This window comes from Acanthochromis polyacanthus, chromosome 7 (assembly GCF_021347895.1).
Source record: "Acanthochromis polyacanthus isolate Apoly-LR-REF ecotype Palm Island chromosome 7, KAUST_Apoly_ChrSc, whole genome shotgun sequence".
NCBI lineage: Eukaryota > Metazoa > Chordata > Actinopteri > Pomacentridae > Acanthochromis > Acanthochromis polyacanthus.
In genome coordinates, this window is record NC_067119.1 from 14,115,440 (window position 1) to 14,239,803 (window position 124,364).

A 124,364-nucleotide genomic window follows, 5' to 3' on the forward strand; every position below is an offset into this window, starting at 1 on the left:
TACGTGCAACACATGGCTAACATCAGACCTCTACACCAGCTCCTCTACAGCGAATTCAAAAGACCCCACAGTTAACGTCTGCAATGCTAAAAAAGTTTAGCTGAAACCAGACTGCGAAGAAGACCAACATCAACTCAAAAACTGTAAGGAACAAGTGGATGATTCCAAACAATCTCAACTGCAGCTGCTCAGTCTGAAGAAGAACATAGCAGAAAGAAATAAAAGACAACAATGACAGATCTGTCACAAAGTCTTCCATGACAGCCTCCATGTAGCAGGTCCAACTCTTACAAATGTGCATTTCAAATGAGAATTTTTTTCTTTCAGGGATTAGAATTGCCAAAACAACAAATGAGAGAAACAAACAAGAAAACAATTGGGATTCAGTTTATTATGCTAAACCTACACTGCACTTATGAACAGCTAATGCCTGCAAGTCGTTACATGGAACTCCTCCTGATGTACATCAGTGTAAGAGGTGATTTAGAGTGTCTCCTGAACCAACCTGCAGAACAGAAATCTGTCTCCAATCTTCATCAAACGTCAAGATCAATAGCAAAACAGAGAACAGGACTCGTCCCTCTGCTCATAACTTTGTCTTTTTGTGCTTATTGGGTATGAAGTTAAAGAAATAATTTTTCACTTAGGTTTAAAGTGCTTTCATCCATTTATGCGTGCTTTGTATCAGAAGTAGAATCTTACTCTAAGAAATGTTTCTCAGATCTCGAGGGGTTGATGGTAGTTTTACAAGCAAAGAAGAATAGTGTATTTGAGGTCACAGAAGTACAATATTTTCCCTAAAAGGGATTCTTTATCAAAAGAACCTTCAAATCCTCTGCAAAAACCAGGGCTTGGTTTTCCCCAAACAGTGTTGCGAAAAAATTCAGCACCTAAAGATGTTCCCAGTGTAGCGATAACAACCTGAGGCAGAGAAACAAGTGAAAAAGTCAAGGGCATATCACAGTCTTCATGACAAGAATTTTATTTTCTTTTTTTAATTACATTTTGCATTAAATTAAAGAGTTTTTTTCTTTACAACATACATTAAGCTGTGAATCAGATGTTAAGGAAGTGGAGAGAGTAGGGCAAAAAACTTTGTGACGTCACAATATCTTACAAGCTTACAAAGTTCAAAAGTTTGAGAAGAGAGTCGATTTGCATCTAATAGCAGTGTATTATAACAAGGGTGAAAGACAAAAAAGGCACACACCAAAGAACCTCACTGTCCACAGCAGCCTTCACAGTCAAACCTAATCCAGTCTGTAAAATGTTCAAACCCTCCTCAGTTATCAGGACGCATGACGTTGCTGAATCTTAAATGCACCCGCAGCTAAAATAACTCATCTACGCAGGATGTGGACATTTAACCTTCTGACCTCGACAGGTTTTCTTGTTCACATTCTGCACAGAAATGACAGTTCTCCCAGGCGAGAGCAAACGCAACAGAAGAAGAAATGTTTCGTCCAGCAGATCAACATTATTCCAGGTCTGGGCAAGTTGCTGGTTCATGCACTCAATACACTGGAGGGAGTAAACGGGGCCTAAGTTTGTGTCCAGTCACCAGTTTACAACGCAGTGGTTGTAATCTTGGGTCTTGTGCACTTTGAAGATGAAAGCTTTAATTAATTAATGGGATAATAGCTTCAAATGACCCCAGACCATGTTTCTGATGGGAAACCTTCCTCCCGGCTGAACTGAACCCTGCATCTACCGTATGTACAACATGGTAGTCGCGTTACAGATCCTCCACGTTCCTTCTTAATTTAGCTGTGGATTGAGACATAGTTGGCTTTCCTCCATTGAGAAACTGAAAAAAAATTGCTTGATATCAAGAAAACTTTTCACCTATCTACACATACAACACTAAGGGAGTGCTCCACTGATTTAAGTGTTCAGGTGAGGGGGTGGGGTGGTCAATAAGAATCCTCAAGTAAAAAGGAAGTGAAAGCAAAAAAAAAAAAAAAAAAAAAGGTCTGATTAGTCAAACTCTCAGCCGTTCATAAGGCCTTGATAATGAGAGTTAGTGAAAATAAGAGCTAAGCTTCCACAAACTGTTTTCTCTTACATAAAAAAGGGGGTTAGATCATTTTTAATATTGTCGTTTTACAACTTTCTTCACAGGAACCAGCCTGTTTAACTGCCTAACAAATGAATGTTACGATGCACTCAAGAAGCCTAGAGTCGTGCTAGTACACCGGGTGCTCATGTGTATCCATATACTGTACGTTTACTGCAGTGTTGTCGTTGTATTATTATTGCAGTGCACCAGAGAGATACACATACGTTGGCCTTCTCAAGTAACAAATGTTAATTGTTCAGTTTATCAGTCAATTAACCGTCACTCCAAACAAACAAGACAGCAAAAAAAACAAGTAAAAACAAATACCAGGACTTTTAAATCGTAGAAAATAGAAAATCAAAAAACACTCACAACGTCTTCATCGACACTGCCAGCACAACATAAAGGGTTGCTTTAAGCGCATTAATGGCACAATCAGAAATGAACCACAAAGATGAGTGTGTGTGTGTCTGCGTGTGTATATATGTGTGTGTGCGCCAGAGAGAAAAAGAAGAAAAGGAACTGCTCCCTTCCTCTCTTTCCTCCCCGGACTGTAAGTGTGTTATGTCTAGGGACCAGAATTACAACAATAACACCTACATTCTTTAATTGCATTTTTATCAAACCAGGGAAATATCATGACGTAAGAAAAAATAAAAAATACAACAAGGAGACAAAGTTAACAGCTATTAAAAGAAAACATTGTTACTACTTCAGGGTGTAAGGCACAAATTTACATGTGGAAAAAAGAAGCAGGCAATACAGATGTTTTGAAACGCTTTTCTTTTTTCGCCTGCTCATCTGCGCGACGCTGCGAGAAAAAGACGATACGTTCCGAGGTTGGAGGCGCATCGCTCCGTTTGCTTGCAGCCTCACTTGCAGCTTCTTTTTCAATGTGTGTATGCAGATTTCCTGCACTGTTGCCGCAGCTGCTTCTCTTGGATTTGCAACATGCAACAGTGAGCTTTGATGGCACCGGTAAGCCAGCAACCAATCAAGACGAATGTTTCTGACTCACACAAAACCACAGTGCTGATTGGGGTTGAAGGGGAGATGCTCATTGGAGGAGTGAAAGGGTGAGATTCAGGAAGTCTCTTTTTTTAATGATTGGTCTAAAACAATGGAAATTCTGGTCCGTAAAGGTAAAAGTCCTGGTCTGGCACAGTTTAAATAAATATCTCCTCCTCGTCACGCATATCTCAAGCTGCAGGTCCCACTGAGCACACAGTAAGACCGAGTGGACCTTTAGTCATCAAGAAAGTTCTACTGGCTCCAGTTTAATGACTTTAAATATTTTTTTTCTCACACGTGATTAATTAATATTAAAAGATCTCTTCTTTGTCCTCTCTCTCTCCCCAAGTCTAGAAAGTCAGTCCATTTTTTTTCCAAAAGCACTTAATAAAAATAAATACAACAAGCTATTAGTATTAACAGTCATGTGTTAATCAGTAACCAGTACAGTAGAAGATTCTTCTGACCCAGGCTTCTGAGTCAAACCCAGACAGGACTTGATTGCTGTAACACTGAGAGGCTTTTCACAGTTTACGACAAACCCCAGGCAGCTGTCTGTCCTTTCAGTCCAATCTCTCTGAGTGCTTGTTCGCTCAGATTCTCCAGTCCTCAAGGTACTGTACAACGATTATTCTCCAACCCTCCGCGCTGTTTTCTTATGTGCTTTTGCCAGCATGATAAAGTTTTGAGTCCCCGTGACCAAAGACACCACAAACAAGAGAGCCACTGTCTTGAATGCTACAGGGTGTCGATGGATGAAGTAATCAGGACGAGCATCATCTTCTTTTTCAGTAGCACACGTTCCTACGTGTGTGTTTACACCGGAACCGGGAGCCGGCCAGAGCAAGAGCTCAATGACGGCAACAAATGACGACAACCATTGTATATTTACATATTTATATAAAAAGAAAGTGTTTTCTTAAAAAAAACTGTGTTGCATTTTCCACTGTAATGTACACCAAAAACAAACAAAAACACTAAAAGGAGATGCAAGTTGTACAGTAATCCCTGTTTTTTTTTCTCTCTTTCAGAAAACACCTTTCACTACTGTCTTTTCACATTGGACTGACAGGCAAGTAAACTGACTATGTGCCGGAGTCACTGGACTTGACTTTTGTCGAGAGTGAGACTACGGAGGGTTTAGGTGGGACATCAGGCCTGAGATGCTTGATGCCCGTTCGAGGCAGTGAACCGTAGGAACTCATTCCAGGCTGCCGGGACAGAGATATGCCCTGTGCTGTCATTTGTATGGAGTCCACCCGCTGAGGTGCAGGCGGTGGAGTCTCCACACGGTTGAAGCTGTGATGTCTCGCCAAATGGGAGGAGTTAGATGAGTTGGTGTTGTGCTTCTTTAGGACGGATGATCCAGAAGCAGCAGACGCCGATCCTTTCCGGAGCCCGTAGACCGACGAGTGGACCTCCAGGCGTTTGCCCATCTGTGGGACAGCAGGAGGGATTGTAAGTGAGGCCTCTCGCTGGGGCACGCGGGGTGGCAGCACCCCATCTGGATCCACCATGTTGAGGTTGTGACATGGGCTCTTCACTGTCTTGTACTCCAGGGTGGCCCCCTGGTCGTCCATGACACCGTGGCCCAGGTCGCTGTGATGTGGCTGCTCCACGTACTCATGCTGGTAGGACTGCTGGTGCTGCTGCAGGTGAGGCTGGAGCTGGTGCTGATGCTGCGGCAGAGGTAGGACTACCACGCTTGGGATGTGCCCCGGTGAGGCCCTCAGGGGCAGGTCTGTAGAGATGACAGGGGAGCCCATAGGTGGCATGTCCTTGGTGCAAGCGTTGATGAGGTTCTGGTTTCTCTCCCACTCACGGCTGCCCCGGCTGGGCTTACGACGAGGCTGCATGGGAGTGGATTCAGGCGTTGGCAGAGCAGCAAGGTCCAGGTGATGCTGGTCTGCTTTTATCAGCATCTTCCCATTTGGTGTCAGTCTCCCGTTGTGCATCAAAGGGGTGAGGATGGCCTCGGGGCGACCGTCTTTGGCCTGCGTCTCAAACAGGCCGGTGAGCTTGGTCACACTGTTCATGGATCCCCGTCGGGAGTGTAGGTGGTGGCCGTCCTTTTCCTTGCGGCCTGTCAGGTCGATGTCTCGCCGCCGGTGATCACAGACACAGTAGACGATGATGCCAGAGAAGATGGCACCCATCGCAAACGCGAGGATGACGGCGATGGCCAACAGGGTCACAGGAACGAGCTGGTCCCGACCCTTCTGGTAGCTCTCACGGATCACACCTGCAGAAGGGCAGAGATGAAATTCAGACCAGCAGAATAAAAGAAAGAGAGCTTCCACTGCTGCTAGAGGCTGTTTTGTAGGGACTCGCTTCTAAGAATAAAGAGCTGTTGGGAAAGATGTTTATTATTAGACTACCCCCCAAAAAAACAGAAAACAATACTCAATTACAATAATTAAAAGATATTTTCTGGGTAAAAAGATTAGAGGTTTAAATAATTCCATGAAAAACATGCAAATGAGCAAGGATTTATCCCATCACAAGGAACATCTATTCAAAACAGGCACAAATGGTAGCTTGAAGTAGCAACATTCAATATTTCCCGAAAATCCAATCTTAGACTGAATATGCGTTTTGGAGGGGTGATTATGATTCACATTTTAAATCCCAGATAAAACCTTCTGCTGAAATGAAAAAAGATATGAGCGCAGATAAAGGAGCCTGAAATACCCGAACCCTTTCTTCTCATAGATGCAAATGGGAGACTTTTCATAAAGCTTGGATCCAATCTCATGAATCACAGAGAATACATTAAAAAGCCCCTGATTAGGCGCTAAATCCAATGAGCTGTGTCATCAGTGTCTTATGAAAGCGCCACTTTCAAAGACGCGCTGCGATACGGCAAAATAAAAGATAATTCAATAAAGGCAGCTATGAAGTATTTCAGCGCGGCGAGAGTGGGAGCAGCAGGTTGTGTGTAGTAAAAACAGGGTCAACAATAATCTGCTCACACGGATGCATGAGCTGTGGACACTTGCACCTCCCACACACACACACACACACACACAAACACACGATAACCCGCAGCCTGTTGATGAATGTAGACATCTAATGCAGCGCGTTGTTCGCTGGGTGGACTGGGTTAAGCACACCGGTCCACAGCAGAGAGATTTATAATGCGTTCACACATGACCTGTGGCCAACACAGATCAGTTACCACAGACAGAGGATTAGGCAGGTGGGCTCCATCACTTAAAAAGCTCCCGCAGCGCAACCACTCGTCTTGATAGCGTGACTCAGTTACACGTGTCCACTGTGCTCATCGTCTTTCTAGCACGTTATGCATTACTCCCCGCACAATGTACAAGCTTTATGAAATACCACGTGTACGCCGTTTGCTTCCCAGTGACGTCCAAAAAAAACCCTGCAAAGCTGTTAAATGCCAAAAAAAGATGGTATCTGGATGATAAATGTAAGTAAATTAAGCTTATATCTGTATGTATGAATGGAATTCTCATAATTCATTATGCCAGAGAGTGTTTCCCATACAGAGGAGGCATGTTTACTCTGAATCTCTGCTCTAAAATAAGCACTAGGTGGGTGACAGGATTTGAACGGCATTCAAAAAGATCATTTTCATTTACTAGAAATCTGCTTGAGGTGGTAGGAATGGCTGAAAATGGCTATGACTGTGCTTTTTTTTGTTTCATTTCTAAAGTTCTGCTTATACTGAGTTGCATCTCTTCTGGCTCTAACATACTTTAAGTTCCTTCCTCAAAATGCACACTATATCATCCTCACATCTAAATTATCAGAGCTTGCGTTGCTACCATGAATTTCTAGCACGACGCAGCGATCAAAACAGCTGTCAACAAGTCGATCGATACATATTTGCCTTTTCACTCTCACAAATCACGCTCCTCTTCTTTCTCGCATGGCATCTGTGTTTCAATTTGCTCTGTAATTTTTCAAAAGAAGATGCCACAAAACAACGCATTAGTTGCAATAATTCTCTAAAATCCTGAAGGGGCTGCGTAATCATGTTTGGCTTTTCAGCTCGGCTGTGTCGCTGAGAAAGCACTCGGAGAATATCTTCTTTCTGCGTCTCCTCACTAAGACATAACACAGACACAGAGACAGCATGGTAATCTGTTCTCATGGAACTGAAATCCAGACTCTCTCAAACTAACATCCATAATCCTCACTCGCTGCAGTCATACTTCATTAGTCCAACAACATGACTTAAAACCCATTTTTCTAGCTGGAATAAAGCACTCCGCAATGACTCAGTCTCTGTGTGGACTTTAAAGCTCAACCAGGATTTTAAAAAAAAAAAAGAAAGAGTAGTTACATTTGCTCTGATCATTCCTCATTTATTGTAAAAACAAAACTTCACTTTTGTCTTTAATAGAATCCTGACAACATGCAGCTGAGCCATGCCTCATTTCCTGTTAAACAAAAGCTCTAAAAACTTCTTTTCGGGCCCAAAATGGTTTCTTATCAAGGACGAACTCGGCCGTGTGGATAGTGTGTGAAGTGATGAGTGTTATCTGCAGCCAAGCATTAAGGCTTGACAAGTGTTATGCTGTGGACTCGTGTGACCAAAAGGCCGAACCGTCTGACGAAACATCTGCTTCTCATCTCACACAGTAACAACTGAGAGAGACACTCACTGCCATCTTTCACTTTGGTGACTTTCCTGTGTCCTTTTGTTTTTTCTATTTTTTGCCACTTCTCTCCTTTACTGAAGCAATGAATCACTTTTCTGACGTTCTTCTCGTTTCAGAGTGTTGTCTTTCACACCGCTCAGCTTCCATATGGTAAGTGTTCTATTCAGTGGAAACTGGGAAGGCTGTAATTACAACCTTGTGGTCTTTGGGAGTTATCATCCTTTGGCAGAAACGACAGTGGTGACGGGTGCCGTCCTGCGAACAAAGACGGGATGGAAGAGGACTTCAGCCTCAGTTGAGGTGAGAAGGCCTGGAAATCTCCAAAGGCCATTTGTGCAAAGAGAATGAAAGTGCAAGCATAAACAAATACTTTGGAAATTTTTTCTTTTTCCATAATCCTTGTTAAATATAAATACATTCATTCATCTCTGTCTATGGAGCTTACATGCCGAGAGAGCCAGTCAAAACTGTTATGAATTTTCATGACAGTGAATTTATAGCTACTAAAGGTTAACTTTCTTCGACCGGGCATTCGGGTCTCACATTGAATAACAAAGCCGGAGGGCAGCAAAGCCAAGCGGCTGTCCATTCCTGTGAACTGTAGAGCTGGATCTTTGTCTTCTATTCTTGGTGAGGGAGCCAAGGTTAAAGTCTTAGTTAACCTGCACCGTATGGCTCTTCCTGATTTAAAAAATAAAATGCTTTCATTCCTTTTCCTCCTCTTCCAACCATCGCTCACTCCTCCTCTCCCACATGCACCTCCAGAAGATACTGATAGCCCAAGGCCTTGGGTAAAACACAAAAGAAAGAACGAGCAAACTTTGAAGACTTCCATCTTTCATGCGAGGAATTGTTTCTCATCCTGACATCAAAGAGAATGAAGGTTGCCACAGAGGACGAGGGAGCAGTCTCAGGCGAATCACAGGACTTGGGGGTTTTGAACGAAGGTGGCTGCGCCGCTCATTTCTCGATGCCATTTGTGATCTTCAGAAAACTTTTCAAAACTTGCGCAACGTGACCTTGAAAAGTATCAAAGTGCTGCTAAAACCCACAGATTTTCTGCTTTAGTTCTCATCTTGTCGAGGTTCTGACTATACAGTGACTTGTAATCTTCTGGTTTCGACTCCAGCCTCGCCCCCAGAACGCTATGCGAGGAGGCATCCTGCAGTTCGACACTTCTCTCGGCGGCTGAATTGATTTGAATTTCACACCGCCTCGGGCCTCAACATTCAGATATTAAACACATATCTCAGATACTCAGATATTTCTTGCTGTCAAAACAGGCTGGATCGGCAACACTTACTTGTAAATCAGAAACATTGTAATCTGCTGTGACTGGAACTTGTGAATGCTCTCTATCTGTCTGACACACGTAGACGCTCTTTTAATCTCTTCAGAGGCAGCAGCTGACTTAAGCCCACAGAGCTCGTCTTTGTGCTGGTGTTGGGGGAACTTCAAAGGCAGTTAAACATCACAGGGGTTACGGAGAGGGCCCTAACCTCCGACTACAGGCCGTTACACAAAGACATTGTCTGCAAAATGATAAAAATCTTAATCAGACTCAACTGCACTCACTGATGTGTCACTTGTTGAAAGACTGAAGAGGACTTTTGACAGCCAAAGAATGGAGCAGAAGAAAAGATGTTCAGCGTCTTACGTTGCTGCAGCGAAAGCTTCAGAAACTCATTTTTTTGTTAACTTGTTGTCATCTTTCAAAAAGGACATTGCTGTTTAGATGGTGACAACAATTCATTAAATTCTATTTAATCCCCGGTTAGGATATTATCCCATTAAGTCCTGTGTATGTTTGCATTCAAGAGGCACTTGCATTAATGGTGTTATTCAATATTAAAGCATTCATCAGACAATCCTGACTCGCTGCACTGCATACTGATGAGCAGGTTAAGATATAATTAAACCCCTAATTATATCATTCTGCATCTCAGGTATTAACACTGATGTACTAACCTATCCAACTCCCTGCATACAAAGTGTAGTACTTAATAGTCACAGGAAATCATCCAAAATTAAACATCCTTGGGAACATTTCTCATCAGCTGTTGGATGCCTTGAACTGACACTTGCTACTGTTTGTGTAACTGGGTGATGGATTTGTTAAAGTACGCGGCCCAGCATGAATAAGACAGCTAATGCAATTAATTCAATTCTCTCTGAATTCCAGTCATATGTTGACACAGTGAAGACAAAAGCTCCCCGACAGCAGAGTTTTACTTGAAAAGAACCGATGACATTTTATAAAAACATGGCTTTTTCCGTGGTGAAAAACTGGTAGTTTGAAATCCCATGTGGCTTTTTGTCTATAAAATCTTGAACTCCTGTTAATTAGTATTCCGTCTTGATGAGTCACTGTTATACAGATGGTGGCCCCGGTCGAGTGGATTTTGTTATGCTATGATTTGCTGAAAATGTGTGGCAAGCTTCTCTGAATGACTAAAGTGCTATGTGTGAACTGACATGCATTGTAGTTCATCCACTTAGAGATGCAGGCATCAGTAATGGTTGAGAAATGTTGGAGTACACAACACATAGTACCACCCGAGAACAAAGACTCAGCTTGTCGCGACTTGATGAGTCGCTCACTCATGGACATCGCGAACGTGACAGTTTAAATTCAGTTCAAAGTGGAACAATGACAGCTGAATGTGGGTTAGACAAGCTTCAAACGCACAAAAGGATGAGCTGCCGTGATATGAGATTCAGTCTCACATGGCCGAAAAGACAAAACGAAGCCTTTGTATGAACCGGCGATGGTGAGGGGTCTGACTGAGCGGCGTATCCAAAACATAAAAATGGAAAAGTAAGCTACAAATGTGTGGCGAAAACAAAGGCGATTTGAGAGAACAATAAGCTAATCAGTGGAGGAAATGATGGCTTATGGCTTGACGTCAGTCGGGGAAGTGCGTATGCTGGGAAAACGTCCAGTCCACTGTTTCTATTATGATTCACAATGAGCTGCGAATAATTCAACTGCTTCACAAAGGCCTATCACAATCTCTGGCTGGTAAGAAACACTCAAACAGACTCCTCTGCTTAATATAATCGTGAAGGTGTTAGAATGACAGGAATATTGCTTGTAGGATCATTTAATTTAACAAAATAGTTTCTTTCTCTGCTTGACTGCATTCGTCCTGTCTTAAAGGGGTCACTTCTGCAACTTTTAACTGAAATCCTATCATCCTCTTTTTATAGGATTAACCTAAATCCTATCACTCAACTGCAAGGACATATGGAGCCAACATTAAATTTCCCTATGTGCTCGTTCAAAACTGCACCATCCAAAGGCATTGTCTGACAGTGAGCAGAGTTCATGGTAAACTAAGCTTAAGCCTCTATTAACTCGAATCTTGTCGGCTCACCTCCAAAGTAGGGTAATTTGAAACAAGAGTCATCCCCATAATAATCAGGCAACCAAGAAATCCTTCTTTATCTTACTTTGCTCACTGGTGGTGGAAGAAATGTAGCTGAAAGATTGTGTGTAATAGTTATGCACACAGTGGAGCCACCATTCACAAAAATGGTGACTACACTGTTCCGTTACATTTGCAGAACTAATGTGCATAAAACTCAGTGTTTAAAGTCACCTTCTGAGCCAAACAAGTGGACATTTTCGATTTTCGTGTGTCTTTTTTTAACAGTACAGTCAAAATTATAGATGCAAACCACAGTTTAAGATCTTTTGGAGGCATGTGGCTGGACAGAATCAAGACAATGGAGCATTCAGTTCATGACAACACACTGCAAGACACTGTTTAAACCTGAATAAACAACATAACATGTTATTTTCTCTGCTGTTACTGGGCAGATTTGATAGTTTCTTCCATAACTACAGGTAACACTTATGATTGACATGGCATCCCCAATAATGATGGTGAAAAGTTCCTTCAACTGCTTCCCAGAAAGTGAGATGAAGCGAAATTCTCAGGCTATCAAGACTTTTTCTGGCATGAAAAAAAAAAAAAGTCGTGCTGCATCCCTGTCTGAGCCGGGTCATACTTTGCCTCTATCATAGCAGCTTCACCTTGGCACAGAGGTGTCAGAGAGCTGCCTGTAGCAGAAAATAACCCTTGCAGAGCAGCTGTCAATTGACAGTTGGCATTACTGCGAAATCCTGACACAGAAGGAAATCATATCTTTAAATAAATTACAGTAGCTCTTGTGTAACGAAGGAGAAATTTCATCAAACTGTTGTGGAAATGTAAAAATATATATATATATCGTGGATCTTCTCTTCACATCCGCAGATCAGGTTTGTAATTATCAAGATGAAAACGCAGCGTCATCTTCTTCTTTTTCTTCTTCCTTAGTGGCAGTGAAGTGACACTTGTGAATACTGCTTTTAATGAATTACAACCTTGTGGTACGACACGAGGGAACCGAAACATCTCATCACATAACCATGTCTCCTGGTAATTGTGTTTATATATTATTTTCCCCAATTACAATGCGGTAAGAAATGCAACTGCTGTCTGAAGTATATGTATAAACAACATTTTTTCTACTTTTGCTTTCTACTCAGCTAGTCTATTAGGCACATCAAGCTAAAACTGATGCCGTCTGATCGAGCAGTCCTGCAAAAAAAATAAAAAAATCTTATTTTGTAAAGGGTATGACTAGTTTTTTTGTAACTATTTCAGAGAGGTGATGATGATCATTTTATAGGCAGCAGTCTGTGGTGCTGTGGAATCCCATCACATTATACAGAGAGGCATTTCTGTCATCTAGTCACCCATCATTGATATGAAAGTCAGCATAATGTTTGTTGATGGTTAATAAAGTAAATACATCCTATCTCAGCATACTTAAAGCCACCGTTGCCTTTTCATGGACCATTATTAGCTGCCTTAACAGAATCCTAACCCTTAACACAAAACCTAAATGACGCTTTTGTTGCTATGAGGGGATATTGTTGGAGAACAAATACCTTTTCATGGAATGTTTTCCTGATTAATTCATTTCACAATTTGCCAGTTAATTACCAGCCTCATTACGATGATAAATGCAATCTGGGTGGCATTACATCTTCTTCAAAATAGACTTGCTCGGGGAAGTTAGCGGTATATAAATACGGTTTCCAGGACACAGGGTAGCACCGGATGTAATTTTTCGATTTTGACATACCACTGCTTCACCCAAGATTAGTTGGGCAATCATAAAATATAGAACATAAACTCTTCGGGGTTGAAACTGTGGCTCACGAATGACTGAATGGGATAGAGAGAAACACCGCTGTTCTCTGTGTTTAGCTACATTATCCTCTGACACTCCTTTCTGCTGCTGTGTTTGTTCAAATCTCTCCACTGGTTTGTCTACCTGCTATCTCCTTACCTCATTTCACAACCTTCACTACTACATTATTGTCCCGCTCTGTTTAATAAATCTTTGTCATGCATCTCTCTATTCCCTCATTTCCCACATCTCTCTCTCCCCTCACTGTTGTCTCTCTCCGTCCCCCTTCCTTCCACCTCTCTCCCCTCTGCTTCTTCCCCTGGATAGCTGCTGTAATGAACCCATAAATTGGAGCAACACGGCGGTGGCTACAGGTCGGGGTTGAGGGGGGAAGGGTGGCTGTAAAGGGGGGAGAAGGAGGTGAGGGGGAGGAGGTAGAGGCTGACAGAGAAGGGGGGGGGGGGGGGTACAGGTAGAGTAGAGAAGAGAAAGGAGGGCGCAGGGGCAGGGAGTCATTCCTGCAGACAGGAGGAAGAGATATGACTCCAGTTGGAGAAGAGACAGACTACGAGAGGAGGAGGGGGACTGAATAGGAGGACGAGGTGCAGAGATGGAGGAGGGGAGGTAGTGGGAGGAGGCTCCATGGATTGGTTCAGGAATTAATTTGCACTAGGTAAGGTATAGCCTTGGAACATGCCATCCCAGTCAGATGAGAGGTCCTGTGGAAGGGAGACTGATCACAATGGCAGCAGATGGTGGAATGTGGCGGGGCTGGTGGGTGGGTAGGGTTACTTTTTTTTTTTTTTTTTGGGGGGGGGGGGGGGGGGGGGCGGGAGGGCGACAGGAGCAAAAAGGAGGGGGAGAGGTGCATGGATGGAGAAAATGTAACAGACACACACAGAAAGACAGACAAGGCTCAAATGCACTGTGAAACCCAAGCGGCCACCTGGCTACACTGAAGCGCCTGACAATGATGCTGCCGGGTGCTAAATATCATCAGTGTGTGAATCCTCATCGCTTTGCAGCATTTCTAATTACTCTGGTGGTGTTGAGCTAATACATATTGGCAGCACTGTAATATTCATTAGCAGATAAGATTCCACAATGTCTCAACTGCGAATGAAAAAGTTTGGGAGTAAATTGTAATGTCTTTTAAATCGTGAACAAGCTTGCAAATGACTTTGGATATGAGCTAATACATCGTCACTGAAGCATAGACTTGAGATTGATGGTATGGTTAAATGTTTATCCCGTATTCCTTCTGCAAAATGGGCCGCGTGTATTTATCTCTGGGCCATTGAAATGCAGATAAAATTAATTATTTGCTTGATTTCTGACTCCATAATCATTTCTCTTATGTTTTTTAAATCTCATTTTCACTCTCACAAGTGCAGTTTGCTAAGTTTTCACAGTACAGTTGACACCTGAAGCCAATAATACTGAGGGCGACAGGAAGGAAGTGGAGGCAGGATGGGTGGAGCGGGAAATGAGTACTGTTGACTGTGGTGCTCAATTTGACATGCTGAAAAGCATTAAGCTGTATGGAGGCAAAACTGTGCTTAATACCATCAAAGCAATCAACACAGGAAAAAGGCAAATATATAAATAGCCAAAAAAAAAGCAAAAAAAGAAAACAGTCTCAGACCAAGCCATGCAAAATATCAAGAACTGCTCACAAGAGACCACAGAAAATCAAGAAAAACAAAGAATATCTCATCAGAGCTGAAATTCTGAGAAAAGGGGAAATAAAAAGACTGTAGAGCTGGATAAACAGTGAAACAAGCTGCAAAAAGTGTCTCATAAAAATCATAACATAATAATAATAACAAATGATCATACAGAAAAAAACAGCAGGAAGCATTGTTTTGAAATGTGAGGCCCTGTTGCAGTCACCTGAGCAATGAACACCCACATTTCCCAGAGAGTAAGAGGAATATTTCTGGAAATTTTATTACTGTAAGACATCTTTGAGTTATTGCTGCTTTGTTTGATTCCCAGCATTCCTCACCATTTCTTTGCGAGGCTCCAGTAATGTTACACCTGCTCAGGTGAAGCAACAAGGGGAGCGACAGCATGTTGTGATGCTGGCTGTAGGCATGCTGTCTGAAGTCTCTGCCACCATTGTGCTTGGATCTACCTACTGGTGCCTCACTGCTTCCAGCTGACATGCTGCAGTCACTGCTGTGCCTCTGTTTATACCCACTGACAGGAGATACTCAAACGTGTATCGTGGAAAGACTGAACAGACTTTATTTCAGCGTTTGAAATGAGAGATGATTTTTAGCTAGCCCTGTTTTTGTGGCTCTTATGTGGAAAAAACTTTACATTTGAGTCACATCTCAAAGTCTTTTTGAGCTCTTTTGAACTTTTTGAATGTATTTATGCAGCGCAGGTAAAAATCGACCCATCAATCTTACGTGTCAACATTTCAGTCTTCAAAAACTCTTGAATGGAAAAGTATTGTGTATGTTCTTTGTTAGGCTGAAACTGTATTTACTCCCCAGGCAGCTGAAAATGGCATACGTTCATTCTTTTTGCTTTTGTTCTTTTGCAAAACACACACTTCAATGAAAAAATCTTTCAGTCTTAGCTATTAGCTGCTGCTTTTTCCCCTCTCTCTGTCATTTCATATAGTACATCTATATGAAATGTCTAGTAGGCAGCACTTAGGATGAATCTCCATCATTTAAATCAATATCTCCTCAAGGCCACGGCGGTGCTGCTTCTAATAGCATGAAAAATACAATGTAGCTCGGACATGTTGCATGTGGTTTTAATGGGATGTGCTAAAGGCCTGCGTGTTTTATTACGGGACAAAACATGGATCTGCAGAACCGCAGTGACCTTTTTTTTCCCTCCAATGAGTATTGCCCCTCTTGTCTCCTCCCCCCATTTTTTCCTTTTCTCTCTCTGTCTCATTTATCCAGTGTGCTGTCCTTGAGGCGGTACAGCATTAGGCAGGTTGTTAACACAGGAGAAAAGGGCGTTCAATGTCATGTCACTGTGTTGCAAGCATGACAGAGACTCAGTTCAGGGGACTGGCCCATCTTCTCCAGGAAATAAATACATTGCCGTCTTCCTTTTCAGAGTGTAATGGTCCGGATATTACATCTCCTGTGGGACATTATCGTCCACGGTTAATAAATCCATCCTAAAGAGTCTCTGTGTGAGTATTTGTGTGTGCGTATATGCTTTTCAATGAGTGTGCGTGTGCCTGCATATGTATGTGTCTTGTAGGTGTGTTTGCGTCTGTTCCTGTGGGGGTTTACGTGCACAGCGTGAGGCAATTTGTGCCCTGGAGAGAAAGTGATCCACTCCCTCTACACCTCGTCAGCTGGAAGCAGCCAGGCAGCCGTAAATCTCAATTACGCAAAAAAAAAAAAAAAAAAACCCTCCTGTCCCCGTTCATCCATCCCCCTCCTCACCCTCCCTTTCCACAGGTGACAATGGACCAAATTGACTGCTCACTGTTGCGTTCCAAGGCTTACCATTGGCTTCGGGCTGAGTCTGAGAGGGCACGGCCACGTAGGGGTCCTCCCCTTTGTCTGAACTCATGGGGGGGTCCTTCCGCCCCAGGGCCCCTCCGCGGCCTCGGGGAGGGCCGAGGTGGGAAGTGAGAGGGTGTGGTGATGGTGGTGGTGATGGTGGCCTGCCGGACACAACACAGGTTAACTGACGCTCGAGGCAGTCAGGGACAGGCTTCAGTGCACGCAAGCACAGGCCAGCAGGGCTGCACACTCACACCAACACAACTATTCCTCCGGTGAAGCGCACGCACAAACACGGAAACACACACAAGGACAGCTGCTGGGCTGTGTGAGGCAACGAAACTGTTTCTCCCTGTGACCCTGGGCAACTCATTAGCAAATGTGTATGTGTTTCTCAGGATAGACACGAGTTTCGCTTTTTTTTCCCCTTTTCTGTCGTTCTCTGCGCCTCTCTGTCGTTCTCAGTCTCTCCCCTCCTGTTCTGACTGACATGTCAAAGCTCCGTTGGGCCTGTCAGAGCTGAGCAGAGTACAATTGTATTCCTCCACAGTCACCATAGGGTGCCTACCTTTGATATGAAGGACAAGAGACAAACTTTCTTTTCATCGCTCCTGTTGAGAAGTCTGCCTGTAACTTTTCCTCAGCTGCAAAGCACTTCTGTTCGAGTTCCTCCTGCTGCCTTTCTCCATTTTTTTTTAAATCAAACTTTTCAATCAGTTTTGCGCAAATTCATTTTCACGCGTGCCTCGAGCTTTAATCATAAAGTGTCTCTCTGAGCTGAAACAAAGGATCCTTTTCTAAGCTGCAATTTCTCATTTGACTCAACAGTTTTTGCTTTGGACTGTTTGTTTCACAAAAATGTGCAACTCTTTTCTGATGCAACTAGTAAATCAGTTAATTGAAAAAAATAATTGGTGGATTAATTGACACTGACACTGAACCACACACGCACTAGAAGTCTCTCTGTAGAAATGGATTCACTCAAAGTGCAAATGCAACAAAGCAATCTTTCCTTTCCGGATGATGGATAGTATACATCTCCACCCGGTCTATATCTGCATGTCGCCCAAACAATCTGTGTTTTCCTGCATCCCCCTATCTCAGTTTTCTCACTTTCTTTCATAAGCAGAATTTGTGCATAAGCTTGTCTGACTGTTTATTCTGAGCCATGCTAAATCACATTACCATCCCACATGCTTACAGTTAAGCCACCCTACACAATTTTTGCACAAGCTATATACTGTGTGAAGTATAATGTATTTAAGCCACGTGTTTTTGAAAAAAAAAAAAAAACTTCCTTAGATGAAGAGTGACAACGCTTTTATCAGCAGACCTCTTGCGGAGCTCAACCCCCAGTTACCGTTCTGATATGCTCTCTCCACGGAGGAGGTGACAGCCATGTGTGTGTGCGCGTGAGCTCCTTTTTCAATATGTGTTTATGCTCATGTTTGAAGATGGGGAGGAATTTCTGAGAGTGAACGCTGATGCTGCTGGTAGACTACGCACAACAGACACCCACACACAACACCACCCAGTGCCTCCTCCTCCTCTGTGTGGCGTGGCAATCATTAAAATGATTTATTTAACTATTGGCCCAAGGCTGAGAGATTAGTGTGACAGGCCTATTTATAATTCATTCCCCCACCGCCAGGGGAAGTGCAATTCAGGCAGATGACACACATAGAGAGAGCTCGGAGCCTCGCAGCTCCTCCACGGATCAGGAGGGGAAAAAAAAAAGCCCTAAACTGCCGACGGATGCACATCCCTCTCTTTCTACAGATTAAAGAGAGGCGAGGATGTCTAGTCTGGAGTAGGAGAGAGGAGAATAGAGAAGGGGGCATTTATTTATCTTCAAATCCATATCAGCCCCCGACAGATAGATGGAGGTGCCGGGGCAGTGGCTGAGACTTTGTTTGGGGCGGTTGTAAACTGGGTGTTGCCCGTGCGTGTTTGTGTGTGTGTGCCTGAAAACACACAGCCGAGCATGTGGAGCGCACTCAGCACTATGGGGGCGCACAGCAACACAGATGCTTTCTCCATGACCCTGGATCTCCAAAAGGAGGGAGAATCACAGTGGGGTACAGCCACAGGAGGCAGAGAGGGAGCGCTGGGCTTTCTGGAATGACTTCAAATATCTATTCTTGTCATTCTGTATGGATCTGACTGTTTGATCTGGCAGCTGCGGAGGTATGTGTGTGAAAGAGAGAGAGATTCACTGAAAACCGAACGAATGCGCCCTACGATTAGATAAAATAAGGTGGATGGGAGTGGGTGATTAAGAATGACTTTGCTGCAGGCTAATCACATCCGTTTATCATTCTTTAAAAAAAAAGAAAGACTCGAGTGACGAAAATGCTATCAATTCAGCCGGCAGTGAAGTGTGATTGTGGTATTGTGTTGCGCCGATCGGAAGCGCAAACATATCTGTGAGGAGAAGCCGGCAGAGAAACATGTCTGTGCGTGTACGTCTACGCATGTTTACATTAGCCCTTTTTCAATTAACATCTTTGACTGTCCAAAGAGTCTGTTGCAATGGCAGAAACATTGTTCCTGACTCTAAACAGAGCAGTTTTAACATGTCGCTTCTCTCGCGCCGTCGACACATGTCCAGTTTAATGCGCACGCTGAGACATCACTTCACCATCAAGGCCTTAAACCAGCCACCAACAACCAGATCCATCCAATTAGCGAAGCAAAGGTCAGGACTAATCGATGCTACTGCACGGGGGATAAAGAGGATGTGGGCGGTGAGAACAAGGTAGGAGAGAAGGTCTAACAGAACTAATAGCACTAATACAATCAGAATCAGCATTAAAGATTTTTAATCCTGATTTCCAACTCCACAACCTTTATTCTAAACATCAAAGGGGCTGGATGAGGGGGAAACACTGCGAGGAATGAATGTGACCGACTGTGCTTTAATGTTTCATTACCTTGGTAACTGGAAGGGATGTCTATCGAGAAGAAAGAACGAAATCAATTCAGGTTAAAACCTTGAGTCATTAATAAACCCGTCTTTATACATGTGGGAGGAGTTTTCATTTCCTTGAGAGGGGATGATTGACTGACTAGATGAGGAGGTGTGGCTGAAGTTAAAGAGCAGCTTCTAGTTTTTATTGATTGCCTATACAGAGCATGAGGGATACTTACCATTCAGAGCCACAAAGTGTAATCTGGAAGAAAAAAAGCAGAGACATGAGGAGAAACCTGTTACTGCTTGCAGTAAAGGGAGCTTATGCTTTAACCATGATCAAAAGCCATGACTTTTGAAGTAATTCAGAATCGACCGGCTGCTCGATACTCCCCCAACTTCTAATCAGAGGTGATCTATATTGGCTTCTACAGCTAATGAAGGTTCAACACGACGGGTTCCCTTGACTAAACATACTGATGAAACCGAAGGGAAGATGCCACGCCGTTATTTACGCTGAGTAAACATTCAAAATTGAGATGAAATGGACTAAAACGGGGAGATTTAATGTCAACTTGTTTTGAAGTTTCTTTTGCAAGCTGAGCAGATCAGCGAATATCAACAGGGTATCATATTTGACAAATCCAAACAGTTATCAATGACATGACAAGATCAAATATACAGTCTCCATATGCGATGGTCCCTGTGTTGAGGGAAAGAGACCTTTCAAGACCTTTGGGGCAGACTTGGTTGAGAGCCCTGTCTTGTTTTATGTTTTCAAATGAGCCTTGTGACTGCCCACAAGTAAAATCCCCTCCCTGTGTGGTGCTGAATGTTTGTGTTGTGTTTCGGAGCGACTTGCAAGAAGGGACCCAGTCTTTGCCCAACGGGACACAACACTCTATTGACCGGGGGACCAGAGAAACAGCGGGAGAAGGACAGAAGAGGACAAGAGCCGAAAGGGACAGATGGATGGAAGAGGCTGAAAGAGAGGATTGTGAGGGCGGAACAGACGGGGGGGAGAAAAAGGTGACGGCAGCGAAGAAGGAAACGGAGGGCTGAGAGAAGAGAGAGACGGAGTTAACAGAGAAGAGAGGAATGGTGGTGGTGGTGGTGGGGGTATGGAATAGAGGAGGAAAGATAAGAGTGAAGAGGGCCTGCTTACTTTGGCAGTCTCCCAGGCCATCTGTGTTACCATGCTCCACGTCCTGCTCAAAGGCTGATCTGCGGGGAACAGAGACATCATGGTCAGCAGCGGAAAACAGGCCAGGCCATGCAGGCTCACCACACCTAACAAAGTAACAAAGCTATAGGAAGCCACTACAAAAAACACCACCAAACACTGAAAATCCTATGCTAGCACACGGTGAGAGCTGTAGAAAGTCTGATGCTGGATCGAAATCAAAGAACACCTAGCAGGTGCCCTGGAGGCCTAAAATCATGCATGAAGCACGCAGGGCAGGCGAGGAAATCCATAGCTGGCCTGGGAATCACTGGCAGTAGTGCGGGATAAAAATAGATTTGCTTTATTTGTCAGTGATAAAAACTGTTTTCTTATGTTGTGTAGCTAAAAAAAAAAAAAAAAAAAAAGCATTTTGTCTGCCTATTTGCTTCCCTGCAAGGATTAGGATATGATACCCCCCCCCCCCCCAAGCTTGCAAATTAAATGTGAAGCAGCTAAGGTCAAGGGTTTAGTTCTTAAGATGACCTGGATGAATGAGAACCTTCACAGACATGTGAAGCAGCTAGTTAGCTTAGCACAAACACGGGTAAACAGTCACACAAAAAGTCAGGATCGGTTGCTTGGCAACCATCTGAGACTCTAGACGACTCCGTTCATAAATTGTCTCATTGTCATTCATTATTTCTGTAAGTATTAAATGTGTAACAGGTAGGCAGAGATGTCACTCTCTGCCTACCTCTATCTACCGAGCAAGTTCCATCATCCTGTCTGTCCTCTAGTCTTTATGCTAAACTAAACTAACCTGCTCATGCTTTCTTCCTGAAAATTTTGTTGTACAGACATGACAGTGGTATCAATCATCTTATGTAACTCTGTGCAAGAAAGCAAAAATAAATAAATATATAAAAAATATATCCCAATTTGATGTTTTCTTGAGAACTTCACTTTCTTCAATCTTTTCTTCTTTGAAGCAGTATCTGACTTCATCTAGGTTCAGTAGAGACATGAGTAGTTATAATCACATGGGCTTGGACCGGAGCAGCGAGGGGTAACCATGCTTGAGGGCCATCATATGACACAGAGGGAGAGAGTTTTTGGAGATGTTATTTTCTGATGCAATCTGCACCGAGACCTGTTTTCTCCCTGAAAGACCACCAAGCAGCCAGTAAGGAGATCTGTGAAACAGAGCGGACCAACTGTCAACCAGGATCACAGTCACGCATGACAGCTTTTCACAGTCCTCCTCATCTCCCCCCCTGTACAGTCCTCCCCCTCCTGCCTGTCCGCCCGCCTCTCATCCTCCTCACCCTCCACTGGTCACAATTATGGCATGAAGAAGAGTGATTTTCCAAAACAGCATCACCCACCCCTTGTGCCCTGATCGGATTTGAAAATGTGAACCTGACAAGAGCAGGAGATTTTAGGAGGGAGATACAATTGGATTTCTGTTGATCTGAAACCAAAGTCAACGCTGCTACAGTATGTATGTTTGGAGATTCATTCTTTCATTTAAATAGTCACCTTTCCGCCCTCCAGTTTTACAGAACGTTAATTGGAACGAGATGGTGAATTTCTCCCTCTTGATAACCATTTCCCCTTCAAAATAAAGCGCACAACAACAAGAGCAGCATCGTCGTTTTATATCTGGGGGGGTACAGTTAATCGGCTTATCTGATTTGCTTATCGTATGCAGTCATAATCACAAAGCAGACGCAGAGTTGCACAACTGAACCTGTCTAAGCACAAACGCAGTCGAAGCACTCCCGCTATCTGAAGGATTTTCCTCACAGACATCGTCACCTCCTCCCACTGAGCAATGAAAGGCTGTTCGGCTCCTTTGACAGGAAACCAAAACACAGGCAACCTTGTGGTCATGGCTTCCTATATAGGTTGATAATTACATTACGGCTGTGGTGAGACTGTTTTGATACAAAGATTACAAGGTTTAAATCCCATTGGATTTGAGATTAATTAACAGTGAGCGGTCACACTACAGATGCGGTGTTTGGGCCTTTCTTGGCACGTGTGAAAGTGATTGAACCACAGTGTGAACCCTCACTTAAAGGGCTCAGGTCCCACAGTGGCTGTATTATAGCAACACAAGTGCAGCCTGCTCGAATGTGACACTACAGACAGCTTAGCTCAGGGTTAAGGTCCCACTGCTACCCCATAATACATATTTAAATCAGATTCAAGCTGCACTGTAACATAACTGGAGGCATCCAAGGCCCTCATTTTGAATCATCTTGCACATCTTGCATCAGATGTGATTATTATGTGAGATGTGTGGTTGCATAGGGGGTACTTGGCTGCTGAAATGCAGGTCAGGCATAATAGCATTAATTATTCATAACTGTAGTGAATGGGTAACAAGGGACCTAGTATAGTGTTCATGCAGTGTAAAGTCAGTCTGCACAATGTCTCCTCAAAGTCGCCCATTCATTTGATTCATGGCTTTGTTTGAAAAAGGAAAAGGCAGCTCACCAGGCAACAAGCCAGAACATGGGCGCATTTCATCCTCCAGAGAAAAGTCATGGTTTGAGACAATGGCTTGAATTACTAACCAGCACCTACTAATATGCTGATTGTCAGAGAAACCCAATTGTGTACCCAGTTTACACAATATCAGCCACTCAGAATCATGTACGCAATTACATGCATGAACACGGGGTGACTGGGGACCATATTGCAGGAGACCAGAGTACAAGCTGTTTATAGGCAGTAGGTATAAGAGGCATAACTCCACATGGGAAAGCTGGCACGCAAGCATCAGGGCCAGATGGAAGAAGAAAGAAAGGGAGGCTTGCAAGAGAGAAAGAATATGTCAGAGGAAAGATAGAAAAAGAAAGATGGATAAAAATAGACACAGACAGGGATGGACATATGCAGGTAAGAAAATGCAGAGATGGAGCTACAGCAATTAATGAGAAAAAGTATGAAAGGAAGGCTGATGTTTGGAAAGGAAAAGTGTCTCCTCTGCAGAGACCTGTTTATATGAGCAAACAACTAAATATTTTCCCCTCCCTAATTTCATCTCTCCTCCGGTCCGGTCGGGTAAATGTTTTGAATAGCTCACCACAGACCAGCAGATCCTACCAGACCTAATCTCCTCCCTCCCTCTCTCTCACTTAGAAATATTGTACAGTAAAGAAGCGAGGTCATCTGCCCCCTTAATGCCTCTGTGTCGGCTCCTGCTCCAAAGTGGAAACTCAATCAGAGCAGCCCACCGCTTCGGCTTTGCAGAATAATAATAGAATGGGCAGCGAGTGTGTGTGTGTGTGTTTTTTTTTCAGCTACGCAAGTTTTGTGTGCACATGGGGCCACGTGTGCCTTTGGTGCACTGGTATGTCAGACCAATCATTCTGCAGCGGGGGGATCAAATTCGTTCACCGTCAAATAGCCAGTGGAACGCTGGTCCTTTTGTTATGACTTCATCTGTAAAATGTTTTTTCCCACCGCAAAACTCCACATGCTGTTTGTTCAGAAAGCATAATCTGTTTCTGTGTCATAACTACAGCCACAAATTATAGTTACTGCAAACCATCAAGCTTTCCCAAGCGCAGCGTACCCAACCCCGAGCCTGGGGCAAACAACACTTTCCTTCTATTCATTCTTCCAATAGCCCCTTAAGCGAGAGGAAATTGCACTAACGCACTATGAAATTAGGAAGATCACAGATACGACAAACTGAGAGGGGACTGGCAACAGTTATCATAATTAAAGGTGGAATGAATAATATAAATGCAACACTTTTGTATTTAGCTATAGGTGTAGTGTGGGATAATGTAGTCGATATTGGCTTTAAATAATGCAAAATCATATTTCATGTTTTTTCCGTCAGTTTTCACAAGGATCAAAATACTGGGAAAGCCTTGAGCCTCAGCTGCTGTTAGTGTAGGAAGAAATAGGCTGTTAGAGGTAGAAGCCAGAATTGAAGCAGAACTGCAGCAAAAGAGAACCTGTATTTATCCACAAATCAATCTGCAGCCCCAAAAGTAAACTAATACAAACTGCTAAGAAAAAAGTATTTTAAGCTGTACAACTGAATGTTTTTAAGTAAAATTGTGTCCTGGTAGTTTTACAGTAGCTGACTGGTGGCTCGCTCAGTTTTTCTGACAGAAATCGGATCATTTCAAACTAATTTAAGCTGCTTTTTAATTTCAGAGAGCTGCATCGTGAAAATATTAAAATATTCCCTCCCAGTGTTTACTTACTTGGTGTTGCCGACCACCTGCCTGCAGGCCCCTTCTGATACCCAACCACAGTACGGGTCTCTGGAGGCTATACAGGACCTGCAGGACAATTACACACACCATGAGCCTCACACTATATTGTACACCGAAATACTGTTTTCCACTTGGTTGGTAATTGTTACACTGTTTACGTAGAAAGGATCGGCATCAAACTTACTTCTTGCATCGTCCGTGCCTTTCACAGCGCGACAGTGGCACTTTAACCACACAGGAAGTGAAGGCGACCCACAGAGCATGGCTCTTGCTGTCTATCTGCATACCGACAATGCGCTTGTCTTCCACACCATCAATACTGCACCTAGAGGAGGCAAGAGTCAAGGATAAAACATTGAATATTACGTCTTTCTTTCAACTACTGGGTAATTTGAGTCCAGAAGAAAGCTGAAGCCACAAAATGAGATGCACCAGTTCAATTAAGGGAAAAAAAATAGGGAGATTAAGATGTAGCAGGGAGGCAAACTGTGAGGTCAGGGGAGAAGAGAGATAATACTGTGCTTGAGACCACAGGGTCATCAATGGAATGAGAGATAAAGAGAGATAAAGAAAGGAGTGATACAGATACAACAGATAAACAGACAGATGGGCTTGCTGAGCAGTCAGCAATAACTCTGCACTTAACTGTAAAATCCACTAACCCAAACCCCTCCTACTTCACAATTCCTCCATCCCTGCTAGTCTTCTTTGTCTCCGCCGCCCCACAAGAGCACACTCTAATCCCTTTGGGCGTGTCAAGCATCTTTCTATCCCTTCTCTCCCTCCATTCCCCTCTCCATCCCGCCATCCAGCTCCTGGGATTTAATCTCCCCCTTCGCAGAGCTCTGGTCCTGCATTAACGCTCTCAATTAGGGCTTAGAGTCCATCTACACTGGGTAATGCACGACAAGCGGGCCTAACGCTGATCCGACCAGCCAGCCAGCCAGCCAGCCAGCCATGCAGGCAGGGAGGCAAGCCGGCAAAGTCGCTTACTGTACACGAGTAAAGCCAGATGGCTAGCAGCCGACGGATGCTCGGCCTCAGCCATCAAGACAGAGCGGAGTAGAGGAGCGAAATAAAGCGGGAGAGTAGCGAGGTTCTGCCCTCCGTCCCCTACACGCGGCTCATCAGATGGTTGCAGCATGTTGGATAACAAACGGCGGTAACCTTGAAAGCCCTCCCATCAAGTCCTGACTCCTCTTCTTCTTCTCGGCTGTCTAACACAATAATGTGTTCTCCACTCTGCTTCTTCACCACTCTTCTCTCTCCCTTCTGTATTTGTGCTGCCATTCATTCCCTCTCATCCATTACCGTGCAACTAAATATTTGCTTTGGCAGTGTCCTACTCTGGCTGTTTTTTTCCCCTTATACTTCAAATACACAACAATACTCAGTTCGGCCCTGTGTACCAGGTTCACGCACACACATGCATACATGCACCAACAGACGTGTAATGTATTAGTGAGAGGTCCCAGGCTGGCTCTGAAGACAAACACAGACCTCGGCGTGAGTGTGTGTGTGCGTTTCCTTTAATCAGCCAGCGTTTTGGAGGAGCTGGGCTCTGCTGTGGTCAGGAACCACAGCGCTACATTATCCAGAGCCGTAGGGTCTATGTCTTTAATTTAGTAGCTGTGGTTGGGCAGAATGTAACCTGATAAAACTCTTTTAAATGATAGAGTAGCCATCTGGTTGGCTGGCTTTACTATGCAGCTTGGGTCAGGGGAGCTGACTGGTCGTGATGGAGCTGGTGGGTTGGTGGGTTGGCTGAGTCGGTGGATGGTGGAAACATGCAAAATTAAACACATTCTCCCTCTATAGCGCACACAAATGCAATAACCTTTTCTTCGTTTGTAGCAACTGTATCCATGTGTTTCTCCGTTTCTATCCATCTCTCTTACACATTCACATGTATACCCAGAGTTACATACTTGTCAGGGTTGTAGACGTTGAGCTCCTCTAAAAACAGGCTGTCGTTGAGGAAACCATTATTCATTTTGGCCAAGAACTTGAGGATGATGCCTTTCTCAGATCCCAGGAACACCACTGTGTGGTTCTTGTTGGGACCGGCCTCGCTGTCCACCACGATGCGCGTCAGACGATACCTGGAGCAATGAAGTAAAATAAATCAACCAGTCAATTAATTAGTCAGTTTGCCCACCAACAGAGGAGCAGGTTTGCCGGTTGGAGGAGCAACAGATGGTGGTGAACATCACCAGCAGGGATTCAATGCAAATATTTTTGAACTCCATCCCAATACTGTTCATGCAAACACTAAGCAAGATTATATTTGCAACGATAAAAACACACCACGGCAACTAGTAAAATAAATAAATAAGGACAAGAAAATAGGTGAAAGTAATTTCCAAGATAATAATTACATAATCAATCAATCAATTTATGTGCCTTCCATCGTGCACATCAGTTGTCTACAGCAGACTAAGGAACAGCAGGAGGCTTTTATTAATCTGAATAATTGATTGTTGTTTCATTAGAATCAGATTGCCACAGGGCATGTCAGGTAGTTCCTAAAAGAAAAACATAAAAAAAAAGTTCCCAGGCAACAGACAGGAAACACTTCCTTCTTTTCTAATTGACAGCTGCTGATCTCACATTTTGGCTCAGCACCAGCTGGACGTGCATAAAGCTCCAATGATACCAAGCAGATTCAGGTTAGCAGATTAGACACCTGCCAGTCAGTGAGTTTTGGAGTGTTGTCCTGTTGTGCTTGCGGGTGTTGGACTAAAAAATGCAGATGGATCAAAGAACACGAACAGGTTTTTAAAAAAATAAAATATGCCTTGAAGCTATTTATTGTTCATCTGATTTCATTGTGCTGCAGATCCTGGTATCTGTCTCTCTATTAGTTTCAGGGCCAATAAATTGATCAAAAAAAGGTATCTGTTTGCATATCAGTGTGTATTATGCAATTGCTTGTTTTCACTATTTTTTAATTGAAGGCGCTGGGATTTAAAGATTAAAGATAAGAGCTTGTCTGGAAATCCAGGAAGTCCACTTTTACTCTCATTAATGTTTACTGAATATTCTCTGTGGGAAGGCGGTTGAGAAGCAATGCGCCAGTAAAACAGCTCCAAAAAAGCATTCCTCTGCAGGTGATGACAATAAATGTAGCCCGACTGGAGCACAGTTTTATACCATGAGCCCATTCAAAAACAAGGTCACATCCTCTTATCCTCTTCACCACTTCTGTTTTCCTAAAACGTCTCTTAAAATGCACCGTGTCACTGCCTTTATCCAATCAATATTAACAACAATCCGAAGGTCTGATGTGGGTTTGATCTCTTCAATCATAACAGGAGCTCCAAGGACTGTGTCAATGGGATTTGATCTCCGCGAAATAATGCAATCTCCAAGAATCATACATTCACTGCCTTCTCTATTCAAGATAATAAAAATCACAAGAGGGGATTTCTTAGAGTGTCTACCCCCTCTGAGTGATTCATTGTGGCCAGCTGAGGTCTCTGCCACACAGCACAGCAAGTGTCGAGACAGAAACGCTTTTTAAAATTGGATGAAAGAAGCTCTTGCTAGATATTGGGGTGTCCTCTCTGAGGTGTAACAAGGATCAAACCCTATTACTCATTTCATTTCCCAATGACTTCAGCTCCACTATAGTATTCCACACACATCATAAAGGACCTCATACTCCTCTTCCTCCCTATGTGCCTTCATGATGCTTTTTGAGCTTACATAATACTTTTAACTACTTCCTTTGACTTGAATGCAAAGCTCTGCTCACTGTGCTGACATTACAAATCATATTAAACAGTCTGATTGCCGATTATGTAAAGACAGAAACACCGTGTCATTCATAATGTAGTCATATGATGTAGCACGCTAATGAACGGAGAGAATCACAGGGAATAACCTTGATGTGCGCTGTTCGTGTTCTAAGCTAGTATGTAGGTCAGACCTCAGCAAAGTAGCAGAAAGATGTGATACGATGCAAAGAAACTTGCAAAACCTATGAAGAATTCTTTAGCAGCTGATCTTTAAAGTGATCTTACCGCCGCTGAGGCTTGTCAGGGACTTGGCAAAGCTCTCCTAACCTTAAATCTTGAGCAGCTGCAAATCGGAACCAGGTCCAGAATTAAACTCGATTTTCTACTTTTTTCACCAAATGCACCGTCAGCTTGTTTTGCCCTGCCGAGGAGATGGCGGTGTGCTGTCGCATTCCCCCAGAGGCTGGCTGAAATGTCTGTGTGTAGTGTAAGTAAAAGCCAGGCAGACCTTTATGATCAAACGGCATCAGCCACAGTGCACTGGCTTTTGGGAAATGGCCTCAACTGCAGAAACTCAAGAGAGAAGCCAACCACAGAACAAAAAAAAATACTTTTTCCTCCAGTATCCTCACTTTGAAATATCCCCCCAAGGATTTAAACAAGCAAAGGGATGAACTCATCTTTTTAATAGAGGATCCACACGTGTATGCATGTAACTAACACATATCAGCATGAAGATATACATCACTGAGTGTTCAGACTATGTACTACGCCTTCCTCACATCACTACTCAGTCACTTGGGGAGGATGATAGTATAGCGTAGATTGGTGTTTCCTTTAGTATAAGGAAAATAGGTCAGCAGCGGGTTTGCGATGGAGTACTACTGTCTTTTAATGAGCCTGACTCTCAGAGCAGCACTTCATGTAATTATTGTCCTGGGCTGAAGAGGCTCATAGACGACGGCGGCCTTTAGAGTGTGTAATACTCACCGAACCATGGTCTTGAGAAACCAGGGCCTGTTAGCGATGGAGGGCACGGCCTCATCCATCAGAGGATGCATCTTGATGAAGTTGAGTGTGTCGTCGGGGAACTCATTGGATACCTTGTACCTCTCCATGGATGGAGTGCCGGCACAGCTCCCAGGCCTGCAAATGGAGAGCAGTGGGGGAGGGAGGGAGGTGATGAGGGGGAGGGATGATGGCAGGGAGAAAAAAATGGTTAGAAGAAAGAGAAGAAAAAACACAAATGAAAAACCACCGCATTTACTGGAGGGAGAACGAGCTATTTTTCATGGTGAAAGCTCCAACAGAAGACAGAAAGTTCAACTTCCCTAAAATCAATGAGAGCGCAACTTTAAATGGCTAAAAAAAAAACAGGCTTAGGCTGAATAGGAGGACACAAGATGTCTTCTTTTCACTGGGTTTGATGAGATGCACTGAAACTTTCTATCTGTCTGATCCTTTTATAGGGAGTTGGTGAGCTTCTTGTAAAAGAGAAGCAGCTTTTGATAGCATATCCCCTTTACAGGCATCTCACCTCTGAGAGCTTGTAAAACCCCTTTACTGCGTGGTCTTTGATACCCTGCCACAGCACGTAATCCACACCAGGTCCTAGAAATATTAGCCAGCTGGACACTGAATGTCCAACACTGTCAACATGTAAGAACCAAACCTTATACAAGATATATTTGTGTGCACTCAAGAGGAATGTAAAATCTTCTTTATGGTAATTTTCTGGAAGGTAGAGATGCGAAAGCAAGAGTGCAGGGAATTTAATAATGAAGAACAGGCATTCTGTGCATCCCTAAACACATCTATATCACGTCTTTATCACATCATTGTGCAGGATGGGAGTGAACTGCAACTCTGTAAGAGAAAGTGAAGCGCTACAGTGTGAAATCTAGAGTGAAAACGGCTTGGAAGGTGATATTTTTTTAACTATGCAAGGCTGAAATTTTTCGGATCTTAAATGAAGTATGGACAACAGATTTAAGATGAATTCAAGCCAGCAGCTGCTCATGTTAAGTTAACCTCCAAACTGATACCGTTAAATTAGGTGTAAGCGTCTGCAACGCCATTATTCACTGTAAAAAACATATATAAAAAAGAAGAAAAAAGCAGTAATGGTCTACATTTATGTCTGCGCACATATGGAGAGCTGAACGGAAACAGACATCTCTTAAATACGAAAATCTGTAAATGATTCAGAATGAGTGTCTACCACATGGAGGAACAGTCTGCTAGGGGGCCAGACCTAAGTGGCATTGTTACAACTCTCCGTCTGTTTGCCTGCAGATAAAAGGTCTGAACACACCAGAGGATGGAAACGAAATCCATCACATCAATTACTGCAGAAACAACGGCGAGGATATCTGATCACTGCGGCGTCTGACCTTGTTGAACATAAACAAGCAATTACATGCTAATTGAGGTAAGTGGGTAAACTCACATATATATATACACTCATTCACACAATGCATTGAGATGTATGCACTAAATGGTTGTGAGGAGCCGCCTCCTCAGACATATGGGAATTTAAAAAACAACACACGCAGGGTACCAACAATAATCGTAGCCCAGATCTCTGAAGTAAATCAGCTTTTTTTTTTTCTGGGGGATAGGCGAGTAGCTCTTAGCGCACTAATTAGTGAACAATAGATGGTAGATTGATCAGGTTGGTACATTTGTGGAATTAGCCAGCCATCTGTAAAATGATCTCATGCTTCGTTTGTTGATACTCGTGCAGCTGTGTGTGGGGGAGAGTTGAGGTAATGGGTTACAAGTGCGACTGATAAAAAGGGTGGCATCTATGCCAGTGCTGGTGTGCGTACAGTGCGTATGTGTGTGTGTGTGTGTGTGTGTGTGTGTGTGTGTGTGTGTGTGTGTGTGTGTGTGTGTGTGTGTGAGACACAGGACGTGTAATCCTGAAAAAAGGTGGGAATTTAATTTTAAAAAATGTATGAAACATGAGTTAAAATATAAGGTATTAACACATTATGATTCAGCAAGGCTTATGAATTGATTAGGGGGCCGCGTATCTTATGTGTGAAACAGCCGGGAGTGAGAAGAAAGAAAGGAAATGAGCAACTCTGTCTCCATCTATATATATATATATATATATATATATATATGTGCGACTGTGTTAAATCCCACGAGTGCCTGTGTCTGTCTATGTATGCGTGTGCACAGTGGTTAATTAACTGCTGTCGTACCTCGGCTTTGGAACCTTCTCTTCGGGAAAAGGCGTCCAGGTGGAGTCTGGGGATTTCTGCTCTTTGAAACGCCCCGTGAACGTGTTGGCCACCTCCGCCATGTCGTAGGCACACACAGCTGAACCTGGAATACTGCCACAACACACACACAAAAACTAAATAAACAGTCCTCTTGACTGAACATATCAAAGAAGAACCTTGCCAATTCTGGACTATCACCAAAAGACAGAAAAATGGATTTACAGTCCGCTTTCAGAAGGGTTAAATCCCTTGAGGACGGCTTATTTTAGCTGTTGCGTGTTTACACTGAGGGGTACAGTCAAATTTTGAATACTGTCAAGGTTTCAGCAGGCTGCAAAAAGAAGAGGTACCGAGTTATTTATGCTCATTTACCTGATTTATACAAACAGACACATTTAAGGGTAAAAAGCAGGGTTTGCAAGCAACTATTCCTACTATTCTGTACTCCTTCAGCACTGCATATATTGATGTATATACTGCACTTATGTTACATTTACTAATCTATGAGTTACAGTGTCTGAGGTTCATGACATTTCCTCTGTCCCCTGTTCCAGACTGGGTTTCCCCAAAAGCCTCGAGGCATCAAAATTCATCATAAGTTCACTGTTAGGATCAAAATGTAGACAACAGATTATCTTATTATTGCTTTTCATTTTAAGGGGAAAAACACCCCCCTTGTGACAGTCGTGAAGCCACTAATGTCTGTGTGGAATCAATGCATAGCAAATTATTGAGTCACTTTTCTGCTTTCCGAAATAAAAATTAAGAGCTGTTTACAAAGAGAGAAATCTTTTTCCCTCTCTCAGCTGGCTGGATTTTCTTGCTGTTGCATCATGGGTTAAGCCCATCATGTAGCCACTGGGGAGACAGCGTACACAAGGGCAGTATTATAGAGAGCAAGGTCAGAGAGTTGTTAATTCTTGGCTTAGTGACTAAATTACAGTAATTGTCCTCTGTATCAGATATGTACAGAAAGTTAGACAGTCATATGCCTGTTTATCTCAGGCTGCTAACAAGGTGAACAAGTCAGCCAGTTAGCGAGTGACTCGGCCACGCAGCGACCCAGCCAGACATCCAGACAGACAATTGAACAACACAAATCCCAAATGCTGCCTACAGTCTAATGGGTTCCCTCTAATTTCACCCCAACGATGAAATGGAAAATTAATGCAAGGATCAAAACCAGCGCTTATAGAAAATTTCAGAGGCACTGCTTCATTGGGTTTTAATGTCCATTAACCATGCTCAATTGCGTTGTCACAAGCAATTGTCTTATCTGCTAAAAAAGCAGCCATAAAATGGAAAATTACAATATGTGCGAGCTATCAGCCAAGCTCTATGGCTTTGTGGTAATTTTCAATTTAGATAAAAACTCCCACGGTCTGTGAATATGAAAGCAGTTCCGAATATGAATTGTAAAAGGGAAAAACTAAGATTAAACACCTGCATGTCAAAAGGGCAGCAAAAGTGTTTTGACAGAAGATGTAAATGTTGACCCAGTAGGCTCAAAAATTACACGTCGCTAAGAGGCGCACGCTTCCAGTGTTAACAAAGGTCACACTGTCACAATGTTGATGAATTGAGGGCCTTTTAAAAAGTATCTCAAACTGAGAAGGATAATCAGAATAATAAATGGAAAGTGCAAAAAAGCTGTTGACACACGTGACCTTATTTGAGATGAGAGGAAATACAGAATAAAATGGCCTTAGTCAACATGGTTTGATGTTGATGTTTAAATTGCTTAAAATACTGATTTAGTTTTCCATTCTTTACCTGTTGTAAGGAGTGGAGAAAGTTGCCATGACGACATCTCTGCCATTGATGTGAATGACGTCGGTTACTGCCTGCAGGATGTTGAAGTAGAAATGGGAGTCGCCAGGGATGGAGCAGTTCATCCGAGACTTGAGAAACGAGGTCCACTGCTTCTCCAGGACACGAGGCGAGCCTCCTCGGTCGTTCTTACAAACCCTCGCCACCCGAGGAAACACCACCTGGACAAGAAACACACAGCTGTGAGGTTACTTTTGAGTATTTCGAGTTTTTACAACACCACTCACTCGTCCCCTAATTTGGCATTACACTCATGTAGCATTGTCACATTCTTTACTGGCAGGTGAAAAGGGGGGTCGTAATTGATGCTGCAGAGCCAGAGATATATAAAGGGTGTGATCCAGTTCACATAATACCATACTACATAGTACGACAGAACAAGATTTAGTGTGTCCTAATAATAGTATGTCAAATGCAGTATGCCACGAATACCAGCATGTTCTACTAAATCGGGTTGCATATTGCAGCATGCAAGTCAGCATGCTTTACTGTGATACATATATGAGCAAGACAGTCAAAGTTTAAGGTTCAATGTTAGGATGAAGTAGTACGTCCCAGTTATATACATTCAACACTTCGTAAGGGCAGCTGTAGCACATACTGAAAGTAAAAGTATGTGATTAGAAATGCAGCAACACTTGAGACAACTTCTCATATTTCCCCTCTGGAGCCAAAAAAGGCTCCACACTACTTTTTTATACTCACATACATAGTAGTAGTCCTTAAAAACAATCAACAGGTGTGTACAATTGATGGGGTTGCCCTTTAAGGCCAGATGTTAATTTAATAAAACTGATTAACAAGTTGGTGGCTTTATAATCAAATTAATTAGACATAGAATGATGGCATAAGCTGCCATTAACACGGCATTTTCCTGCCCTTTTGCCATCTGTGTGTTACCGTTTTCAAAATCCCCTTTGCTACGGGAATCAACAACAACCGTGGAGCTAGCAACCTACACACTAAAAATGGTATGTTTTGAAGATTTGGATCACACAGTCATGCAGGCCGGCTTCTTTCTTTCCATGAATTAGCCATTTTTTCTAACAATGTGGACAAATGTTCTACCAAAACAAGTACGCATGATACTCCATCGCAGGACCCATCCAAGCTGAACTTTCCAGGCCTGAAAAATGAAGCCAACGCTCAAGTGCAAAAAACTGCAGCTCATCAGAGACATCCCTATTAAAAGGAACAACTTTACAGCACTAATAAACATGCTTAGAGGGTGGTACAAAAATCTCTATGGCTAATTCACAGTTCATGACAACTGAATTCTTATATAACCACCCCTTTAAGATTGCATTAAGGCTTGAAATTATTCATAATTAAGGGCACAGTCACTTTCAGTGATGCGTAGGTTTTATTTTTTATTTAACCTTTATTTATACAGATAATCTCACTGAGGGGTCTCATTCCGAATAGAGACCTGTCCTTAAATAACAAAACAAAACAGTCACTGACAAGCAACACTAAGGGACCTGTACGGAACAATATAAAACTGAGCTACAGACAGACAGGTTAATGACAAAAACAAGTACTAAAAGATGATATTTCTATACTATTTAAAAGACATCTCAGAAGTAACGTCACAGATCAGTCCCTGACTCAGAGACGGTGGTAAGGGCCACCTTAGCTCCACTCATGTTTGACCTCTCCGCTTATTTTTGGACTAGCCAGGAGTTGGGTAGAATCAGACACTGCAAAGATGGCAACAGCTTTAAAACGGTTCTTCAGTGTGTCTATTAGTGACATAATAGAGGGTTCATCCACCTTTATGGACAGTCGACAGTTGCTACATCCTGGGCCTGGTGATTCCCAAGAGGTTTGTGATTAGTTAAAAAAATGATAAAAACAAGTCAGAGTGTTTTCCCTCCAATAGCTGAATTATAATGGGTCCAGCCAGACCATTCTATAGCGTCGGTACAATGCCACCCATGTGAGTTTTGTGAAGAAGAACTCATTTTTTATTTGACTTTCTCACCTTCTCTAGTTGTTGAGGATTATCTTATAAAATATGACTATTAACAGAACTGGAGATGGAAGTCCAAGGGCCATGATTTCCTTTGTACTGAACTATCTTTTGTGACGAGTTTTCATATTATTATTTGTGTCAGAAATTCAGAAAGCATTGATGATACATTAATTAGCTGTTTTCAAGCATTTCATCATTTAATGATCTTTCTCAACAGATATAATATATTTTTAAACAAACATGCTTGAGAAGTCCACAAAGCACTCAGACAAAAAAAATGGAAAATTGAACATCTACGTTTCTACAAAACCGGGGCAAACTCCATCTTTTTAGGAAGGCGGTCCTGATGATGACGACATTGTTTTCTCAACTGCTGTTGCCAAAGCCATGAATGAACTTTCACAGGGTAAGAGGCTTTAGCATCGGCATCCCTGCAGTCCTCGCTATAGACCCTGCTTGACTGACAGAAATCCGTAGGAGACACCACAGCGTCATAATGCAGTGTTTCATCACTTCATGGCAAATTAAAGACAGAGGAGTAAATTGATGTGTTTGATACGCTGTTAAAAAGTCAGCACCTGGCAACGCAGAGTTTAAACCATACAGCTTCAAATAGGAGCCAGCGCTGTAATTACAACTCTGCCACAGGATCACGTAGCCAGTATTGTAATTAGCTGTTGTTACACTATACTTAACAGCTATAAATCCAAACCTGACCCGAAATTGACAGTGTGAATGGGAGCAAACATGCACTTAAAACAGATCCCTAAACACACACCCACAGACAACCCCACACACACACGCCCTCACCCATGCATACGCCTCAATCCTCCACTTCCCTATTGACCCATATACAAATATGAGCCCAGAAAATGCACCAATTCCAGCAAAGAAAAACACACATTTACGCTAAGACCTACACAGGCCTATTCAGTGAGATTTGAGATTACAGAAAATGTATTAAGTAGATCAGGTGAGACTGTCAAGTGGAATTATTTCAGCTTTACAATTTGGAGTTTAGTTTCACATTTCCAGACGGGCTTATCAGTGTGTTACAACTGGATATACATACACACACACAAATGGTGCGAATATACACACATATACAGATCAATTACACCGAGCAAATACCTTACTCGAGGCTTGTTAATTCACTTGAGTAATGAAATATTTATCCTTTGGTGTTTTCCAGATAACAATGTAACAACCCAATATTAATGCTAAAGCAAACACAAACCTTCCACAGTGGATTTATCAGTTTGCCATAAAGCACAGACAACTGTTTACATTGTCACTGAGGGCCATTGTACTGTGTAACAATGCAGAGATATCATTCACTGAATGTTAAACGGCTCTCTGCGCCATCAGTTCAGCCACCACACGCATAATTAGACTGACGTTGCTTTCAAAGCACCCAGCAGATTGAGAGGCCTGATCTGTATTCGTCTGCTCTCTTTCTCACCTTCTCTCATGTGTTTTCTTTCATTTATCCTGCAAAATACAAGCCGAGCAATTCATTTCCATAATGCATTATCTTCTACCTGGTGTCCAATTAAACTTTCTCAGGGCAGGGTCCAAAACTGAATCGGGGAGATTAATAGAAAAATTTCTATCCCTCTGGTGCAATACCTGAGGAAAGCCTGTTTCTTCCTCAGCCTTTCCATTTCCACTTCGTCTCATTTCTCAGAGACACTTGGGTGGAATTCCTCTTGGGAAACATTGAGACGATAGGTCAAACGGGTGCGCTGTGGGATGTATGCGGACGTGCAATTCGAGTGATATATTTAGACTTCAAAATGGAATCTATTTTAGGTCCTGTATCCTGCCCAGTATTTTGGCTGTTGCTGAAAAATGTTTTCGGCACTTTACAGCTCCTGAAAGCCTCCTTCCAGTTATGTGATACGCCCATATCCTGTTAGTTTCCTCAGGCACTTCCCGATTCTCCTGGTAAATAGGAAGTCACCTCTGATTAGAGTTCAAACAATAGCAGAAGAGTCGGGTGTGTGCTTACCTTTCCCATCGTGTTGTACTCCATCGCAATTTCGCGAAAGAAGAAGTAGATGAAGTCCCCATAATCGACAGCCTGGACGAAATAGGGCTCTGCAGGAGGAAAGAAAATATGAGTCAAAGTGACGTTTTGCCATGACAAAACAGTTCTGACACCATATTTCACAGTAAACAGCCGGAATATCTGTCATATTATGCAGAAAAGCACCGACTGTGAGCCTTGAGAGCCTCAATCTATCATCCATCATATCAGCGAAACTATTTGCATGCAGGAAAAGACGGATCACTCTATTGAGTTTTGACAGACCGGACTAGTGCTTGTTTCTCCCCGGGGCAGAGCAATTTCTACTCTACCAGGGCAGGTTGGCAAAATGATTGCATTAAACAGAGCGTGTAGCATTAACATAAGTGCTCCTGCTCTTCATACTTTCATTCATTCACAGAGGCACAGAGACACGTTTGCGCAGAAATAATAAATCACAGAAAACATAAACTTGTGGTCAAGCGTGCATGTCCAAAGTGTAGTTTGTTTTCGAACTTGTCAGACAGTGTGGTGCTTTCCAACCACAGGGACTTTGTTTGTGTGTCCCCCACTCACCTTTCAGCCATTTGGAGTCGTGTTTGACAGTGCGCAGAGTCGGGCTGTCTCCAAGGCTACGATAGATGACCGCATCGATCGCGAGAAAGTCTGTTACGGTGGCCGAGTACAGCTTGCCATCTGGAGAAGGGAACACAGAGACAGAAAGAGCAATAAGGAGGAAAGATGGAGACAAAGAGGGGAAAAGAATGAAGAGAGAAAGGCATAATGGAAGAGAAAAAGGTGAAGAGAATCAAGTTAAATCAAGAAGAGAAACACATAAAGCCACCATAAAGCCGCTTGGAGATTCCTGCTCTCTGTGGCTGGGTACACAAACATGTTTCAGATGGCTCAGACCTGGAAAATGAATGAATCACACAAACCAGAGGGACTCTTTGATGGACAACAAACAGGCTGTACACACACTTAAACATGCTGCACATTTGTAATTGCCCAATCTTGCAAACAGTCTTCAAAAGCGCAAACACTGAAGCCTGCACTCACATACCGTCTTAGAAACCCACAGTTGCACGCCAGCGTGCACATACATACACACATATGCATCATAAACACAATTCACCAGCAGAATGACCTCAGCCTGCCGTGGCTTAGAACCACAGTGGAAACTCAAACTACATAATTGAAAGGATAGCAGTCAGAGGAACCCTCTTGATTACTCAGTGCTTCCAGCTCCTTCCAAGAAGCTCTGCTACACATTAACTGGTCAAGCTAGGCATTTACTCTCGTCTTCTGCTTTGAACTGGCAGGGACAGCTCATCAATACCGCCATAAATCGGTTCACAGCAAATGCGAATGGGAACTGGATTTCTTTAGCAGCCTGTGGGTCCGTTGCATCAGAAGAATCGCACCCCGCCAACGGAAAACTGACTCATTCCTGTCCCATCCATTTCTGACTTATTTTGAATCTTAGGCATTTCGAAGGAAAGTGAATGAGAGACAAAGAGGATCATAGAAAAGTACAATAAAAGCCAGAGACAGACGTCTCTGTTTTTTGTATTTGTACCATAGTACTATTGATGTTTTTCCAAAGGGCTCTATTATAAGAAGTGAATTCCTGACACTGAGCAAATGTAGCCCCCAGTTTGATGATTTGCTCTAGTGCATGCAACATAGATTGGCTTTCGTTCTGACATGTTGTCAGAGTACTGTCATTAGAATAAACCGCAGGGTATTAAGAACAATATTAAATACAACCGCAACTAATCCCTTATCCAAATACACTCAACTTTCCCATCTAGCTCAGACATGTTCCAGTGTTTAATAGCTGCAGATAGGAGAAAATCTGAGAATAATGTTTTTTGTCTCATGGCAGTCAGCGAACAGTAGAACTATCACACATACATAATCTACTTTCATCTCATGGAAACTTGTGTTTCTCTAATGCAAAACCACAGGACAGAAGCTGAAATGAAAATCACAGTGATGATAAATGCAAAAAGATAATCGTCAGTTCCACGCGCAGAGGTTTGTTTAATCTTACCGGCAAAGAGGGCGACGTTGGCGTGCTTGGCATCATATGGACAGCGTGCCATCCCACTGATCTCCTCTCCCAGAGCCTCCAGGGTGTCCATCTGGGGTCACAAAGAGGGGGAAAGGTCGAGAAAGGGTCAAAACAATGTGTTGTCTGGTGTCAAACAAAACAATGGGCTTGAAATAAAACATAGGAAGTGTCGGTTCCCAGTTGGACGTAAAGATCTAAAGGGGAAAACGAGACGTGTTCAAATGTCGAAACAATGGCAATCTGAGGGAACTGCTAAAAAAAAAAAAATGTGTGTAAGTTGAGAAATATGGTGTGTATAGCCCCATAAAGCTGTGCTCCCCAGCCAAGGAATGTGTCCATCTAACTCTGACCTAAACTAATATCCCGTGGATGCCACTCTGGTGTCCTACTGAGGGCTGTCAAAGCAGCCCATCTGGGAGTATCTGGGAGACTACCATGAAGAGAGACAGAAAAAAAACAGACATTTTCCACAGAAACATGTTTCACAGTATGGGTGAATGTGGTTTGCTTCCCCCTGCCATCTTTTATCCTTCAATTGTACTGGTGTTAAAGAAGAGTTTTAACAACCCTCAAGACAGATCCTCAGCCCATTTACTGCAGTGCTTCCCCCAGCCCTGATTTCTAAAGTCTGTGTTCTTGCTGTGAAGAGGTGAAAAAAATAAAAATGGGGAAAAATGGGTGAGCACACAGCCCTGAGCAAGGGAACGTGAGAAATTTTTACTAAACCACAGTAGTTTTTAAATAGTAGATAACATCACAGTCATTATTTTGCAGCTTCAACTTTGTCTTATGCTAAGAGCCTTTCCTTGGGCAAAATTTGTTTCCTAATTTAGTACACTTCAGGAGACTTTTACATTTTAATTCTGCACATGGACAATCTAAAAAGTTGTGTTTTCTTTGCCCAGTTTTAATATTCAGTCTTGTTTGTCTGTGCTCTTTGGAGTCATTGTCTGCTGATAAGAAACACCCAATTTCGTTGTATGCCCGTATACAATGACAATAAAGGCTTTCTATTCTACCAGTTTAGATTGCAGTGCAACAATCTGTGTGCATTGGAATTTAGACAAGTTTTTCTCGTTTTGTGCCCAGTTTAGCTGCAGCAGTGCATGGCAGAGGATCAGATGTGGGTGAAAGGTCAGTATCATCCCGCCATGGGTAGGCTTGTCTTCCCCAGCAGGCCTCAGGATGCTCTTTTAACCTGGCTGCAGACCAGCGATACATGCAAATACGCACGCGCAAGAAGAGAAGAAAAGCCATATTGCGGTGACCAGAGGCTGAGGTCAGGGAAGATTACTATACACACAGTTTGCCAATGGAGAGTACAACACACGGTCATTTTTCTTCTCTATCTCTGCTTCTATCCGTCTCATACTCTACTTCCTCACTTTCTCCCTTTCTCTTGACAAAGAGACTCGTAGCTTGCCAAGGCAGCAAACTGCTTACGCCGCCCTTTCTGGTCTCTAAACAGGTCATTTTGTTTTCTATTCCTGTCTCGGCGGAAACGGTTATCATCTGCCCACTAAAAAGGTCACACACACGCCGGCGCAATGCTGGAAAAGCTTGCCAGAGAAATTGTTGAGGCTGATTTGGCAGGGAAAATTACAAGTGACCTTTTACAACAAACACAGAACCACCAGCAGCAGTGCATTTCTCCATTTGTCATTCCTTCTGTTTCATCAGGAAATTACAGGAGGATAATATATGGAGGGAAGCTGGACATATATTGTTATTAGATGTGGGGGGGGAAGACTTTAATTACAGATTAGGCTGAGTTAATCATAAGAGACGTGAGTAGCTGAAGGTCAGGTGCGTCCACTGAATCAGAGCGTCTGAGCGCACTGAGTGACACGGGAACTTGGTTAAGCTTGAAACGTCAGCAGCTTCTGTGTCATCTACCTAACACAAACTCTGACACATCACAAACATGCGCTCGCATATCTCCCTCGCTGCAGCAGCTTCCCCCACCCTTCCATCTCCGCAGTTGATTTCACCAAGGTAGTGACCTCTGTCTACTGGGCTTGGCTGGCTGTCACTAATCCATTCCTGCCATTTGAACAGAGGAAGACACTCCCAGCCCTGCTGCAGATATACGTACCACTCCAATCTCCTGTCAAGTTGACATGTGCAGGAGAAACAACAGCCCCGAGCTCCCTTCCATGCCATTAGCCTTGTCTCAACCAATAGCCAGTATTTAAAAAAAAAAAACAATACGTGTCCGTAAAACTGCCAGGCTAAGCCACAACATTTTAAACATTACCATAAAGAAATCTGATGTTTAAACAGCCAGATGGGTTTCTTTGTTTACCTTGTTTACCAGGAAAATGTTATTATGCTGTCAACTCCGTGAGCTGCACAAAACAACGAAGTGCTCCAGCTTTGTAGGACCACAATTCAAAGTAATAGGAAGGGAACAGTAGCACTGTCACACTTTGTCAGGCCTGCCTGAACAGCACACAGTTCTGTAGGGATTTAGTGCAGCTCAGCACGCGAATGTACAGTAACCTTGGCTCGGAGTGATGCGTATCTACATGAATTAATTACTAGAACAGCTCATTGGTGTTTTCCATAGGCGATATGCTAATTAATTAGACAAACACAATGTAGATTCAAAACATGCCCATCAGGACTGTTATAATTGGTACAGCTTCAGTATTCATGGTAAGGGACAAGTTCTGATGCCGTGCCTCGGTATTTTTTATTTTTTTTGGTTTTGTTTTATGAGGACTCTTTTATGAGCTTTATTTATCATTGCTGAGGGATTTACAAATCTTACTGAGGACAAACATAGGGTAAACCGAGCCAGCATCCCACTTATTAACCATTGACTCAGAACAGCTTCCTTGAATATTATGGACGTGTTTATTTTATAGGATAAGTGCAGTAAAGGGCATATTTACTGAGGCCTATGCTTGTGAAACTCAGTGGTTTCCACGTAATAAACGGTTTAAGAATTTGATGATTTTCTTCTAATTGTTGACAGACCGACTCCACTGGTTCTGGCGTTCTGACAAATGTTTACATCTGCAACCCAGAGTTTGCAGCTGGGATCAGTCCCAGCACTTTTTTTTTGCATGCAATCCACCTGCAACAACCTTCTCCATCTATAAAGGTCAAGTGCACGAGTTCACACCTGGGCCAGAAGCGGTTGTGTAAACCAAAACAAGGACATATCTCCCTGGGAGATTAATAGTCATGGCCCATTTCTCTGCAACCTGTTTCTGAGCAGTGAGAGGATGAAACCTTTCCCTGACCACCTTTTACACCAGAGCAAGAAACTGAAGTCTTTGCAGCTGGTGAAAGAAATATGATTTTAACCGACAGGAGGAGAGCCTCATTTATCAGAACCTTCACTTTGGAAAACGACTGATCTCTTCACACAAGAATGGTGAAAAAAATATTGCACAAACATGACAAAAATGCAGCTAAATGTGTGCCCTCACTGATGCACAGTTCTTAATTATTTACCTCATAGAATATACTGTCTTGTCAAGGATGTATTTTGACCTCATGTCATTACAAAAAATCCCTCTGTGCGCAAGAATCATTTCAAATGCAAAGACTTGGCAAAGATGAAATTTCCCAGTACACCTCAGTCCACCAGTATGAAGAGGAGGACGCATCACCTGGGAGTCGCTGCCTCCAGGACTCCCCACTGATTTCCCCCCGCTTCACTCGGCAACAGGCGATGAAACTGACTCCAGTCATATATCAGCCCAGCTGGATGGGGTGTTTATTATTACAACACAGCGAGGGAGTGACAGAGGGAGAAAGCAACAGAGGGAAAGATGGCAGAGTGGTGGGAGCAATGGAGGGGGAGAGGAATTAAGGCTGGCAGGGGGAGGAGAGAGGAGAGGAGAGGTGGGGGGGGGATGAATAGAGGAAAACAGAGGGAGTTGGGTGCTGTGTGGTGCCGCGGGAGGACTATGCTGCCAAGGTGCCTGTCTGTGTTTTCTCTATATGCCTGCATTTGTGTGTCACACTGTCTGTTTGTGTAGCGCTGCCGCCACAAACACAGATAGGAAGAAGCAGCTAATGAAGAGAGAAAATTGACTGATAGGTTTGTTCAGAGAGAGGTAAAAAAAAATAAAGAGGTGACCAGAAAGGGAAGGTGTTAGAACAGAACATGGGATGTTGCTGGTTTGGTCAGGCACCCTCTTTGCCCCCTCTGACTCCCTCCCTCTGTCCTCCTTCCACCTCTACTCCCCTTCCTTTCCTCCCATTTGCCCTCGCAGCATTGTTGATTAATGTGGGATGAGGCTGGCCCCAAAACAGAAGCTCTTTTCAGCCCTGTCACGCTGGGGAGATGGAGAGGCAAACTGTGGCCAAGGTGGATTTAACCACAAACACACACACTACACTACACACACTTTTGCCCATGCAGTGTGGATGAGCCCAGCACGCCATCAAAGGCCTGGTATCTGCCCAGAGGGTCTGCCAGTCTGCCAGCAGTACAGTGTATGTGTGTGACTGATGCTTTTATAGAAATGTGTGTGTTGTAAGGTTGCCTGTTTGCACAGTTGTCAGTGTTTGGATGAATGCATACCCACTTTTTGCCTATACAAGTGCCCAGGCATTTGTGTTTGCTTTTTTGTGTGAATGTCATCTTTTTTTTTTCTCTCTCTTTTTGCACCTTTATCTATAATCTGATTTTAGTGACATTTCAATTAATTCTTGACTAAAACAGCCATTTTATTCAACTCAATAATTACAGTTTAGTTAGTAGAATAATTTCTTAAGGGAAAGACCGATTACAGGCACATCAGCCGACTCAAGGACTAGTTCGACTGAGATAATGTGAACAAATATTTTAATGAACACTGTTTTATTTTTCACACAATGAATGAATCAAATAGATTATTGCATCCATTCGATTTTTCTATCTTACACAAGCGTTTCATGTGTGCACATGTGTGGCCATTTCACCAAACCTCGCTGTGTTTTACAACACTCCGCCTCTCTAGCAGACTCGCAGCAATATCAGTGCAGCAACAGCTACAACACAAACCTTGAAACCATAACCGGAGGCGCGATAAAAGCTAACCACGCCTGATAAATGCGGAGACATAAATTCCACTTTCCCTGCAGGAAGACTCATTGAATTGAAAGGACGTTCACTCTGTGTGCTTAGCATGCTGAACCACAAAGGCAACGGAGCGGAGATGTCTTGTTTTTCTGGTAAACAGATCTAGTGAACCAAAGCAGGAGAGTTTTCCCCACAGGCCACCTAGATAACATCTCCATGTGCTGTGACCATCCTAACAAACCAAACAATAACATCCTCCAGGACAGAACTGCTGCTGTGTTTCTCCGTCTTTGTGTCCTTTCTTACTGTCTGGTTGTCTGAGTGTGTTTCTTTCTTGCCTGTACAAAGCGTTTCATATCTGACGTGTCTGGATGAGAGCTGCAGTCTTATTCTACATAATATAATATATAAATCTTCCTGGTACTTTTATTAAATGACGCTGATTTTGATCTTTGGTTTGTTGTGAGCAGATTTCAGTGACAATCTGTGCTCTAGACTTTAATAAAACTTAGATAAATGCCAAGAAATTTCTGTCCGCCGAGCTGCTGCAGAGGCACGAACATTGTCTTGTGAATGAACTACGACTGACTCACTGCAAATGGCAATTCTGCCCACTTTCCACACTGAAGCATCAACAAAAATGCCAGATTTATGTCACCAGGAGAGGAAAAAAAATTGGGACATTTTCTGCTGCAGTTTGAACACAGCCCATCTGCTTTTCATGTTTGTCCATCTGCTTCCCCGTATACCAAGTTTTTATTCTTCACTCTGCGTCTATTTTTTATTGACATCTCTATTTTTGTCCAACGAGTCAACCTCGCTGTCTACCTGCTCGCTTTTATTGACCCAAGGTCAATAAAATGCATCATTTCTTTTCACGGTTGTGTCTTTCCTGAAGGAATCTTGAAACCATTCCAGACATGCCCACATGAATATGACCAGGAAGATGTTTACATGGGAAGGTTGAATCAGATTTCAGGACTGTGCTGTTACTTGCGTTTCACAGTGCGTGTGTGTGCGTGTGTGTCTGTGTGAAAGCCAGTATGTTGTTAGGTTTCTCCGCTTCTAAATTGAGCGTGTCAAAGTACACCTGGAGATAAAGACACAGGAGGAGGGCCTGCTGAGTTGTGAAAGTCATCCATCTATGTCCATGGCTCCATAGCTCCCCCACCTCTACACTCTCCCATGGCTGGGGTCAAAAAAATACCCCTAAGAGTGTTTGTATGTGCGTCACAGAGCAAGAAACACAAAGTGCAAAGGAGTTTAAAGACACTATATGTGCACACTGTGTATGAGCTATCGCTGGGGTTAAAAAGGGTAAAGAGCACTGAGGAGCAGCTTTTATATATGTGTAAATGTGTGCAAGCGGTTCGATTCATATGCTTCCTTACCTTGTAGGTTCGACAGGAAGGGTTGAAAGCATTCGTTCCGCAAACAAACAAGGTGTCGTCATTTTGCTGCAGGAGTACTTTGATGAAATTGTGACACTCATCCTTCAAGTGTACCGGGCAGGAAAAAAGACAGACGAAAAGAAGAAAGGAAACCCATGGTGACATTTGTGTCTTTTATAATCAACGCTTTTACGCACTACACATGGTCTGTGTGTCGCGTCTTTCATTTTAAGTGCAGCATGTATTGCTTCATGGACAAGTGAGAGTCACGCAAAAAGCATTAAACATATAATGATTCAATATAAGATTTCTTCGTGGCACATGAAGACATACTTACAGCAGATCTTAATGTGGTGCTTAAGGTCTTTCTCAAACAATAATCAAATACTTATTTTTAAATCCAGAGAAAATTAGCATTATGCTGCCATTAGATATGAAAACTCCCACTGAAGTGCTCTGCTACCACAATAAATTGTCAAACGAGAAGATTATGTGAACCGCAAGAAGTGTGTTATTGCACCTTCAGGGTCTTGTGTCTGTTAATGTGAGTGTCAGACAAAGAAACAGAGAGACTGTCGGCAGTTACATCTGTTACAGGTTCTCTGCAGTGTATAATGTGCGACTGACTAAAAAGTGTTTTGTGAGGAACAGGGTGACATTTGTTCTATAAATGAAGTCAGGGTGTTTGTGTGTTTGAGTGTGTGTGTTTTCTCTACCTTATGCTTCCCTTTCATTCTGCAGGTGTCCACATCTGCCTGTCTGGACTTCCATGTCATTTTCTAAAAGAAAAAAGATGAACATAAAGGAGAAAATGAGAGAAAAAAAAGAATCAGAAACAAACAAGCTAAACGCTGAGGCAGAAGGGGAAGAAAGCAGACAGCCTTATAGAGTTCAATAACCCATCCATACTGTGATCAATAATCATCATCTGAGATTCCCCATCATTGATTTCCCTCATAAGCCACCTGCTCTGAGGTGAACTTTATTCTAAGCACTGGTTGGAGATCAGTTTACCTCCTTGAAAGTCTAATTCTCTGCCAGAGAGAAGGGAAATATGACACTGACCCCGGATCAGAACAGAGTGTGTCCAAGGACAGATCCTGAGCAGGTTTCTGTGGATTGATAGGCCGGCCACACACACACACACACACACACACACACACACACACACACACACACACACACACACACACACACACACACACACACACACACACACACACACACACACACACACACACACACACACACACACACACACACACACACACACACACACACACACACACACACACACACACACACACACACACACACACCCACCCCCTTGGCCTGTGGGTCAGCCCTCGCCCAAAATAAAAGCACACAAACACCCTCTTTCACTGTCACACACAATAATCAGTCAGTGCTAAGTTATATTTGCTATCCAGCCGCATTAACCCACGTACACACTCTGGCCTGTGTGGCCTGAGGGTCAGCGCTAAGCCACAGGTCCAGACCGCTGCGTAGCCGCCAGTGTTGTACAACATGTTTGGAGCTGAGCCACTGATTAAAGACCCTCAGTCATCAATCAATCTGCACGTCTCCCACCAGCCTTTCATCTGCAGCCTGCTCTCATTAAGACCCACTCGTCGGGCTCTGAAATTGAAGTGGATGAGGTGGAGGGACGGCGGGTTGTTGTATACACCAGAATCGCCCTGTTTGAATTCTGCTTGCATACATTATGTTAAGGGCAAGTGATGCCAGCGAGGAGTGGTTGGAATGGAACGGAGAGTGGGTCATTACAGCTGAGGGCCTATGTAAATATGAGGTGCTTTTATATGAATAACCTGAAACTACACAATGGGATCTTCTTTCCTGTCTGCATCCATCTTGTCTTTCTCGCACTTCTGTAATTCATCTCGTCTTAGTTTTCCCTTTCTTCCTCCGCTGCTCGTCCTCTCCTGTCCTGTCCATCCCTCCCTCCCACACTTCCTCCCCTGTCCCCTCAGCTTCCGTTACACACCCATCAGACCTTCCACTGTCCCACTGATGAGCGTGGATGACGCAAGCAGGTTTGCTAGCTGATTGATTGGATAATCTTCTTAACGGGGTCACCGTGAGTAAGACTGCTGGCAGGCACACACATGCATGCACACATTCGACCACGTGCGCCCGCCAACACACAGCGGCACCGGGAGCAGTGCGAGGTTATTAGGGTTACGTTGTCAATCACACCACGTCGGCAACAACACACCCTCAAAGAGACAGACGTCTCACTCACCTTACTGAAAAAGATCTCGTCACTGTTGGCAGTGTCCGTGTCCACCGTGTATATGTGATCCCTGCGAGCGATTGAGGCGGGGTGAGAGACGGGGGAGAGAGAGGGCGAGGGATTGAGAGAAAGCAGAGGGAGAGATGAGAAGATAAGAGGTCAGACAGCAGCAGACAGTCAAAAATTCAACAAACAATAAACCCATTTCTTTTCTTCCCTCTCTGTTTTCCCCCTGCAGGCAGCAAACAACGTCAGAAAATGGGGCTTTGTGTAAACTTTGTTCAAACTTCAAAATATGACAATAAACAAAAGCAGGCCAGAGCTATTTGCTCTGTCAGACAGAAACAGTCAACAAAGGTTCAGAGCGCTGTGGCGCAGGCCGGGGGACAAAAGCCTCTTTGTCCCACAGAAAGGTCTTGATGGGGGGTGAGGGAGGAGGGAAGGTTGAGACGGGAGGTGCCAAGTCACTCAGAGCTGTTCAGGTCAATTAAGCCTAGTGTTTGAGCCACAGGAAATCTATACTAACACTCATTATAGCTCAGACAAGAAGACTTATGTGTGCTGGCCTGGAAATATACAGGCTTCTCCTGTATTACACAGTCCAGCCATAAAGGCCCCAACCAGGCATATGGAATACATAAAACTCACAAAGGTTAACAACATCGCAGACAGACGGAGCGACTGGTTGACCACCAGGCAAAGCTACACCTACTTACCGGAGAGAATTAAGGTGCAGACGTGGCGGGTGGAGGGTTGAAGGTGAGGAGGTGGTTTTAAGGGAGTAGGAGGAGGCAGAGAGAGAGAAAAGGGGGATTTATCTCGTTTGAGAACCAAAGGTGACCATGCCAAACGATGTAACTGCTTTAATTTGTTGGAGATTAGCTGTTGAACGTGTTTTTAATCAAAGTGTGTAACAGTGGCATCGTCAGGCTCACGGCTTAATTACGTTCCAGCTCCCCAACCTGCGCTCAGCCAGCCAGCCCGCCTTGCTCTCTCATTAACTAAATCTAATAAAGTCTTTGGAGGAACAGGCATCTTGAAATGAATCCACTTATATTGCTTTCCTGGGGGCCAACGCCATCTCCTCGAGGATAAAAACCAGTCCACCGTACATTATCAGCGACGATTCTTAAATTGAATAATTAATCTTTGAGAGCAGTTGAAATTAAGAAAACACTTCTGCTTTGTCAGTCAGAGAGGACATGTTTTTGACAAAATCTGCTTTTTCTTTGATTTCTGTCTTACGTCATGTGATTTCTCCATGCGGCACCACAATTTATTCACTTCAGCAAATGCTTTTTTGATTTCTAGTTTCTGTATGTATAGCCTATTAATTGATCATGTGGCTTATGGATCATTATAGTAAACATTATTATCATTATCTTTTTAAAAAAAACACATTATAATATCAAGATTATACTAAAATACACATCTAGTAGATGTATTCTTTCAAGTTCAACCAAATTTGTTGCCCGTTTCCTAAAACATTCTGTCCAACTGAAATTAAAAACACTTTCACATGAAAGCAAACAGCGAAGTCAGCTTGGGGTCACTGAGATGCATCCCTCCTTCCAAGTTCACTTGCTCAAGCAAATGCCAGATGCTGACCGTCACGCTGCAGTCTGCCACGATTAAAAATTGACAATCTCCGGCCAAACCAGCAAACTCCACTGTGCAGTTTTATTCAGGCTCAGTGCTTGCACTACCATTGCAATACTCTTTGGCTAATTGAACTGGGCTGAATTTCCTGGGTTATCTAATGGCCACTCTGGGTTCCAGAGTTTCTGTCACCTTGTTTCCAGTGTAACGGGATACACAATAATCAAACTTAGTGAGTCGACAGGAAGTTTAATTATTAAAAGGCCAACTCGCAACTTGTCAAAGCAAAAGAATAAATACATCCACATAACTGAAGTTAAAATAAAAAATAAAAAACAATTGAATGGAAAAATGGCGGGTGATAACAGTGATAGATGATATCGCTACAGTGTTCTGTCTCCTAAAGTTCTTAGAGTTGTTCAGTTAACTTCACTTATATCTTTCTATTAAAATTCAAACTTTATATTAAAAAGACTCAACTAAATCAAAAGCCATTTAAACAGAGGATTACCAGGCGGATTTAGTGTAATCCCTCGGGTTATTTTACTGACTGCAATTTTGAAACAGCTCATGAGTAATCTGTAATTGACTGCTCCATAATTTTCGACAGTAACCATCCCATTTATTCTCCCTGTCCTGCGCCTCTCTCGTCCCGGCTGCTGACAGCGTCCTCCAGGGCCGAGGCCTTCCAGCCGCAGGGTTTTGGGTTCCAGCAGAGATTAGAGGGAGCCAAGCGATGAGGTGTCCCTCAAACATCCTGACTGGAGATGGAGGAGGACAATGGAGCGGCTGTGTCTGTGTCAACACCAGCTCTCCAAACACACACATGTGCAAGGAGACTCCCCCTCTTTTCTTTTCACTCCAACTCAATCACACGCATGCACCCTTTTCCCTGCACCTGAACTCATATTACAACAGATTCACTTCCCTCTGGTGTCACATTCATATCACTTCACAAAGAAAAGAAAGCAGAGGCAGAGTGTTCAAGGACAACTCTGCTAGCATCGTGTTGTATAATATACACCATAAACTACAAATCGAATATAGTTAACATTAGCGCGGATCATTTTCCAAAGCAAGCCTGAAGTCTAAAATTGATTTCCTACATTCCAGGCAGCCGGTGGTTTACATTTATTTAATAACATATGAAAGTCAGCTTGCAGAGTTAAGGTCTGCTTCAAGTATATGATCCATCATAGCCACTATTTCAACGTCAATATTGTCGTAAGTTGGGCTTCACGAACTATTATATTATTGGAGTTATTAAATAATGAAACTAAAGTGGATTTTGATTACCGATTAAACTGCAGATTTTATCTTTATTGCATGGATAAACACATCAAAATTTATGTCAAAAAATGGTAAAAAAATAATGCTCAACACGAGTTCCTTGACTTCAACTTGATCTCTCCAAATGTCATGTTTTTGTCTGACCAACCACCAAACCCAGAAATACTCAGTTAAAAGTAGGACATCGATCATCTACGCTTTAAAGAGAACCACAATGTTCAGCAATGTAGACAAGATTTATCATTACTTCTCTGCTCTCTATATGGTCCCTTCACACACACCATCAACATGGCTGTTACTTCAATGAAATATCTGTATTTTATCTCAGGTGTTGTAAAAATTGCTTTTGGTGTTGTTATGAGCCTTCAAACACCAAAAAGGAAGCCATTCCTCTGACCCCAGCAGCTGAAAACAGAGAGCAATTTCAAGACCATTCTTGCCTGCTGAGCACAGTTCAGACTAAACACTGTTTTGAGTAAAAGCTGCTGTCCTGTTGGGGCAAAAATGTGGTCAGTCTAGACTCGTCTTACAAACTAATTTTATTATGCAACAGCGCTTTTTCATTTGTGCTGGGCAGTTTGCTGTGAATACACAAACGTGTTCTATTGTCTATTGTTTCCGAGAATAGAATCCATTTATATTACTGATGTGCAAGGTTTACTTATGAAATAATTTATAAGAATGAAAAACTGCTGTATTCTTCCACTCGATCTGCATACAGGAAGCAGACTAATCCAGGCATTTTAGAGCAGGAACATTGTTTAAGATAAAGTTCTGTATAATTTATAAGAGCAAATTGTCCAAAAATAGTTAATGTATTCTTATGTTTTTCAACGTGAGTTTATCTTCTTCTATGGATGGATGTTTCAGGAACACACAAATTGAACATTCCGAACCTTTTTATTTTCTAAGCCTACATACTCTGGCTGTTATTTCAGGATCATTCCTATTTCATTTTGGAACTACATTTTCTGTGATGCTTTGGAGGATGCAGCCTGGAAATTGTGGACCGCATTTTGTTTATATTTTGGCAAATCATCATTAAAAATGAAATAAAGCAGCTATAACCACTTTGTAATGCACCCACGAATGCAACAGAAAGCTATTCCAAGGTTGTGCTGATCCTGAAGAAACTGAATACTCAACATTTCCAGGTAAATTCTGGCTTTGGAAGCAGCAATGTTTTTCTATCATTTTCTCAGGAAACTCATGGATGTCAAGTCATGCTGTAAGACACACGATAGGTGTGTATCATGTCTATGTGCTCAGACCTGTTATGGGTTAATATTCCCAGAGGGAGTGGTGTTTTGATGCAACTTGTAGCAATGGGGTGATGTTATCGAAGAAAGTAGTGTTTCATGGCAACTGCTGCTGCTCCATGTGCTTTGGCAAATGTGGGCCAAACTAAAATAATTAACTTCCCAATGTTAGCAGAAGTACAGTGCCTTTACCTCTCGTCTTTCCCCCTGCATCCCCCCCTTTAATATTCCTTCCCTCCCTAGGGAAGTTGCATCTCACACCTTAAAATCTGTGCCGACCACTTCACCAACTTAGTCTCAGTTTCATCTTTCTGGCCCGTCAGAACCTGTCTAACGTGACCAGGCCTTTACTTGCAAGCAACTTTATTAACTGAAATCCCCTGAGAGAAGTTTTGTTGCATGTCATTGGCTTTCCCATCATTTCTTTACTCTCCACTGTGAATCGAACAGTCTGAGGGTGGAACAATGCTGTTACTCAAATCACAAGGTCCTACAGGAGCCGCAGTGCTGATGATGAAACTGGAAGCACCGTGAGATTCTGAGGGAAAAGAAATAACAGAAGCCTTTGAGAGCGGATGAGCGCAGAACATTGGGTGTCAATGTGAATCACTTGGCGTAGGCTTCGCATTTCCCGAAAATCCGGCGACAAAAATGTGTGAGTAGGACGGAAGGTATGCAAATATCCTCTTAGGCACAAATATAGAGGCACTGTAAAAGGATGGTTACACACTGAGAGAAAAAGCTGAATGATCGAGTCAAGACAGTGGACCAACTGAGCGTGGGCAAAAGTGTGAGATTGAGTGCAACACAGTGACAGAGGGTCTCCATCCGACATGTAGCCATGCGTGGCCATGAGAACACTGGGTCTTTGTGTCCAAGAATGTCGTTTTCATAACAGCGCATTTCTTCTGTGGTGACCGCAGAACAGCTTGGTCCATCTGCTGGGTCTTTGTCAAACTATCTCGCACTCCAGTGGCAGAAAAGAGGGGAATGTGATTAGCATGCACCCCACACCTTATGACACCACCCCACTTTCCTCAAACCGAATGCCTGCACATCCTCCCTCCTCCCTACCTCCCACCCTTTTACTCCCATCACCCTCTTCACCCATATTCCTCCCTCTTCATAACTGGATCATGGGCGGTAGAGGAGGGCCCATTGTACATTGTTTTGGCTCTCACTGGTTCAAATCCTCTTCACAAAGTGGATGGGAGGGAACCGGGGAAGCCAGCAGGCACCTTTGGGCTGTGAAGGGAGTTGTTGGAGTTCTGAATGGGCTGAGGCCATCGAGAGGCCCTCGGTGATGTGGTGCCATGAAATGCGACAAGCCAGGGTTCACTCACCCCCAAGCTGAGGCAGGTTGTTCTTTTGGAAGGTTGAAGCTCTCTTTATGGTTTTCTACATTCTCTCCATAATTCCTTTCAGTGTGTGTTTGTATATGGCTGCATGCGTGTTCTTGTGTGGGAATGTTTCAGAGGGGTGAAGAGCATGTTTGGAGCACACACATTTAGCACAATTAAGCAAGCGTACATAATAGCTGCAATTACGTTTATTGGTTAAAATTCATCCAGTTGTCTCAAAGTATTATACACAACCCCATTTTTATTTCTATGGAGCCCATTAAGTGAGGGAATAAATAATTTGTGCTCCAAGTTTAAATTTTGTACTTTTGAATCACTTTCCCCGTGCTCATGAATTATTTGGACACATTAACAGAACACGCCATTAAGCAACGTAGCCGCAGATGTTTAATGCTCAATATAAATATCGTATGAATTAATATATTTCTGTTCAAAGTCAAAACAAAACTGCATTAAATTCTGCTCATTTAGACTTGGTTAGCTATTATGAGACACCACTTACTTTTAATTTTTGACTGCATTAATGTGTAGCTGGAGAAGAGTGTGTCGGATTTGGGAACTTAAGAGTTTTCCAGGTGACATGGTTCGGTTTTCTTTTCAGGTGGTGATATTCAGGGGGCATTGGGGCTGTTTGCAACTAGAATGAAAGGAAAAACCTCTAAATTTGAGGCCATGGTTCTTTGTCAGAAATTGGTGGATTTTTATATCTAGGTTTGGGGTGTATTTCTGTCCAAAGCAAAGGAGTTTAAGTTTTTCAGGATAGTTACAGAAAGAATGAGATGACGGATACAAGCAGGTGAAATGGGTTTCCTCAGTACTATGTCTGGGCTCAGCCTTCGATATAGGGCGAGGAGGTTCCACATCTGGAAGGTGGTCAGCCATGCTCTGTATATTTTTGTTGGATGAATTCTTTCAAATTTCAAAACAGCAGAAGAAAGACCGTATTGAACATAGTTGCAGGGTTACGCTTTGAATGGCCCAGCTTCAAATACAGGTAGTTATGATTAGTAGAGCTGCAAGCTTTGTTTCAGGGTGGACGTGGCTGGATGTCATTGGTGCTGCGAGCGGAGGGAGAGGAGGCAACCGTGTAATCCCAGTCATTAGTGGGTTTTAACAGGATTTGGTGGAGCTACAATAATGGAGACTCTAGTGGCCTCCACTGCGAGACCCAACAGGGAAGAGCAGCGGCCACAGAGGCACGACTGTTCCAGAGGATTCAACTGAGAGAAGGTAATCTGGATTTTTGAGTGTATGTGTGTGTCTCCGTGTGACGGCTAATGGCAACCACAAATTCTGGTCCTTCCACTCTCACACACATCACTCCGTCTCTCTCTCTCTCTCTCCTACACACGCACACTCTGATTCCCAGGCTTCTCAGCCTCATAGAGGGGTGTAAACAGAGTGTGGTTGGCGTTACCATGGTAGAGGCTGAATGAGGCCCGAGAATGGCGACTATGCCCTGCATGTGGAGAGACCTGGGACATGCTCGCTAGGCAGAGTATACAGTAACACAAGCATGTATGGACTGTCTGTTTCATTCTCTGCATGTCTTTTTCTCTTTCTGTCCTCAAAACCTTGAGCTAAATTTAGTTTCATTCAACACTGATCACCTTTTCGTAGTTTCATTCCTTTCAGCAACATTGTGATCATTAAGTTTGATGTTAAGATCGAGAAAACTGGGTAGCTTGATTAAAAAAAGTTATCAGATAGGTCAAAAAACATAATTCATGAGATGATTATACAAACTTTAAACCAGTGCTTCTCCCACTCCAGAGAAGGGGGGGGGGGTATGTAGCAAAAGATATTATGAAAGAATGCAATTTAAACTAAACAAGTATCTTCATGCAATCATACCAACCTTTTTTTTTTAACTGAACTTTAAATTGGATTCTTGTTTTATTAGTTGCTTAGATTATTATTGGTAATAACACATTTTTAAAAAAAAACAGTTGGATGCGTGACTATTTTTTGAAAGTAGGTTAAACTTAATTGGAAAAGAAAAGAAAAGCAAGAGGTAAGATTAATACCCACAATGAGTTTACAGATTGGCTTTCTTGAGAGGCTCATCACTATTTTAGTCGTGCTCACCTTCTTTACTTCTGAATAAAATGGCTTAAAAAATGTGGCTAAAGTGTTAGCTTGTTAACAATCAGTCCAACTGTCATCAAATGTTCCTCAGATCTCAGCTGTTTCATTGAGGAAAAGTAGGACTATCTGTACTGATAAAAATGACAGAGAAAATCAGTAAAATATGATCCAAATTGTGAAAGAATTAATTGTAATCTAAATATTAAACATTGACATTGGAAACGTGGGACACACCGCCAAACACAAAGGTTTTAACTTTGCTGTGGGAATAAACTGCAGGTCCTGGCATTTACTACTAAGAAGAAAGACAGTCAACAAATCAAAAGAAATCTGAAGGGAGTTTTTACGACACAAAAAGCACAGCAAAGCAAGTCTGACATTTGTTACTGAAAAAGATGGAAAAGAATTGGACTTCATTGTGACAAATTTGCAAAGTATTGGGGTGCCCGTTCAACTGGTTGAGCCTTCGGGCTGCAGGAGCATTTTGCACATTTGTCACTATGAAGTCCAATTCTTTTCCAACCTTTGCCATTACCAAGACTTGAGTCTGGGCCACAGAGGCCTGGGTTTGATTTCAACCCAGTGCCATTTGCTGCATGTCACCCTCTGTCTCTCCGGTCTCTCTTTGGCTGTCTATACAATAAAGGCTTAAAGAAATGAAAGTCTAGCAAAAAAAGTGTGCAAAGCATTGGCAATGCAACAGGCACAAATCTGGCACCTCTGAATTGCTCTGTTCTCCTTGGTCAAAGTAAGCTCTCCTTCAAAGATAAAACACTTCTTGCTGCACACATTAAACAAGACATGATTGAAAAATGTATGAAATGTGAGCTTACTGCCCTAGATTAATTAATTCTCATGAATGTAACTGTAGTTTTTCTGTGTTATGGCTGACAGCTATGTATCTCTTTCAGAGTGTTTATGGGTTCAGGCAGGAGTAGACACACACGTTGCAGGAGTGGGCGGTAATGGTCAGAAATCCAGTTAGAGCGGGATTAAGAATACAGTCCCACGCAGGCCTCTACATTCCACCTCTAAAATAGCTGCTTGAATAAGTGAGCATAGATAAGGTTAAGGTCATCTTACAAAAAATAAATCAATGTTCCACATTCTAAAAGGTTTAAAACTCAAAGTAGCTTAGTACAAAGGTAGAGGTCAGAGAACACACACACACACAGTTTCTACTATGCATCTTCACTACTGAGAGCAAAGAGTTTAGCATTCCCAAAGTAAAACATGTCAGAGAAATGAGATCACAATTTGTTTTTCTGACTGCTACATGGCAAGTGGCTTCAATCAAATCAGTTTACTGAAAGCACACACAGCTAGGAAAGTCATCATAACACTGCTTACTCACTGTGCGTACACAAACGGTTCACATTCATGCACGCAGCCTGACTCACACTCGCACACAGATATTTTTTGCAGATATCGGAATGATAAATCTCCAACTGCACCATGATGAATTCCCTCAGAATGCTGTACATAGTGTACTCTGACCATGAAATATGGACCTCTGGGATGGGAATCCTCATGCGTCCATCTCTCACTGAACAGTTTATTGCTTTTACTAAACGTGACTCTGCTGCTAAACACCTGAAATACACATGACAGCAGACACACAAACCACAGAGCTCGTTCATGACAAGGTTTTTATGTTCATTACCTGCACTCTAATATACATCATGTCTCAGTAACTCATGGGTAGTGTATAGCTGATTGCTTCAATAAAAACTATCAAACAGCCGCTCGGCACAGGGTCAACTCTCATTCTCATTGCTGTGACTCCCCAAACATCTCTTGTTATGACTCACAAGCAATTATTTCTCTTTTATTTCCATCATTTTTCTTAAAGTTTGTTAGCAGAAACTCTGCCGTGCACCCTTCCTGTTAAGAGCAGATGTTTGAGGGAAAGAGAGACAAATCAACAGTCAGTCCCATGCCAGTCTTGTTAAAACTGAACAAACAAGAGGGTTTTTGATATCCTGCATATGAAAGGACGGCAGCCTCATATCTTATCAAGCTGTAGTGTCCCTCTGGATAATGCACTTGATGAAAACTGAGCCATGGAATAAGATTTAGAATATTAAAGGGACTCAACTGGTCATGAACTGAATTCATAATCAACAATACAATATATACGAGTCCAAGAAAGCTAATAATATTTTAGAAATATTGGAAAAGTCATATGACCTCATCAGCAGAGGCCATTTTCTTCAATACTTGTCCACATAAAGTGAATAAAACAAAACTGCATAAAGAGCATCAGATTTGAACAAATCAATACATTTCATTCAAGGCTAAAAACTCAGTATAAATGATCAATCGCTGCATCTGTTGCCGAGTTCCTCCGTTGCCAAAGACTTGACTCTTTCCCTCTATGGATTAAGGCACTTTTGTCTATTTACAATTTCATCAGTTGCTATGTTTGTATGCATCTCACAGCTTAAAAATCTTGTGATTTTTTGCCAGAGCCAAAACAGGAGCCAAAGGGATTTAATACACTGAGCAGTCATTCAAAAAACAGCCCGAAACAGTGTTGGGCTTTGGACTGCGTTCACAGTGGCCATCTGCAAGCTGCTGCGCACCAAGAACTGAGGCTCACTCGTCTAGAGGCATGATGGCAAAGCTGTGGGATGCTGGCCCCAGAATAAACAAGCCATTTGACTGGACAACCATCATAAAAGGAACTATTGATGTTGCCTTTTTTTTTTCTTCCTTTCCGCAGCATTGTGCGTTGTTTCGTAGCCCGAGTCTTGCTGTGTCGACCGTTGGCTCAGTTTCACATTGATTTCTGAAGTGGTAATTGTCTCTGCTGTTTGCCTTAAACTGTTTGTCATTTAACTTTTACATGTCTTTATCGATATCCCGTTAGAGCCGATGGATACTATTGACTCCGGCATTCATCTCCGTGTCAGGATCAATGGCGGTCACCCGGCTCGGTCTAATCTGAGGCAGCCATTCCAGTCACTCCGGGGTCACATACCTCGGCCATGTGTCGGCATTCCCAGTCTGCTTTAAGCAAGTATGCGAGTGTGGAACCGACACACCAGGTGACCTCACACTTGCACACATAATCACATGCACAAGTCGCAGCGTATACAATCTCTGGCTGTGGCTCCCGCACACCCGCCGGCACAACAACACATGTTCACCATTCCCAACATATATCCATATACACGCACATGTGGCCGCATATCGGACCCAATAAATCACTTTTAAATCCACCGGACAACTGGTCAGCGTACTAAATTGGGCAGCACACACCCTCTCTCTTTCAAACACACACACAAACTCTCCCATACACACCCCTCCAATAAACCCTCTGTGCCTCATTTCCCTCCCCTGCCCCTCAGCCCCCTGCCACCCCATGTGGAGCAGGTGGGCGACAGGCAGTCCAAAGTCTCTGGCATCCCACCACACACACACACATACACACACAGGCTCTCTCTTTCGCCGTGTTTCCTTTCTCACTCTCCCCACACCTCCTCTTAATGACCACAGATATTTTTAAAAAAAAAGCTCTGCCACTTAAAGCAGCAGCCTCCCGTCCGCCACTTAATTTGACATGCTTGGGAGGAAAACAAAGAAAGACCCCTATTGTGGCTTTGAACAGCATCCAATCAAGCCTGCCACTCAATTAGCCATGGACGGCACAAGAACACGCACATAAGGATCCGTTTTATTAAGACCTTTTCAATGCCGCTTTAACAGTACAGGCCACTGCGCAATCAAACCTCCATTGAAGGTAAACCAGGCCGTCGGTGCTTTCCGACATGGACCTGACTGTTTTCCAGATCGCTCACTTTGCCGCGAGGTGAAGCACTATGAACATTTTTAAAATACCGATGACAAGCGAGACGACAAAATCAATATCGATCCTGTCCATGGCTCCAGATGGTGTAATTGAGCCATATTATCTCAGAAAAATGAGTCATACAAAAATAAAAAAAATAAAAAAATAAAAATGTACAGGTGGAAAACACACTGACGTAAAGTGATAAAGGCAGGTGACAGACATGGGAGGGGAGGAAGCCAGACGAAACGAAAAGAGCTTTAACAATTGATCTGTGAGGGCTACAAGGCTGCCAACAAATAGTGCAAAAAATGCTGTATTAGTGTTTATTGACAACACAGAATGTGCATTAAGACTGTCTGGATGGCGCATGCAGATCAGGAAACAAGGAAACTGGAAAGTCTTTTCTTTGAGGTTAGTTTTTAACTGATCTGTAGTTTTCATCTCAGTGAATGCATGTGCGTGCATGAGAGAGTTTGCATGTCTGCTTGGATGTTTAAGAAAAAAAAACAGGGCACATGTCTTTAGGGACATCGTACAAGGTAAAAGGGGTTTTGGCAGATGGTGAGCTCAAAATAGAAAACAACAAGGAGGTAATGAAAGAAAAAGTCCAGGCTGCAAAGTGATTTAAAGTTTCAGCATTTTGCTCTGAATTAGTCCCTCATGATTCCCAAAACCCTTAAAAGGACACGGCACAGCAGGACTCCCAAGTTTGGTTTGATGGCCCAACTGCTGTGGATTTCACAGCCCTCGGTTATTATGGAGTTAAAACTAGATCACACGTTCACAAAGCAACTGTAATATGAGAGGAGATGATGAAGGACTTAATAATCCTGGTGTTTGATTAATCCTAATCTATAACGGCTGCACTTTTGTTCCACATCGAAAAGTGGTAAAACTTACATTTATGTCAGTCTGTGCCTCTGTCTGAAATATTAAATTCAATTCACTTTTTTATAAGGCGACACTTGTCATCCTAAGTTATTTGTCATCTCCACATAGCAAGGTGAAGACTTTACCAAAGAAACGGAACAAATCCAAAGATTCCCTTGGATTCCGTTCGAGAAAGCACTTGACAACAAAGTGAGGAGAATGGCACAAATATTTGAGGAGCACATTAAAAAAATGGAATAAATAGATATTATCACCTACCTAGCAGCGATGTATAACGTCCTGTTCATGATCATGATAAGCTGGATGTCCAGTTTGTGCCGCTGCGTGTTGTTCCTTCCAGGTTTGTGGCCCACAAATGCTGGATACTGCTTTGTGTCTGCAAAGAAGGAGACAAAAAAATTAATCCCTGCACGTGATAACCTTACATTTATTACTGCAGTAATGGCTTTAGGAAATTATGAATTTCAAAGCTTTTGTCAGGCGTCTCATAGGCTTTAAGTCAAATGTCAACTCATGCTTCTTAGCTGTGCAAGGAAACGCCACCGCAATTGGTGGTTGAGCTCCTCCTGCAACCATAAATCGTTGACTAAAAATATGCTGCACTGTACCATGCAGTCGTTCTATTGTTAGTGGCTTTGGATGAAAGCGCCTGGTTTGAATAAACAGTCTGATAGTAGGAGTGTAGGTCCATGTGAGGCTGGCTGGGTTTGTGTTTCAGCTCTCCTGGCCAGGAGATACAGTGTTCCACCCGTAGAGAGAAGAACAGGACAACAGAGAGGCAGAAACACAGACAGAAACAGAGGAAACAATGACCATATCTTTACAGCCTGCCACAGCGTTTACACTATCACACACAGCATTAGGAGCCCAACAGAAAAATAGCGGATTATCCTTTGATGTGGGGTGGGCTCCATTTCAAATGCTGCCTTAAGTCCTTGATTTTAGTGTGTGTAGAGGGCCTATCCTCGGGCGCCAAATTACACTCCGTGCCTTCAGAATGTGTTCAGTGTTGGGGGTTGGTGGGGGTTGCCGAGGAAGCAAAGGGTTGAGAGGGATGTGGAGCAGCAAAGGGATAGAACAAGTGAGACAGATACCAAGAGGGGGATTTGCAAAGTAGAAAACAAAGAGGAAAGGGAAAAGAGTGCAGGCGGAGAGTGAGGCAGGATTTGTAATGAGAGGAAAGATGGTGCTAAATAAAAGAAAGAAAGAAACAATTGAAGAAAGGAAGAATAAAGGATATACTTACAGTTGCCGTGTGAGATGCTAATAGGTTCGCTGTCTTCGGGGAAGCCCGCCCCGGCTATTTGCAGTAGCGTGAAGTAGAGTAACAAGGCCTCTGACCTCATGGTCGCACCAACACTGCTGCTGCTGCTGGTCCTCTGCTACAGATTTGTCTCAGCCTGGATAAAGAGAGGTTGGAGTAGGAGGAGGAGATGGAGAGGGATGGAGGGAAAGAGTGAAGGAAAAAGGACAGAAAAAAACAAAGTTTGTCAAACTGTGTTTTCATCCGACTGCCATCAACAACAACAATGTCTCTGTGGCTTCTACATTCATGGTGCAAAACAAAGAAATGCAGAAGCAGGTGGGAGGCGAGGAGAGGCAGAAAAAGAAAGGAGTAAACCAAACAAATTCAAGTCCACCTGAATTAGCTGTTTGTGCATTTTACACGGCCCATTGCAGTCTGTCAGAGATATATTTATATATGCAATTTCGATGACTCAAGTAAGCCGCATTGCAAGCGAAACAGAATTAATTGGATTAGGGTGGTAATATGCGTCATAGATCGATGGCAGGCAGAGAAGATCTCTGTGTTTCTCTCATCCTGTCTCCCTCTCTCTCTGTGTGTGACAGGGTCTTAGTGAAGTGGCAGAGCTCTTGTTCAGATTACCCCGCTGTAAAGTATCAACAGTACTTTGAGATGTGGCGGGACGGCGTGGCAGCTACCTAATTTCCCACTTGCCAGTCTCTTGCCAGGGTAGCAATCCCACACCGCAACAGGTCGATGACTCCCTCTAAATCTGTGCATCAGTACGGCTAATAAACACTCCATTTCACCAGAGAAATGGTTTAAGAGCCACCTGAAGGCTTGTACTTTCCTTTCTCTCCTCTTCATGACATTTCTCATTGCACTTGGTGTCTACTTTAAATACCAAATGTTGACTCACTTTTCTCACTCAGTGAGCGTGACAACTGCACAAAATGACTGGATGTTTTTCTTTTCCTTCATCGTTTATCTATAAATCCTGGAAAAGGCAATGTACTCACCCAGCTAATTTCCTAATGTAACTTATACGTGCTCACTAAAGTGGATTTTACAGCAGATGCCCTACATTGTGTTGATGTAACGTCTTCATGGGGCAAACCATGGCAACTGAGCTTATTCTTACTGCAGTTTGTGGCAACCAATTACACCCATAAATCATCCCAGACAATTATTGCGCCTGTAATCTAATCAAGAATAAAGCATTTAATTTGCATAAAGCACCTTCTTCTTCTCGACTGAAGCTGTAGGGGTGTGATGTTGCCGGGTAGATAGAGTAAGGGGGGATCCTTCAGGGATGAAGAATTGAATAAAATAGTCGATTTCATTTGGTCCAGTCTGATAAAAGTTGTTTATCCCACGCTGTATTTTCATTCCCTATTGTAAGTCCAAGGGGAGAAGGAAGGAGGAAGAAAAAGAAAAGTGGAAGTGGTGGTGGTGGAGGGGGGGGGGGGTTACTTTCTCTTTTCTTTGTCATGTCTCTCCCCCCTCCCTCTCTCTCCATGCTCCTGTGAATCTCATTCAGAAGAGGAATGAAAACACTATTCACTGGTAGAATCATTTTAACACTGAGGAGAATACCAATACTAAAGCCTGGATACGACCTTGATCTCACAAGCTGCTCCGTTCTCCTCCCTCCGTTTGCCTACTCCTCTTATCCTTACACTGCTTTTTGTACCACATTCTATATTTCATGAAGGGAAAAAATACAAAAATGGATTTTCCCTGACCCTCCCCTTCCTTGAACAGCAAAGGCTGCCTGAGCTGCATTTGTGCTACACGTTCCAACTTTGTCTAAATTGTAAGTAAAGATGGATTTTTTTTTCCTGCAGAGTACAGTTAACCTCTCAGAGGGCTAAAACATGTTTCCCTCCTGAACCTTGACCCGCAAGTCCTCCAGTAATTGACTGATTGATGAGCAGGAAGTGGCATAAGACAGAGAGGTGAGCCCGGAGGGAGCCGGCACGGCGAATGATGGATGGAGGCTGCGCTGACCGAGAAAACAAGATCTGTACGGTCTGATAAAAGGGAATAATTCTGTAATTGTATTTTTAGATAGGACCTGATTATGTCAGAATCAAACCTAAAACTATAATAGCTACCGCTTCCAAATGAATATAGATACTGTAGTTTGTTATAGTTGAAATTAACCTCAGGAGATTAATCATATTTGAAGGCGTTTTTCCTTTAATGGGTGGATGCTGATGGGGAGGCACATCCTCGATCTGTATCAGTGGGTTGTAACAGGATGCTAAAAACTGTTAGCTAAACCATCTCACACTGCCTCCTGTGATACACCAAATTAAATTGAGCACAAAATGACTTAAGTGAAACCCGTAAGCCTTCCAGTGGCCCTTTCATTACCAGCTGCCACACATGAGTAACAGGAGGGAGCGAGACACAGTCTGTCTTCACCGAATTACACTCTTTCTGTGGAAGAGCAAATTGCTTCCTCGTGTGCGAGTATGACTGTGTGTGTGGCGTGTGTTAAAGCCTGATCTAAAATGCTACTTTTGTGCAGCACTGTAGACATCTGTTTAAACACACACATAAGCTGAGAATATCATGATTTAGGAATCAAGGCTTGAGCATGTGCTCAAACTTCAACTAAGAAATTACCTGCAAAAACCACTCTAGTGCAGGTGGAAGTGTTTGGATTCCCTCTCTTGCAAAAGCTTCCCTTGAAAAACAACCAAAGAGACGACATAAAGAGTAACAGTGGATCCCCGTGCCTCCTCCTCGGGCTTTTAATAGATAATATCATTTTAAGAACCTTAACTGCTATTCCCTCACACCTCCTGCACACTCGCAGTGATAAAGTAGCTGTTTGCATGTGCGAGCATAACTATATGTATGTGTGTGTGTGTGTGTGTGTGTGTGTGTGTGTGTGTGTGTGTGTGTGTGTGTGTGTGTGTGTGTGTGTGTGTGTGTGTGTGTGTGTGTGTTTGTGTGTGTGTTTGTGTGAAGTAGAAAGGCGATAGAGGGGAGAGTTAATCAAGCTGGATGCTGGCGGGAGGCCACCAGCAGGTAATAAAAACACAAGGACCCCCCAGAATCCATCTACATACCACGGCATCTTATGAATAACTATAGAACTCTTGATGCACGCAGCGAGAAGCATAAGCTTTAGAAAAAGTCACATAAATTAGAACTATATTAGCAATAAGCAACTTGAAGCAGGAAAACAATCACTAACGCAGAGTCACCCATGGGGGCCAACCTAAGCTGTATTAGCTTTAACAATAAACACATTAGCAGGCCTAATGATGTTATGCTGCTATTGCATCAACATGTTAGCTATGGGTGCTTGGAGCTTGAACATGCTCGGAGTGACGCACATTAATTACAAAGACAAGGTCATCCACAGTGGGCTTCAGGTGAGGGAAAGGAAGGAAGTGTTTCTCAACATTTAGCTACACATTTAGCTTGTCAGTTCAGTTAACCTTCTCAGCCTCAAGCAGTCTTTGGCTGTTTTTTGCTCCGGTCACATTCATACATTAAGTAAGTCCTGCACCTTCATGGAAACAGCAAAAACATGGCTAGAAGTACAGAAAAAAATAAAAAAATAAAATATATATATATATAATCAGCATGTACAACATTTTTCTAAAGTCCACAGATGATATCATTATACTTGGAAAATGTTGGTTCTATATGCCAAGGAGCACAAGATGTTTAGTTTTATACACAGTCTAGTTCATGCAAGTTCTTTATTATTTGCTAATTTCTAAATGCAACATGTAGGATAACGCGATTTTGATCAAACACACAAACGCATGTTTTATAATGGAGTTATAGGATCAACAAAAAAATGAAAATCTGCAAATTCTTTCTATTTTTACAATTTCTGGCTCTGACTATTGCTTGAATGTTGAGGATTTCATGCCTTTCAAACCCGCTTTGGGGATTCCGAGTTTAACGACAAAAAACAAAAAACACAAGTTCAGATGCACATGATGAAAATTGTTTGGGCAGACACAAATACACACACACACACGCACACAACCAGTTAATCCTGAGATGGTCACAGCTGTTCATCTCCTGAAAACACCCTCTCTTTAAGTGCATTGGAGTGAGAGGCAACCATTTCATTACATCTCAGTAGACCTGTTGATGAAAGACTGATGCTTCTGAATGTGTTGAGAGACCAGCTTCCCAAGAAAAACAGCAGGTTTTCTAGCTGCAAACAACATGGTTATGAGCAGGAGACGAAGCTCTCTGGTGTCCGTCAGAAGGAAAGGAGGAAACAGTGTGGAGTTTGTTATTGATTCCCAAAGTCAGAAGCGGGGAGATGTCTGGGTGGATGGATGGGTCAACAAAAACATTTAAAAAATAATAATCAGACATCAAAATAGGTTCGAATTTTGTTTTGTTTTACTACAAATATCCTCTTACTTCAATGAGATACATGATCTATCCCTGTCCAGGGTGTTTATCTGCCTAAATCTAACCCAACTTTAACCATAAGACAACAGTTTTATTATACGATTGTGATTTATGACCATTTTTCAAGGCCCTGGCAGCTGATGCACTGCTGTGGAAGCTGGCATCAGATCAGAGAAGCCTCATTTGTGTCATTCTCAAGGACAGCAACAAAGCACTTGGAGGATTTCTTACGTGTTTACGTTTGTTTGTGTGTCCTCCACTGTTTGCTTCATGGCCATCAGTCCGCACTCGAGACCCTGTCACATTTTCTGAATGGCTGCTATGTATAAGTGGCTTTACATAGCACAGCTGCACAGAATTGTTGTCCTATGCGTTAAGAGAAGGCTATGTGTCATGCTCTATTGCATCTAAAATAATCAAACTGAGCAATAGTGATCATGATGTTTTCAAAAATCTAATTGTCCCGATTGAGGATAACAGACTTGTTTCAAACAAGTGGGTTTTTGGTCATCGTCAGGCCGGAGGAAGTGTTCCATACGAAGGTTTAAAATCAGCAGCTTCTTGTAAATGCTGTCCGACAGCTTTGATACCAGTGCAGTCTGCTTGTGTTTATATTTGGCAGTCTGGGTAATGTCCACAGATTGGTGCTGAAGGTTTTACAGATGACAGGAATGCCAAAGAGAAGGGTTAGCTTACTGGCAAAGTGCTGTTATGTGTCTATAATTATGGCCAGTCACCACATTTGGAGGAGACGCTGCTGGTTGTATCTTTAATTGGAATTCTGTAATAGGTGACGCAGGCTGCGCTCGTGTTAATAAGAGTTTTGGTTTAACCAACACTTTGAATCACGAGGAAACGTTTGTCCCTGTTAAACATGATTATACACAGACAGGGACTATTTCTTCAGAAGCAGCTTCAAAGAAATGGTTCACTCTTCCGCCATTGGTTCTGAAGACTATCTGGTCACTACCTCTGCAAGGGGAATTTACAGTTGAATTTTTAGTCATTTTTGTAACCTTGTGAGACAGCTCGAAACCTGGACGAATGATATCAGAACTAAGTGCATACTTTGAGAGATAAGCCGAGCCTTTAAACATCGCTAAAAGTGGTGAAAAGGAGTCTGAGAGAAAAGAGTAGTTTGTCTGTGTGTTGCTTTTCATGGTTGCTGGAACTGAATAAAAGCCGAAGTGATTTTACAGGCGGATGAATGACAGCGGGGTAATTCCAGCAACTTCAGAAGTTTCTGCTCGGTGACAGTCTCACAACGCTGGCAGAGCAGAAACAGACCTCGCACACGGGTGTGAACACAACACCACACCGCACTAAAACCCAGACACTTTTAAAATGCAGCCACATAAATACCATTTTGCTAAACCCGATGGAGTTTGCAACTGCCGTCCACAGTGACACCTGTTCACGGGCACACTGCATGGAAATGGTGTTAGGGGTGAGGTGTGAAAATAGAAGAGAATTAGCCCAAGCAGAGAAGCTTTGAAAGACAGCCAGGTGAGTACAATGCATTGATCCAGCATATGGGGATAAAAAATGGAATGCATCCACCACCTAGGGCTCCCAAACGGGGAGGATATCCTGGCAGGTGTTTACACTTGTCAGTCCTGGCCTGATAAATCACAGAGAAAAGACAGAGGAGCTGTCTGCCTGAACCCAGGAGGCCATGATAAGAGGAGGGAGTGGAGAGGGAGCAAGAGGGAGGAACCTGCCTGTCTTTTTGAGAACAGGAGCCAAACTAGCATCCAATATAACACACAAATACTGACACACATACTGACTCGCATGCATACTCCTTGAACTATGAAAAGCATACTGGTGTTTTCCTTTCCCTCCCCAGTTTTTCATCCCTTAGATGTTGCTTTCAATGAATATCTGTATGGAGGTAATCCATCATGGTTTGATTATTAAAAGACAATGAAGTGGACATGAATGAGGCGCCCTGTCGCTGTAGGCCCTTTATTAAAACAGAAGCTCAAATGCATGAACGTCTCCCTTTAAAGAGGTGACGGATTGATTCTGGAAGCGGGCCAATGACGACTCCAAAATACGAGAGGGGAAAGAGAGGGAAAGGAAAGGCAGAAGAACAGCAAGGAAAAAGAGGCAAAGCGCCAACTTGGAACAGCAGCAACCTAACAAAGACATTCTGAGACAAGCGATAAGCTGCTATCTTTATAACGCTGCCTCTGTGATCTAAAAGCCATTAGGCCCAGACATGCCTCTGTGATTCTTAATCACTAAAAACAATTATCCGCTGCAAAGCAATGGATAGCCTTCTTTTTGGGATGTACTAAGGACACTCTTTGGAGCAAATTACCGTAGATACAGAAATGAGGACAATAAAATTAAAACAAGAAAGTGTAATGAGGAAGGGAAAGGAAGGCACGATAGCAAAGCAGAGACGGGAAGAGGCGGAGGATGTTATGGTGTTCACTGTCTGAGAATGATCCAAAGTAACTGACATTACACCAACCTCGCCACCAGCAGAAATCAGCCAAGGAGAAAGATGAGAGGAGATAACCACCACTCACTACATTGTTTTCAAAAGTAGGTCAAGAACTTGTTGGGCTGCTGGGGCTGAGATGAGCTCTCAAAATGACTGTGGAAACCCTCTAATAGCTTGGCTAAAGGTTTTCTCAAGAAATAAATGTGTTACATGGTGTTAACCAGTCTTAAAAAATTACCAAACAGCAAAAGGGAAAATACTGTGCATGTAAAGTCAACTTAATGATCCTCTTATAAACTTTCAGTGAAGCTAAGTAGCTTGGCTCTAGTCAATGGCAGTGTTGGTCAGGTGGTGTTAGTGGATCCACCATTCTGGTCAACCCGACAGACCTCTGGTTAATCCCTGGCCATCCTCTGAATGCAATAGAAATGAGGTCAACCTGTTTTTTGTGACATTTTCCACAATTACTTGATGGATTTCTATGAAATCTGGTGGCAGACATTCATGGTCCCCTGGGGATAATTTGTTGTCCGTTTAATGTTTCATCTACTTTTAGTTTGCTTAATATTTATGTACGTCGATTACCAGCCCAATCACGAAGCGCGTTCATCAGCCGGCTCATTAATATTTATGTCCGGCTCATTAATATTTATGTTAAGGGAAAGTGCTGTATCCGTAGGCCACAGGCTTACGGGTACGGTCCGTATCTGTAGACACTACCTTGCTTAACAACCTAATATATACTTTAGATGCTAACTAAGTATAGTTTTGGGTCCACTTTTCCCTTAGAGGAAGGAGATTCCGCAAATAATACAAAGTTCTTAAGCTTCAGATTTTTGTTTTTCATTTCTTTCAACTACCGCAAAGAGAAGTCCGCCGTTTCTGACTAGGGCACCGTGACTTTGACAACCGGGAATCTATGCAGTCAAAACAAGCTGCTATCACCTTCATCATATGGTGAAAATTTTAATCTGATGAGAGTGGTCTCTTTAAAGATAACAATGCCTCATCCATTGGACATGAGGCCTACATTTAACAGATTCAACAACTGCAGGCCTCTGGAGATTTTGGGCCACCATGGTAGACAGCGCTCTCACCACCATCATCAAAACACCAAACGAGGAATATCTTTTAAAGAATGGTGCTCCAACCTCCCTGCAGAGTTCATAGACACCTGAAGCTGTTCTGGTTGCACGTGTACCCAACACCTTAGGTTGGTTTTTCCTTTAATTTTCCCAGCTACCTCTGATGCTCAAAGCACTGCAGTGGCTAATACAGCCTCAGAGAAGTGCTAGCAGACTCTAGACTCTTTGTTTTGTTTCTCTTTGTCTGTCAAGCCCACATAGCCATTTATCCACAATGTTTCCCTCACCAACCCTCACAGACTTAATGAAACATTTGTTATGTTATCACCATCATTTCTCCTTCTCTGCAGCTCTCTTCATCCTCCCTAATGCTCTTCATCTACATTCTCTGCCGCTCTTCATCTCCTTGAGAATGGCAGCAAAGAAGGAAAAAGGTTAGCACGATGCAGGCTGCTCCTTTGCTTTGTCTGGGAAAAAGCATTTATGAATCAAAACAAGCCCCCATTTCCGTGACACACATTCGAGCACGCACACAAAGCCCAAACTCACATCTCAGGCACACACACAACTGGTGCTTAAGAGATTGACCCCAAAAAAAGAACGAGGTTACACATTTAAATATCAGAACCTTTTCCTGGCCTGTCAATCATCGCTTGTGATGATACTAGCGGGGCAACCTAATCAATCTGGAGGCACCTGATACAGAGCTGTGTGGGCAAAGCAGAGAAAATTGCGTCTGATAAGGACATGCTTGGTAGCACATGGCCTTCTCCGTCTCTCTTTTGATCCACTTATCTTTTTCGTCTGACACTTTTCCATCTCTCTTCCGGATTGTTTATTCTTTTTCTCTTTATACGCCTTGTAATATCAAGCTATACTTTTGTCAGTCCATATACTAGCTGGCTATTTTGTGTAAAGATCCCCCGCGTGCAGTGTTGAGTTTGACCCCTGTCAAAAGAGCAAAACAGCTGAAAGATACAAACTAAGACCCAGTGTTTCTCCTGAGAAGACGAAACAGCAGCAAAAAAGCATCAGAATGTCACTGAGCTAAATGCCACATTAACTCCACGGAGACAGATGCTGGAATGACTGAAGCAGTGCCCTGCGGAGCAGCGATCGGGGTGTTGAAACTGTCACACGGCATAATGCATTTTACTTGGAAACTCACTTTATGAAGGCCAACTGTGGGGTGCCTTGAGGCGATGCTGCGCCATTTCATGCTTTGCTTAGTCATGATACAGACCTGGGACTTCCAGCCTGTAAGTAATATAATAAATTAGGCTTCCTATATAATTGGATGTGTGGTGCATAGGAAACTAAATGCAATCTCAGGCTCCGTCTTTAGTTCAGCTAAGGTAGAGAAAAGCGTAACAGAAAAATCCATTCCTGTGGGTCCGTGGCTAAGTATTTCCAAATCCAAAATGCATGAGTCCTAAAATGATTTTTTATGTAATTTCTAGATCTGGGGGGTGGGGTGGGGGTTCACTAGCAGGAAGAGGGGAACGCTTCATAGACTTGCAGCAATTCATCCCAAAGATCTTTGAGTCACAGCAGAAATGAGTGTGGGTATTTAGAGAAGCATGGGAGAGGTTGCTGAGGGACACTGTGTTCCTTAGTTTTTCCCACAAATAAAAAAGTACGAGCAATCAATAAAACAATAGCTGTAATTCTGGCCAGAGAGCCGGATAGTTACAAACCCTTTTCCTCGACAGGCCCGAGCTGTAAATGAGAAAAGTCTCAAAGTCAATATTCAACGGCGGCTCACTAAGTGGTTTTTACTATGGATATAAAAGGCTCAAGGAGATTTGGAGCAAAGAAATGGAAATTTTTATCCTTGCTGGACCTTGACTAAATAGACATTAAGTTGTGATCAATATGGCTTCTACATCAAAAACCATAAAAATTACATGCATCGCTATCTGTAACCAAGTGGACAGAGGCAGAAAGGCCCAGCTGATAAAACTGCACTTGTAATTAACCTTGTCCTGTGGTACAGCAAGACAAAAAAAACTACTTCAAGAATTACAATAGCAAGACTATACACAGTATATACTGCTTTTTGTTTTATTTTTGCACGTGCTTTAACACTCAACTCGTGCAGCTGTTTTTGTTGTGTTCTTTCTCGCTCCTGCAACTAAACTAGAAAAGCAGACTCAGGATGTAAGCGGGTGGCCTGCAGGGACTGAATAAGAGGTGTGATGATTCTGTGTTGTTCTATCCATCTGGTGCAGATTTCACATCTCACAGCCTCCTGCTTCTTCATAATAGGTGTGCTTCAGAGTTGTACAAGGTGTGATACAGTCTCTATCAGTGCCTCATTGTGTACCTAATGCAGTCTTCAGTATGTTGCTCTCCAGCACACTTTGCAGTGCGCTTAACTTTTTCATATAATCAAACTAAGCATTTTTAGCAACTGCATGATTTCACATACTACAAAACAGCAAGGACCACGTATCGCAGTTGCACTTAATGCCCTTGTGTCCAAAGAAAGAAGTAAAAGACATGTTACCTTGTAAACAATGCTGCTGGATATCACATCATGGGCATCAGTTTCAGTCACAAAGTCTGCAAATGCATCATGATTTAATTTACTGCTTTACTATAGCAGAAAAATCATTTCAGCTCCGTTAATGACATTTTTCCTTGTTGAGCTCCCGGTTCATTTGATGCAGGTTCCATTATGCTAAGCGACTGAGTCTGTGTCCTCACTGATAACTGGGTAGCTGGCCTTCCATTCCACAGCAACGGGCCTATCAGATCTGACTGAGCATGATGCTAATCTCTATTAAGGTGGCCATGGGTCGTGGAGAGACGAGCAAGCCAGTCACACACACATTTGTACTCTTTCCCTCATCCTCTCTCTCTGTGTCCTATTCACTTAGTACAAACCTGTTCGGTGTGCATTAAATATTGTCATTCTCTTTCTCCTCCTTCCTCTACCTTCCCTCGCTCGGCTCCCCTAAATACATCTTCAGAACAAAATAAACCTCATCCCACAGACTCGGTTTCTCTTTATTTTCTCTTATGACAGGAAACATATATTTATAATGGAGGATGGAATAAACTAAACACAATTACGCCCTGTGTTAGCCCGTGATATTGTGATATCGATAACGGAGTATCTTGTTTTCTGTTAGTGCATCATATCCAATAGCATTATGAATCATCTCTGATAAACGAGGACATTCAATCCTGCTGCTGCATGAGGCCGCAGTCACATACTGACAATGCCGTGTACCAGGGTAGCTGTTGTATTGCCAATGTGGAGAATGAATCTGTCTGAATGTTGTTATCTCCACAGACCATATTGGAGGAGCAACGCTGCTCACATCCAGCTCTAAACTAATGAACGAGATGACAATGTTCGGGCAGGCAGATCATTGAGACGTCACGCCACTGTGGAAACAATATGTATGGAAACTAAATGTGTTAGACAATGCAGTACAGCCAGTTGCGAATGAATGCTGTCAGTCTTCAGCAGAGTGGTGACTGATATTAGCATTACTGTTATGTCACGAAGATGAGGTAACGCAATGCAAGAAGTACAGCGATCATCTCTGGCATGGGAAAAACTGTTGAGGCTAACCGCTTGTTTGTTTTCCGGTTCAACTGCCTGTAAATTACAATGCAGGAGGAAATATGTGTGAATATAACAAGAACTGAGAGACAGAAGAGAGGAGAGGGAATGGATTTTAAACAGGATACGCAAGGAAGTGATATAAGGAAGTATCCTTCAGGTGTCTGTGTCACTAAACTGATTAGAGTCAGTGTGTCACTGTAGCCACTGTGCCGTAGACTAGTCTGTCCATGCTAGCTAGCTGCAAGACACATTTCATAACAACAGCAATACAAGTGTAGCTACAGGAAGCCCTCCAGTCAGTGACAGCCTGTGGACATGTAACATTTTTTAATGGAAAATATGCAGAATTTAATTCTGTTTACTTTCTTTTCTCAGCTTATAAAGCAAACTGTGAGCAATATTTTATTTTTCAAAACTGCCTTTAATAGGTAAGAAAATTCAATTTCTAATCCAAAAACCTGTTCTTTTGTTGAGCATAATCATTTAGACTGTAAATTTTAAAACTCTATGCAAACTGCTGCACAAATTTACAACTCAAATGGCACTTGGAGAGCACAGACCTCCACCAAAACCAACAGTCCACTCTTCTTCTATGGCATGCAGTCTCACAACCCAAACCAGATCCACACCCAGCTTTGGTGGGTTCTTTCCTTGGCCGTGCTCCAGCTCCCCCACCAAGTTTCATAAAATATGATCCAGTACTTTTTGCATAGGCTCACTTTAAGACAGTCAGACAAACAAACAGTAATGAAAACATAACCTCCTTGGCAGAGATAACAAAGAGTACTTAGTGTTGTCAGCTAATTATTCCAACAATTATCTATAAGCCTGCAAACAAAATCCCTTTAGGTTTGTACGTACATTGTTAACTTCGCTTAACTCAAGATGCATTTTTGGCTGCTGCGCTTACAGCATTTGGGGTCTCAAATAAGATCAACAATTAAAAGCAGCAACAAGCTATAAATACAATTTGAAGCTTTTTTTTTTATGTGGCAAACAAGTTACAAAACCAAGGACATTTGCATGGCCAACACCGAGGCTGAAGTCGATAAGCACTGAATGGCAGCGTCATGTAATGAGCTGTATGAAGTCTGGTGCCACAAGAGAGGAGCATTCTTTATAATGAGACCACAAAATCAATACAGAACAGAAGCTCTGCAGATCCATGAGTTCATTTATGCAGCAGAAGAAAAGACAATGCTCTCGAATAAGAGTGAATCATGTTTAAAAATATTATGTGATCAGCGCACGTAAAAGACAAGCAATTTCCCGATGTTCCTGTTGTTGTACTGCAAGTGAATGTAATGTCTCTATGTCTCTCTAAACGCTCGGCTGGCTGGGGAGTGAAATGTACGCATGCTAACTGCGAATGTGACAACTTAAAATGCACGTTGTTTTCTTATGGGAGGTCACATTGAAACAGATGAACACACAGTGCAGTCACACATAGGTCTTATTCTTGGCAATGAAAGAGGCTTTTATGAGCGAAAATGCAAGTCAGAGAGATAGAGATAAGACATATGGTGAGATATGATGTGAGAACAAAGAGAAATGACCTTGTGTCGGTTCTACAGCTGTTTGAACCAAGATTCACGTCATTGTTTCTCATATGCACAGTAATTATGCAGTAATTACAGTGTACGTTTACTGTGAACACTGGCTGTACTTCAGACTTCAAAATCATGTACTAACTGGTGCAAAACAGTATGAAATTACAACTAAATCACCTCCTTTCAGTTTACTAAGTGTTGGAAAATTGACATTTGCGAAATCTATTTGAAGTGTCGCAGAAGTTCACTAGCTGCAGGATCCTCCTCAGTGTCTCTCTCTGTGTCTCCTCCACAGGAACATACACTACGTATATATATATATATATATATATATATATATATTGCATCTTCTTTGTCTCTGCCTTCCATCATGAGTATCTGCAAAGTGCAGATGACGGTTCTCCGATAAGTAATTTTCCATGCTATGTCACAGCATCTTTGTGATCACCAACTTCTTATATCAGTTGTGTCACGCAATTTTTCTAATGGAAATGTTGCATTAATTCAACAGCTGGGGGCATACATCATGGCTGTAAATTTCCCTTGTGGGAAGCTAGGTAGTTTGTACGGTTTTCAAGGAACTTACAGTGAAATAAAGGGTACTAAGCTAAGATTGGAGGGTTCTTTTTGTGTTCATATCCCAAAAGGGACAAAAAAAACAGAAAAAAATGTAAAAACTTTCTGGATAAACTTTTTAGCCATATCATTAAATTCAAATTACCCGTCACTGTGATTAAACCAGGTTGTTTTCTTTATTCGCCGAGGCTGCCACTTTAAAAATTAAAACCTAACAACTGTGAAAAATATGTGTGGTCAAGAGGAAAATAATAGATGCATCATAATCCATTCAAAACAGTCTAGCAAAGAAAATATAACCAGGATAATTTCCAGAATACAAATGAGCAGTGAACTGGAAGAAAAACCTGTTTGCAGTTTGCAATAATGCTGCATAATTGCTGAAAACTTGGACAATCTGGAAGGTGGAGGACACAATTACTCTCTCTATGCTATTTTTTCCCTTTTCACACCATAACTCATTAAGTGTTGTTCCTCTCAAGTGATAAAAACTTTAACAGCCTACCATTTCACGCCTACAAATCCTGATTACTTTTTTTTTTTTTGCCGTTGTTAAAGCTTGTTTTTATTTCAGCCACTTGCCAGCAGACAAAGGGTTTATTAGAAAACACTACACATGAGGCTTCTGCCTAAAAAGCCTCATCCGATTCCTCTGCCTTTCATCTGCAACCCTCTTCCGTTACCCTCCCCAACATCTGAAGATCTGCATTTATGACTTCTTGTCGCCATAAGGGGCAAACGAGGGGTAAACAAAAGTGCACGGAGCCAGACTGAAGGAGCCTAAAACCTTGAACTATTGTTCTCACTCTGAGCAATAAGGAAGGACGGAGTGTGAAGAGACACTGCAGGGATGGGCTGTTGTGAGTGTCGGTGCGATGCGCTTATGTGCGCGCCCTTGCAAGTGTTGTGTTACAGTCAGTCGGTCAGATGGTGGGCGTGCGCCTACCTGCAGCTCCCAGGTTCAACACAGTGGAAACACATAGGGGAAACCTGAGTCAGTCAAGCTGACACACCAAGATGTAAAGCTAATGCCAAGATTACTGCCTCCTTTCAATCAAAGCCATGGAAAAAAATAAAATCTTGCTATTTCCCTGTCTGCTTGATCTCTTTGTCTGTTGCTGTCTGCCTGACTGGCTGCCAGACAAGAAGAAAAAAAGCTTACAGTACATCAGGTATACCGGCTTCTCTTAATTATACAGTTTTGGGGTTGATGGAAAGATCTGAAGAGTTCAAGCAGAAAGTTGGGGATGATTGGTGAAGTATGTGACAGAAAGGCCGGATTTAAGAGAGAGAAAAAAAACACCGAAAAGTCTCCTTTTGTGGTTAAGCAGACAAATCTATTATAGGTGTTTACGCGGCGGATGAAGAGTTATCATGTCAGTCCGCTTTTCAGGAGAGTTTGATGAATCATGCAAAGGGAGGTCTCTTTTTTGTCTCAAACGCTTTGGTCTTTGAAAGAGACAAAAGCACAGCGCACTTTATCAAAAATGAATGATTGAGAGCCAGAAGACATTGATTCATGCCTGCAGCAGCATCTGTGCACCTTTCTTTGCAGCACATTCTAATAAACACGGCTGATGATTTGACTGAAGAAAACCAGGAGTCTGCAGTGATATTAGAGGCTCTTTGTGGCTGTATTTCAACGCAACAGTACTTTGTGGCTGAGCATACGAACATTTTAGTCATAGTATGCCAACATTTGCTAATTAGCACTTAACACAAAGGAAAGCTGAGGCTGATGGAGATGATGTTTAGTCGGACTGACATCGCCATCAATAGACTGGTGCCCCTTAAGTGTGACTAAATAAAATACAGAGTGGGAAGATTCAGTGTTTGTAGCCATCATTTCTGACACCAGGCTCTTCCATCACTAGAGCGAGAGACAGAATGAAAGGGAACAGAGTGTGCAGAGACATGCAAGCACCTAAAAGTTTTTGATTGTTTTGTGACAGCACACCTTGGGATTTAAATATATGATCCCACACAGCCTGAATCACACTCCATGAATATTTCTTCTTAGCTCCAGAAGCAAACATCACTCGGACATATGCACACCGGATTGTACACAGGGGTCAAGACAGCATGCATTTCATCCCCCTCTGCGGCGATATATACATGAACTAGCAGTCAGCAAATATAACTTCCATTTCTTCTGAGATTTCTTGCATGATTGTGTATATACGGGACAGAACGTGTTCATCTGAGTGTGTCGGCCAGCGCACGAGTGTGGATGTGTGCTCCAACCATCTCATTTCCCCATAGGAGGACTTAGCCTGGCTGTGACTGCATCCTCTGGCACACTCGCATTAACATTTCATCCTGATTGTCTCTGTCAAAGTAATTCATCATCATCGACTAAGAGACTGTGACTGGAGCCTCCCCCGACTCCACATCTCTCTCTCTCGCTGCCTCTAGTTTCTCCCTCCATTCCCATTTCTGCCCCCGTCTCTCGCTTCCTCTCTAGATGTTTCTCAATCTCGTTCATGTCCATCTGGCTCTTGAGATAAACAAGTCTCCTCATGCAGACGAAATATCTATAAAGACGAGCATAATCACAGTGAACTGCGCTGGTTCGGATGTTTAGTCCAAGTGACCCTCCAGCAGAACATAATCCATCTGTCTACCTCGTTTTTCCTCACCTCCGTCGTCGTTTCTTTTTTTTTTTTCCCCGTTTGGCTCCCTCCCCTCTCCCTCAGCCAGGGTTCAGATTGACAAGCAGATTATATCCAAGGGAAAATGTGATTAATGAGTTTGTCTGAATAACGTAAATCAACTTAATGGAATTGGAGACACAGAATGAAGGAGCGCAGAGGAGCAAGAGGGAGGACGAGATATGGGGAGGAGAGGGTTCAAATATCCACTCAAATGAAATGCAGCAACAGTAAGGAGGCCTCAGCTGCTGTCACACTGGAGTTGCAGAGAGAAAAAAAGAGGAGGATAGGCAATGTCCTCCTTTTTTTCCCCTCTCTTTCTTCTTGTTTCCCTCATTCCGCCTTCTTATGATGAGTCCCTGGGGTATCCTTCCCCTCCCTTCCATCCAGTCCTCCTTTCATGCAGCCAGATATGATCCCATCCAAACCATTACCACCAGCAGCACCACCATCTCTAATCCAAGGACAGGGCCTGTAGCATCACACACACTCACAGAGAAACCCTGCAAGACGGCACTTTACAGTCTGCTAGCTGCAACAATGAAATCTGCGCCTTACTGACAGAGTTAGGACCCCTAAAGACATAAGAGGATCAAGTTGCTCATCCGGTAACTTAAACCTTTTAACTGTTTGTGCATTTAATTCCACTGACATGCAATTTTTAAACAGAAAACAATGCAAAGGAGCTATCTTGTCAGACAATGCTGGGGCTTAATACGCCGATCAAGCTGGCTTATCCAAAATACTCCGGCAGAATTTAGAAGACTACTTATGTGAAAGGGACTTTAACAATCTTGGCAATCATAAAGTTGCATTTTTGTGGGGTTTTTTTAAAAAATTTTTTACTGCATATGGATTTTTTTCTTCTTTTTTTTTTTACAGTCTTCAAAAGCTGCTTCTCTAACAGTAACAGACCGATCCGCTAATATAAACACAAACTTTGCCCTTGTCTAATTGACTTAAGAGCTAAAGTGCAGCAGTACGGATCCTCCACAGCATCTAGTCTCATTGCTGAAGGAGGATCTGAGGATTACTATCATTGCCTTAAAACTTTGCGCAGCCTGTAAAAGAAGGATAACAATAAGATAATTAACAATATTGCTGATAGTTTGTTTTTTGGACTCAACCCTAGAGCTCAGTAAAATACCGACCTCAAACTGATTGAATTCTGTACACATAAAAGTTAAAAAAAAAAAAACAAGCTCTCCAAACTGCCTGCATTTAAGCAATCACGTAAAACATGGGCGGTGACTAAATCTCTCTACAGGATTAGTCCCCTCCCTTCACTATATTTTAATTTACCTGACATTCTTGTAGAAAAACAATCCAATTTGCCAAAAAATAAATAAAAAAATAAACATAATCAGCCTAAAACCAGCCAGGACCCACCCTGTTAAAGTGTGTACACTTGCAGAATATGAATTAAAGCTCATTAAAACACGCTGAGGACACGACTTCAGTATTTTCAGACGGGACTACCCGGTATTTCATGCCGCTCAGTTCCAGCCCTGTCTTCACAAGAGACAAGATCTTCAACTGTAATACATAGAATTCATTAGCATGTGTAAATCACATTAATATACACCGCTCGTGTAATCATTTACTATCTTTGTTTCGTTCTCAGCTCCGGCTGTTAATTGGTAGTCACTTCAGTTCGGCGGTTTGTGAAGGAACCAATTCAGTGCAGCAATCCAGAAGACTTCATTTTTCATTTTCATTTTTCTTCTGCAAAGATAAGCCATCTGTGAAATGATACTGTAGAGGTTCATTCTCTTGTGGCATATTAATGTGATGAATTAAAATCACACACTGACAGGTTAGGAGAGAATTAACACGGATGGATGTGAGGTGATTTAGTCGGGGTATTTAGGTGGAGTCGGCAGGGAGGTCCAGATTCGTATCTGCACATGGAAATATTTTTTAATCAGAGAGGTGTATTACTGAATTTTAAGAGTAAATTTGAAAGCTAGTTTTGTGTCAAATGTTATCTACAAAAGAAGAAAGTGAAAACGCTCTACGTCCAGCAGCTTCTTAAAATTAGTATTTAAAGCTTGTTCAAAGGAGTTCCTGACTAAAGGGGGTTTGAGGGTTATGCAGAAAAACATGTAAAAAGACTCGCTCTGTATCTGTACATCACGTTGAATCTAAGAAGTTTCTGTAGATACAATCCAAGCCACACAGGTGCGCCTGCAGCTGGCATGTTTGCAGAAGCACACAGGAATCTGCGTTGGCCTTTGACACTATTTCTACATCTGTCAAAAGGCTGAAGCCGACAACTGAAGTGCTGTCAAAACTGCTGCTGCGAAGGAAAATGGTCCTTCTGGATTGCCTGACTACAAGAGCTCTGTTGCCTCCTATGCGTTTTCCTGACTGGCTGACGAGAGCGGTTAGTGGACAAGACAACACCAATAGACAGCAAAGGCTAATCCCCTCGTGCCACAGCAGCAAAACACGCCACGAGGATCTGCAGAGGACTAACTGGAGGGCGGCTAGATGAGGACAGAGGTCAGGGGTGACAGGTTGCAAGGAAGTTCAATTAGCAGAGACAGTAGAGAGCGATGCACATGTAAATATTTCATGCTTTACTCCACTGTGATTAACATTTGCAGCTTTTACTTGAGTACTTTATGGGAAAAAAAACATTGCTTGGATACATAATCCAGGCAGCAATTATCTTGCTGTACAATACATAACTGGAAAAACAAATCAGTGGTGCACAAATGCAATTTCTAGGAGACACGCCTGGGTGAGAGCCACTTTTGAGGATCGTAGATTTAAATGGTCTCTGCAATGTATTTACATGTGCCTCTAAGTGTATGATGAAATCATTAAAATGCATAAAGTGCATCATATTAATCCAAATGGATGCGATAATCTGGAGGAGGTTCAGATATAATCTCTTTCAAAAAACAGGATATGTCCGTAAAGTACATTTCATTATCTTCAATAATATTACAGTCACTCTGACGACAATTAAGCACAGTGTAATATTCTGTACAGGGCTGCGGCGCTGCTGTTACATGATGTGAATCAGAATTCAACCGACCACATTTCTTTCATTTTTCAGATAGGTCAGCATGAAATAACCCCCCAAACCAGAGCAGTCGAAGGGAACTGACATAGAAATTGCAGCCAGAGAACAGCACTGGGCAAGTACCCAAAGACTTTTATATTCACCGCTGAAACTATTTTTAAGTGGCCTGCTGGCTGTTTACTGATATGAGGTAGACACAGATTATAATACTACTGTGATTCTTTTTCCCAGTCGCTTTTCACTGAAGTGTAACGAAGGAAAAAGTCTGAAACACTGTTTTTGTGCAAAACCTATAAGACAATATAAGTTTTCCCACAAGCCAATAACTTCTTTGTATATTTTCTTTATAATTCTGTGTATTGAAACCCTATACACTGCTAGATTACAAAATGATCAGCCCCTCTGGGCACAGATAAGCATCTTATCCTCATATGCACAGCTTTCCCGTATATACAGCGCGACTGCTGCATTTGCATCTCGAGCTGCTGCTATCGAGCTGAAGAGATGCAATAACAACACAAGCTAATCCGAGCAATGTGCCTCAGAGGGGTTTAGCTCAGGGGAGGGACTAAGGAGGGAGAGAGAGAGAGAGAGAGAGAGAGCGAGAGAGAGAGAGAGAGAGAGAGAGAGAGGGGAATTAAAGCAGTCATTGTCCCTCCAGGAGCAGATTAACTATTTTAAAAGCAAAGGTGACGTGTATCGCTGGGTCGCTGTGCGGGCCGGCAAATGCTCACAAACTCAGTTTCTCTTTCTAATTGTTTATCTCAGTGTGCTCTTCCTTGAGCAAATATGTCTTTTTGCTCAGTTTCGGTCTTTATCTTCTTTCTCACTTCACTTTCCCTCCCTGTGCCGTCTTTCTTTTCTTTTAATCAACTCGGAGACTTGCACAAGCTCACTCGGAGCTGCTCCGGCAACAATCAGAATTGCCTATTTAGGGAGCTGAGCCAAGGCCATAATGAAAACACTGGGCGCACAGGGGAAGGGCTTCCAGTTAGGAGTTATTATTCTGCGGCAATGGCACCAATGAGTAAATGGGGGACGTGGGGCCGTAGGGGGTTTCATGGGTGACGAGAAAAGAAAAGAGGGGAGCAGACGCATGGGATGACACTAGGTGAAGGAAGCGGGAGGAGAAAGTAGGGCATGAGGTAGCAGAGAGCTAGGTGTAAATATGAGTTTGTTGTGAATGTGCAGAGGATGACGAGTGGTGAGGAGATGAGGCGCCACAAATACATCTACACAGGGGAGTAAAGAGATAAGCGCTAGACTAAAGAAGCAGGAGGAGAGAGGGATTTTGAAAGTAGGGGTGAGGAAAGAGAGGGCACTACACAGGGGATGCACACATGTTTACTTAACGAAAAACAAAGACTGGCACGGAAAAGGATGGCATGGAAATGCAAATAAATCCCCCTTTGCCACCAAAGTGTTTTTATTAACTCTTAGAAACAGCATGAAAGCTGGAGAGAGGCAAGGGAGAAGTAAAAAGCACACACACACACACACACACACACACACACACACACACACACGCGCGCGCGCTAGTCAAATCATTACATTTCTCTTGCTTTTTCATTCTGAATATGTAAGTTGTGTGTATTTTAATAATCCACTGTGGAGTCATACTTTACTTTCTCCCCACACGCAGCAAACCAGTCGTCTTGTGTGATCTGCATAATGCATGAATCCTCTGTATAGACTGTCAGGGGGAAAATTGGGCATGACAGCAACAATAGAAAGCGAGCAAACTTTATGTATAAGTGCATTATATGTAGTTCTAATGAATTATTACATAAGCCCCCTCAGTGTGTTCCTAGAAACTGCAGGAGTCCTGTTCTTCGCAATATAAAGACATCCCACCATAAGTGTTCAGTGATGAGAAACATCCTGTTGATGCACTCGAGCACTCCAATACACAGGAATACCCCCTGAGCATGGCCTCACACACACTGAATGCTGCACATGAACGCACTTGAAGAGCTTCATGCCACCGTGTCTCCTTCTGTGACTTGTTTTCTTAACTCACACACAAACACACACACATACCAACCAACACAATTCAGCGCCGTCATAATGAGGCCATCATGATGAGGGGAACACAGAGTTAACAGACAGCCATTCATACCACAGAGCCACGGAGTCTCCTCAAGTCTCTATCTGGCACCAGCTCCACTGAGAGAGTGTGTGTGTGTGTGTGTGTTGTGCATGTGTGTCCAAGTGTGTGTTACTGCCAGGCAGGGTGGGCCCCAGAGGAGAGGCCTACATGGCATGACCTCAGTGAGCGACTTCCCTCCTCCAAGCCCTGGCAAACACACACACTCATACACACATATATACAACACACACATGCACACAGTGTTCCCAGCGTTCCTGGCAGCACCAGTCAAACCAAACTGCTCCTCCACATCTTTCAGTTACTGTTTCGACTCATTCCCTTGAGGTCTCCCTCCTTTCTTTGCAATTTATTGCATCCAGATTTACTCCAGAGGGAGCCGTAAGAAATAAACATACAATAAAGACACATTGTCCAGTCATCTCGTGAAGCGATTCTTTGCTATCAGAATATGTTTGACATTACACACACGTTTAAAAAAAGAAAAAAAAATATCTTGGAATTTTTTTTTTGCTTTTATTCAGCACCTAGAAACTGTGAAATGATTCAACATGGCGATGCCAGTTTCACTCAGTGTCGATATCATTCACATCTCGGTTAGCTCGGTGTTAGCAGGAGCGCTGGGCTTTAAAAGATGCCAACGGTGGTCATTCAGCTGCACCGTCAGACAGGCTGTGAGCTCAAACAATTCTTTGGCTCCTCCACAACTTTCACTTATCATTTCTTCCAGTTCCCTCCGGTCAACCTGCATTTCTTCGGCTGTCATTTCTTGTATCTGTGTTTACTCCACATTGGGCCGTGAGAAACGAACGTACAGCGCAATAAAAATATATTTTCCCGCTATGATACTTCTTTGCTACCAGGGCATGGTTTGACAACAAAAGAATTCTCGCAATTTCTACTTTTATTCAATGCAAGGAAGCTGAAATGATCCAGCAGCAGGAGCAGGAGTGGGAGCTATGCCAGATTTATTTCACTTCATATCTTGGTCGCACCACAGCAACAGGACAGCTGAGTTTTAAAGGATGCCATCGACGTCAGGGAGCTACACGATCAGTCTACGACAAAGCGAGAGAAGCTGTTTTGCTATCTTTGGCATCCACTACAAATATTTCTCTTTCATTTATGTACAGTTTGTCATGAATAAATGTATTTTTGTGTGCATTATCTCCCCAACATATTCCCTTACATATATCATGAATCATTCCCTCACAGCTTGCGCTAAAGGCAGAATACCGGATTTGCATAAGTATGGCAAGGGAAGTGCAGCAACCATTCTGTACGTCGCTCCTGCATAATTCATCCGCATTACAAGATATCACCCAAGAAAGCCAAATATTAGCGGTCTAAAAACAAACGAACAGGTTCGGTGTGAGTGAGGTGATTTCATATGAAATGGGGAGGAAACAAAGTTCTCCTGGTAAATACGAGATCTTTGTTGGAGGATAAGCAAACTTGGTTGTGCATATTTGATAAGGGCATGCTTTGAAATGAAAAGTCACCCCAGGAATACGCAATTAAGGGAAGTTAGTTTGTGACTCACATGTGATGTTGTGGATTGTCATGCTAACGAACTGAATTAATTATAGATCGCCTGCGTCACTCCGCCTCAACCGCTATCTCCGTCTGTCTCCCTCTTTGTCAAAATATGATGAGCTCAGAAACTCAAGAAGCAGCTTTGGGTGTGAAACTGTATCCCTCTCTGGGGGCTTCAGCCATTTTGTTGAATTTGCATCTTAACAACCTTTCTGAGTAATTGAAAAAGTGGTGTCAAAGCCCAGAGTCTTGATCTCTGATATGGTAATTACCTTCCATTTATGCCAGAGACTTTCAGGGAGTCCTGAGATCCGGAGGCAGCAGCTGTCTTTGAGGAAAAAGCATAATGACCTGCATATGTCTCCCTCTTCTTGGGAGCTATCAAAATGCATTTGGCCGGGCATTTTCATCTGTGCCTGACATCTCTGATTATAAGATCCAGTAAAGTTGTCTAATCTTCTAACAGGCAGCGGAGGGAAGGAGGCAGGGATAAAGAAAAAAAAGGAGGGATGGGGGGTATGGGTGGAAGGATAGGGGGCAGACCTTTCATGTGGGTTTATCCCACTCTAAAATGGGTTCCAGAAGCCAGTGTGCTGCGTACACACAGCACTTAAGTCTAAGCTTTTGATGATATGCTACTGGTTTGGTTTGGTGTGTGTGCACGCTGGAAGATGCATATGAAGATTGTACATCAGTGACAACCCTCTACCCCACACACACATAGATTGAGTCAGAAGCATATAATCTTTTATTTTGCACTTTAAGTCAAGTTAGGTGGAAAAATGAATAAAGCAAAGTATGAATATGAGCTGGGAGTAAAATCAGAACCTAAATAAAACATCATAAAAGTGCTTGATACCGACTGAAGCGCACATAGAGCACATAAATCAGTACTTAGCCATACATTCCTCAATGTTACTAGCAATTAACTGCAACAAAGCCTTTCATACGAAACACTTTCTGAAGATGCCGTCTGACACTTTCTTTACTGTCCAATATTAACAAGCGTTTAATCTCCTCAGATACCTAAAAACATGACAGCTGACATACATCAGCTGCCTGGAGGACTACAATTGAATCCAGCAGCTTTTATCATCTGATTCAGAACCACCTTTCATCTGTATCTATGGATGTCAATGCAGCAAACTGTCAAAACAAACAGCTCAGAGGGACTACTGTGACAAAAAGAGATCTGACAGATGAATTTCTTTGTTTGCTCACGAGCAATGTAAACATCTTAAACAGTAAGTCTGCGTGGATGTCTGCGTTGGAAAGCATATGTGTTTATGTGCTACACTTGACGTAGATGACTCTTACCCAACTAAACGCATTATACAATTTTCCAAGAATAAAGATTTCTTCTTAATGGGAAATCTAACAGCGTAATATCAATTCCTGCAACATCCACGTCAGAAAATACACACTTTTTAATTGTGTGTTTGCTTGACCTGCCACGCTGCATATTAGTAACACTTTCTCTCAGCCGTCTCTCACCACAATCACTTGATTAGCTTCAAAGTCATTTGTCAATTATATTGCACTCTTTGAGAACCAGTGCAGCCACAAATCATGGTCAAATGGAAAAGAGAGAAACGGTGGAAGCAGAGAAGAGAATGGGAACGAATTAAATGATCCATGGCACCTTTGAAGCTCCCATTCTTTGATTTATCCTCCTTATGCCTTAAAGATAAACTATTAGTATTAGCTTCATCAGCTGCTTTTAGCGGCATAAAATGAGGGAATCTAGAAGACACAGTGGTGAGGGCGAATAGGCTAAAAGGCTCATAAAATTGCACGGAGAGAAATGATCAAATTAAGCTTTCACTTTGAACAAATGAACATCTTTCTTATTGGAATGGATGGTTTCCCTCTTCGCTCCGGCCCCTTTACGTCCTGTGCAATGTCAGAATCAGAGCCATGGTGCTAATTACATACTGGACATTATTCCTTGGTATACATGTAAGTCTTCCTCTCAGTCCCAATCAATGCAGAGTTTGTTAAAGAGCCACTAATGTTCATGGCTCCATGCTTCGCAGACACTAACGACCTCGCTCTAGATCCAGCTACGACAGCTGAAGACACCCAGCACACATTGCGATCAATACTTTCTCATACTGGCCCAGTCTTTTGCTCACTGTCTATCCCACCATCTGTTGTGCTGCTTCACCCATTCCATCTCGCATGCCTATCTTTTCCTCCCCTTTCACCCAAGTCATCTCAACTTCTTATCTCTTCCCCTCGTGTTACCAAAGATGCAATCGCTCTCTGTCTCTTTCACCCCAAACACTTTCGAAACCTCCTATCGCTCCATCTCTGCTTCTCATCCATTGCCTTCCACTCTCAATTATTCACTCTGTCCATCTCAATCTATGTATCTCTGTCTTTCTTTTTCTCTTCTACACAACTTTCCCTCCCTCTCTCCCTCTCTCGGCCAACAGCTTCATTGTCCGTGGGTCGGGGTGAACAATGTCGTCCCACATGGGGCCCCAGTGCGGTCCCAGCCGAGAAGGCAGGGAGCACCAGAGAACACCCATAACTCAATGTTTCAACTGGGCTGAGGGATAAAGGGAAGCCTCACACATGGCTGACTATGTGGGTCAGCCTTGGATCATTTGTAGAGGAGGAGGCCAGCAACTGGCACCAGAGTCCCCCACTGGGAGTGTGTATATGTGCGAGTGTGTGAATGAGTGAGTGGATGAGTGAATGAGTGTGTCGTGTCCCCTTGCAACCCAGTGGCGAGGCCTCACCCTCCCTCCTCCTCCGGTTCATCCCAGCCAACTATACCATGGGAAACCTGCTCGTCTCTCCGTCCCCACAGCCGCTTCCCTTCTCCGACCCCCCATCCTCTACGCGACCGCACCCTGATGCCTTTGTGAGCAGCGGGGACAAAACAGGGGGCTCTTTGGGGCCACCAATTAGTCCTCCCCCATGGGGTGACATGGCCGATGAATAGAGAGACCCCCAAACCGTCCACGCATATAATCTCAGCCTTCCCTTTAGAGGCTGCACTGTCATCGCCACACAGATTCAACCTTGTTTTCAGAGAGGTCTTCGTGATTTAAAAGCACGGCCCGCTGGTCAAAAAAAAGAAAAAAGAAGTGAGCATCCGGATGCCAGAGAGTCAGTTTGTCAAGAGAATAGGATGGAACTTGTTCTTCTCACTGTGTGCTCATCCTGGAAGCCACACAAGGGTGGCTTTGGGAGGGAAAGCAGAGGAGTGGAGGGGGGTTAAAAGAAGGTGAATTTTTCTCATCAATCACCAAGTGACATAAGCAACAATAGTAACTTGGAATCCATTACCAAAACAAACAAAGACATAGCAGGAGAGTCTGCAGCAGGAACCTCAGACGGAGACACAGACTATGTAAACTAAAGTGGTGATTGAGTGGGCGCAGGGGGAACTTCTGAATGAACAATCAGATTGCTGGTGAACCAAAACCCATGTCAGAGCGTCAAGATGTCTCAATAGTGGCATTATCACTTCAACGAGCTCCTCCTCCACGCTGTTTATTGGTACCGGATTAGCGTTGAAGGGAATGGAAAGAGGTTTTTAGAGCCATCTAATGATATTCATTTCAATATCTGAATATGTAGACAAGTCCTCTCTTTCTGGATATTGAAATTTCATGAGTCAAAATTATCCATTGTAACTTCAGCTCAAGAGGATTTTGTCTAAATTACTTTGCCTGTGTCTTTCACTTATCTTAACATTCATACATCCCTTAAGTCTCCTTGTCTCTTTGAAAACAGTTAGATTGTATTGACTTTTAGACCGAGTTCAAACAGAGAGGAGTGTGAATGCGAGACATTTGTGGACATGAGTTTCCTCCAGCAATCCATACTCACCCTCTTATCCAGTGAAGTGAGTCCTGACAGGCCAGGACAAGTGAGGTTTGCACAGCGACCTCGTGTATGATCAAACAGTTTTTCAAAAACATTGGAAAGTCAAGCATTATTGTGACATAATTTATAATCCTGTGTGAGATAATCTTGTGTGAAATTGTGCTAGATCTTTCCTAAAACAGAATTCATTTCACTGTGCAGCCTATTTAGCATAGAAACAACTTCAAATCCCAAGAACTGCAGAGGTTTATTGAATACAGAAAATGTAAAAAGTCACACTTCAGTTAAACGATCCACTCCAAAAAGTCATTTGATTCAAAAAAGAAAAAAAAAGTAAGCAAAAGCTTCTCTCTGAACACAGGAAAACCTGCAAAATATCTAGTCTCAGAGAGAGGCATGGGCTCTTTGTTCTTCATCAGCAGCAATAGTGCTCCATCAGGCTATTTAATGCTTGGCTGGAGAGTCAGGCAGCATTTTATCTTTGTTTCAGTTCACATACCTGAGGAATACTTTTCTATTCCCAAATATTAGACAGAGCAAGGGTCTCAGGATTTATAATTTAAAGACTAAGGCTCACAGTCTCAGTGTAGCAAACACAAAACAGAAACATCTGCTGAGGTCCAGGGTGTTGTGCCATGAGGCCGACGGTGTCACTTAAAGCATTTTCAACCGTGTCTTCTCTCACACTGATATTTTATTACCTCACAGTATAGCCGGTATGCCATCTGAAGGTGAAAGCTGCAGGCTAGAGATGCTTTGTGGGCTCTCACAGAGAGCAGGGGGGCGCAGGAGGGCTGCTAGGCAATAGATCAATGACTCCGTGTTCCCACTGAGAGATATAGGAAGTACAGGGGCAAGCAGCAGCCGGTGCCTTAAAATAGCTCCACCGATTGGAGCTCAGCTTTAACCCAAATAATGGGGAGGCTGACCAAGGTCTACGGAGGTCTGTACATTTTTGATTAGCTCATAACCTCTGGATAGAAAGGAGAAGAAGAGAGATTTCTTACTGAGGACATAGAAAAATGGGGCAGGGTTGATTGTCTGAGGCCTCACCAGTCTTTTTGGAGATGCTGTTTTGGTTTAAGTGAAAGATCAGAGTGTAAGGTGGCAATACAGCCCACGCACAACAAGTCCATGAGTGTGTGCTGGGAGACCATGCATGTGTGGCATCATCCATCACATCTGTCAGATTAGACCTACCTAGTAATGGCTTCAGGGGAATGCCAGACAGTCGAACGCCCACTTTCTCACACACACACACAACACACATCTGTCTGTTTAACACTTTGTGTGCTTTAGAAAAAGAAACTGCTTGACACTGAAAATGAAAGCTCGGACAAATAAAGTATCAACAGATTCCATGATGAATCCTGGTGCAGCCCAAGCTGAGTACACATTAAGATAAGATTGAACTTTAATGATCTCAGTGGGCACATTATTAACTCCAGAAAAACACTAATGACTCGTTACAAAATTGCTTTCACTGAAGTATGTATTTAGTTCATTCATTTGCTTCCATCAGGACAGAGGTTTTACCTTCTTAGAGGTGGTTATAGCCTGTTAATCGTTTTAGGTGCATCAGGTGACACACATGTTTACACACACACATATACACACACATATATATATATATATATATATATATATATATATATAAAATAGTGAAATGAAAAACCAAAAAAAACAACACTACTTTTTTTGTTCCCTGTTCTACATTAGGTCTACATTCACATGACCATGTTCTAACCACAAATGATTTCCTCAGGCAAAGAAGATAAGTTGAGGAAATCATTTGTGGTTAAAGTGATATCAATAAGGAACTACATGGCAGCATGCAGCATTATTTCATTCCTGTGTGCTTCTTATTCTCTCCTGATCCTCAACAGCAGTGCTGCATACTCACATGCAGCTTTTACTCATTGCTGTATTTTCTATATTTACTGATATTGATTGCTTTCTGTGAGCCATATTTCCCCTTGAGGCCATTAAAGCTTTTTTCTACTCTACCACACCTAAAACCATTATGCTATCTAGGTGAAGAAATCCCTATTTTGCAAAAAAAAGAAAATATTTCCAAATAAGTTTCCCTGCAATTTCACAACATCTTTTTTTTCCAAGTGTTATCTTAATGTGGTTTAATGAGAAAAGACAAGACTCAGCTTTTCCCTGACCCAGAATATAAAACAGCGGATCAGCATGCAATAAATAGGCAAACCATAAATGGAACCATAAATAAAAACGAAGTAAATAATTAGAAAGATGATGATTCTGGACAAGTTGGCTCATTAGTAAAGGGGACTTCAGAGGAATCCATCTCATTGTGCTGCGCGCTCACCAATAAGACTTTTCCTGTCGACTAAACAGATTCCAGTGGAGAGCTGCCTCTGCCATAATGAAGCATCCTCTCTTTTCCCTCTGTCTCTATCAATTTCTCTTTTCTGGTTTTGCCCCCCTACTGCTCTGTCCGTTTCTCCCAGCCTCCCTCTTCCTCTGTTTCTTTCTGCACTCCCACCCTCTTCTGCCTTCCCCCTCCGCCTTCGCTCGCCATTCTCAGGGTCAATTAAGCTACAGTAACTAAACAGCAGTGCACCCTGTCACATTCCATCCAGTCCTCCTCACTGAGTGACTACAAGTTTCAGTAAAACAAACGGGCTTTGAAGGAACCCGCTTAAGCAGCTATTACCATATGAACAACTCACTTCCTACCGCACAATGAGCTACCTTGACAGACCTTCTCTGGCCTCAGGCTGTCCTTCGTGAAACCGTGTTATTAATGGGGTATAAAGAAGGGTCTGTGTGCAGGTTGTCTGCCCCATTTCGCCTCCACTGCTCCGGCCCACTGGCTCTGCTTTCCCAGCGTTGCAATATTTACTTCACGAGGGGTCACACCGCAGCAGCAAAGACGCCCGCTCGCGCACACCTAAACACACAAGCTCGCAGCAGGGGTGGGCAAAAGTACAGAGAACACGAAACATGAAACAAAAACTTTGATGTACACTCACTCGCACACATGTTCGCACAAAAACATGCACACACTTTCAACTACAAGAGCACCATACTGTGCACTTGGGAGGCCAACCTCCACCAAAGGCAGATCTATTTCTCTTCTCCTCATCCACCTCCTCCTCACAGAAACACTGCAAACGTTACAGCACTGTGTGTCAACAACTGACATCTTTAAGACCGAAGAAAACAGGCTCCTCTCGTGTGTTTTCTATAGTTTAAAGTCATTACAGACATTTTTTTTTCTTTAAATAAATTGCTTGGTTTTGCTACTCTTTCTAATCACTGCATCAACATTTCCATTTACTTTTCAAAAGAATCAGTGGAAGTTGGATCTGGTCTTGGAAAAATGTTCTTATAAACAAGAAGAAAAGAAAAGAGAGACACTAAATCATAATCAACAAAAGCCAAATGAAACATGTCAGTTCTCAGTTTCATTGGAGACTGCAGTGCGAATCCTACCCAGCAAAAAGTACCGCTACTTACTAAATTTTCTCATCTTCTTTTACGAGAGCAACGTAAGATGTGAGTAATATTTCAGAATCTACCTGAGGTATCTAAGGTAGATCACCTTTTCTCGTGACCTGATACTTTCCTCTCCATCTCTATACGTGAGAGAACAAACCTGCCACATTCAAAAGCAAACAGCCATATTGACTGAAACAGAATAAGGGGGAAATATCATATGGTTCGGTGGAGCACTCAACACGAGTTTGCTTGTCTTATCAACACATTTGATCTGTTTAGGGGAGGAAGCTTTGTTGAATAGCTCTTTGTGATCGACCACTACAGCTTATAGCTTACATCCTCGGCCTGCAGGGTGGGTGGGCAGAAACGCAATCAGATAAGCTCGATTGACCACACGGCGACACTCATTGGAATCATGTTCTCCTCTGTTTGAACATAACAAACCAGATCTATTATACGTTTCAATACAGGAAATAGAACACATCCTACAATCAGATCTACCATCATCACTGTGACAGGTTTTTTTCCTCTGGCACCACAAATAAAAACGGGTGAAATTTTACATTCACCACACTGCCAAAATGTGGAATTGAGGCAATATTTGTGCTGTTAGAAACCATGACTCAGTGCTCTTAGTTTGGCCTCACTCTGATGTTCACATTCATGAACATATTGTAACTGAAAGAAATTGGAAACAACAGATGGTGTGACAAAGTGTTATATTATGCAGCAATATTGTAACATACCTTGTTTTAGTGCTCCCAGTTGAGTTGTAGTGAGCGACGGTGCCAAAAACAATCAAGCAAGAGAAATCCAGCATTTGTGCTTGAGTGCATGAGGTTTGCTCGACTCTCTGTGACTAAAGCATTAGATTGATTGTATTTCACATAAAACGCCTACATCCTGAGTGAGAAATATGATGAAATGTTCCTATAAAGTCAACGTTTCATTATTATATGATGGATATCGTGATTTAGGACAATTTCTGGAGATTAAACTTAGTTTCCATAATTAACAATCTGGTGGGTTTGTTTCAATTCATCACAACAATGGAAAAGTCCAATATGTCAACATAAAGTCCAAGGTGATGTCTGTATTTAACTATTTTGATATATATATGACACCGGTAATCCAAAAACTCAAACATGCGTCGATCACCACTATGATTCAAAGTAAACATCACATCATCATAACTTAGATGTCGAAACCAGCATTCAAAACAGTTGCATTTTTGCTCGACTGAACAACTAAAAATGGTTAATTATACGTTAAAATAGCTGCCACGTAGTTACCACTGGGTCACCTAACATCAATTCTTTCAGTTCTGTTCTACACATCCCAGCTGATCCCTTCCTCATCAGTAAATTGTGGTCTCGTGGGAAATCCAGTTTCTCATGGATCAGATCTTCATCTAACCACAAAGTCATCCGACTCCCAGCACATGACTGACCCATGGACATTCGATATACAGAATCCAACCTAAAACCCTGATAGCAGATACCAGGGAGGGACACATATGCCACCCAGCCCACAGCATAGCGTGTCTTTAACCTCAGGCAATGTTTCCCCTTGTGGATGTATGCACGACACTAAGAGGATATAACTAGAATACGTGTTTGCCTGTGTGGACATACCTCCATGCTTCAGTGTGCGTGACGCATTACCGTGTCTAAATTTTACGTACGGCATCTAGTATTTCCAGACAACTGCCATATCGCCATAAAGGTTTGTCAAAGGCTCGCTATCTCTCGTTCATGTTTGTTCATCAAACTCCACCATAAAACCCCTCAGAGGTGGATAAAGTTCCATCATCTGCCAGGTAATAAAATACACCATTTGTTCTCTTATACAAATGGCTGCAATACAGGTGCACTCCTCTCTCTGTCCATTTGAGAGATAGCAATCAGTTAAAAAGGTAACCAAAGCCTCCTCACTTGTTGGGTTTCCCCCTTTTCTCTGCTCCTCATTACACCCCGCTGTGAATAATATGTCCTTTTAGCTCTGTTTACTTGAGGCATATGGCAGGCCTACTGTAGTCAGCAAGCTGTTCCTATGACTAACCTTCCCACTATGGTTTTGTTACGGCACTCTTATGACCACATCTTATGACGATAATACTTAAGCACATTTAAACCATGAGCTGAACTCATGATATCAGTGGTTTTTTTTAAAAGGGGAAGGCAGCGGTCACCAGAAGAGGTAAGACACCAGGGCAAAAACAGTATTAATGCTTCTATTGATTACAGTCTCACCATCCACTTCTGCACCCGCCTTAGATGTAACACAATGCATCCCAGGGAATGAATAACCATTGCTAATGGCTATAAAAAGCTCCTGAGAATCGGCTAACATTCTAGCCACTAAAATCGATATCTCCCCCAACCACAATCTTTATTTAATCTCAATATAGTGGCACAAGGAATTAAGGATGAAAAGCAAATGAGAAATTGCTCAGTCAGAACAGAACGGGAGACCTTTTCGGATTATCCTAAATTGGCTGAAGTGCTGCCACTACATCTCAGTACCTATCCAAACTTTGCACGCTACAACGGCCTGTTAAATGTCTGAGACCGATTCATCCATTCTAGAAATCCACCCAGTTGCTATCCACTAAGGTACATTTGGATAAAAATAGCGTCAAGTCTTCCTCTGTTGTGTCAGACTGACTCCAATCATTTGCGGAGGATTCCAAATAACAATTAATTAATTAAAAGCATCTCCCCTGTGCTCACCCCTTCCATTTAGTTGATGCTGTAGTCACAGCCCAGGCAGTATTTACTATAGTAATTAGCCCGGTGTTACAAGCGTGGAAATCACCGTGATGAAGGAATAACTATCCGACTGCCTCCAGGGTGGGACAGGCAATGAGAGCACTCAAATAGAAAGTCATGCCTTATTATGCAAGTGGTGGAGGTAAGAAATATGGCCTCCCCAGGTAATTGAGGCCATGCTTCTTACAGACAATCACCCTGAGCAAGACTGTGATGCTGGCGTAAAGTGGAAGTGAAAATAACTGGAACCCTGCAGGACTCTGCCCTCTGTAATCAGCATATCTCATGGGCAAGAACAGAATATGAACTATTCAAATGTTAAGAAACAGGGGATTTTAAGCAGGTCACACTATCGGAAAGTCAGCTGCCTCTGTAGACGTTAAACATGTTTGTGCTTGGTGCTAAAATGGTACCACATGGTAAATATGTGCAACTAGAGTCTCAACTATCTACTGAATTCTACTATGGGATGTATAACAAAACCTTTATTCCTCTGCTGTCACAGGTTTATTGGCTTTAGGTCTTGCTTGTCTATGTTCCTTTGTGCACGCTTATGTGTGTGCATGTGACGACATGCATGAGACAGTAAACACAAATGATCCAGTTATTAGTAACTACATCCTCATTCTTCACTGTGTTGTAATCACATTAAATATCTTTGTTTGAGTAGTCTGTGTAAACTGTGACTGTTCATTTACCACAGTCTGGGTCACCCAGAGTGAGATAGCTTCACTAACACACATACACACACACAAACACATATAGACAAACACACTTGCAAGCACGCCCTAAGTCCTTCACCTGTTAATGTGTGAAACAAATGACTGCTGCAGCGGCGCCACAGTGAACACACCACCATGTCCCATCTTATCAGCTGGCTGCATGAAAAGCTGTTTGTTCTAGATAGAGTCTGCAACAATCAACCCGTCTGCTAGAGGGAATTCAGCTGGCCCTGGATGACTGCTCCTCACAGGACTGAACAGAGAAGCAAATCCAGCACAGCACAGGGGAAGGATGAAGATCAAAGTCAGGTACAGACTGAATGACAACAATAGGCCTACACCGCAGGATCAGCTCAACGCTCCAAACTCCCAATCTTATCTAGGTCAGAGCTACACCTCCAAAGAGCTCATCCCACCTCCTTTCCTTGCTGTCTGATTTCTTTGTTGTCATGTGTGGTGATGTAACACACTGTAATTTTGCAGTGTAAACTCAAGATGGAGACCAGGTAGTAGAGCCACAAGATTCCTGTCTGAAAACACAGGGATGCAAAATTGCTTTTTCTAATAACTGAGCCACTCCATCATCAAAAAATAAAAAAATGCTCCAAAACTTTTGTGGTTTTCTCATTCCTAATGTAATTAACCTTTCAAGACAAGTTTAACATAAGCTTAAATTTTGGTTAAGGGCACTAGAGTCCTCTTATATAGAGATAAGTTTAGAAAAACATCACTTAAAGGCAAAAAAAATGGTGCACAAAGTTGGAAAAAGAACCATTCTCCATTAGTAAAAACCCAGCTATCTCACGTAAATGATTAACAGATAGTGGATCTAGATGGCCTCACCTGCCACCCAGTGTTCCTATCTAGTTACCAGGCTAACATTACTAGACTAGCTAGCATTACTGGATTACATCCAGGAAGGAGGAAGAAAGGGAGGGAGGAACACAGAAACTGAAGAGGTGGGTGACTAATGAATTGGCTGTCTTCTGTTTTTCCTACCTGTCGAACAGATGAGCACAGCAATTTAAAGACTTTCCGCAAACAGGATTTGATACTGAGAAAACACACAGATTCTAATAATCTTCAAAAAACAGAAATAATTCTCCATGATGATCTCTGACCAGTTTTGACTCATCAAACTCTCTTCAGAGGAGCTGGGCGCTTGGCCATACCGCCTCACTCCGGATTCCAAACTCAATTAAATAATCAAGGGTTCAATTGGCGTACAATGCCACAATCAATAAACAGAAGATTTGTCAGTTATGTGGATGAAATTAAACAGATCCCCGCATGAAAAAAACAAAACAAAGAATTTATCACCGAAACAGATGAAATGATCCCAGATTAGCAGAGGATGGGAGTAGATCAAAAGACGCAGCGTTTCAGTATGCAGCTGCTGCACTGCCCAATCAAACCAAACTACTCAGAGACCAAAACAGGCCTCATTGCAGAATTCTCAGTCTCTACACAGACACAAATTATGCAAGTGTGCATACATACACAAAGAAGAGCTCAAAATGCGTGCACATACCTTCGCACACCTTCACAAACCCAAAAGCAATCACCTTGTGAATAATCCAGTCAGCAAACCCTAACAGGTTTAGAAAAGCAAGGAGGCTTTTTAACAAATAACGTAAAAAAAAAAAAAAAAAGCCCCCTCCCTCCCCTAGTAGACTGTGATGAATGAATCAACCCAAGCATGCTGTGAACATTATCAGAGTGGGGGATGAATGAATACATTATCATGCAGGGCACAACTTCTCTTTTCCTGCCTCACAGCTTGTCTGTCTTCCTGCCTATCAACCTGCTTGCCTGATTACCTGCCCACATACAGAGCACCTTTTGTCCAGATTAAAGGGAGATGGTTGGGGCAGGGTGAAATATTATTTCTTTTCACAAGAATTCATCTTGAAGAGGGAGATGCATTGAGTTTCTTTGCTCTGGGTGCCTCAAAGCTCCACTGCCTGCCTCCTGTGCAAACTGTCCGGCCTCTTTCTATTACCCTCTTTGACAGCCTGTCTTCCTCGCTACCTGTCTTCTTAAATAACCCAGTTACCTCAGAGTCTCTGTGCATTCCTCCGTGTATCCTAAACCTACTGGATATCTGCATAGCTGTTGGACTGACACATTTGTCTCCGTCCCTAAATGTTCCTCGGGACTCCGAGAAATGGCATTTCTAACTAATTTGCACAAATATGTTTTGTAAAATCTGCCGATACTTGAACTACATTCATATAAAGGGGAAACATGAATGCAAACTGAGTGTATCTATAGTGAATCTTGGCAAATAAAGCATTATTTGTGGAATAATGTGATATGAAAGTATTATTTGCTTTCTCCAGCAGCCAGCAGACTGGAAACAAGGAAAGTAGACCAAATATGAAAGCAGCACCTCCTACGGCTTACACATTATATCATGTTTGTTTAATCTGTTTAATCTGAACAAAAAAGTAAAGTGTTTGACAGGTGCAACTTAGTTACTCCTCTTGGCCATGGAAACACAATGTACTGCATTTGTACTTAAGTTTTTGTAGATATTAAATAAATTTTGTTACCTTAGAGCTACTCTAGCTGCTCTCACCATTTCCTGTACTTGTGCTAACTCGTTTGATGTATCTTCATGTTTACTGCATAAACATAAGAGTGGTCTTTTTTTTTTAATCTGACTATTAACAAGAAAGCAAATTAACACATTTCCCAAAGTCTTGAACTACTACTTTACCACACTTAATTACATTTAGGCATCTTGGACTTGGTTCCAGCTGATGAGTTGAGCATGCTTACACTAAGTCATTTAGGAGCCTAAACCTAACAACACATGAACGTTTCACCTTGACCTTCTTTCTGTAACTCCCGTGCAGTACAAGAATGCCAGTTTTCTTGGGGTTGCCAAACAATGCCAGTAAATATAATTTAGGCAGCAATTCTTCCACAGCCTATTCGAGTGGAGATAGGGTTGCCTTCCTACCTGTCTGTCTATCTGCCTGCTAGTCTCCTCATTTGCCTATCAGGTTTTCTTCCTCCCGGTGTCAGCTCAGGCTGCTGTCACACCATACATTTAATCAGTCCGGCAGCCCTGACTATACAGAGCAGCCTCCCTGTGCTGACTGAACCGTGTGTGTGTGTGTGTGTGTGTGTGTGTGTGTGTGTGTGTGTGTGTGTGTGTGTGTGTGTGTGTGTGTGTGTGTGTGTGTGTGTGTGTGTGTGTGTGTGTGTGTGATGCAAGTGCGCCTTTGTGAGGCCTCCACTCAGCAGAGTGATGATAAGTACTCCCAGCCCAGCACTCTGCATGAGCTGATGGACAGACAGGCCAAGAACACTGGGAGCCTTGTGGTTGGGCGTGTGTGCATGTGTGTGTGTGTATTTCTGTGCATGCGTGTGTTGTGGTGAAAAGAAGGAAGGCAGCGGCTGAGGACTGGAGTGTGTGTATGCCTGTGTGAGCCTGTGTGTCTTCTTTCACCAGCCACGCCACCAGGCCATGCCACATGGCTGCAATTTGTTCATTAGCTACGTAATAAATGTACACACACACACACACACACACACACACACACACACAGAGGTAATATTGTTCAGAGTTCTGCCTGATTGGATTCTGAAATAGAGGACCCTCCGGGGAATCACTTGTAGTCTGCCAACCACTGTGACCGGGAGAAGAAGACTGCTTTCTTGGTTGAGACAAACTCTGAAGCAACACATGCTGTCTGCGTTTTTCTGTTTGCTCCAAACATTGTTGATATCAACGATCAGATAAAGTTGATTGCATAAGGTTTGGGATTTTTTTTAAGCAACTAATATCCACATCTTTATTTTGATTTCATGTTTATTTGCCAGCGAAAACCACGGGTCATTGTAGATTTAGCAGGCATCTGGAAAAAATGAATATTCACCCAGGGCCAATTACAAAAAAATCTATGCTGATGAGTGTGTCAGATGAGCTTGGGATGGCTGTTAAAAATTACCTGCTGTCTAGGATATCAGTTGAGCTTGTCCTGCCAGGCTTCAGGCCAGCTAATACGCGTATGCATCAGGAGGTAGTAAGCAATCTAAGATCATGTCTAAGGATATTCCTGCTGGCAGATAATTTGAACAGAAATGTTGATGTGGAGAAGATCCAGAGACATGGGTAATAAACTAAATCTGTCCAGCCTCGTTTGGCCCACGCGTGGAAACCAGCAGTGGGGCTTCGGAGAAGCTGCTGCTTGTTCCACATTCAGTGAGGCTTACAGCCTCTGGGAGAGTATGACTGCTGCTCTGCCGTGAGCATACAGATCACCTTACACACTGGCTTTCCTCTGCTTTGATGACTGATGCACACACACACACACGCACACAAATGCACATCCACACATACACAGCCACGCATGCCTGACTCCACAGGGGCTTTTAAATGTCTGATTTGCACACACACACACCTTTACCCCATCCCCCACCTGGATTAATTCACCTGCTGCACCTGAGAATGCGCCCGCTATGATGTCACCTGCAATCCCATCACTTCAAAGGCACAAAAGCACCACAGTGCCATCAGCACAAAGAGCAAACGCACCCTCTCACTTCTTCCTTTGTCCCTCTGTCTCCTAATGGTAATTCCCCTGCAGAAAGTCCATACATGGTGAAAGGAGAATTGCACAGTGCACTCCACAATCAGGTATTCTAGGGTTTCTGCCCATTGGCACCCATTTCGTGCTCCACTGTAACAATGACAAGCCTTCTTTATACCTCTTCAATCTCACCGACATGAAAGAAACCACCATGGTGGTGGAGTTCAGTGCACTTAAAAATGTGTCTTGTGCTTGTATGAGTAAGTCTATGTGTAATTGTGTACACACGTTTGAGCGAGAGGTGGTAGTATGAAGTTAGAATCCCACGATTACAGCGCTGCCAGTCATCTGCTCTCCAACAGCTCCCACTGGAAATGCTCACAAGCAGTGTATGATGTGATGAGACAAGGTGATAATACAACCACCACATTAGTGCATGGTTTGCCATTAAAAGAACCAAATGAGACTATGAGGTCATTTGGGAGGTACAGAGCCTACAGCCAAAACAAGAACCACTTCTGTGAAAGTAACAGCGCATGTTCAGTGTTCCTTGTGAGGAGAGAAAATCTAAACGTGGAGAGAAAGTAAAGAAAACAGGAAAAGGAAGAACGACTGTAAGACAGGCCGACAATTACAGTGAGACAAGGCTTGATAGCGAGAGAGGCATCACCTGCTTTGGAAATTTCCACAGTGGTCGATCTCTGCAATAATCCATCATTGAATAACATGAATTCAGCCTGATTTACCATCAAAACATCCAACTAAGCATGAAACAGGAGGCCCTATAGCTCATCTTCCATCTCAGCTCGGCGGAAGGTCTTTCCGTTGTAAATCAAGGTGAAATAACAGAGTTCGATGCACTGTAACACACTGGAGAAGCAACAACCCCATGAGCATGCTATTCACAAGATGATGCCTACTGTGAAAATATTCTTCTGCTCTCTTTCGGAAGGAGGGAGCAGAGCGATGGAAGGAGTTTATGTATGTGTGTGAGAGGGACTGAAAAGATGCATGCACAGAAGGAGACAGAGGATTTACTGCTGAGATAAAAATGGAATCCATTTTGGTTCTTGAAACACTCATCCACAGCGTGAGGACCTGCTCGCTGTGTTAGGCTGCCATTGCGCTTTGAGTCACTTCCCATCTTTCCTTCTCTGCTCTGTTTCAATTGTTCCGCCTTACGTTTCTCATATCATTTCCTCTTTCCTCCATAGTCACACCTACTTCCTTTCCTTCCCTCCTCTCTCCTCCTCTTCTTCCTCTCACTTTTCCTCTCTCTAGGCAGCCAGGCACCCCAACACTGTCTCAGGTCCTGAAACTATGGCAACGGAATGAGAGAGCAAGCGCTCTCTATGATTAATAGATGAGAGATGCAGTGCCAATCGCTGGGGCCTGGGGAGGAGGGACAGATGCACTCGAACAACGCCACGCAAACATGCACACATAGTCACAGAGAGTGCACACAGCAAGTGCACACTCAAAGCCCCCTACCATTAGCCACCCTCCGAGCTTTGTGGTAGTGCAAACACAGAAAATGGGAAAGGGTCTGACATGTACGTCACATGGAGACACATCAGCAGAGTGAGGGTTAAAGAAGCAAATGAAGAGGCGGCACAGTTTTCCTGATGCTTCACATCCATATGACGCACACTTCCTTACTGTCTCCCAACAAGCAAACTAACCACAGAAATAACCACAGCCACAGCGGCGGATGTGGCCCCTAATGAGTCTTAACAGACCGCGGTCGTCTTCGTGACTCACAGCTGGCGTCTCTTACCTGTAAAAGCACAACAACAGCGCGGGAGCGAGGACATCAGATATTAACACCGTGTACCGTGATTTACATCATTTGATCTGTAGAACAAGACTTTTGCTCTTTTCAAGGCCAGTCATCCATCCATCTCCCAGGCAGCCACACAAAGCCCTGCTGCTTTTGGATTATCCCTTCAAATGCATTTCCTTTCCATTCCATTTGAGTAATGAGAGGACACCCAAGTCAGCTGTGACAAAGGCATTACTACATACTAATGCTGCATGCACTAAGCATTTGAAAAATATTCATGGGGGGAAACCTGGTGCTACAGTTTGATTTGAAATGTTTCTGTAGATGGCTTCCCGTTTAGCATGCATGCAGCAAAGTTTGGCTCCTCAACAGTCTTCTCCTTGATGGGTTGGCTATCACTTTCTAATTCACTTAATTTCTAACAACAAAGCCTTGCCAAGGACCAACAGCCAAAACACCAACAGACACTCACTCGGTTCTTCATGCCTCTGGCTCTTTTGGCATACAGTGAACAACACGCTCAATCAATTATGCTAATGTCATGAGTATGAAGAGTGTTTAACAAATGGATGGTTAATTCAGTGGATGCACTGACGAGTCATTTTTACGGAGCCACAAGGGTTAAGGCGAGGTGGGAGAAAGCAGCCAGTTAGAACAACACAAAAAAACTTGGAAACTCTATGCGTGTGTGTGTGTGTGTGTGTGTTGTGTGAAAGACAAAGACAACAGGAACAACAAGCTGAAGCAAGTGATCACTGAGTGATTACATTCTCAATGAGCCATGCTATGACTACAGCAGACGGGACTGGACTGCAAGGTGATATATAATAAGTGCCTATAGTACACTGATTATCATTTATCATGTCCTTTAAACAGTGGCCAATATGTCCCAACTTAACTAGAAAGGATGAGGTACCGAGTAATTATACTTCTGTCTCTTAAGAAAATCAAATATACAAACAAAGGAGATGAATGCAAATTTAGACATAGGTCTACCACCTCTTCTGATAATGCTATTCGGTACATTTTCTTTGATAAAAATGAAAGGCATTTATCAAATAATGAGTTCAGCTTCAGAGGGTCACAGAAATCATAGCCAACGAAAATGAGAGAGATGAAGCGGCAGAAGGTTAAGTAGAAAAATGTTTATACAGAGGCGGAGTTGTGTAATTTGTTACAGCAGGTTAGAATATCTTCCTGTTTCTTTTTTTTTTCCACCTTCTGAATCACAGCAGACTCCCACTGAATCTGCACAGAGAGCCAACTTGTGTACAGCTAAAATCAGCAAATATTCCATCTAACATCTGAGACGGACAGTTCCATTAAAATACAATGTTCTCTGATTATGCTGACCTGTATTTATAAGACAAAATGCGCTACAACACAAACTCATGATTATTCCTTTTTTTTCCACCCCTGTTTTCCACTACTACAGGAGGTTTGTCATTTTATATTAAGGCAGGGTAACTGAAGCAGCAGCAATTTAGAAAGATGCGGAAGCTGGGAAATGGGTTAAGCATCAATAAATCACGTTCAGATGAGTGAGATGGGTTTGATGCTTACTTGTACTCTAATTGTTTCAAAAAAAACACAGCCCACACACCAAGGACGTGCATTAATAAAACATGACTTTTATAAAATATGCATAAATACACACACTATTGAATGCTGGGTATTGACACCATCTGAATGAGGACCAGTGGTTAACAGCAGCTGACCGGTCCCATTGTTTATACTAGAAGGCCAATTCATTTGAAGAGGAGCAAAATCATTTATCAATTATTCAGAGCTGCTGTATTCAGGCTGCATCTGCACCTGTCCTTAACTGGCAAAGGTAAACACCAACTCTGTTTCTCCGTCTGCCTCACACACACACACACACACACACACACACACATACAGTGTGACAAATCCACATCAGTCACACACAATGCCATCCCCATTGCCATTGTTAGGGGATCGGCGGATCAAACGCTCCATGGAGCATTGCTCCAAATACAAGCAACAACTCTGGTTGCTCTGCCTGCATTCTGCCTCACCAGGAGGACAACAAGCAGGCTGCTGTCACAAAGGTAATCACGTTGTAATTCATGTATCAGCACCACAACATGTCAATGTATAACGTGTTAATAGCAGGATTAGCGCTCTGGCTTGTGGAGCTGTAGCCTACATGAAGCAGTATGGTGGGATTTAGAGCCTGAGCAACATCTCAAAAAATGCCTCCAGGACATTTGAATGGCTTGAGGCAAATGTTGTAGGAGGAGGAGCAGTAAAATGTTAAAACATTCTGCTATTTTATGTTTTAGACCTGTATGTAATCCCCAACACAGTGGGCAGAGAAGCACATAAGGTCACAGATGGAAAAAAATATGCGCAGATGCAACACATATTTCAAGAAAAACACATGAACCCAGACACCTCTTCCTCTCTATGTTGCTGTGAAATCCTTCCATCTTTTTCTTCCCTCTTTAAAGGCTAATCCTAGAATCATGCTACCAAAGCACCATGTGGTGCTGCTAAAAAAAAAAAAAAAAAATCAGCTGATGAGAGGCATATTTTGTTGTGTGCATCCAGTACTGCTTAGATCAAACCATTTTAATCATCTCCCTTGCACATTTTCTAATCTATAACCTACATTTAGAGTTTCCAAATCCTTTTTCCAGCTTTTCCTATCGCCTCTTGGGGGAGATCTTGGAGGAGAGGAGAGGAGAGGAGAGGAGAGGAGAGGAGAGGAGAGGAGAGGAGAGGAGAGGAGAGGGGCAACCACAGAGTAACTGGGTGTTGGCAGTCGGGTTGCTGGATGTGGTTAGTGAGGCCTTTATCTTTTCTCCAAGCTTGTTTAAGAAACAATGTGCAGCAGCACTTCATCTAATGGGAAACCCACTTCTGAAACCGGTGCTCCTGGTCAGACTTAAAAACATTTGATTTATCTTTTTGGACACGAGTGACCACACCACTGCTGGCTGGCAGCCTGAAACCCTTGAACACACCCTAAGTAATCTGCGTGTGCATGTGTGTGTGGGTGTGCGTGAAACAAGAGGGAGAAAAAGTGTCAGTCTGCAGAATAACTCAAGAACAATAAACATCTGAAAGTGAAATGACTGATTAATTCCCATCACATCTCTGCCATTCAGGTTTTACAGAAAGAATGAAAATAGGAGATTGTAAACAAGGGCTGCATCATTAACCTATCCCTGTAAACTGCTGTATGAATTACTACATTTTCAGTCATGTGAAAATAAATGGCAAATGAAAATCCCATCATGCACTGTAATAATGAAGCAGGCACTTGAGTGTTGTGCATTTTCAGAACAAATCAGGAATGAATATGATAATAAGTTCACGTAATTGTCCTGATTTTCTTTCTCTTTTTTTTGAATCTACAACTGGCAGCTGCGTGGATGTAGTTTTCCAACATCTTTGGAGAGGCTGGAAAAAAAGCACGGTCCAGTCCTGCAAGTTCCTACAAGCACATTTCTTATTTGCAATCCATCCAGCTGGGACTAGAATGATATACTGACAATGTTTTTGCTAATGTTTAAACTCAGTATTATCCTAAATAGGTCCTCTGAGTGTTGGACTTGTTTATTCCATATCGGCAAACAGCATAAGAGGGATTACGCACGAAAATATGGACTGTTTATATCGGTGGAAGGTCTATTATTGTAGTAGGGGAGCATCGCAGCTCTTGTGTGCGCTTAAAAATATCACTTTAAGGTTTTTAAGTTTTAAAATGCTTTTAGAAATACGAGAAAGCTCACTAAGTTGGTAAAGTAATCCCGTGAAGCTTGTGCACTTGTCGCCTGGCAGCCTGGAAAACAAGCCTCCGGGGTTGGAGAGAGAGCGACCGGTCCGGGCTCTAAGGCGCATAAAGTTTGACATAAACAAAGAAATCTTACCTTCAGCTCATGAATGGATATGCCTCGGAGTGGTTTCACAGCTCTTCCTTTTAGTAATCCATGAGATACGTCTCTCAGAGCAGTTCAGACGGGTGCTCGCTTCAGAATAACAATACGAGCGCTACTTTTCTCTTGCGCTTCTTTTTGTTACATGCCGCGCTCAAATCACACCTCTTCAAATCGGAATATCCATCGGGAATCCACACTTAGGGAGAGCAAAAAAAAAACGACGTTCTGGTTCTTAAACTCCTCTCAGGTAAACTGAACGGACGGAACCAAGGCGGGAGTCCCAGAACTAGCTACGGAGCTGAACGCAGTCCCTTCCACAAAAGCCGACGGTCATCCTATTTGGAGATGAAGCTTCTTACCAGACTGGAGCGGAGCGCAGCGAGCCCAGCTGTCACCCACCCGCTACACACACACTCTCACACATACACAGGGAGGAGCTACGTCTATGGAACGGGAGCTATTGTGTCAATGGGTGCCAGTTATGGACAACTGTATTTCTATTTTTACGCAGCGGCATTTCATAAGAATGCGCGTTGGAGAGGGAGAAAGCTTGCGCGCTATTAATAGTATCGACACTAGAAGAAAAGGGGCAACAACAAAAAACATATGAGGCGGGAATTTAGATAATTTTGAAGACATGTAGCATGCTCTACTTGCTCCGTGTCATGCAAACTGTCAGTTGTGATTTTGAAGAGACGATAAAGATGCGGGTTCTGTTTTGTGCCACCCGCATTGGAGCCGATGCGGATCGGGAATGTGATCAGGTTCAAAGCCTCTCTGGGTCTCAGGACCGCCCCTCCCTCCCTGGTGGTCCCTCCTGGTCCCCGGCTGGCACACTCACACACACAGACACACACACATACATACACACGCCCTGCAGTCGCCAGGTTTGTACAAATGAGCCCAGACTTTCTTTTTTTTTTCTTGGCCCTCATCTCATCAGAAGGGGCCATCAGGTAAAGTATGAGGACAACAGCAAAAGTTCAAGAAGTTGTTTAAAATTCATGGTACATTTACAATCTGATGTTAGTGATGCTTGCTCCACATGCCTTGTCCCAACACACACACGCTGCCTGAAACCAAGCCAAAATCAACAACAATTTGTGAGATTGAAAACTGCAAGCCTGCCACTAAGCACAAACTACTTGCACATGCTCTCGGATACACACAGTACATCTCAGTGCCCACACACCTGTGTAGACATCTAGATCATGTATAGATATATAAGCACCAGAGGGACAAAGCTAACGTATGCGAGGCTTTGGCCTTATCATTATATCATAACAAGCCACCTGTGAAAGCAGCAGTGTGTGTGTGTAATTGTGCTCCGAGTAGAGGCCTGTCAGGCACTATTGCTGTCTTGTTACTGTAACAGCTTAGTACAGTGCTGCCTCCACAGGCCCAATGCCAAGCGCTATACAGTGGTTCTTTAATGTAAACTAATGCGCTCTTGCCTGCCAGACCTTTCCTCATCTGTTATCATTTAATTTGCTTTAAAAACAAAACTCATTTGCCATCAGGCAGTTGAACCACTATACAGAGTCTGTGTGCATAATGGAGAAAACAGTCACTGTTGTTTTCTTGTCTTTCATTCAGGCAGCTTTCAATTGTGTTTGTGCAGTTGTTTAAAAATATTATAAACAAGTTGGAATTAAAATATGAGGCATATGCAAATAGAAGCATTTCTTTGGCAATGAACTGCCTGGAATATATATCATACAGCTCATCTTACTGTATAATATGCTGCAGGTTTGTTAGAGTTCATTAAAATTCTGCGTGAGGAAGATGTTCGAATGCAAGTTACTGACACATGCAGGTGAGTTATTACGGAGACTAGACACAAAACCAGATGAGAAACGGCTTTTTGATGTGCAAACTTCAACAGTCACGCAAATACTGCAAACCTCCAACAAAATCAAACTACACACAACTCTTCTGTATCTCACACACTCCGTCTTTACGTTCTTTAAGCTCTCTCTCTCTCGCTCTTTCAATCCAACTCGCTCCCTCTTTCACACTCACACACACTTTGAAGTGGAAGTGTTGCAAAGTGTGGGAGGCGGGAAGGGTATAATTCGAGCTCAATAATGTGAAGATACACACCAGTTAGTTTGAACTGTGGAAATATGTTCGTGTCAGAGCTTATCTCGCTTATCTTGCTAAAGTTGTCCCAGGCGCATTAGGGGCTCCGTGTGTGGAGCAGAGAGGATGGCGAAATAGAGCAACCATCTCATCCCCGGACTGGGACAGACAGCGGCCACACAACAGCAATTCTTCTGAGACTCAGCTCAGCTTGTACCCAATTTTTTTATATACATCTCTTGATTAAACAACTACAGCTGTTCTCCATCTCCTGGAATGTGATCTAAAACATGACCACACATACAGTCATGGACGAAAGTATTGGTACCTCGTGATTTTTTTCCCTCAAAATACATTGTTTCTCCCAGAAATTGTTGCGATTACAAATGTTTTCGGTATACACATGTTCATATCCTTGATGTGAATTGGAAAAACACAAAAAAGCAGAAGAAAAAAGCCAAAATTGACTTAATTTTACAAAAAACTCAAAAAATGGGCTGGAAAAAAAATTGTACTTCTATTCACTTTACAGGCCTCCAGTAATGTCTTATAACTAATTCACATCATTGTGCGGGCCTGAAAAGATCTTTAAAAACCCTTCGCCCACCTTCCTCTGGTGTGTGCCATTAACATTTTGTAACAGCATGCACCAATTTCCTGTTCCTCTGACACTTCACCCTCTTCTCCTCATTTCCCTCCGTTGTTCAAGTCACACCACTCCAGTAGTTAAACAAGTACTTCTTAAAGTAACAACACATGAAATCCTGCTTAAGAAAAAGTGTTCTGAAATAGAAAGCTACATGAAAACTGCTGCTGAGAGGGCTAAGTTACTGTATTTGACATTATTACACTGTTCCATAAATGTTTAAGCAACACTTTACTGTTGCACTTGGATGAGGTGGAGCTATAGTTCTTATTACTTTTACTATTTTCACAGCTCAGTAGTTTGGCTCTGCAGGGTATTAAGTTAAATCTCTAGGGTCGTGAGATGATTAACAAGGATGTGAAGAAAAAATGACTCTCTCATACACACATTTGTATTAATTTCTCTTTTATACTTACTGCTTTTTGGGATGTAACTTTAAAGTATTTACGTATTAAATGGGTCAGATTTTTTTTTTTTAAACAAATACGCTGAGGGAGAATTTCTATTTGGTAGAACTGCAAACAGCTCATGAACAATTTGAAACGCCACAAGGGGCTCCAGCTGTTTTGTTTTGAGTGTTTGTTGTAACAGACCGCAAGCTTAAAATGCTGGAAAGCACTGGTTTCATCTCTAACAGTAGCACATTGTATTCCTAATGTGAAAAGTGTCACCAGCAGTTAGATAAATGGAGCTGAACAAAAAAAAAAAAAATTCTTTCTACACCTCTGCACATGCAACAACCCAGGCATCATGTTCTCTGGCTAACCATCAATCCATCCATATATCCATGCATCTGCCCCAATTTCACAGACATGATATTTCTTGAATGCCTGGAGGGATTGTCCTTGACTGGAGGACAAAGTGATTCAATTTTGGTGGTCAAAGGTCACTGTGACGTCACTAAATGCAGTAATTCATATGCTAATTGAGACAAAATTTCAAGCAAATGTCTCCAAGGATAAAATGATGACATGATGACGCTTTATAGCCAAAATGTCAAAGGTCAAGGTTGAACAGGCATGGTGTTAAAGTGCAACTTGGCTGTTTGGCTGAGATTAATGCAAGGTGGTAATTCTCGTCTCCTGTGAAATACTGAAAGCGTAAAAATAAATAAATACAAAACAGAAGTATTTAAGTAACGTACAAGCACTTCAATACTAGAAATTAAATTCAATCAAGTATTTTATTTAACTAAATGTGATTAGTGTGCTAAAATGTGCTCAACGGGCACACATGTACAGCTTACATATATATAAGCTTCCCTAAAGGAGCCTCTATGCACTGTAACAACATACAATACATCAGCAGTGGTCAGAGTCATACTCAGATTGTATCCTAAGGGGGAAAAAAATCTGCATTCAGAAAGTTGTGCACACTTAAGTAAAACTACAGAAGCATCATCAGGAACACATATTTAATGTATTGTAAACAAAGCAATGATTAAGCATCTGTCATGCTGTGCATAATTTTTTTGTAGATTCATCAACAAAATATCTGCTGCTTTTAAATAAGATTGCAAATAAGGTGATATTTTAAAATGGAATAGTATTTGAACCAGATGCAGTTTTACAATCTATCCATGAAAGTTTATACTGAAGGGGACGTATTTAAACAAATGCACTCAGAATCACTAATTTCCACTAAAGTCAGTCTATAGATCTTAAAAGTTTTTGTGAAGAAATAACAAGCCAACACACAAACAGCCAAGTCTTGCGTCCACATTTTGGATCTGAGCCAGCTGGAGTCACCGGAGTTTTGTTGTGCCTTTATATCACAGTATATGCTGTAGGTGATAGGGTGTCTATTCGAAGCCTGCTGAGCTGTGTGTTTTACAGCTGGACCACTAGAGGAGCATCATTTGTTAAAACTGCCATTGCTGCTGCTCCCGGAGTCCTAATGGCTGCTGCTCACCTGTGGATCATACAGACAGCTGAGAAAGAAACAGAGCCCATTTACAGGGGTAACTGCCATTGTACTGTTGCCGGCCAATCACTGAATCTGTCTGGGACCTCTCCTCTTAGTACTTTAATGGGCAGAGCACTGCAGCCTGTTTATCTTCCCCAAAGAGTGTAAAGTGGAAAATAGTAAATAGGCTGCAACTTCTAAAGCATGCTGCTGATTACTAAACCTTTCCATATGTGACTTTTGGAGTATAACTACTGTTTCTGTATTCATAGCATAGACTGTGTTCAGCTGTTTCTGCCATCTTATAATTGATATTCACTTGTGGACCAGGCTGAAAACAGACAGGAAAGTGGGGATTATAAGGATCTATTCTAACACCGGTAAACAGCTACAGGCTTGAAAGTGATACTGTTGATTTCTGGAAACGTCGTTGAGCCTCAGCACACTGTATTACGAGTCTGCAGCACTTCCAGGAGCAAAGAAGAAGCCAAAATAGTCATGAAACAAAAAGTAAAGTTCCACCGCCATCGATGTTTAATTTTGTGCATGCATAGTAGTGCATAAATCAACTTCAGTAAAGATTTAAAATGCGTTCAGAGTGGAAGCTACAGCCATTTTTTAGAGAAATTAAATTTTTCAGCATAATAGTTTATGTGCATTTCTTCAAACTAAATTATTCTGACTTAGAAAACAGTAACTGATGGCACCAGGATAATTTTGTTGATTTCAGACAGCTAGACGACTAAAAAAATATCTGTATATCCGCTGGGATTTAATATATTGCAAAGCGTGTCACAAAATGATGCTAAAGAGGAAGAAAACAAATATTTCACTGAAACACATTTTACACAGAATGTATTTATCCACTGTATGATCACAAGAGGAGAGGCATAGTACATTTTTGTACTAAGAAGCAATAACAGATGTTTCTCCCATGAGTGATATCTGGTGTCAAAATGATTTAATAGTATTTATATTCACAGTTTGGTCATTTTGCCATGCATTGTTATAGAAAAAAAATACTCAGATGCTACTTTGTAGTGTCAAAGTATCCCAAACATTTAGAAGAAATGCTATCCAAAGCTATTATGAAATATTTCCCTAGTTATTTGTAGCTACTGCAGAGTTGATCGGATGCATGAAGTAAAAGCACGCAATTTATAAGCATCCCCAAATGTTTACTCATGCATAGTCTCATCAGTTTCTCATCAAAAGAAGACATCTGGTGGAAAATATGAGACCAAAATATAACTGTGCAAACTGCACACAGCAGAGGAAAATGAGGTGCGCACCTCTGTGTTCTGCAGTTAGACACTTTGATCAATGGTGCACACAGATGCCCCAGCTGCAATTTAGAATTTAGGCTTGATAGAGGGGAAATTATTTAGCTGCTGTCTCTGTATTTTTTCATTCCGGAAGCTTTTAGTTCATCACACAACATTAAAACTTAACAAAGCTAAAATCTAGAAATAGTAGTTTCACTCTGCATGTGTTTAAAGAGCAGGGACTGAAGTAATTAAGAGTGGGGTTTTTTTCAGCATTCAGCACATGGACTATCATTCAAAGGGACTTTTGTGTCACAGTAGCCAAAATCAAACTTGATTTAATTTCTACATTAAATTGAGGCTATCATTATTTCTGCTAATAGCCGCAGCAGTTGCCCAGTTAAACACATAAAACAGGCTATTAGCACCATCCATATTTGTCTGTATAGTTCATACTGGTAACACAAGTCTTGTTATCATCTGAATAAATGCTATAATCTGAATGTAAAACTGCACAAAACGCCTGCAAAATATGTATATACTGCATGGAATACTGTGTTTCCCCTTGTGTATTTACAGTGAGTGCGAGTACATTTCTGCCTGTGTGTGTGTTTATGGTGTGTTGCACATCTGATATGTCGTCTCCTCCTTGTGAGGTAGCTGTCAAATACCTCAAATCAAGAGCAATATGCAACAGATCTGGCATGATAGTGTCAGTTTCTGCATAAAAAAACGAATGAGTTGTGATACTGTTGCCCCTGAGCAGCAGGATAATGATCATCGGATGCCTGACAGTTGCCTCTCACAAGAGGATGTCACTCCCACATGAGCACCTATGGATGCATAAGGGCAAATGTGCACATTAACACAGATTAACCTGAAACTGTAAGTGGAACTTGACGGTGATATTATGATAGTTGGAAGACAATCGAAAGTATTACAAGAAACAACGTTGTCACAGGAAGAGCAGCCGCATTTTTTAGCACCATCTCCGTGGCAAGCAACACCTTGACACAATTTTAATTGGTCTCCAAGAAAGTCGACTGAAGCTTTTATTTTGTTTTCCACTCGATCGGCACAAGTCAAGTCGAAACGCTGTTAGCAAAAGGTTTTTGGGCAAATGATTAGCATCCAGAGATGACTGATTGCTGTGAAACTTTCCTAAAGCAACATAAACAGCAGCCTCTTAGCACCTTCTTTACTTGTAAACATTCACAGCAATAACAGACATGTAGGCAGCCACTCAGAGTGTGAAGGTTTAACTATTTTCCTGATCTTTCATTACTATTAATTTTTATTTTACTTGCCGGAATCATTTTCAAGATGCCATTTTGCTTTACCTTCTCGACTATCCAGGCAATCCTAAGGTCTCAGCTATTCTCAGTAAATTCTATAGTATGAAAATGTGCTCAAATAATACAGAAGAAAATATATCACCTGTTCATTCACTGCATTGCACAGTATTTCTGTCCTGCTAGCCAATAATTGCAAAATATATATATTAAAAGCTTTACAAGGAATTGGCTCCGAGTGTAATCCAAAAGGTGTCCATGTCAGCATTTGCCGTATATGCTGAATGTGTGTGTGTGTGTCTGCCTTCGTGTATGTGTGTCTGACCTGTAATGGCAAAATGGTATAAAGCATGGCTGAGTAAGGTACAGTAAGAAAGTACTGTAAGGCAAACCATGCACATGCACACACACACACACACAGACACACACACACACACATACACACAGAGACACACAGCTGCCTGCTGGGCCTCGCCCCAGCCAGCTTCAGTTTCCTCCGCGCATCCAGGTTTGCATGAAAGCCATGAATAAGTCAGCATTTCTGCATGATAGGTCTGTAACTAGGAGTGACAGATAGAGAGCATAGTCTTTAGAATCTCAGATGGGATTCGGTGTGCATGCATGTATAAGTGTGTGTGTTTGTGTTTGAGTGGGTCAGTGGGGGGCTGAGTGCTTGTGTGCCCATGTCCTCTCCACTCCCTCATCTACCTCACAAATGGGCGTCATGCTGCTGGTGGTGTTTGGAAGAGGGGGTGAGGTCGTTGACGTCAGCTGCAAATGGAGCTGGAAGTTGAGAAACCAGCGATACTTCAGGTTAAAAAAATTTGGCATCACATAACCAAATGCTAGTATTGGAGAAATCATTTTTATGTGTCTGTGATCATATTTCATAAACAGAAAGTTAACTGAAAGACATTTTCTAGAAAATCATAACTACTTCAAATGAAAGTCATTGCACTAAGTAAATGGGGAACTTCAGTCAAGTGATTAATGATTGTTTACTCAATGAGGGCAGGAGTCACACTGCCTTGAGCCTTTAACTTAGAATATCTAATTCAATTATTAGTAGTTCATCTTTCCCCTTTTTTTAAAATCCTTTTCAATTTTTTTTCTTTACATTTGAACTCTTTTCAGTCTTTCGCAGCATGTGTGGCAGCTTATGCAAAGTTCAATTTGAGCCCCCAACCCTCTTTAAAGACAATAACATATCTCCAGTCACTATTTCAAAGTATGTTAAAAAAAAAACCACTATTACAGATGTTCCAGTGTGATATACAATTCAAAACTGAAGTGTTGAGAACGTGTGCTGCTGCTTTGCACGCTGATAATTCATGTGTTAAATTTCTTCCCCCCCCCTCTTTCTTTTTGTTTTTTTAAATGGGCTGGTGCAATTTTTTTGGCCCTGCTCCTGTAAGCCCAGTCACAGCACTAAGCCAGACAAACTGTGGAAGGAAAACAGGCCAATCAAGCCTTCACTCCAACTAATTTATGAATTCAGGTTCATCTATGGCAACAGATCTGGTATATGCCAACATGTGAAGTCTTTTCTCTTAAGACACAACTTCAGTAGATGCGGGTTCAACTGGAACTAGTTGTACTTGCTTGAAAGTGAAATCATTGAAATCATACAAGGCAAATGCTTTTGAAGGCGGATTTACATCACAAAAAACATCATGACTGCTATTTAATATGCTGTGTGTCCTTGAGTGCTGTGGGTCCTGTGGTATCTGGTTCAAAGGTTCAAATACTGTGCTGAGCAGATTCTTTAAGTCCTGTAAGTTAGGGCCTTGAGCCACCATGCATCAGACTCAGACCTCCACCACCCTGCTGCCAGTTCATGGTTTGTTCCTACCTTGTTGTCTTGAAGATGCTCCAACCCAGTTGTTTGGAAGCTGTGATTTAGGCCTAATTAAAGTCTCTCAGGTCTTTACACCTTTATATATCTCCCATATCCAGCATGTTGACTTCAAGAACCAAGTGTTCACTGATATATTCCAGGAGTGCTTAATTCACAGTCTGTTATCGTGCAAACAGATCAACATTTCAACACTAGTGCGTGTTCATCAGAGTCAAAACAGACAAAGACTTGAGGAAACACATATATTCAACCTGAACCAGGTGTGGAACTGCCATTGGATAATTGGCTGAACAGGGATTTCAAATCTATTGGACAGTCAATCTGAAAGTGGGAGTTGCCCATTTCTGTGTCCAAGAGTCACACCCCCAGGGGTTTGGCACTTGAGAGACTTTGGTCACTCCCTCCTTTAATTTACCATTTTTTCTCAAGTCCATTGTTTGTCCATTCTGACTCTGATGAACACACAGCAGTGTTGAAATGTAAGTCTATTTATATCAGTTGCATTTTCCAGGAAGTTACACAAAGAACCTTATTTCTACCAGATATTCTAGGATTTGACATACAGCATTGTTAAGAGATAATCAACCTTATTTCCTTCATCTGTGTGTACTCATAATGTTTCATCTGTGTAATGCAACAATATGAGTAATTGCTGATTTCTGAACAACCTTGTTTGCCCAGTTTTTATATTCTGTCTCATATTTTTGCAGGAAGTATTGCTGACCTTAGTCTCCTTGCTCTGCCCACATGAGCAAGCAAGATATTTGGGTACAGTACAGTAGCGTACCTTGTTGCACCTACGGATGCGTATCAGGTGTTGAGTGCAATTGATTTTATGAGGAAATGATGCTGCAGAACTACAATGGCATACAAAGTGGAAACAGATGTTCTCCTGACATTGCATATTATTATTCCCCATCTTCATCCCCGCCCATTGATCTGGATCCAAATCTAGATCCAGATTTGACTCTGGTGTCTCAGGTCTCTCCCTTCTCTCCAGCTTTAGCTTCACCTTGAGCATGGCAGCTGATTTAATGACATGTACACACAGCCCCTCCTGAATAAGTCATCCCGCTTCTGCTTACACACCTATAGTGCTCATCTATTTTTCAGTCCAGGGAATTTCTGTCTGTCCTTCTCGCGGGCACTCTGTCTGCCCGTCCATGTCTCCGTGTCTCTTTGTCTGTGTATGAATAGAATGTTTTCAGAGCTGCAATCAGCACATGTTCTGGTATCATTACTGCTGGAATCGTTATTATTTCCTGTGTTGTGGTTGTTTGGGGCCGGTTGGGGTTGAGTGGTTCGGATCCATGGAACAGTAGGAGGGAAAAGAATTGGCTGAAACTGGACTTTGCACTGAAAAACCACATGATTTGTACTTGCGGCCCTGATAACAGCTGGATAATTTCTCTCACTGAGGATGATTGTCAAAACAGTCTGCTCCGTGTTTATCATCTCTTGATGTATTGTAGTTTGCATTTCCTTTTATCGGCAGCGGTACAGCGAAAGCACGTTTAGATACACTTTTTTTTACAGTGTCATATGAGAATTAATGTCATTATGATCAAGCCCTCTGCGTTCCTCCACAGACAGACCTTAGCTTTGAACTGCTAAATGATTGATGGGTGAGATGAAAGTGAATGTAGGTCACTGTGGGTGAGGGTCGACAGAAGCAGCATAAATCAGACAGGGATAATAACCAGATATCATGGAGGATAATGGCCCAACCAGAGCCATTACAGGTAGATTCAACAGCTATAACTCAACAATCTGCCATAGCCCGTAAATGCTGGATCGCACATTTAACTACTAACAGATAATTTGATGTTGTAGAAAACAGGGAGAGTTTAGTGCTTTAAACGTGAGGTGACTCCTGATTCGAGGAGTGAACTGGGTTTAACAATTAGCATTCACAGGTAAGACAGCCACCTTAATAGTGGATCATTTAAGCGAAGGTGACAGAAATTGTTCACAAATAGCTCTGCAACTTTGAATTTTTTTCACACGCATTGAGTTTGGACATACGTGAGTCTAGTCTCTTGTGACAGATAGAAAAGATTCCTATGGTAAATGTTTTTCATCTCCAGACTGTATCTGATTTGTTATCAGATGCGCGTTGTTTGAGAGAGACGTGTTCTGGACGTCTGCTCTGTGATCTCTGTTTAAATCATGTAAAAATATTCTTGTCTGCTCATTAAGCAAGTTCACTCCACATTTCCTCAGACAGGATGAAGCAGACAGACAAAGAATGATGCCAAAGTATCTGATGATAAAGAGACTTGAGCTCAAAGAAAGTCAAAACACATCTTGGCAAATACAGCTCAAATACACTCCGAACTGTTGAGCAAATTGCTGCTCAAAACGAGGAGAAATCTACAGAATAAAGAATGCATGTGTACAACTTTCTGACTTTCAAAGTAAGGCACAAATCAACAATTTCCAGTTCTGATCAGGATACTTACAAACAGAGCTTCTGCTGAAATATTTGACCACCATGCTAAAATATTGAAGCACTGTTTAAAAAAGTGAATTACGTCAGTGTGGTTTGCTCTGTTTCGAGGCAGCAGGCTTGTTTGGCTAAGATGGCTCAAAGATTTCACTTGAAATTTGCATGACACAGAATATGAAGACATCAAATTACCACCTCTGTTGCTCATTTTAGTCAATACCCATATATTATTCTATTACAGTTCATTGTTGTGTATCATGAAATATTCAGAATGACATAACATCTATATTGCATTACCACTTGCCCCAGATTTCAGCTGTATTTTTGACACACATTAGGCTGTGTTAGGATCTCAGTACACAGCTAGTCTTCTCCTCTCTTGCTAAAAACTCGCCAGAGATTCTATTCTGAAAGAATTTGGTTCAATCTCTAGGCTGTCGGTGAAAGCAGCACTTGGTGTATCTTTGTTGCAATCTAGAGATCAGCTGCAGACTCAAAAAAACTCTCAGCAAAAAAAGGACCCCTAAGTTCTCTCTGAGAAAAAGTGGCAGAAGGAAATTGAGGGCTGACGCAGGGCTATCAAAAGAGCAGAAAGACACAAATAAAAGGCTCAGAAAGGAGAAAACTGGGGAACAGATGGAGGAGAAAAAGATGTGAAAATCATAAAAGCAAGAGTCAAACCAGAAGAAAAGGGCTATAAACAGCTGAAGCTGGTGTCAAGAGTAAAGGGTAAGGAGACAGAAGAGAAAGTTCTGTTGCCGGCCCAGAGAAGACAGCAGGTGATGGAAGGATAATGGCAGAGGGAGGAGCTCAACTGACCCCTCCTGACCTCTTCCTGCATCCAACTGCTGGGAAGAGTTGAAGGAAGTGGGTGCAGCAGAACTCCTAATGTGATGGGATATCCTGCCGGCTGCCCGCTCACCCCTCTTCCTCTGATGTTAATGTCTGTTCCCATCGTTTCACAGTCACCTCTGCAGGATGACTGTGCTCGAGAGCAGCTCAAAGACACACAGCAGTTACACTCATAGACACCTCATTGCGGTGACGCATGTGTGTTCACATGCACGCAGATGGACACATGCACGGATGTACGCAGGCCTTCACACATGCTGACAGCCAAAAACACACACACACACACACACACACACACACACACACACACACACACACACACACACACACACACACACACACACACACCTCCAGTTGACTCAATGTTCACAGCCAAGGACGCTTTCACCCAGGTCACTGTATTACGCAGAAGTGAAGGACAGTGTTGAAATTATAGAACAGAGGACGGAGAGCTGGTGGATTACAAACACAGAAAGTCTGCCAGAGATGGCACCAACAAAAACAATATTATCATGCAGTGCAGTGCAGCTGGTTTGGTTTACTGAGCACAAACAAAGCCCATTATCCCTCTCAGCGCAATTTTATACATATACATCCAAATGAAGGCTTATCATTTAAAGAGTGTTTAAAGGATACACATAATGACTCCGAGATGAGACTATTTATCATTGTGTGATCACTGAAGCCAAATGCTAAATGGCTAGTCTCTTCAAAAGAGCAGTTGTTTTATTTGCCATTATGCTCCATTATGGTTAGTTACTCATGTCCCTGTCTGTCAGACTAAGTTCAGCAACCAGTGGGTATTTACTCCGGTGGAAAAGCTGCCTTGCTTCACTCTCCCCCTCTAACCCCCGTCCACGAAACATCAAAGAACATGGCCACACTGAAACTTCAAGCCCATTTTGGCATTGCCCTCCTACCTCCAGATCCAGTAATTACAGCTCATACAAGACATCAACATTATTACTCGTCAAACCACAGTATATAATAATACCACAAAGCACTTCAAAGAGGCAACTCACATTTCAAGGGAAAAATAAAAACTCATGGATTATGCATTAGGAAGGACTTATTCAACCTTCCAAAGCAGCTGGGGCTCAGTTCATGGTATCTGGAGCGGTACCCAAACTTGATATCAAGATTTATGTTGGTGTAATTTGCAAATAAATTTTTACATGATTGTTAAAAATGAGCAGGCCACTGGTTTGGGGTATTTTTCGCCAGCTGTAAATGCATTTGTATTCACAACATGGCACCTATTTCCCTTGCAACAATAGGATATTTGCAGCAGCATAATGCCAGTTTAGATAGTAAGGTTAAATTGCAGTGCCTTGACAATGGAGAATTGTTTTTACTATGTTTCAATACTGCCCTCTTGTGTCCTGTCTTTAATATGTAAAAATATTCAAACAGTTTTCTCTATGCTCCATCATTAAAAATATTTTCTTCTCCCCATTAGATCAAAATATAATCAAGTCGCACACCAAAAGCAGAGTAGTTCATTAAAATGAAGAGCAAGTATTTCCACATTCTTTTCTAATACTTCTTTTCAAAGAGATAAATGAAGAAACACAACAACAAATAGCACGGCATAACACAGCATAAATGGCAATGAAAAAATACAGAACCCATCCATCCATTCTCTATACACCGCTTTATCCTCACTAGGGTCACGGGGGCGCTGGAGCCTATCCCAGTTGATTCGAGCGAAAGCAGGGGACACCCTGGACAGGTCGCCAGTCTGTCACAGGGCTACATATATAGACAAACAATCACACTCACATTCACACCTACAGGCAATTTAGAGTCATCAATTAACCTCAGCATATTTTTGGAGTGTGGGAGGAAGCCGGAGTACCTGGAGAAAACCCACGCATGCACAGGGAGAACATGCAAACTCCATGCAGAAAGATCCCAGGCCCAGGCCCAGCCCTCAATACAGAACCCTATATACTTAAAAGAAGCACAAACAAGCAGTCACAAACAAGGCGGCAATTAAAAAAAAAAATACAAAAATTGCACTGGAAAATGGAATCGCCTCTCGGAATAAGAGTGTTAGCGGCCTGACAAACAGCTTTTCATGCCCACAGTCGAATAAACAAAGCACAAATATGCATCAATGTTTAATATAAATTCGAGTTAAAGTCTAAAAAAGCACGTCAACTTAAATCTTAGCGGCAACCATCACAATTATTGTGTATTTTCTATTCTATCCATTGTATATTTTTTACTGTTATTATTTTAAATCTACCCATTTCCTCCCCAATAGAAATCTTGTCCGGTTTTACAGAGATGCTACCAAATATATCTTGTACAGCAATGGGATATATTTAGGACCTCTCCAAACTTTTAGCTCCCTGTCCTGCCACAGAAATAGCAGCTGAGGCTGAAAGTACACGATGCTCACTGTAACTCCAAATTCTTTACACAAGACAATACCTTTTAGCCAGTTATTCAGTATCTGCTTTCTTTTTCGCCGTGCATGTTGTGGCACTGGAGGGTTCTTAACTTAACACATACCCAACCTGCCCTAAATTCTGAGTGTAGAACAGAGCGTCGCTATTTTTTTCTTTTTAGATGTCCTCACTAAAAAGAAATTGTTGCTGGCTAAGAAATAGGCAGTCTTCCACAAACCCAGAGAATTCAAAGGTACCCAGAACAGCAATATCCTTTATACTCCGTAGACTAGAGTTTGTCCAAGACAGAATTCTCTTTTATTTTCACTGTGAATGTTGTTCAAAGCCAAAACTGAGATTGTGAAAGGAGATAGGGGGGCTTTATTACACCAAGAAAGATGGTGTGTGCAAGTCTGTGTGAAGGAGTATTATGTCAGGTTTTTTTATATCTGCTGAATAGCATATATAAATTTAATTGGTGGCAGCATTCGTGTGTGCGTCAAGACTGACAGGCAATTCAATATTAAGCACAGCTATACTATGAAGCTACATCTTTAATAATGCTGTGACCTACTTCTACTGGGAAGTCAACAGTTTCATCATCACTAAATGTCGCCAACCTTCCCTAATGTCACTAACATGTCAGCCTTTTTAATTAGTCATGGAGAGTGTCTGTCCCATTTATCTCAACATGCTTTAATTGAGTTTGAAGCCTCCATCCCCCATCCACATTCACATTCCTCCGTTCAGCAGTGCTTTGCCCAGCTGTAACAAAATATGTGGAAATACAGTGGGAATTAAGAAATGAGCTGTGATATAAATATTATATAGAATGTATATATGATTATGTGTTCTGCTGTGTTCATTTAACACCAAAGTAGACCTTTCAGTCAGTTTAATAACTGCCATTCACCATGTTGTTTCTGATTAAAATAGCACTATTACGGTATTTGCAGGGATATAAAATAGGGAAGTACATTCAGGAACTTTAAAAAAACGAACATTGTATAATAGCAGGAATCCTTGTCTACATCTACCATTTATTTAGCTGGTCACAGTAATCCAGTGTGTTGAACAACAATGACACCCTGTGGTTATTTGGAATTAATGCAGGAAAAGTCAGATACCCCTATTGCATCCTGTCATCAAGAGGAGACCATAAAAGATAAATTCAAATTCAATTTAGAGCTAGTGACCTAAACAAATGGATTTAATTCAATAACCATTAAATAGGTTGTTGATGAAATGTACAGATTTTGTAGCCTTGGTTCAGCAAAGACTAATATTGATCCCCAATAGAAAATGGGCAGAGCACAACTAACATAAACAGACTTTATATCCCAGATGGACTCTAAGATGGTAAGGAGAAGGTGGTGTTTTTAAGCCTGATGTTTTGGAGTCACTGTCATGGTGAAAAATGAGTTCTGGACTGATCAGACACCTCCCTGATGGTATTGCATCATGGATACGATTCTGGCTATACTTCTCGGTGTTGACGAGTCCAGTAGTTCTGACCAAATCCCCAACTCCAACCTGCAACCTCAGTCCTGCTTGTCCAACACTCTTTATAGTCCTCTCCAGCCCTTTGGAGAACCAGCCGACCCCCAAAATGAATTCTGAACACCTTCCATTTTTCTGCACCCTAGTTCTTGTGTTTCCATGCAGATGTGAATCTTCGTCTTACATCCACATCTGAAGAATTCCTTTTCTCTGTTGGTTTTCCACAAAGACCGCTCCTCACCAAACTTTTCTGGACTGTAGGTGGGTTTCCTACTGGTTTCTTCCAGCCCTGGGCTGCTGGTGCTTAACTTTGCTTGTTTCTATGTGCTTCTGAAGCACATCTGGAAAGATCTGTGTGCAGCCAAATTTCTGCCTGTGAGAGATCTTCCTGATGCAGCATTGCTCACCCAGTTCAGTTTCCCCTACACAGCTGTTTTTGTTTCAGCTCATGCACCTGTTTGGTATAATTATTTAAGCATTCACTGGGCTTTGTGCCCATATTTTTTTTCTTGTAGTCTGTTACTTTCTTTAATGGATACAGATATCTCTCTTCTTGTATTAGCAAAAGGATATTGAGGGTTTGATATGAATTACTAATATTCTAAAGCAGAAAATATAAAATAACTAGGTAAAAATGGTTTTGAGGCACATCTATGATGCCTTAGGTGTTTGCACAGCACTCCAGAAAAGACAGTTCATAAAAAACATTATTTTACAGCCAGGCTAATAATGAGACTCATTCAAACACACAGTATGACTGCAGCTACGAGAATTATATTTACAGCTCAACAGTGCAGCAGCCTAATGATGGTCATACAGTTTATAGTAACCTAAACACCAGAAACAGTGATAGTACACACTGACCGACTTTGTCCTCTGTTAAAACAAGCTGACAATGACTGCTATTTCTACTGTTTTTTTCTTTTACAGGTACTTCAACCTAAAGAATATATACGTCTCCCTATGTTGACATTTAAATCACTTATTTGACCAGAGCAAAAGGTTGGTTTGAGCAATATTCTGTTACATAGAGTAAACACAGTTCAACAGCTATACCTGCAGCCCTTCTCCACAACATTTTTTAACAATGTGAACGGCAGAGATGAATAATAACCTTCCCAGTTTTAACTGTAGACCAGCAGAGGTGGAAGTGTTCCGATCCTTTACTTAAGTAGAACTACCAATACTGCAAAATAAAAAAATATTCCATTTCAGGCAATAGTAATGCATTAAAAGCCATACTTCAGTAAAAGTACAGAAATATTAGAAACAAAATATTATTAAAGTATTAAAAAAGGAACAGCTGAAAAATTGTTACTGATAGATCATTAATGCTGAAGTATCTCACTGTTGTAGCTGCTGCAGGTTTGAACTACATTATATGCAGTTTAATATACAGTGGCTCATGTGTTGATTAAAGGGAGAAGGAAGAGGAAAAAATAACTTTTTCTCTAATCTTTGACTTTTTTAGTGAAATACTGGATCATTTCAACATTTACAGAAATGAAATCAGAAATTTAGAAGGGGGAAAAAAACTGCAGCCACAAGATCAGAAACATGAGTCCCCGAATACACACTGTTTTGTTGTAAGACTTCAAGAGCCAAAAAGCTTGGAGATCACTGGTTTAATCTTTAACAATGTCCATCCATCCATTCTCTATACACTGCTTTATCCTGATTAGGGTTGCGGGGGGGGGGGGGCTGGAGTCTATCCCAGCTGACTTGCGGCGAAGGCAGGAGACACCCTGGACAGATCACCAGTTTGTCACAGGGCTACATATACAGACAAACAATCACACTCACTTTCACACCTGTAGGCAATTTAGAATAATCAATTAACCTCAGCATGTTTTTGGACTGTGGGAGGAAGCTGGAGTACGAGGAGAAAACCCACGCATGCACAGGGAGAGAACATGCAAGCTCTATCCCAGGAAAGCTGGGACACGAACCGGGAATCTTCTAGCTGTAAGGAGAAGGCGCTAACATCACTGTGCAGCCCTCTTTAACAATGTGTTGAATTTAAAAAGTAAAGGAACAAATAAATGAATAATTATCTATCCATATACACTACCAGTTAAAAGTTTGGACACACCTTCTCACTTCATCGGTTTTCTTATTTTCATGACTATTTACATTGTAGATTCTCACTAAAGGCATCAAAACCATGAATGAACACACATGGAATTTGTAGTAAACAAAAATGTGTGAAATAAGTCAAAACATGTTTCTATTCTAGATTCTTCCAAATAGTCATCCTTTGCTTTGATTACTGCTTTGCACACTATTGGCATTCTCTCGATGAGCTTCATGAGGTAGTCACCTGA

The 124,364-nt window shown here is 42.4% G+C and overlaps 1 protein-coding gene across 1 annotated transcript; it reads right to left on the bottom strand.

Moving 5' to 3' along the window:
• Positions 1–966: 966 nt before the first annotated feature.
• On the bottom strand, positions 967–106,262 carry sema6a (sema domain, transmembrane domain (TM), and cytoplasmic domain, (semaphorin) 6A). The gene is given in 21 exon segments (XM_051950477.1): positions 967–5,312; positions 16,377–16,457; positions 16,460–16,537; positions 19,310–19,330; positions 19,527–19,549; positions 20,449–20,511; positions 24,685–24,762; positions 24,881–25,021; positions 26,625–26,798; positions 29,427–29,582; positions 31,649–31,780; positions 33,443–33,660; positions 37,486–37,574; positions 38,080–38,199; positions 39,560–39,650; positions 45,995–46,096; positions 46,711–46,773; positions 48,258–48,318; positions 60,791–60,908; positions 61,779–61,932; positions 105,787–106,262. Coding segments are annotated over 20 exon segments (3,066 nt in total). The 5' UTR covers positions 61,879–61,932; positions 105,787–106,262; the 3' UTR covers positions 967–4,155.
• Between the last annotated feature and the right edge of the window lie 18,102 nt (positions 106,263–124,364).